Genomic DNA, 144,179 nt, shown 5'->3' with positions numbered 1-144,179 from the left:
CCTTCCCAATTCACAATTTTGAATCAAAATGCCCAAAGGTGCCTCCCCTCTCTCTCAAAGCCGTCTCTCTCTCTTTTCTAGAGAGTTAAACTTCAGCCAAAATGATATAAGGGTGAGGAATTGATCATAATGAGGCCCTTATTTAGCCCCACTCAACACATTATTTTATTATATAACAATTGGGAACTTAATTTATCAATTTAATTCATTTAAATTGACCAGGATCAATTTTCAATTAAATTTCACCGTAGGCTCTAAAAATTATGCCAATCACAGTGGCGTAAACAATTTCGGGTTCTATGGCCGATAAGGCCCTCAATTTAATTCCCGAAGCGGATTATTCAAACAGATAATCTTACGGTGAACAGATACGAATTCAAAATCACATATTATCACATAATGGCACACAAAATCCCGCTAAACACATAACCATAAACAAATTAAGGACCAATTTAGCATAATACAGAATAGGGGTATCACACCTAAGGAACCACTGAAAGTGGATGAGTGGTTAGAGCAGATAGTGAAGACTTTTGAGATGTTCGGCATTGAAGACGGGGGTTTGAGAGTGACCTTGGCGTCCTTCCAGTTGAAGGGAGGAGTGGGTTAATGGTGGAAGTATGCGAGAGGACACATTGGAGGGACTTAGGAGGCTTTTGTCGACGCCTTCCAAGACAAGTTTTTGCCTCCCACTGTTAAGGAGAAGTTGAGGGACCAGTTTTCTAAGTTGGTGTAGTTAAATACACCAGTGGCTGAGTTTGAAGCCACATTCACTAGCCTCTCTAGGTTTGCAGTCGAGTTGGTGGCGACTGAAGAGTGCTATTGTTTAGAGTTTGAGAAGAGACTGAGGACCAGGCTCATGTTTATAGTGGTTGGATCCATGATTCGAGACTATGGACGCCTTGTGGAGGCGGCGACCCATCTTGAGACTATTATGCAGGCAGAGAAGAAGATGATGAGGGGCTCCAAGAGGAGTCAGAACAGTCAAAGGAACGGTAAGAGGAAGAGGGGTTTTAACCCTCAGCAGTCCCAAGGAGCACAGTCGAGGTCTACCTTGCTAGTACCGAGTTCAGATTCTGTGAGGGGTGGTCAGGGAGACATCACTTGTTTCAAATGTGGTCAGTTGGGCAACAAGTCTCTAGTTTGTCTACAGAGAGAAGAAAAACAGCGAACAACATCGTCTTTGGCTCGTTCTCAGGGCCAGAGCCAAGGGAGAGGGCAGTCGTCCACTTGTTATTAATGTGGGCAGGCGGGGTATCTAAAAAGGTTTTGTCCACAATTAGGTAGCACATCTGGAGCATTTGGTTTGAGACAGAAGCAGAGTCACCAACCTGCACAGTCAGCATAGGCCTCGAGGGCCAATCAGGAAGCCTCTTCGACTCAGTCAATGCATCAGGCATATGCTCTGAGGGGTGAGCAAGTTGAGCAGAGACCTACGGGACGTGTGTACGTTGTTACCGTGCCAAATCTTGTACCAACGCCTTCTGTAGTGAGAGGTACGTTCTTTTTTTTGCAATATAATTACTAATGTGTTGATTGATATAAGTGCATCCCATTCTTTTATCTCATCTATATTTGCATCAGTTTTGGGGTTAGAGTTGGCATAGTTAACATCTCCTATTTGTGTAGAGTCACCTATTGGTGGTGAAGTTATTCTGAAACAGGAGTGTCGGTGTAGCGACATACAGGTTGCCGATCGTCGACTTCCATTTGCATTTGTGTTGATTGATATGACTAGTTTTGGTGTCATTTTGGATATGGACTGGTTGTCGTCATACCAGACTATTATAGATTGTTACCGTCAGAGGGTTACTGTATGTACCTTGAGCGGTGATCGCTTTTATTTCTTGGGGGACTAAATGGATAGAGTCTTATCACCGGTGTACGATCTGCGTTGGCGAAGTGAACTTAGTTGTCTCCTTGCTAGCTTTTTAAGTGGTGAGTGTGATGAAGGCCAGGTTGAGTTGCCAAGGGTCGTCTGTGAATACTCGAATGTCTTTTCCGAGGATCTTACGAGTTTACCACCCCACCGAGAGATCGAGTTCTCTATTGATTTAGTGTCTGGTACGGCACCAACTTCTATGGCTTCGTATAGATTTGCACCCGCTGAATTGAGTGAGTTGAAGATTCAACTCCAAGAACTGCTAGATAAAGGTTTCATTCGCCCTAGTACTTCACCTTAGGGAGCACTAGCTCTCTTTGCTAAAAAGAAAGATGGAGCGCTGTGACTTTGTATTAATTATCGGAAGCTGAACCAGGTAACTGTTAAGAACAAATACCCAATACCTTGTATAGATGATCTGTTTGATCAGTTGAAAGGGTCTTGTTGTTTTTCTAAAATAGACCTGAGGTTGGGTTACCATCAATTGAGGGTAAGGGAGGAGGATATCCTGAAGACGGCATTCCATATGCAATATGGCCATTATGAGTTTCTAGTAATGCCTTTTGGGCTGACCAATGCTCCAGCTGTGTTTATGGATTTGATCAATCAGATCTTCCGTAAGTTTCTAGATTGCTTTGTGGTCGTTTTTGTGGACGACATCTTGATTTATTCGCCCCCTGAGGAGGAACACGAGGAACACTTACGAGTAGTGCTTAAGTTGCTTAGAACCCATAAGTTGTATGCTAAATTTGGGAAGTGTGAATTCTGGCTGAAAGAGGTTAAGTTCTTAGGCCATTTGGTATTTGAAAAAGGGGTGACTATAGATTCATCCAAGATAGAGGCAATACAGGATTAGGCACAACCTAAGAATGCCTTTGAGATCTATAGTTTCTTGGGGTTGGCCGGGTATTATCAAATATTTGTGTAGGACTTCTCTAGATTAGCTTCACCGTTAACTAGACTGACGAGGAAGGGAGTTAAGTTTATGTGAAATGAGACTTGTGAGAAGTCATTTCAAGAGCTCAAGGTTAGATTTACCACTGCTCCAATCTTGACCATTCCAGAGAGGTGTTTGGGCTATTCAGTATATTGTGATGTATCATGGGAAGGTTTGGGTTGTGTATTAGTGCAAGAGGAGAAGGTAGTAGCCTATGGCTCGCGGCAGTTGAAAACACATGAGAGGAATTACTCTACCCATGATCTAGAATTAGCAGCGATGATATTTGCTTTGAAGATTTGGAGGCACTATCTGTATAGTGAGAAATTTGAGGTATTTTCTTATCACAAAGGTCTGAAGTATCTGTTCACTCAGAAAGATTTAAATTTGAGGCAGAGAAGGTGGATGGAGTTCATAGAGGACTATGACTTTGAGTTGCATTATCATCCTGAGAAAGCCAATGTAGTGGCCGATGTCTTGAATAGGAAGTCTATTAGCAATGTGGCTTGTGTCACTATCCAAGAATGAGAGATGTTGGGTACTCTTGGTGAGTTTGACTTGCGTCTGAGCGGGTTTGTTGAGTCTGCAGCATTGTTTTCAATGGTTGCACAACCTACATTTGTGAATTGAGTGTTAGAAGCACATAAGGGTGACTTGGAGGTGGAATCCTTCCGAGAGAAGATTTCCAATGGGAAGGTAGAAAAAGGCTTGACCGTATATCTCGACCAGAGTGTGAGATACCGTGTCCGTTTGTTTGTGCCGGAGTCTTGCCGAAAGGAAGTACTCCAAGAGTTTCACCATTCACGCCTTGCGGTGCATCCGGGAGGCACAAAGATGTATCACGACCTTAGTCGCCAGTTTTGGTGGAGAGGTATGAAGAAGGATATAGCTATATTTGTATCAAAATGCCTTACTTATCAGCAAATGAAGGCCGAGCATCAGAGGCCAGCGGGTTTGTTGCAACCCTTGTAGCTGAATGGAAGTGGGAGCATATCATGATGGATTTTGTTGTGGGCCTTCCAAGGACTCAACAGGATAGTGATGCCATTTGGGTGGTAGTTGACCGTTTAACCAAGTCTGCGCATTTTATACCTATACGTGTAAGTGATTTGGTAGATTATCTTGCCGACTTATATATTAGGGACATAGTGAGGTTGCACGGAGTCCTTGTGATAATTGTTTCGGATAGAGATCCACGTTTTACAGGTCGATTGTGGCAAAGCTTGCAGAGTGCCTTAGGCACTAGACTGACTTTTAGTACAAGGTATCACCCTTAGACTGGCGGGTAGTCTGAGCGTACCATCCAAATCCTTGAGGATATGTTTCGAGGTTGTGTCCTTGGTTTTAAAGGGTCGTGGGAGAGGCACTTGCCCTTAGTGGAGTTTGCCGATAATAACAGCTTCCAATCGAGTATTGGCGTGACACCATTTGAAGCCTTGTATGGTCGACAATGTAAATCTCCAGTGTGTTGGCTGAGGTGGGTGATGCACCTTTGTTAGGCCTGGAGTTAGTTTGGGAACGACGGAGAAAGTAGCACTTATTCGTAAGAGATTGGTTACGGCTCAGAGTCGCCAAAAAAGTTATGCTAACCGTAGGAGGAGACCATTGCCTTTTGAGGTGGGAGATCGTGTCTTTTTGAAAAAATTACCTTGGCAGGATTTGATGAGATTTGGAAAGAGTGGGAAGTTGTCCCGTCGGTTTATTGGCCTTTTTGAGATCCTTGAATGGATTGGGGAGGTTGCTTATCGTTTGGCGTTACCGCCACAACTTTCCAGAGTTCATGACGTGTTTCATATTACTATGCTTCAGAAGTATGAGCCGGATCTATCGCACGTGTTAGATTGGACCGACCTAGAGGTAGATGAGGATGCCTCAGATGAATAGAGACCAGTGAGAGTCTTGGATACTCAGGGTCAAGTTTTGCGAAGAATGACAATTTCCTTGGTTAAAGTATTATGGAAACATCACGGAGTTGAGGAAGTAACTTAACGTGAATTGGAAGTTCAAGAGAAATATCCAGATTTATTTGTTGATGTTTAATTTTATATTGAGATTTTCATTATGTAAATAAAATGTATAGACATTATATATGTTATAGGCATTTTGGAAACATGGATTCAATATGAGTAATGTATATGCTTTGAGAATATGGAATAATATGGGTGTTGTACCACTTTTGGAAGCATTGTTTATATTATGAAAATTTTGAAAACTCGAATTTTAATTAAACATTTTAAATGTTTTGGGAAATTGTACATTTCATTTTAATATGGGACTTGTATATTGAGTCGATGAGAATGGATGACCGAAGAGTGAGTCATGGTGTTAAATTTGTTAGATTAACATTGTTATGAATGGTTTAATGTTGGTTTTGAACTTGATTTGTAATTTCGGGGGCAAAATTCTTTAAGGGGGGGAGGTTATAGCAATTTCGGTTTTGACCCGTCACTTATTGTATTCCGGACTTGGGTTTGTATGGTTTTGAATAGTGATTCATGTCTTATTTCCCCTAGTCTCCCCTCTATTTTGGTTATTGGATTGTAGTGGTGCATTTGGAACAAGTTGGTTGCTTGTTTTTCCAAACCTTTGTTGCCTAAATTTTTGCACTTCCACTTGAGCGGGCTTTGCAATCTTTGCTTCCCTGCTTGAGCGGGACTTCACGCGCTCGAGCAGGCTTTGCAAACTCTCAGTACTTTGCAAGTCTGCAAAACTCCTAGGAGAGTGTTTTCTACGCTCGAGCGGCGTTTCTTATGCTCGAGCGAGTGGGCGCTCGAGCGGCCTTTCCTACGCTCGAGCGTCGGTTTGTTGTTTGCAAAACTTCTAGATGTGTGTTGTCTACGCTCAGGCGGTGAATTCTTGCGCGTGAGTGGTGAGTGTTTGTTATGTCTTGGCGCTCAAACAGAACAACTTATTGTGTTTGACGCTCCAACGTCAAATCTCTCGCTCGAGCAAACTGTGCGTATATCAGATCGCGAAAGTGACATTTTATATCACTTTTTCATTTTTCTTTCTCTCTAAAACTTTCCAAAAACCTAGATCTTGACTCTCTCTCTCTCTAAAATACCCTCTCTCTCTACTTTTTCTCCTAGATCCATTGATCTTTCCGCCCTATGTGCTTGGGAAAAGGGTGAAACACCTTGAAAGCTTTATTTTGATCCGATTGGAGTTTGGTTTCGGCATCGTTGAAGTTTCGTCCTTGCTCCATTGATCTTCTGAATTTGAGGTAGGGATTTTCTACACTTTAATATGGTTTTTAACTTAGCTATTTGTGGTTGTGTAATAATGGTGGGATTTGGGGATAATGTGAAAAACCCCTAGGGTTTGAGTGTAAAATGGAAAGAGGGGTTTTGATAGATGAGGAATACTTGAGGAAAGAGGGGGTTTGAGTGTAAAATGGAAAGAGGGATTTTGCTGCTTGGTTAATACTTGAGGAAAGAGGGGGTTTGCCCTAAAATGACCATAATATTTATTTTATATAAGTAAATGAAATTAATGTTGTGAACATGAAATTGAACGAGTTTTGAAATAAATAGTGGATTTCAGTAGATGATACACCTCATCTTTGGAAATTTTGAATAAATTATCTGTCTTGAGATTGTATATCTATTTAGAAATAACTGTATTGGGCTATTGGTGGAGGATAGCTATGATTGTTGTAGAAATTGCATGAGGATTATGTGAATTAAAACTAATCCATGGTTGGTTTTCATTGAATATGATCATGTTGTAAATACATTGTATATGCATGATTATTTGGGAGGAGAAATGGGATGTACTCCATGTATGATTATGTGTTTAAATACATTGTATATGTATGATTGTTTGGGATGAAAAAGGGGATGGACTCCACTGTTTGGGAGGAGAAAGGGGATGGACTCCATTATAATTAAGTTGGCTGGAGTGTCTTGGGTGAAAGTCCCAAAATTTATACATGGGTGCCGATCCCGCGGACGAAATTTTCGTAAAATGGAAGATTAAAGTGCTTGTGTGTTAATGATGTGATTGTAGAACCATTGAGTGTTAGTCTCATTTGGGTTATTGAGAAATAATGAAATTGGCTCATGTATTGAAATGAATTGAATGGAAATGGATTAAGATTTGGATTTGGTACCTGTAGACGCGCCCTCGGGCCTCATGCTACAGTTCGGACTCAATTGGTGTCACAGTCCTGTATCTAATCTCGCAGAGTACAATGCAAGACCGATGAATCATCAAAGAGTCCAGATTTGGCAAATCGTTTTTGAAAACAGATTTTTTTTTTTAAAGAAGTGTCAAACATGGACTGCTTTGCCAGATACAGAGTTGCCACCTAAATATTTTTTATAGAGGAATTTAGGAAACCCTGACTCGGTGCCAAAGGCCACGTGTCCGTCATCACCAAAGTTGCCTCGGCTCGGGAGCTTGGGTACGATTGGGGAAGGTCAGCTATGAGCACCCCCTCTCGCCCGATCCGAAGATCGGCCTCTACTAACCGTGATATCCATTTTTGAAAACGTTATGTGTTCTTATTCCGGTTATTAGCCTAGAATTACTACGTTATGCGTACAGCAAACAAGTATAGACCAAATCGCCTAAATTGGAACAAAACATTTCATGCTTGTTTTGAAAATGGTTTGCTACTCGCAAGTAGGCTAAAAATGTAGATTTCGCCACCCTCAAGTGGGCTTTAGAAAAGATGGTTTTGCCACTATCTAGTGGGCTTAAAACTCACAGTTTTAATGCATTATTCCAATTTAGGTAATTCGACCTCCACCCACAGGCACTCAAGCAATTTATATCACATAAGCAGCTAGCCTCATGGTAATCATGCTATTATGGCAACACTCACACGCATGCGGTATGCTAAAGCATAAATGCTTACCTAGTACTTCGAGCCAAAACAAAAGCTAGTTAGTAATCAATGCATGATCCTATCTCATTTTAAGATGGCTAATGCAACACATACAAGATGCAACTACAATAGGCTCGGCTATTCTAAGATGGCATGTGATGATGCTACAACTAACATATATTCAACTTTGGAATTGAAATACAAATGCAGTTAGTATGATGTGCCAAGCCCGGTATATGTAAGACAAATGTATGGATGCACGCATGCTATCACACTGTATGCTAAATAAAACATGCCCTAGGCTAACCATCGAAAGCTAGTAAATAAAAGGGAAGAAAGACGTGGGGTTGGGAGACATACACACACTCACGCACACTTATTACACAATTGCCCTCACTCGGAGGGTCCAAATAAATATTACAAACCACCTAATTAATTAACTCTCAAGCTAAATAATTAATTACAAAAATTTCTAATTTATTAACAAATTAAATGCAGAAGAAAGGTGGCCGTAGTCCCGCCTCGAGATGCGTGAATGATGCATGCTTGACTCGTCTCGCCCGGAAACTCGCTGCCATAGCACTGTTGCCTCTGTTAACACTGTCTTGCTCCTCTGAGGACTGCCAAAGTCCAAGGGTATGCTCTTTGGATGCTGGGGGATACCACCGACCAAGTAGAAACGCCGTCGGCCGGAGGGGATGATCACCGGCCACTGAATAAGCTATCGGCCAAACATGTTTTGTCGATCGGCACCCAACACTGCCGGCTGGCCAATTCTTCCTGCTGAAACCTGTAACTGACAGCAGCAGAGGGCAAGCAGTGTATGGCATGGAATTTTCAAACAATTGTGAGCATGGACACACTCCCTATCATGCAAGGGACTCAAGGGAGCATGACCCTCGACCCCCGAGCCATCAATTATGCATTTTGATGCATGATGGCCTAAGAGGCCAAGTTAGCAACTTAATGTAAATGCATGTAAACAAAACACATGAATGCCAACACCCTATCATGTTGAGGTCAAGGGGGGTCGGCGACCAAGGATCGAGGTGCATTGCGTCACTTTGAGTACGAACGCATCTCAATTCTCATGTTTGGTTTGACACCCCAAACCAAACAATGCAGTGTATGTATGCAAATGTGGCTCAACTATGCAACATGAGGCTAAGATGCAAAACATGCCAAATGTGATGCAAGCTAAACATGCAAATGTACAATGCTAGGCATGTAAGATACAATGCAATACAATCAAACATGTAAGCTAAGACATGAAATGCAACTAGCTAATAATATGCAAGCATGCAAGTATGATACAATGCAAACACGAAACCAATGCAACATGATCATGCAATGGTGGACTTAAGACACAAAGGGCAGACCTCAACCCATTCCCAAAACAATGACAAAAGATGCCTAAAATAATGAACAAATACTCATGTAAGCATACACACCAATAGGCCCAAGATTAAGGCATAACCAAGGAGTATTCTACTACCACTACCCCAAGCCAACATGGCATGAGCTATACAACCAAAAACAGAGTTTAGATGCATTGAAATAAGTCCTAAAACCCTCTGATATGGCAGCCCCGAAGGCTTAAACACTTAGGCATGCACAATGCTCATTTCAAGGCATAAAAGGACGCATCTTCAAAGCATGAAAGAGGTGATGAATGCAGGCATATAAGCATGGTTTGGGGACTGAAACGTGGTCCCTAATGATTCCAAATCATTAGAATAAGCTAGGCTAAGCATGCTAGAGACCCACATGCTCAAGGCTCACAAGCCAAAATGCAAAGAGGCTACCCTAAACATGGCAAATATGACTAAAACAGCCCCCAACAGTCCTTGAGCATGGCAAAATAATGCTAAGACTATCATGGAGTTAAGCTAGAGCATGCAAGAATCATGGCCTAAATGCATGGCTTACTTCTAGGCAAAATGGGGGAATGCAAGGTAAGTATACTATGCATGCAAGGGGCCTTTAATCTAACCAAAAGCAGAGGTAAGATATGCCCAAATAACACCCAAAAACATCTGATATGGAACCAAAAGCAAACCAAACATGCATGTTACCCTTATGAGCCAAAACATGAACAAAATGAGAGACCAAGGGAGAGGGGTGTCCCTCCCCTATGCAAGACCTCAAACCCCCTTCTTCACCACTGAAAATCCATTGGATTTCAGTGGTGAGAAGGCTAATACACCAAAGAAATCAAAACTTAGCAAAGAGAGCACCAAAAGAGCCAAACAAGGCCTAAGAGGGGGAGATCGACCCCCAACACCAAAACAACATTAATGAAGTATCTTAAGCATGCAAATACAAGACTTTTTTCAGTTATACACAAAGCCTAAAACAATGAGCAAAATAGGCAAAAGTCTAGTGCAAGATTGGGGAATCTAAAGTAAAAGAGTTACCCTTGAAGAACCCTTGATGAATAGCAAATGCAGCCTTCTTCTTTTGATCAAAACCAGTCCAAAACCTCAAGAACAAACCCCCAAAGCCTCTCAAATTCGAAGTATGGTGTAGTAGTGTGTGTTTGTGTGCAAAACTAAGAACAAACACACACTTTAGGCCCTCAAACCACACAAAATGAAGAGAGAGAGGGAGATATATAGAGAGAGGAAGATATATATTAGATATATATGTGTATAGCTCTGGTTTTTTTGCTCAACCCTAACAAAGGAGGAGGAGAGGCTCTTATATAGACAAGGGAAAGCTTTGAAGTTTCTTAAAGAAGCTAAACAAAAAAAAGTCAAAGGGGGCAAGGCTTCCTGAGGAAGCTAGGACAGCTGGCAAGCTTCTTGAGGAAGCTTTGCCAAAGGGTCAAGCTTCCTCAAGAAGCTTTGACCAAAAGGGGGCAAAAGGGGCAAAACAGCCACATGTATGCCCCGGGGTAGGTTTGGTGCATTCTAGCTGGCACAACTGGCATGCACCATGCCTGAAAAAGGTAAAAAGGTGTTACCGGCCAGAAAAGGAGGTTACCGGCCAAACAGATGGTTGGCCGGCCATACTAAATGCCGACCGGCCAATGGTATAATTCACCAATGGCCGGTAGCCTCAAAACATAGCCGGTGGCCTCAAACCAAGGCCGGTGGGTGTCAGGGGTAGGTAACAAGCTACTTTCTACCCTCAGAAGCAAAAACACAAGTATTTGGTGCAAAACCAAACACAGAACAGTCGAGTTGAGAGATCCTGAGGCAAGGCGCGTAGCCGAGACCTCCGGGAACTCAAAACGAAACACAAACATGAGTAATCACCGAGTGTTCGAGCGGTGACGTCCAAGTCTTGAGGACGGTCAAAAATGAGGTGTCTACAGTACCTTATGGCTATATAAATATGAATGTTTTGTCACAGACATTGTTTATGCATATTGTGCTTATACCTTTGTTAAATCCCATATATTGTGTTAGATTATTCATGCTGGGTTGTGACTCACCCTATTTGGAAAATGATTTTGAGGTGACGATGGCATGCCCTCCACCAAGGTAATAGCATTAGAGGGACTTTTGAGAAGCAGGAGCTTCTTTGTTTTGTTTCACTTTTTGTATAGCCTAGGGCTTAAATTGTATGAGCTAGTTTCATTTTTGTTGTAATCAAGCCAAGGCTTGGAAAAGTGTAAGCCTATAGGGTATTTATTTATGTTAAACTCTTTTGTACTATTAACTTTATGAAATGAAAGAACGTTAAACTCTGATTCATGTAGTTATTTATTTATATTTCGGTTGAATCTATGGTTATATTTTGGGGGCGTTACAGATACAAAATAAGACTCAGCAATTCTAAAAAAAGAAAAAATCAATAGATCACACCAATGTTTAAAAACCCGGGCCGGACCGGACCGGTTGGACTGGTGATCGGACCTTGTTCTAGTCCAAAAAACCCTCTAAACCCAGATATAGCTCAAAACCGGTGTAAAATGAAAGAACCGGAAGAACCGCCAGTTCAACCGTCAAACCCGATGACCCGGACTCGGTTTTAATAACTGGTTGGTTTTCTTTATCTTTCTTTTCCCTTCGTTGTTGCTCTGTTTCTGTCTCTTTTGCTTCCTTTTTTTGCTATTATGTTTCTTAAGCGGCTTAATGTTTATTTTTATAGTCATTATCATGTCTAAACAAAACAAAAAAACATTGAGACAAAGAAAAGTTAATGATGGAATAATAATATAGCACTAAATATTTAAAAAAAATTCATAAATATGTTTTATAATAAATTTCTGATTTCATAGCTGTTAGTTAATGGTTTGGTGAACTAATTTTTTGATTATATATTCTAGCACTCATCTTGCAAAAATAAATATATGTATACTCATCTTGCAAATATTTTGAAAATTCTATTATTTTGTTGAATTTAATTTTTTGTTTTTCATTTTTATACTTATATTTTTAAATATATTTATGATGTAATTATGACGTCACGGTTCGACCGTTTTGACCCGACAGTTGAACTGGTGACTCGTTCACCCGGTCTCTTTTTTAGTTTGCTCACCAGTTTGGTTTTCCAAAACATTGGATCATACTACTCTCTCTCTCTCTAACCAATTGTTTATCTCTCTATCCCTTTTCTTAGGGTTTCTTGAGTGTAGAGCTGTTTAAGGAGGGGGAGGGGGCTTCAACCTCCGGCCACCTCTCTCCTCTCTCCTTTCTCCCATTTTCCTTTCATGGTTTTTGCTAAATAAATCTTAGGAGCTTTCTTCCCAATCTCTGCATCTTTGTGAGGTGTTTTCTTCCCCTCATGGTGGAAGTTTGCTAGGTTTCTCCTCCTCCATTCTGCCAATGTAGATTTGCCTAATCCGTTCTCCTAATCACTCACCTAACTGTCACCTCTATCCTATCGCCAAATCGACTCCGAATTTGGCCCGTCTCTATGGATTTGGCTGTCTCTGGTTCGAGGTTGACTTTTTCAGTCACTGTTTTTTTATTTGGTTTTATTTTTTTATGGAATCCATCGGTACTTGATGTAACTTACCCACTCTAGGTTGTAGCCTATGGTCTATCTTAGATGTGCTCTATGGCCGATCGGTTGGCTTTTACTTTGTAGTACGAGCATGAGTACAAGTTGCGCGTTTGGATTTTTTCATAGATTTACTCCCGTGTGTTTTCTTGATCTCATCTTTTCTTTGTTTGGTTTAAGTTTTTCTGTTTGGATGGATCCCTCTTTGTATGTGCAATTTGGTTTCATCAATGAAAATTTCTTTATGATAAAAAAAATATATATAATAAAAGATTAAGGAAGAGTTTGAAATAATGAATTAAATTATAAAAATGATAGTATTCTTTCTTTTTTTTTGGTGACAATTAATAGTATTTTATCAATCCTCATAGTTATAAATTAATCCAAGCATAATACAAAACACGATGTAAAATAATTGATAATTTTATAACTAATAATAATCTTTTTCGGTCTATCAGCCAAACGTGGGAATGACATTTGGTTATTTCATACACCCACTGTGTGGGTGATTTTCCGACCACACTGCCCGCTTAGTGATCAGCTGGAGAGCACAGGCAGAATAGATGGCTTAAGTAACCTGAAACAGAAAGAAAAAGCTCCGGCGGTGGTTCTTCCACCCGGGGGCACTCCGACGATCAAGTCAGTATATCTCTCAAAGATAATCAAGTACTAAACTGAATACTCAAAGTGTAAAAATACATACCTTAGACCCACGGGGGTGCCTCTCTTTTATAATATACTCAATCCAAGTCCCACTAGAAGTATGACTTCTATGAACTCTAATTCACTGTTTACTCTGGACTCCTTTTAAGTGATAAAGATAAACTCCTTGAGAGTTTTATCCTTATCTTGATTCAGTCCCCTTTGTGCCTTAGGACTCTTGCCCTCTTATCTCGGATTCCGACATCTTCGGAGATGACCTCGGCTTCTCCGAGATTACCTCGGCTTAACTACCAAGGCACGTGGCACCTCGGCTGACACGTCGGCGTCACCATGCCACGTGTTGGTATCCAGAAAATATATCCCCACACCCACCATTCATACAAAGAATAAACACCTTATTTGTTTGTTAGATTAGGGTAGATGAGATTATTAATAAGGCATAATTGGAGAAATGATTATTAGTATGGTGGTATTAGCTTGGAAAGTTAAGATAAATTATGTTTATTTATGCACCATTGTAATATATTCATTAGTTGGGATTAAATCTATAAAACTATATTAAAAATCTCGTTATATGGAAGGTGACTTTGTTGATTTTGTAAAGTGAGAGGCAAAATAGCCTTTTTGTCTCCAATTCTAGGAGATTATATTTCAATATCACTTTTTCCATCAATTTGTTAGTCTCATTAGAAGGATTTTGTATTCCAATGGGGCTCTTAATCCCATGACAATTTTTTTAAATAAATATAAAATAATTTTGAAGAATCTCATTCACTACTAATCTAATCATATCCTTTATAAAAAAAATAAAAATAAAAATAAAATAATACTTAACCACATAGGAGTAATATCTGGGCATTGAGTCAAAGCCTCACAGATCACCTTTAGGTAATGTTATATATATAGTCACTCAACCATATAGAGATAAGTCACAGATTCGCATATAGGTAGAGATTTGAACCCACACACTCCTAACACTGAATATGATTCGCCTCAGACATGGAAGATTTGTCCTACTAATCTTGTGAACTGTCACCCAAAATGGCTGGGCTAGGAAATTAAAAGGCCAATTCTTAAGTGGGTTCTCAAGTGCTTCTTGATTCTACTATTCCAAGGTATATTCCTCATCTCTTTTATGAAAACGTTTGATGTGAAATTTTCCCAATTTTGTGTCACAAACTCTCACATTCATTGTATTTTTTTGTTATCAACATATCTCATGTGTTTGATTGGTTTAATCTGTTATTCATCGAAAAAAAATTTTGTTATTCCTTTTGGGCTATAATTGTGTAATAACGAGTACACCCGATAATAATGTCTCTTTTGGAACAATCTTTCATGTATAAAATGAAAATTGAAACAAAATAAATAAATAACTTACAGGAAGTTCCTATATTGGAAAGTTAGAACAACAAAATCTCCGAAAAGTTTATAACAACAAAATTAAGATCAAGTGGAGTGTGTGACACTCTGTCCTTAAGATAGATTCGCCGCCACACAGATACTCATGGATTATCGGTATCTATCTCCTAAGATACAATGATAAAAAAGCACAGATTGTGGTAGCACTACAAACAATCTGTTAGGTGAATCAAACCTGAGTTTTGCAACTCTCTGATTTCTCTATGAACTAATATGAAGAACAAATGCAGGAGAAAGAAAAATAAAAAGAAATCAATGAATTGAATCTGTTAGAGGATCCTGTATTTATAGGCAACGAGGTGTCTGTTCGGAAGGGCAGAATACCCTCCGAATAGGTGTGAAAACGTGAACCATCGGAAAATGAAGAAAGGCGAACGGAGAGGCACTGTTTCGGGAAACAAAAATTCAAATTCAAATTTTAGCGCAAAAGTTTGAATTAATCTGTTATGAATTCAAATTTTAACGCAATAATTTGAAAATTTCAAATGAATTTTGTCCCAAAAAATTAAAGTTAGGACCCGACCATACCCACAACCTACACCACGCACCCGTGCCCAACAGGATGGTGACGACGATGCGCGTGTGTGGTGGATTTGGGTCAAACCTACTTTGTCCATAACTCCTCTCCTTAAAAAATTTGGGGTGCCCCTTGGGGTCTATCCTAAGTATTTCAACTTAGAGCTTATATACTCATATAAGCTCTCTTATTATTTTTACGTAGGACAACCAAAATAAGGTAACTCACATTTGTCTCTTCAACTTTCCATTTCACGAAACCAAAAACGATGTCAACTTCCCATTCATTCATAAATGCTTTTGACGAACCATCTTCATCGTGTGACTTGCTATGCGGCAAGGAACACGTCACCACGTAGATCCACTTCAAAAGATGTGTGGACCCCACTTACATTTGGGTTCAAAATTTGCCCAAAATAAGCCTATAACACCAAAATTTCCAACAGTCTCATGCTAAACTGTTGTTGTTGCTTAGGCCCTATTTGTGAAGTGAATTTTTGGCTTTTATAAGGGTAAAATCCACAAAAAAGACAAAATAAGATAAAATAGCTAATAAAACAAAATGTCACTGTAGACACCCTATTTTTCACCGCCCTTAAGACTTGGGCGCCGCAGGTTGATCACTCGATGATCAAGGTATGCTGTCCAATCGCTCAATTTCTTCAGCAAGAAGAGCTTCTATATCCTAACCTTACATCCCATTTTGGACCAAAACTTTTTTGACCAAAACTATTTTAGACTTTAAAACCTTCTCTTTCAAAATATTTTTGAAAATGTTTCTACGATGTTCCGAGACTCACATTTTGTTTAAAATATTGCGCTTTTTGGTAAACCGAGTAAAGACAAAGTGGAAATAAATGGAAGAGAGGTGAACTCTTTGAAAAATATTTAAAACCTCTTATTTATAGGTGTGGAGTTGAAGAAAATTGGAGGAGAGGCAAGAAAACTAGTTGGGGAAATGGTTGAGCATGAAACTGTTAAGAGAGAACTGGGCAACCTTCACCAAATCAGGCCTATCTCTTTGTACACTTAGAATTTAGTTATGACGACACCACCATTGGAAATTGGACTTCCGGGGCTTCAATTTAGACTCAAGAATCACCTAAAGCTAAGTCCGGATGAGGGAGACATGGCCATTTGAAGTTAGGCATCAATCTAGTTAGGTAGAATTGAGCAACCTTTACTAAAATAGGCATATCTCTTTGCAAACTTATAATTTAGATGTAAGACCACCTCCATTGGAAATTAGACTTCTAGGGATTCAATTTAGACTCAAGAATGACCTAAAACCGAGTCGAAATGAAGGAGATATGCCCGTTTGAAGTTGGGCCTAGAAGCAGATTTTTGTGGCCGGCAATTCACACTTCAAGGCTGTCGGCCACTAGTGAAAAACACAGATATTTTTGGCCAGCGGCCCCCCAAAAGCTCCAGCTGTTCCAGGCATGATATTTTCGAGCTAAGGGGCTGTTTTTCTATGTATACCAGGCGTTTCTTCTTGATTAAAGGTTACAAAAATTTTCAAAATGACCAAAACTTGAAATTCTCTCTCTATCTTTATCTTGCAACCTATACACTCTCTCTCTACTCTTCCTACACCAATATTGGAGCTCTCCTTGTTGAGATTATTGAGTTCAAATTTCAGCCCTTGAGAGTGAGAACTTGTTGGTTTGTGAACAAAAGTGTTATTCCTTTTCAAGAGGTATAACTATTAGCTCATTTGCACTACTTCTTTCCTATATTTTCTTGTTATTCTTGAACTATTTTTCAACTATTTTTATAGGCTGAAACTTGTGGTTTAAATCTACCAAAGGTGGAGGGGTTAACCACTCTTCTTTGAACCTTGTCCTCTAAGCTTTTGCCCTTGTGTTTCCCATCTTTTCATCAATTGTTTTTGAGATTTTTACCACTGATTTTCAAAGGCTAAAATGTTGTTTTGAGGTCCCAAGAATGGAGGGGTTAGCCACCCCTCTTTATGCTTGTTTACTAGCTCAAAAGCTCTATTATTTTAGCTTGCTTTTTTAGTTGTTTTCACTTCAATTCCAGCACTGTTTAAGTGTATATTAGGACCGTTTTTATGAGTTAGTTTCATTTATGCTTTTATAGTATGCTTGTAGTGTTATGGTCTTCATAGGCTTGGTGGTTTAGGCCTAGCCACCAACCTGTTTGAGTTGATAGTATTTATTTCTTATTTTTTCATACTTATTTTCACCTCTAATCATCTCTGCAACCTCCCCCTTTTCTTGGCATTTTATTTGCTTTGAAAGTTGTTTCATACCAGTTGTTTGTTTAAGCTTGAGATTGACATTGTTGTGCTTAATGGTTTAATCCCTTTGGGGGTTCATTACCAATGGCATGACATCTCTCTCATGCCTAAAACAACATTTAGTTTGATACTCCTTTCCATTAGTGGACTTAAAGCTCACCTTTGGACTTAGTTTACTAAGGAATGGTTGGCAATTAAAATGGAGTAATAAAATTGGGGACTAAAAATGATGTAAGATAATAACTTGGTTAGGGTTCAATAGGACGTTAATTGAATCCGTGAGTCTTGAGTCGTTTCATACTCATTAGTGATGAAAACAGTTCAAGAGTCATTATCAACCACTTCCCATGATCATCCATGATAGGGAGGAGGTTTGAGAGTCTTTATTTGTTGCATTTATTGAACTTGCACACTTTGGTTCATAGGCCATCATGCAATGAAATTGCATCCATTGATAGTTTGTGAATCAAATTTACTACTCCTTTGAGCTGTTTAATGATAAGGAGGGTAAGTTGTGCAAATAACCCTTGAGAATACGTTGTATTGTGCAATGTTTTTTCTCTATTGCATCAAAAAGAACCATGTAGTAGTGGCCGACAGGCCACCTCCTTTGGACGGTAGGCCATCATTTGTGGCCAGTAGGCCACCACTTCTAGCCTGCCGGCCACCTTTGCAAAATCCAGCAGTGACTTGTTAAAACAGAACAGAGTGGTTCTGAGGTAGAAATCAGTGCAAATGTTCTAACTGTGCAACAGAGGCTTCCTAGTAGCAGAACAATGGCTTTTTCGAGTGGAAATTCACACGCATGCCTGAGCACTCCTCGCTTCCTGAGGCTGCTTAATCTAATTACTTAGCTTAGATATTTGTTGTAATTAATTAGTTGTAGCTAGTTAATTTTGTAAAGTGTTGTAAATAATTAGTTGGCTAGACTAGTTATTTAATTTTGTCTTGTAATAATTAGTTAATTAGCTAGAATAATTTATTAATTTGTTGTTGTAATAATTAGTTAAGTAGCTTAGCTAATTTATTCATTTCGTTTTGTAATAGTTGGTTAATTCGTAGTAACTAGCCTAGTTAGTTAGTTTATTCGAACCCTCCGCGTGAGGGCGCAAATCTTGTAATAATGTATATGTCTTCCAACCCCACGTCTTTCTCCATTTTATTTACTAGCTTATGATGGTTAGTTTAAGGCATCATGTTTTGGTTAGCATACCTCATGTTTGCATCCACTTGTATTACGTGCATCGAGGCTTAGTTCATCATTCTAACTTGCACTGTTATTGCTTACACTTCCATGAATACGTGCTTAGGCCGCATGTCATCCAATTGATTCATATGCCATATTAGTAACCGAGCCTATTTATATTGCATATCGTATGTGTTGCATTAGTCATATTCCCTAGTTAGGATCATGCATTTTTCTAACTTTATCATCTTTTTTTGGATTGGAGTACTAGGTAAGCCTTTACTCGCTTTAGCATATTGCATGAATGTGGTTGTTGCCATGTCTAACATGCTTGTCATGAGGCTAAATGCTTAAATGATAAACTACTTGAATGCTTGTGAATGAAAGCTAGTTGCTTGAATTGAAATAATTTGAGTAATGTGTATATGCGATCACATTTTCAAGTGGTACATATTTGAAACAATTTTCAAAACAAACATGGATCAAAGCGTTCCAATTCTTGCAAATTAGTCTATACTTGTGTTTGTACGCATCACATGTATTGCTAGCCTAATAATCGGAACAAGAGTATATAATGTAGATAAGATTCATATCATGATTAGTAGAGGCTGATCTTTGATTGGGTGAGCGAGGGTGCTTAATTCATGACATTCCTCTCTCGTACCTAAGTTCCTGAGCTAAGACAATCTTGGTGATGACGGACACGTGGCCTTTGGCACGAGTCATGGGTTTTCTAAATTTTTTAAAAATATTTAGGTGGCGACTCTGTATCTGGCAAAGCAGTCTATTTTTGGCAATTTGATTCAAAATTGATTTTTCAAAAGATTTGTCGGATTTGGACTCTTTGGTGTTTATTTATTTCACATTGCACTTGAGAGATCAGATTCAGAACCACGAGAGTCTGATACTGTAGGGCTTATTTGTCTTCCGAAAATGAGCGCGAAAAGTCGAGCCACTATTTCTGGCGACTTTGTTGGGGATTTAGAGAACTTGACTCGAACTTCATGATATGAAATTTTATCTACATTTATATGTTTTTTACATTGTATTTGCATTGGTGCGCTTAAGTCACTGTGTTTACCATCTGCTATTCTTGGACGGTTTGCCGGAGGCTTGCCTCAAAGCTTGCCAAAACGCTGACTAGTCGTAGACTCTGCCATGTTGGGAACACAACCCTTGGATTTAGATTACCGCTATGCCGCTATACCACTTAATCATTTTTTCACTTCTCGATGTTAGGTGTGAAAGGTATATTAGGTAATCTTACTGAGGTACCCTTTTGGACCAATTGACCTAGTGTATATAGTACTCTAGCGACCTTTTAAAACTAGGACAGGATACTTTCCCATATGCAAGATGATGTGATACCGCTTGTTTGAGTAGTAAAGCTATAGATCACTCCAAAACTAGGACAGGGAAACCCTAAACCTCTCATAGGGGTGTTTTGAATGCTTTTGTGCAAAATGTGAAATATTTGGAAATGTGTGATGCAATCCTAAGAGAGTCTTAATCTTGAGGCGATTCCTTTTCAAAACTTGAGGATCATATCAGAATTAGAATTTGGGTCAAAATCTAGGGGTTTGTGTTTGATATGGTTGAATTTTTTAGTAAGACTAGAACCAGGGCCAAAATTGTAACTTGTTTTGTTTTGACCAGCATACCCGGTATCCTGATCTGATGAGAGGCATTTGTTTCTTAATGCCAGGTTTGTTTGAGCCAGAGAAAGAGGTGTACTAGCCTTAACCGTCACAATCCATCCAATCCCATAAAAAACCTATTCAGCAAAGGCCCAGTCCATCTAATCCCCAAAAGGCCCGCTCAAAAAAGATCTATCCAATGCCAAAAGATCAATTCTAAAAAAACCCAATCCAGTCAAACTTGTCAAGACTAATCCAGTTCAAATCCATCAAATATAACTAGGTCAAAATCCTTGTTAGTTAGCTTTCAACTTACACCGATCCATTTACCCGATTAGCAACTTAGCAAACTGGTGATAACACAGAGTCCAGAAAAAGTTGTGGCCATGATAGCGGCGTTAAACCAGGAAGTTGCCATGCAAGATGAGACCAATGCTGAAATACAACGCCCATCTGGGACATCTACTACACATCCAATCCCAAGCCCCCAACTGAGCTTTGATCCACCTCCGCCAACTGAAGATTTGCAAGGTCTGGATCCTCGAGAAGGTTTGGCTCAAGCTTGAGTTTTCAGACCCACGTTGCAGCCTAATGAGGGGCCTTTTCCTCTTGATATTAATGAGCTCGACCCGACCTTGTTAAAAATTGTTAACCTTGAGAAGCAGTTTAAAAGGGCACAGGGACTTAACTCCATTCCCGACATTAAGGATGGGTAAATCGAGGCTGCCGTAAGGCTCACAGATAGATTCAAAATGCCACACATTGACCGTTTCGATAGGTCTGGAGATCCTATGGTATATATCTGGTTTTTCTTGGACGTCCTAAAATCGATGGGTCTGACTAAGCCTCAGAAACTCTTTATGTATGGAAGAACCCTATCGAGTATAGCAGCCACTTGGTACGCCAAGTTGGAGGATAAAGTGAAGCAAAACTGGAAAGATTTGGCTGAGGCATTTGTAAATCAATATTCTTACAATACCCAAATAGAAATGACCACTCAAGAGCTTGAAGCAACCCACCAGAATCCTATAGAGCCTTTTGTGGAATTTGTTGCAAGGTGGAGAGCAAAGGCATCACAAATGATAATTCAACCTTCTCAGAGGGACCAAGTGCGGATAGTGGTGTAGAACCTTGAGCATGATATGTTACAAAAGTTAATAGTCGCTCCACTATTCACTTTCAAAACTTTACATGAATTAGGGGTTCAAATTGAGAGTGTATTCAACAAAGGGATTATTTCCAAAACAAGCGAACCAATAATGAGGATTTTTTCTGGGAATACCGATGCTAACAGTAACACTATTCCCAAACCCACTGAAATCAATATAGTTACCACTACCGACCATTTTGCCAAATCCAACCCACAAACAATCAGCCCAACCCGAGCTCAAGGCAGAACTTTCACCCCCTCTATATAAGCCTAACCAGCGCACTAAAAATCATGATGGAAAGAGGGTATCTCAAACCCCTTGATCCCCAACCACTTCCTAACCCACTCCCTGCTAGACATAACTCCATCAAATACTATGTGTACCATCAACAGCGCGGTCATGGCACCAATTGTTACTACTGCTTTCGTTATGAGGTTCAGAATCTCATCGACAACCAGATAATAGCTTCACCTCAAGACCCCAATGTTACTACCAACCCACTTCTCATCCATGACCAAGTATCTCCTACCCACCTTAACCTCATCCATACACTACTTCTTACCTTCAACCCCAATATATACATCACCCCAGCCCATTTACCCAAGCCTGAGGTGTTCATTCTAGAAAACACTGATTTGTGCATGATGGACGCACCCAATCCAGTTCAGGTACGCCAAGAGTGTCAAAAAACCAAACTCACTACTGTTGAGATGTTGGGAATGATTGAAAACCTTCAAGGAACGGTGACAGATTTAACATTTGGGGTTTCGATCCCGTCAAGAAGCTCCCCAATCTTGGGGCAAGCTGCTGTTGAAACGGGCCAACTCGAAACTATCTCAAGTTTGGGTAATGACAGATCAACAACAAATGGGCCTCGCTTTGATATAGCCACCCAATTCCTTGGCCAAGCAGAAGCAAGTGACAAGAACAAAATCGGGACAAGTATTGATCCCTATGCACAACTTCAGTGGACTATTAAGACTTTGAAGGTCAAAGGGTTGAATAAGCAACAAGTGCTTGAAGTTGTTGCAAAGACTGTGGATAACACTTTTGTTGCTAAAGATGAGAGCATTTTGAATCAGGGGCCAAACAATGAAAATGGATGCTTTACTAGAAACACCCATCCTAATTCCAGTCCCAAGCCCATAAATACCCGGCCAACACCCGCTAACCCATTTGCCAATGCTTCTAAACCTAATGCTTCCTCCTCCAAAAAACGAACCTTCACCCAACTCCATATGAGCCTAACCTGTGCATTAAAGGTACTGATAGAGAAAGGGTATCTTAAACCGCTTAATCCTCAACCTCTCCCTAATTCTCTCCCACCTAAACATGACTCTATCCTATATTGCGTATTCTATCAATAGTACAATCATCATACTGACTGTTGCTTTCACCTTCGCCATGAAAATTCAAGACTTCATTGACAATAAGGTCATCACCCCACATAAAAATCCTAAAACTGTCAATAACCCTCTCATTGACTGCAATAGATTGCCACTCCATAACATAAAACCTATACACAGCTTACCACCAACTAACTATTACCCTAGCCAACACATTATACTCGCCAATGAGCCCAAATCCATTGTGTTCATTCCTGAATCTTCTGATTCCGATCTGAGCAAAAAGAATAAAATCTTTAGAGAGATGGAAAGTTTACTCGATCTTGGTGAGTTCAAGCTTGATGAAGCAATGATGCCAACATTGGTGGTTGGAATAATGAACCTCAGTCTCAGTTAGGGGAATTGTTGAAGCACTGGAAAAGAACCTTCTGAACCAGGGACATGGTGTGAAAAAACAATTGTTTCGGTCAAAAATATATGTGTGTAGGGACAACGTAATTGTGAGGTTCAATCTGTGAGACCCGATTTAAAATTCAGAAATTAATCCTTCTGGGTGTGGATGCGTATTACTGAATTGAAGGCAAGTCTAGACCTTCCCGTGGACTACTCGAAATTGTTTTTGAAATTCTGCAGATGGACTTGGAAAAAGAAAATCCTTTTGTCTCAGAAATACTTATTTTGTTTTGGGTTGTGTCCTGTAAATAGTTGTTGTGAGTTTTATTTTCTTTGTCTTTTCTTTTGTTGTTGCGTTAGTTGAGTCTTTTCCTTTGAGTCACTCTCGTGTACCCTCAGATCTTCATCTTTATAAGAAAGTGGGAGTCAAGTTTCTGATCATTTTAATGTGCCTATAGTGATGCATGTGTGACCTTTTACAAATAGATAAAGGCTTTGAATTTGGTTTTGAATTTGTTTTTTGAATGAGATTCTGTTAATAAGCTCGTGTATTGAGAAGGATCCCTTGAATTGTTTGAGTGAATTCTGACTTATCGGCGCAAAGTCATTCATGATTTCAAAAATTCTAAGCTATTTATTTTGCAAAACTTGCAAAAATAGTTTCAGAATTGTGCGTGGTATTTTACATTGTCCTGGGGATTCTCTTCGCCATTAAGCGATCATTTTGGCAAGCACAAGGCAGTTTTCAGACCTACAAGTACAAGGCGGATTTCAAACCTTATAATCATAGAATTGCTCCCCTGGTGTTTTCATTATTTCAAGGAGAAAAGGATAAAAGAAACCTAAAAAAAATGAAAGAAAAAAGAAAAAAGAAAGAAAGGAAAAAAGAAAAGAAAGAAAAAGAGAAAGGTAATCATCAAGCCAGGGGCATCCATTGAAATTAAATCCAATCATCTGTGAGGAATGAAACTTCTATCTAAATTCGGGGAAGCCAATGCAAAAAGGTACCACATTGTGAGAAGAACCAACTCTGAAAATTGAGCGAAAAGAAAGGAAGAAAGCATGCATAAAATAATGGAGAGCCAAGCTCAAATCAAGGTGAAGCCAGTTTCAAGTGTTAGGGCAAGGATGACTATTGATCAAATTCACCACAAGCGTTGTAACGCTATCCTTGAGAGGCTCATTAGGCCGAAAACCTAATAGGGCGACCTAGGCAAAAGTTAGAGCATGAAAAATGAGAAATTAAAAAAATATAGCTTGCAAGGTTGAAAACCCCGAATGGGCCACTTTGGCAAAAGTTAGAGTGCAAAAAGAGATTGTCAATAGCCCACTAAACCTCAGCCATGAACTACGTTGACCTGATTCCCACTCTTGGGATATGTAGGCAACTTCATCCTGAAGTTCGATCTTAATCATATCCATCTTATTCACCTCAACCCGATCATCTTGCACAATCATGTCGTCAGCTTCGTATCAATCCACGAGCTACACCGACTGCTGTGCATATCATACTTGCGTTAGGTAAGAAAGAACTAACTTGAATCAACAAATGGAGAAATTTTCAATACTTGAACTTATCAGTAGAATCTCTATCTTGAGCAAAACAAGAATCAAAATTGATTTTCTAAAGGGAACATAAATAATACTATGGGCACTATGAATGATCAGTTACCTTGAGTCTTTTTCTGCTTTTGGGTCAGTTGTGTGTTCTTTTGTGTTGCGTCTGGTGTTTGTTTCTGTAACGACCCCAAAATGCGTATCAGAAATTATCTTTATTTAATTATGGGTTAATGTGCTTTAATTTAATGATATCTGTTTGAATTGAGAAATTATCTATTGAGTTACAACTTTAAAACTGAAATTGCCAACTTTCGTGGGTTCAGAAACCAAAATTGAATACATGGATATGCTAATGGGAGTTTTTAGAGCCATTTGGGAAAGTTAATTGAAAATTTGATTTGTCTAATTCGTTAAGGTCGGTTTGGGTGGTTAACTTTGCACTGCAAATTGAAGGTCTTGGAGGCTTTAGAAACCAGAACGGAATACATAATTATGATCAGTATAATTTTTAGAGTCATCTACGAAGTTTAATTGAAAATTAATTTTGTCTGATTCGCTAAGTTAAGTTTGGTTGGCCATATGGATACATAGACTTGTTTGCATATATTTTTTAGCCTTGTATGTTGTATAGACTCAACCAAACACCAAAAAAAATTCTCCTGGAAAAGAAAGAGAAGAAGAGAAAAGAGAGAGAATGAGAGAGCTCACCTTAAAGCTTGTGGATTTGAGAAATTGGAAGGGGAAATCAAAAAGATAGCTCAAAGTAAGTCTTAAATACCCTAAATTTTTCTTTAATTGGTTAGAATTAAACCTTAAAATGAAGTTTTCTGTATGTATGGGAGTTAGGGTTTTGGGTTATGATCTCAACTTAACCAATTTCATGAAATTGAAGAGGTAGTCATTGGATTTGGCTAATTTAAGGGTTAATTCTTGTGTTTTGGGTTGTTTTGAGTTGGGTGTAGGTCACTACCTTTTCATCTTTGTTTTCGTGGCATGTTTTGAACTCATACATATATGTAGGTATATGTTTATATATATATCAAGATGAAGAAAATGATGAAGGAATTATGAAAATTAGAATTATAAATGTCAAAGTAAAATGAGTTATGACCCATTTGAGTATAGGTTTCATGTTTGTCATGTTTACATGTTATGTTATGAAATGAATTTTGCTTGATTTGGGCCATATGAATACCTTTGAAAGCTTGAAATTTGTTGAAGTTTCGGACTGCTCAAACAGAGCATATGACCACACGTGCGGGACCCATGGCCGCACGTGCGGAAAACAGGGGAGGCCAAAGATTGCATATTGAAATAAAGGCACGTGCAGGCCGCACGTACGGTGAGGGACTTCCGCACGTACGGCTGAAGAGAGAAAATTATGTTGGTTTGTTTTATCCTTCTCGACCCTTTGAATGTGTTAAAATGTCTATTTGATTCTTCTATAATGTTTATAATTGAACGGAACTTAACGAATCGAACAATAAGTGAAGAGGAAAGACTAAGGAAAAAGTGAATAATTTATAAGTTGTGTGTGTGTGTGCCTTGTGTAGGTCACTTGCCGGAGGAGACTCCCACGTGACCAAAGCACTATGAGTAATAATAGTGTAATGATATAATTAGTATACCTTAATTGTACTTGGCGTGTTGGAATCATTGTGCTATAGTTTGTATATTATGATTGTGAATGGCATTATTGGGAAGAGTAGTCTTAGGATACATGTATTTTTGTTGGATATGAATTCTGTTTATTGCAATGGTATATGTCATGTGGGTTATGGTTTGATGGGAATGATCCAAATGGCATTGACATGGACCTAAGGTCGTTTTGTTCTATTAATAATGATGGTCCTGAGGCCGTTCTGATATGGATTACTTATTAATCGTGGCCCTAAGGCCAAGGGAGATGGAGACATGCCGATGTTCCATCTACCCTATAATGACATAAACTGTTTATGACACATGGCCCAAGGCCAAGGGAGGTGGAGACATGTCGATATTTTATCTACCCTCTAATGTTCCGAACAGCTGTTTATATGTTGGTCCCGAGGCCGTTTTGTATTATGTTGGACCCGAGGCCGTTTTGTATTATATTGGGCCTGAGGCCGTTTTGTAATATGTTGGGCCCGAGGCCGTTTTGTATTATGTTGAGCCCAAGGCCGTTTTGTATTGCGTTGGGCCTGAGACCGTTTTGTCATACGTTGGGCCTTAGGCGGTTCTGTCTCCTATGGGCCCGAGGCCATCTTGAAATATGACGAAGGAAACACATAAACGTTAGATAAATATTCTCTGAGGCACATGCTTATTCACATGAATCTCTTTACATTATTATTATTCACTGAGCCCTGCTCACTTCGTTTTGTTTATACATGTTTATGTAGGTGAACAGCTTGGAGAACAGCCCTAGGTCAGCTTCATGAGCCCTTTTTGGTGGTCCATTATGTTTAGCCTCCACAATTAAAGCTTTTTGCTTGGTCCCTTTTGACGTCACATGTTTTGCCAAGTTTTTGGGGGCTTTTGTCAAACCTGCGACTACTTTGTAAAAGTTTTGGTTACTAACCCTTGTATATACCTACATAACGTGAACTAGCTTGTATATATATATATGTATAATTTGTATAATGATCCTGGCATGTAGACACAAGCTCAATAGACAGTATTATTTTGATATTTGCTTCCGCTTAAGGCCCCATATTTGAATAGATATTATTTTGAAGTTTAGTTAGGGGCCCAAGTACAAGCTGGTCATGGCTCTTCATCAAGTCACCCTAACAAGTCTGTCGCTCAAAGTCTAACAGAGTGGCATGGTTAAAATTCCATACACAAATGTTCATTCCAAACTCAAAAACAAGTCCATGCATGGAATTCATAAATGAGTTGAGAGTGCCCATACAAGGGGAATCGCATTAATGATCATTGCAAAGTGTTTATGAGGAATCTATCACTGTTTCGGAGGGGACTGGAGTAAGTTCTCAATATGTCAGAAGAGAAGCATGAGTCTGATTGGTTGGCAACTGTTCCAGGATCTAAAGATCCCCTTCACACGTGCCTGCATAATGTTGAAAAAGGTGGCCAGTGGCTGGACACTAGGGGCAATTTTCAGTACATCTGATCGTGCCATTTATTGAACAAAGGGCATGAACCCAACCGGTGGCCAATGACTGGACACTAGGGGCAATTCTTAGTGCATCTGATCGGGTCATCATCGGAACAAGGGGTATGAACCCAACCTTTTCCCCAGTCCACTTAAAGCCTTTTGTTGGGCATTTTTCCCTAGATTAGGGTAGGCTCACCTCCCATGATGATTCTGATATGAATCAACTTTCGAAAGTTATCTCCGACCATTTCAAAACTCTTTTGGGATTGTCATATTCCCTCTGATTAATATATGTGCTTTGGATTATGCTTGCTTGTTTATACACTCTGGTTGCTTTGAACTGTGTGATTGATTGCTCTTGCTTCGTTGAGTTACCTTCCGCATTGTTTTTCAATTACATTTTAATAAGTTGTGGCAAGATGCCCTACACTCATTTCATAAGGTACATGATGCACTACTCTATGTACTACTCAGTTCCCTCTGCATACCATGCATCTTTTACCTGTATCGCACTATTATGTGCATTTCACCCTGTGTCGCACTATTTTGTGCATTCACTCAGCATCGCACTATTTTGTGCACCCATATAGCACTGTTTTGTGCATTCATCTTATATTGCATCTTACATCGCACTGTTTTGTGCACCTTGCATCGCACTGTTTTGTGCATTCACTTCTATTGCACTATCTTGTGCACCTTGTATCGCACTATCTTGTGCACCCCGTATCGCATTATCTTGTGCACCTTGTATCGCATTATCTTGTGCACCCTGTCTCGTACTATCTTCTGCATTCTACCCTATATCGCACTATTTTGTGCACCTTGCATCGCACTATCTTGTGCATTTTACTTATATCGCACTATCTTGTACAAACTTGCATTGCATTGTTCTGTACATTTAACCTACATCGCACCTTCCACAGCACTGTCTTGTGCATTCACCTTGTATCGCACTATCCTGTGCACCTTGAGGTCGCACAGTCTTATGCACTTGCATCCCACTATCTTGTGCACCTCGTATCGCACTGTCTTGTGCGCCTCGTATCGTACTGTCTTGTGTACCCCATATCGCACTGTCTTGTGCATTCGCATCTATTTCATGTATTCCACTCACATCGCATTATTTTGTGCACCCTTACTCGTACTATCTTGTACACCCCGTATCACACTGTCTTGTGCACTTGTATCGCACTGTCTTGTGCACTTGCATCGCATTGTCTTTTGCATCTTTGTGTATTCACCTTGCATCGCACTGTCTTGTGCAAATTGCATCGCCCTATCATCTGCACTTTGGATCACACTATTTTACGCACCTTGCGTCGCACTGTCTTGTGCATTCAACCCAAATAACACTAATTTGTGCACCCACATCGCATTGTTTTGTGCACCCACGTCGGACTGTCTTGTGCAACTTGCGTTACACTATTTTGTGCATTCACCTTGTCTCGCACTGTCTTGTGCACCCTCACTCACACTATTTTGTGCACCTCATCCGCATTGCCTCGTGCACTTACTGGGTCTAGGAGACCTTAAATCCTCTACAGGCGCAATTCCTTTGGTGTTTGTCGTGCCTGAACAGCTTCAAGCGGTTTGGTGTAGCCACCTGACTGTGTTTGCGATGAGTTCCTAGGAGATCAACTAAGACGATAGAAACTAGAGTTTGAATGGTTGAGGCCTAGAACGTAAAGGTTCGAGATTTCTGAGACTAAAGTCAGGTTTAAATATCCAGGGGTGTATCCTTGGCTTGAAATCAGTATGGTAGCCCCATAAGTTGAGGTAGTTTGTATGTGCCTCAATTTTGGACACTAAACCAACCTAGTCTGTCACCCTGTTGGAGAATAGGGAAAGTTGTGAACATGGCCAGGGAAAAAAGTAGTATTCGTGGTTTGGAAGCGCAAGATGTAGGAAGAAGTCTTGAAACCAAGAAGAAGAGGAAAGATTCATAGCAGCATAAGGTGAGTCATCGCCAATTGCCCTTGTAGGGTACTTTCTATGGCATCACTTCCAAGCTGCTACATCATAGTTATTATCTATTACATCACATCTAGTACTTCTATCACACTGCATATAGAATTCATTACATCATTATCTATTTTATCGCCTGCATCCTTTCCATGTTAAGTTTAGTTTGGCATGTGTCCATACCTTTCCCTCGTTGAAACATGTTTATGTCATGTGTGAGTACCCATGTTGCGCTGAGGCCAGTATTGACATTACACACTTATAATTTAGATGTGAGGCCACCTCCATTGGAAATTAGACTTCTGGGGCTTCAATTTAGACTCAAGAATGAACTAAAACTGAGTCTGGATGAAGGAGATATGTCCGTTTAAAGTCGGGCTTAGAAGCAAATTTTTGTGGCAGACAAGCCACCATTTGTGGCCGGCAATTCACACTTCTAGCCTGTCGGCTACTAGTGAAAAACACAGATACTTTTGGCCATCTGTCCCCCAAAAGCTCCAGTTGTTCCAGGCATGATATTTTCAACCTGGGGGCTGATTTTTTATATATACCAGGCCTTCCTTCTTGATTGAAGGTTACAAAAATTTCCAAAAGGGCCAAAACTTGAAATTCTCTCTTTATCTCTATGTTGCAACCTATACTCTCTCTCTCTACACTTCCTAAACCAATATTGGAGCTCTCTTTGCTGAGATTATTGAGTCCAAATTTCATCCATTGAGAGTGAGAACTTGTTGGTTTGTGAACAAAAGTGTTATTCCTTTTCAAGAGTTATAACTACTAGCTCATTTACACTACTTTTTTCCTATATTTTCTTGCTATTCTTAAACTATTTTTCAACTATTTTTATGGGCTAAAACTTGTGGTTTAAAGTTACCAAAGGTGGAGGGGTTAACCACTCTTCTTTGAACCTTGTCCTCTAAGCTTTTGCCCTTATGTTTTCCATCTATTCATCAACTTTTTTTGAGATTTTTACCACTGATTTTCAGAGGTTTTCAGAGGCTAAAACTGTTGTTTTGAGGTCCCAAAAATGAAGGGGTTAACCACCTCTCTTTATGCTTGTTTACTAGCTCAAAAGCACCATTATTTTAGCTTGCTTTTTTAGTTATTTCCATTTCAATTCCAGCACTGTTTTAGTGTATATTAGGACTAACATCTCTCTCATTCCAGCACTGTTGTGCTTAATGGTTTAATCCATTTGGAGGTTCATTACCAACGGCATGGCATCTCTCTCATGCCTAAAACAACATTTGGTTTGATGCTCCTTTCCATTAGTGGACTTAAAGCTCACCTTTGGACTTAATTTACTAAGGAATGGTTGGAAATTAAAATGGAGTAATAAAATTGAGGACTAAAAATGATGCAAGATAATAACTTGGTTAGGGTTCAATCGGACGTTAATTGAACCCTTAAGTCTTGAGTCGTTTCATACTCATTAGTGATGAAAACGGTTCAAGAGTCATTGTCAACCACTTCCCATGATCATCCATGATAGGAATGAGGTTTGAGAGTCTTTATTTGTTGCATTTATTGAACTTGCACATTTTGGTTCATAGGCCATCATGCAATGAAATTGCATCCATTGATGGTTTGTGAATCAAATTTACTACTCCTTTGAGTTGTTTGATGATAAGGAAGGGTAAGTTGTGCAAACAACCCTTGAGAATACGTTGTATTGTGCACTGTTTGCTCTCTGTTGCAGTAGAAAGAACCAGGGAGCAGTGGCCGGCAAGCCACCACTTCTAGCATTTCGGCCACCTTTGCAAAATCCAACAGTGATTTGTTGAAACAGAACAAAGTTGGTTCTAAGGTAGAAATCAGTGCAGATGGTCTAACTGTGCAACAGAGGCTTCCTGGCAGCAGAACAGTGGATGGAAATCCGCGCGCATGCATAAGCATTCCTCGCTTCCCGGGGCTGCTTAATCTAATTACTTAGCTTATATATTTGTTGTAATTAATTAGTTGTAACTAGTTAATTTTGTAAAGTGTTGTAAATAATTAGTTAGCTAGACTAGTTATTTAATTTTGTCCTGTAATAATTAGTTAATTAGCTAGAATAATTTATTAATTTGTTGTTGTAATAATTAGTTAAGTAGCTTAGCTAATTTATTCATTTCGTTTTGTAATAGTTAGTTAATTCGTAGTAATTAGCCTAACTAATTAGTTTATTTGGACCCTCCGCATGAGGGCGCAAATCTTGTAATAATGTATATGTCTTCCAACCCCACGCCTTTCTCTCTTTTATTTACTAGCTTATGATGGTTAGTTTAGGGCATCATGTTTTGGTTAGCATACCTTATGTATGCATCCACTTGTATTACGTGCATCGAGGCTTGGTTCATCATTCTAACTTGCATTGTAATTGCTTACACTTCTTTGAATACGTGCTTTGGCCGCATGACATCCAATTGACTCATATGCCACAGTAGTAGCCGAGCCTATTTATATTGCATATCGCATGTGTTGCATTAGTCATATTGTGACAACCCCCACCACTGTTTACTGATAATACCACTGATTACTGTTAAACTGTGACTGAACATGATTAAGTAACTGATTTGACTGACATTCTGAACTGATTGATTGAATGTATTAGTTTAATCGCATTTCTATCTGTTTGACTGTTAATTGATTTGTTCATGTTTTAAGTGTCGAACTGTGAATTAAAGGCCTTATCGGCGACCGAATCTGAAATATATTAGTGTTTCATGTTAATTAGAATTTATGTGATTTTATGGTATTTTTAATTGAAATTTGATTTGGTATGATTAAATTGGATTAAATAGTGTTGAATTACATTAGTTGCATTAATTACCAAAGTATCATCTATTGGGCCACTTTTATTAACATCTTGAGGCTCAATTCATACACTTAGACATACCATTTCATCATCTCTTCCATTTCACTAGACCCAACCGAAAAAGAGAGAGAGAAATAGGTGACAACTTGAGTTCTTCAAAATTGGCTTGGAAAATTAGAAGAGTTGAAGGAAATTTGTACACTTAAGCTTCCATTCTTGAAATTGAAGACATAAGATAGGATATTCATCTTCTTGATTGTGAATTCTAGTTGTACCTTGCATGGTTAATGAGTCTTTAGTGATCTAAGTCTAGAATTGGTTCTAACATGTTGAATTATGGCTTAATTCATGCATGCATGTACATGTTCTAGTATTTTAAGATTGTTTTCATGGAAATTGCTACATGCATGTCCATATCTTGATTATAGTTCATGAACTCATCATGTTTTTCGAAGTTTTGACTCATTTGATTATGTATTGGAAGCTTTGATTTCAATTGAACACTTGCATGTTACATATACATTATGTTCATGAAGTTTTGTGTGGATTTGTGTTTAATTGAACTACCTTTGAGCTTTGATTTTGCAAATTGATCTTTGAAACATGTCATATTATGAGTTTTAAAGTGTTTTCCAGAAAATTAACCCAAAATGATCGAATTTGATGCTTTAAATGTTGAGTTTCATGCTTGACAAATCTGGAAATTCCAGATTTTGGATACACGCTCGAGCGTACACTCTGAGTACATGCATCCGGCTTGAGCGGGGAAAGTAACGCTCGAGCGTGAAATGTGTATATCCAGTACTTTGCATGTGTTTACAGTTCGCTCGAGCGAGGGAATGCACGCTCGAGCGAGGACTTGTGTCTCATGCTCGAGCGAAGGTCGAGCGCCCATCGAGTGTGATTTTTGTGCATCCAATACTTTTGCCTGAGTTTGCAGTCCGCTTGAGCGGGAAAAGTCATGCTCGAGCGGAGATCCTTTGTCTGCATGTCCGCTCGAGCGTAGAAAGCCACGCTCGAGCGAGACCCCTATTTTCTGAAAATTTTGAAAAGTGTTTTAAAGTACATCTTTGCATCCTTATTTCATCCTAGGCATTCCTAGGCCTAGTTTAAGGCATCATAATGAGGTTATTGATGTAGAACCACATCGAGTCAAGATAAGGATTAAGTCATTGATTCCCAAGTGTGTAACTTAGTGTGTGTTCGTTCTGTAACTGTGTAGGGTTGGCATCTGAGGACGCTCACTAGTTACTATTAGCCCAGTGCTCTGTGAGTAACAATGTTGTAAAGATATGTTCAATCATGAATATTTTCTGATGATCTACTGTACCGCTTTCTGAAATGATATTTCTTACTGAATGAATGATGTCCTATTGATAAACTGTACTCGTGGTATCCATAGCAACTTACTATTACTGTACTTCTACTGTCACAGAGATCTCTGTCGGTTCCCATGTTTGGAACCACTACTATTTACTATTATGATGGCCATCAACTGACTGTTCGGTCTATTAAGACCTACTGTACTGTTTGCTATTGGATGTACCACTTATGACTGCTATGATCAAATAACTGATATACTGTTCAAATGACTGTTTAATGACTGAAAGGACATTCATTTTTAACCTCTTTACACAACTTTTATTCACTGGGTTTTAGCTCACTGTTTATATATATATATATATGTAGGTGTCCAGGCACCGGATTGGAGCTAGGAGCGTTGGGTTTAACTGCCTTTTTGTCAAGCCAACCACTGTGCCTCACTGAGAGGTTCCAAGTCCTTCAAGCTAGGGCTTTTTGGGGTGTTTTAGACTCATCATTTCTGTCTCTGTTTTTGTATAGATGGACTGTACCTGTACTGTACTGTTCTAATAAGGATTAGGTCGCTGTCCTAGATGATTGTATATGTATGTATATACTATTTTGGTTCTGAATGTGAATATGTATGAAAAGTTTTTTTTGCATACAAACTGTCACAGCTCATTGGACATCTTTTATTACTGTTTTGGCTTCTGCCAGCCCATGTACTCTGTATTACTGTTATTACTATTAAGCAGGCCTTCGGTAATCACGAATTATTGGCCGGTTACGGTCCTAAACCCATAGGGGTGGGTTTGGGTCGTGACAGAGTGGTATCAGAGAGATATTAAACCACGAGTTATACCGCACACACGTGTCCAAATGAGCTATAGGAGGTCCTAGAAAAGTGAATAGGGCATTGCATGAGCATTGAAAAAGTGTGTGTGGCCATGACATGAATATATGTGTTAATATGTTTAAGGTATGTAACTGCCTATGTTTATTATTGTCATAATTGGCTATAGTGAAATGGAGAATGCAAAAACTACTAATGAAACTGAATCATCTGACGCCAGAATGGCGAGATTAAAAAGAACAGTTGAACAGCTGACTGAGGCCTTAAGGCAACAACAGAACCAGCAGCCCCCACCTCCTCCGATACAGTCAGAACCGAATGTGAATGATGACATAATTGCTCTAACACAGAAGTTTAGTAAAATGAAACCGCCATCATTCCAAGAAGGCCTTGAACCATTAAAGGCCGAAGCCTGGGTAACATAGAAATTATTTGAAGTGTTTCTGTGTTCTGAAACACACAAGGTCCTATTGGCCACTTTTACTTTGCAAGAGGAGGCCAGAAGGTGGTGGATGCTGGTCCGCGACACCAATACTGCCATGAATTAGGCTCAGTTTAAGGGAGCCTTCTTTGAGAAATACTTTCCTCAGTGTGTTAGGCACCACAAAGTGACTGAGTTTGAACAACTGAAACAATGCACCATGTCAATAGCAGAGTATGAATCTCAATTCACTGAACTCGCCAGATATGCACCACACATGGTTGATACTGATTACAAAGAGGCCAAGAAGTTTGAAGGCGGCCTTAATGTTGAAATACTTGACAGGATAAATGTTCTGAAGTTACTGAAATACGTGGATGTTCTTGACCAAGCAATAATGGCTGAGTCGAACATCGAGGCATTAAAACAGACTGAAACACTAGCGACTGAATGGCACAGTAAGAGACGGGGTTTTAAATTTAAGAAAGGCCGGAACAACCCATTGAACAAAAAGCAAAATACAGTGTCAACAACCAGTTCCAGTCAGGGAAATAGTTCCATACCGCCCTGTTCTGAATGTGGTAAGAAGCATAAAGGGATTTGTTATAAAATTTCAGGTGCTTGTTACAGGTGTGGCAAGGTGGGCTACATGGTCAAAGATTGCCCTTCTGCTCCTCGGGGCAATAGTAAAGTTGCAGCCAGCGCCGCAGCATCAACTGTTGCACCGAAACCAAATCCGAAAGCTACCGGAAAAGAGCCTATGAGGCAAGGCCGAGTGTTTGCACTCGTACTGGGAGATGTACAGAATACTGAGACCGTTGTGTTAGGTATACTCTCTATCTGTGCTCAAAATGCTTATGTTCTGATTGATTCGGGGTCTACACATTCATATGTATCGCATGCTTTTTTGCGAAAATTAAATAGACCACTCGAACCTATGAACTATCTGTTAGCTGTATCTTCCCCTGTTGGAGGATCTATGACTTGTGCTTATATGTACCCTGCATGTGAAATTATTGTTGGGGATGTTCATTTGTATATTGATTTATTGCCTTTAAATATTGATCACTTTGATGTGATATTGGGAATGGACTGGTTAACGAAATATCATGCTACCATAGACTGTGTAACAAAGCGAGTTGTTTTCCGTCCACCTGGACTGCTTGAATTTGTGTTTAACGGAGTTAGAGTAGTACCTCCCCCATATCTGATTTCATCCATAAAAGCTTTTAAACTGATTAAAAAGGGGTGTAAAGGGTATCTGTGTTGTGTATTGACTGTACCTACTGATGCTAAAACTGATGTGAACAGTATTCCTATAGTCAGAGAATTCCCAGATGTTTTTCCAGATGATTTGTCAGGGGATTTGATTGATAGGGAGATTGAATTCACCATTGATATGATTTCGGGTACACAGCTAGTATCTAAAGCTCCTTACAGATTGGCACCGACTGAATTGAAAGAGTTGAAAGTTCAGTTGCAAGAACTGTTAGATAAGAAGTTCATCAGGCCCAGTACTTCACCGTGGGGCGTGCCGGTCTTATTTGTGAAAAAGAAAGACGGCTCATTGAGACTCTGCATTGACTACCGTGAACTGAACAAGGTAACAGTGAAAAATAAATATCCATTGCCTCGTATTGATGATTTATTTGACCAGTTACAGGGTGCCCAAGTGTTCTCCAAAATTGACTTTAGATCTGGATACCACCAGTTGAAAGTCAAGACAGGGGACATTGAAAAGACTGCCTTTCGAACGAGGTACGGACATTATGAATTCTTAGTTATACCTTTCGGAGTTACCAATGCACCTGCTGCATTTATGGATCTTATGAACAGAATTTTCAAACCATTCCTAGATGAATTTGTAGTTGTTTTCATAGATGACATTTTGATTTATTCCAAAAGCACAGAAGAACATGAACATCATTTGAGAATTGCCTTGCAGACCCTAAGAGAACAGAAACTATATGCTAAACTGACAAAATGTGAATTTTGGCTTGATAATGTAATGTTTTTAGGGCATGTGATCAATAAAGATGGTATTACAGTTGACCCGCAGAAAATTGAAGCAGTAGTGAATTGGCCCAGACCGTCTAATGTTACAGAAGTTCAAAGTTTCTTAGGCTTAGTCGGGTATTACAGGAGAGTTGTGAAAGACTTCTCCAAGATTGCCTTACCATTGACTCAGTTGACTCAAAAGGGGATATCATTTGACTGAACCGATCAGAGAGAATTACCTTTTCAAGAGTTAAAGACTCGACTTGTGACTGCACTGATCCTTACCCTACTCTCAGGTACGGATGGTTTTACCATATTTAGTGATACTTCTTATAAGGGTTTGTTATGTGTTTTAATGCAGAATGGTAAAGTGATTGCGTATGCTTCCCGACAACTGAGACCGCATGAAAAGAACTACCCAACCCATGACTTGGAACTTGCTGTAGTAGTGTTTGCACTGAAAATCTGGCGTCACTACCTTTATGGGGCGACATGCGAGGTGTATACAGACCACAAGAGTTTGAAATACTTCTTCACACAGAAAGAACTGAACATGAGACAACGGAGATGGTTAGAACTGATAAAAGATTATGACTTGCAAATTTTGTATCATCCAGGGAAAGCTAACACCGTTGCTGATGCACTCAGCCGAAAGTCAATTGGAAATTTAGCCTGTTTACTCACCGGACAAAAAGAATTGCTAGGTGACCTTGAAATATTTGAAGTTGAGATTGTTTTGTGCGAACAAGGTGGAACCTTAGCCGCTATTTCTGCTCAACCGGCACTGATTGAGGAAATTAAAGAAAAACAGCAACAGGATGACTTCTTGAAGAAGATCATCGATGAACGAGAATCTAGACCGAGGCCGGGTTTCAAATTTGAAAACAATGTACTGAAATTTCAGGAAAAGTTATGTGTACCGAGTGATTCTGAACTGAAAAGAAGAATTTTGCAAGAGGGCCACAATTCAAAATTGTCTATCCATCCAGGAAATACGAAAATGTACCAAGACTTGAAACTGAATTTATGGTGGCCGGGAATGAAGAAAGAGATTGCTGACTTTGTGTCGAAATGTCTTCATTACCAACAAGTTAAAGCCGAACATCAACAACCCACAGGCTTACTGCAACCCTTACCGATACCGGAGTGGAAATGTGAACATATCACTATGGATTTTATTGTTGGTTTACCTCGCTCCAGTAAAGGTATGGACTCAATTTGGGTTATTGTTGATAGACTGACTAAATCTTCTCACTTCTTACCTGTCAAAACAATTTATAATGCGGACAAATTGGCTATACTCTATATTGATGAGATTGTTAGATTGCATGGAGTGCCTGTATCCATTGTTTCTGATAGAGACTCGAAGTTTACATCGAGATTCTGGCAAAGCCTACAGACAACATTGGGTACTGAACTGAGACTGAGTAGTGCATACCATCCTCAAACAGATGGCCAGTCAGAAAGAACCATCCAGACTCTGGAGGATTTACTGAGAATGTGTGTCCTTGATTTTCAAGGAAATTGGGAAAGCCACTTACCGTTAGCCGAATTTGCCTACAATAACAGCTTTCACTCGAGTATTGGTATGGCGCCTTTCGAGGCTTTATATGACAGGAAATGTTGATCTCCTATCTGCTGGGCAAAAGTAGGAGATGGGCCTTTGTTTGGGCCCAAAATTTTACAGGAAACTACTGAAAAAGTGAAACTGATTCAACAGAGGCTGAAAACCGCACAAAGCCGACAGAAAAGTTATGCGGATGCTCGAAGGCGAGATAGAGAGTACGAAGTAGGTGATTATATTTTTGTTAAAGTGACACCAATGAAAAGGCAGACCCGTTTTGGGGTTAAAGGCAAGTTAGCGCCGAGTTATGTCGGACCGTACGAAATTATTGAAAAGATTAATCTGGTGGCGTATCAAGTAGCGCTTCCTCCTGAAATGAAGCATATGCATAACGTGTTCCATATTTCAATGTTGAGGGATTACCTCCGGGATCCCTTCCATGTGATTGAGCCTACCCATGTAGTGCTAAGTGATGACTACACTTATGAAGAACGGCCTATTCAGATTGTAAACCGACGGATCAAGAAGTTAAGGAACAAAGAAATTCCGTTAGTGAAAGTTGATTGGAAAAACCATGGTAGCGTATATGCCACTTGGAAAAGGGAAGACGATATGATAAAGAGATATCCTGAACTGTTCCCTCTGGATCTGGTATTCTTCCAAAATGAAGGTAATTCGAGTTTGGAGGACCAAACTCTTTATAAAGAGGGGAGACTGTGACAACCCCCACCACTGTTTACTGATAATACCACTGATTACTGCTAAACTGTGACTGAACATGATTAAGTAACTGATTTGACTGACATTCTGAACTGATTGATTGAGTGTATTAGTTTAATCACATTTCTATCTGTTTGACTGTTAATTGATCTGTTCATGTTTTAAGTGTCAAACTGTGAATTAAAGGCCTTATCGACAACCGAATTTGAAATAGATTAGTGTTTCATGTTAATTAGAATTTATGTGATTTTATGGTATTTTTAATTGAAATTTGATTTGGTATGATTAAATTAGATTAAATAGTGTTGAATTACATTAGTTGCATTAATTACCAAAATGCCATCTAGTGGGCCACTTTTATTAACATCTTGAGGCTCAATTCATACACTTAGACATACCATTTCATCATCTCTTCCATTTCACTAGACCCAACCGAAAAAGAGAGAGAGAGATAGGTGACAACTTAAGTTCTTCAAAATTGGCTTGGACAATTAGAAGATTTGAAGGAAATTTGTATACTTGAGCTTCTATTCTTGAAATTGAAGACATAGGGTAGGATATTCATCTTCTTGATTATGAATTCTAGTTGTACCTTGCATGGTTAATGAGTCTTTAGTGATCTAAGTCAAGAATTGGTTCTAACATGTTGAATTAAGGCTTAATTCATGCATGCATGTACATGTTCTAGCATTTTGAGATTGTTTTCATGGAAATTGCTACATGTATGTCCATATCTTGATTATAGTTCATGAATTCATCATGTTTTTGAAAGTTTTGACTCATTTGATTATGTATTAGAAGCTTTGATTTCAATTGAACACTTGCATGTTACATATACATTATGTTCATGAAGTTTTGTGTGGATTTGTGTTTAATTGAACTACCTTTGAGTTTTGATTTTGCAAATTGATCTTTGAAACATGACATATTATAAGTTTTAAAGTGTTTTCCAGAAAATTAGCCCAAAAGGATCGAATTTGATGCTTTAAATGTTGAGTTTGATGCATAGAGACAAATCTGGAAATTCTAGATTTTGGATCCACGCTCGAGCGGGGAACTCCACGCTCGAGCGTACACTCTGAGTACATGCATCCCGCTCGAGCGGGGAAAGTAACGTTCGAGCGTGAAATGCATGTATCCAGTACTTTGCATGTGTTTACAGTCCGCTCGAGTGAGGGAATGCACGCTCGAGCGAGGACTTGTGTCTCATGCTCGAGCGGAGGTCGAGCGCCCATCGAGCGTGATTTTTGTGCATCCAGTACTTTTGCCTGAGTTTGCAATCCGCTCGAGCGGGAAAGTCACGCTTGAGCGAAGATCCTTTGTCTACATGTCCGCTCGAGCGTAGAAAGCCACGCTCGAGCGAGACCCCTGTTTTCTGAAAATTTTGAAAAGTGTTTTAAAGTACATCTTTGCATCCTCATTTCATCCTAGGCATTCCTAGGCCTAGTTTAAGGCATCTTAATGAGGTTATTGATGTAGAACCACATCGAGTCAAGATAGGGATTAAGTCATTGATTCCCAAGTGTGTAACTTAGTGTGTGTTCGTTCTGTAACTGTGTAGGATTGGCATCCGAGGACACTCACTAGCTGCCATCAGCCTAGTGCTCTGTGAGTAACAATGTTGTAAAGATATGTTCAATCATGAATAGTTTCTAATGATCTGCTGTACCGCTTTCTGAAATGATATTTCTTACTGAATGAATGATGTCCTATTGATGAACTGTACTCGTGGTATCCATAGTAACTTACTATTACTGTACTGTTACTGTACTGCTACTGTCACAGAAATCTCTGTCGGTTCCCATGTTTGGAACCACTACTATTTACTGTTATGATGGCCATCAACTGACTGTTCGGTCTGTTAAGACCTACTGTACTGTTTGCTATTGGATGTACCACTTATGACTGCTATGATCGAATAACTGATATACTGTTCAAATGACTATTTAATGACTGAAAGGACATTCATTCTTAACCTCTTTACACAACTGTTATTCACTGGGCTTTAGCTCACTGTTTATATATATATGTAGGTGTCCAGGCACCGGATCGGAGCTAGGAGCGTTGGGTTTAACTCTCTTTTTGTCAAGCCAACCACTGTGCCTCACTGAGAGGTTCCAAGTCCTTCAAGCTAGGGCTTTTTGGGGTGTTTTAGACGCATCCTTTCTGTCTCTATTTTTGTATAGATTGACTGTACCTGTACTGTACTGTTCTAATAGGGATTAGGTCCCTGTCCTGGATGATTGTATATGTATGTATATATTGTTTTGGTTCTGAATGTGAATATGTATAAAAAGTCTTTTTTGCATACAGACTGTCACAACTCATTGGACATCTTTTATTATTGTTTTGGCTTCCGCCAGCCCCTGTACTCTGTATTACTGTTATTATTGTTAAGCAGGCCTTTGGTAATCACGGATTGCTGGCCGGTTACGGTGCTAAACTCATAGGGGTGGGATTGGGTCGTGACACATATTGCCTAGTTAGGATTATGCATTTTTCTAACTTTATCATCTTTTTTTGGATTGGAGTACTAGGTAAGCCTTTACTCGCTTTAGTATATTGCATGAATGTGGTTGTTGCCATGTCTAACATGTTTGTCATGAGGCTAAATACTTAAATGATAAATTGCTTGAATGCCTGTGGATGAAGGCTAGTTGCTTGAATTGAAATAATTTGAGTAATGTTGATATGCAATCATCTTTTCAAGTGGTACATATTCGAAACAATTTTCAAAACAAACATGAATCAAAGTGTTCCAATTCTTGCAAATTAGTCTATACTTATGTGTGTACGCATCACATAGTAATGCTAGCCTAATAATTGGAACAAGAGTATATAATGCAGATAAGATTCACATCATGATTAGTAGAGGCCGATCTTTGATCGGGCGAGTGAGGGTGCTCAATTCATGACATTCCCCTCTCGTATTTAAGTTCCCGAGCTGAGATAGTCTTGGTGATGACGGACACGTGGCCTTTGGCACGAATTATGGGTTTCCTAAATTTTTCAAAAATATTCAGGTGGCGACTTTGTATTTGGCAAAGCAGTCTGTACTTGGCAAAGCAGTCCATTTTTGGCAATTTGATTCAAAATTAATTTTTTAAAAGATTTGTCGGATTTAGACTCTTTGGTGTTTATCTATTTTACATTGCACTTGTGAGATCAGATTCAGAACCGGGGAGTCTGATATTGTAGGACTTATTCGTTTTTCGAAAAAGAGTGCGAAAAGTCAAGCTACAGTCACATCAAACCCATAGTCATTTCATTTTGAGTAATGATAGAGACCCAAAAAATTCTACCAAGGTTTTCATCAAATGTCTCACATGGGTGTAGGACCCACATGGCACAATGTGGGTCCCATGTAAGTCCCACACCCATGTGAGACAGTTGGTAGAATTTTTGGGGTCTCTAGCATTTTTGTTTCACTTTTTCTCTCACAAATAGGGATGGTCGCGAATCGGTTTTGGACGGTTCGGTTTGCGGTTTGAACCCGCCCGCATGTCTGTGGTTTGGAAAAAATTGAACCCGCAACCGCCTGCAGTGCGGGTTGCGGTTTATGCGGATATGGTTCGCGGATATGCGGGTGGTTGTGGGCGGTTTGCGAATTGAACTTTTTCATTTAAAAAGCAAAACTTTGGCCTTTTTTCCTCATTATTTTAGAACCAATAATTAATGAATTAAAATTTATAAAATTAAAAACACAACAAAATCAATTTCTAATACAAGCAAAACATTCAAAATCCTAAATTTTTAAGCCAATTCATAAACTAACATAAGCACATCATTCTTTACATTAGGAACCTATAGAAGAATCATTAACACATTCAATAATCTGTTCAACAGGCAGACATGAATTTTCTCTATAAAAAAACCTCATTATCTGCTCTTTACAACTTAAAACTTTTCTAGCAGTAGAATGTAAATGCTAGACAACTTCAAACTACTAATACTACTTGAGGTACAATAGAACATTATAGCATAAAAAGTTGAAAGAGTTAGCATTGCTTGTTTATTTTACCTTTGGTGTACCCAACGCCGATGCATTCCTTTTCTTTGATCGTTCCAACGCTTTGATGGTCCGGATTTTTAAAATATATATATATATATATAGATGCAGGCGGGTGAGTGCGGATGCGGATAAAACCCGCAACCTGCAAAATAGGAAAAATCCTAAACCATATCCGACCCTAACAATTTTGCGAAACCGCCTAAATAGGTACGGGCGGTTCGGATTGAGCGGTTTTCGCAAGTTAGATAACTCTATGCCTAACCCTATTCACAAATATCACATATAACTATAAAAAATCTAACCATCTTCCTAAATATAAAAATTTTAAATTACTAAAATAATCAAAAATTAAAATAACTTACTAAAATAATAAACTTTCCAAACGATACCTTATTCTAGAATGACCCCTGTGTTTATTACATTTTGGACGTTTTCGTCTTTAATACTTTAGAGAAAAAGAAATAAATGAAAGTTTAAAAGTACCTCTCCATTTCGCAACTTTTAAGAAACTTAAAAAAAATGGTACTATAATTTTACATAAAATGTGTGTTAAAAAAAGTATAATTTTTTAAGGTTATTTTGACATGTGCAATAAGAGGGAAATTTTATAATACCAAAAAAAATAAAAAAATAAAAGAAATGATATACCATATTTCATATGTCCATCACTACAACAAATTAATGTCATTTTTCAAAGATGAAATTTTTTAATTGTCAAAAATACCATTAAAAAATTCTGTAGTTATTTTTTTCACAATATTTATTTGTTAACTCCAGAGCTTACTTTTTTTTTTTTTTTTTTTTGTAACTAAAAGTCAAGAGACTGCTTTGAGTTTAAAAACTCAAGGTGAGTTTCATTTTGGGAAAAAAAAAAAAAAAAAAAAACCCTTAATTTGAAGTATTAAAGGCGAAGACAATAACAAACCTTAAAATAACGAAAGAAGAAGGCAGACTAAATGCATTATTATAAGTTCAAAATTTTGTTTTATAATTTAAATGATATAACCTTAGGGAGAAATATAAAGTAGAAAATGAAAAAATTAATTACAATAGATACTAAAGTAATTATTCAAAAGAAAAGGGAGTTCAAAACAAAAATGAAAAGAGTTAAAAGCCAATTAAAATCTCTTAAAAAGGAATAAAAACAACCTTATTGAGTTGAAAAATTAGAAAAGAAAGTTATTGAAAAATCACCTTGAAAGTTAATGTCTATAAATTATTACAAGCATCAAAACAAACAAAAAAAAGTAAAAGACGAAAAATAAAAATAAAAAGGAAAAAAATTAACATAGCTTGATGATTAATTTTAGGGTTTATTTCACTTTTACCTCTCTAAACTGTCATTATTATTTTTATTTCATCCATAATCTATTATTTTCGTCCATCAATTCATTAAAAAAAATTTAAAATTTTATTTCGGTTCATGTGGTCTAATTAGAGACGATTATATAATTTTATTACTGTTGAAACCTAATTTAATAGACAAAATATATTTTCAAATTTAAACAATTTAAACTATACAATAAAACATTATTATTTTTTTTAATCATTTTGAACAAATTACACACCACAACTAATTTAATGGGTGTTTGGTTATATGATTTAAATCATCAACTCATTTCATATGATTGGAGTTGCATGTGTATTGGAAGCAACTTTGCTATATGCTTTTCATGGTGTTACTGTAAAAAAATATTTTATTTGAAGATAGTAAGGATGCAAATATATTATGTATTTTTTTCATCAAAATAGGTGTTAATAGTAATTGATTTGTACAATCATCTTTAGGCCAAGTTTGACAAGTTCAGAATAAGTCAAAAAGTTACTTAAAAAGTTAAAAAGTTAACACTATAATTTATCAAAAGTCAACAATTACGGCTGCACAACTCCCAATTCTAATTTTCTCTTACAAACCAATTTTTACAATTTTTTATTACACATTTTTCCGTAAAAAGTCAAAAAGTTAACCCAAACATCTATATTTTCTTCCTCAATTTTTTAGTTCAAAAATACAAAAAGTGCACTTAGGACACCCCAAACAACCCCTTAATTAGATTACATAAACAAAAATTAAACATTTCAAAAATTAAATAAACAAAATTGATAGTGTAGAGATAAACAAAATTGATAGTTTATGGAAAAAAAAAGAGGGGCGAAGCTCCAATGAATCATAAAATATGATCTTGTGAATTGTTTATTCATTTTTTTCTTTTTCTTTTTATGAATCAAAAGGTCTCATTAAAGTGGAAATTATACAAAATGGTAGTCACTTACATGTTTTGGTTTAATTTTTTAGGAATAAAAGTTGCTTTCTCTAAATGTAAAATTACACATTTGGACAATTCATACCATAGAAGTTTTGGATTTTCCCTCTTTCTATAACAAATCTCACATTACGAATAAAAATGTAACACTTCAATATAACATTCTAATAACGTAACATTCCAACGTAAAACACTAACAATCTCCTTGGTATACTTTTTTTAAACAACACAACACTCCAAAAAAAACTTCTTAGTGTACTTTTCCCAAACGTAATACTTCAATGTAACACACACACACAAAAAAAAAAATCCTTAGTATACTATTTCTAAATGTAACACTCCAATCAATGTAATCCTAAACATAATACTCCAATGTAACACACACAAAAAATTAAAAACTCCTTAATGTATTTTTTTCAAACGTCACAATTTGAAATTGTACATTTACTAAAACTTATTAAGGAAATTTTATACTCCTTTTGGAATAGTTTGAAGAATCCTACATTCTTTTGGAATGTTTTGAAGAATCTCACATCGTTTTTTTAGAGTGTTATGTTTGGAAAAAAATAAATAAATTTTTTTATATGTTACATTGGAGCGTTATAGTAATGAGTTTTTTAGAGGGTATTAGAGTGGGAAAATATTTTAGAGCTCTAATTATAGAGCGCTAATCACAGCTATAATGAGCTGGCGGTGAGCCCCACCCGCTGATGATGTGATGCATGTATTTTGTTTTTTTTTTTTTTTGGCTTCTTACAACATTAGTGGAGCTCTGCATAGAGCTCCACCATTAGAGCTCTAAATCATGATTGATTAGAATGTTAATACACTAAGAATTTTTTTTTTTTTTTTTGAGTGTTACGTTTGAGTGTTATATTAGAGTGTTACAATTTGAAATTATACTTAGTTTACTAAGGAGTTTTTGTACTCATTTTAAAATATTTGAAGAATCCCACATCATTTTGAAATTTTTGAAGAATCCCATATTTCAAGTTATTTTTGTACTCCTTTTAAAATACTTTTAAAATAAAAAAGATTCCTATATGAAAATTCATCCCAAATTTGATTCTTATAAATTATGTACTTTACCTTTCTAGCACAAAAAAGAAAAAAAAAAATATATATATATATAATAGAAATAAGGGTACGACTATAAATTCAATTTCTAAATAATATATTAAATCTACATATCTAAAATCAATTAGATTAATTGGTCTATAAAAAAATTATTTGGACTAAATAGATCATCAATCCTTAATATGAGATTTATAGGTAAATTTTCAAAAAAAGGGAGGTGAAATTAACCATTAATTTTAAATCTAAAATAGTAGTTGTTTAAGGTTGTTTGGTGGAACTTTTCTTAAATTAAAAGCTGATAATCAAAAAATAGAAATTAAAAGTTCCTCTTCCCTAACTTTTAATTAATCAAAAAAAATTTAACTTATTTAAGCTATATTTGCTTAATAAACTATGAGTAGAAGCTATACTAAACAGTATGACACATACTCTCAAATTAAAATAAGCTATACTTATCTTTTAAAAGCTATACCAAACAGTCCCTTCATTTGGCGTGAATTATTTCGGCTGAATTAGTCAATAAAAACAAAACAAGCTAGAGATTGTTTGAGATGAACTATATAAGTGCACTATTTGACTTTTTGGATAAAAAAGTAAAGAAAAAAATGATTGTTTGGGATAACTTTTTGGTTTTTTACGAAAAAATATCTATTACAATATTGTATAAAATAACAAAATTACTTTTTTACCCATCTGAGTACTGACATGCATGTACAGCTATTAAGCTTTTTGTGCAAGCTTGTACGCTTTGTGTGCAAGCTTGTGAGTTTTGTGTGTAGGGGTGTAAAAATGGGCCGAGGCCCGTGGGCGGCCTAAAACTCGAGGTGGGCCTAGCTCGTTTTGGCCCGGGCCCGAGTCCAGCCCAGTACCTTGGGCCTGGGCCTTCCACTTGGGGCCCGACCAAAGCAAATTCGGGCCCGACCCATCCATTCGACCCTCTATTTACTAATGGTCAATTTTCAAAAAATAAAAATAAAAAACAACTTATAATGGTTAAATAATTAAAAAAATAATAAATAAAATAAATAAAAAGATTGATCTTATAAAAATAAATAATTAAAATAATTAAATAAAAATTAATCTTGTAAAAATAAAAATTTATATAATTAAATAAATAATATTAATAATTTAAAAACAAAACAAAAAATAATAATAATTTACTAAATTAAAATCAAACTAATATTAAGCTTGCTTGGTTAGGTTTTTTAAAAAACACTTTTCAGAAAATTCTACTTTCTTGTTTTCCGTATTTTTTTTGTTTTGCTAAATTTTTTAAATATTTTAAGTAATTTTTTTTTACTTTTTAGACATAGCTAACATAAATATACCTAAAAAAAAAATTTGTGAAAAAAATCTTTTAAAAATTCACTAAATACCAAAAATATAAATTAAAAAAAAACAAGAATTTAGTATATTTTTTTGTATTTTTATGTATTTTTTAATTGTTTAAAATATTTTTTCACAAATTTTTACTTTTTAGATACATCTAAGTAAGGTGCATCTAAAAAATTTTAAAAATTGTTTAAAATTTTAAAAATATTCACTAAAAACAAAAAAACACGAAAATCAAAAAACTCAGTTTTCAAAAAACTTAATCTAAAAAACTCAAACTAAACACACTAAATGTTTTTTTTCTTTGGGGAAGAGAGAGAGAGAAATGGAGTGTTACTATACCATGCTATAAAGCTGAGCATGCATGCTTAGTATAACCAAGTTCCCTTTTCTTTTTTCATTTGGAAGTAAAATCAAGTGATTCATATTTCAAATACGAGTTCGGATCATCTCCTTGCAACTCCTCCTTACAACGGCTGAGATCAGCCGTTGCACATCCAACGGCCATAATAAATTTTTTAAAAAAAACAAAAATTCACTTTCCCGCCCAAAACAAAACACAGCCTATACCCAGATTTTCGTTTAGAATCAGAAGCACAAAAACACACACTCATTCCTTGTTCTCCGTCGAACCCACCCTAGCCGGCAACCCAATACCGGTGGCGATCTAGTCTCGACGTCGTTGCAAGAACCGACGACGGTGAAACCAAAGGTTAGTTCCCCTCTATCTCTGTAATCAGATGTTTGCCAAAATCGTGAAACCAGAACCATATATATCATCTATTTGAATCAGTTTGACATTCATTTTTGACGCGTAGTGGAGATTGAATTATGCCAGTGATTTCTTATCTTAGATTTTTCTACATAAAGTGAAACCACGCTCTGTCTCTGTAAATTTGAGGTTTGCCAAAATCGTGAAACCAGAGCAATGGATGCACAATGATTTTTAATGCAAATGATTTCAGAAATTGAAAAGATAATTTTTATTATGGATGCACAATGAGTATACATACTATTAAAGATATTCTGCATACTATGGATGCACAATGAGTATACATACTACGCATACTATTAAAGATAATTTTTATTATGGATGCACAATGAGTATACATAGCTAAGGTATTCTGCATATTAAAGATATTCTGCATTAATACATACTTATTCTGCATTAATGTATTATGTGCACTAAAGATATTATGCAGAATGAGTATACATTAATGCAAAATGAGTGTACATTAATGAGTGTATTATTACATTAATGCACATAATACATTAATTCAGAATGAGTATACATTCAATTATGCAGAGTAATGCAGAATGAGTATACATTAATTATGCTAACACACACTGTCATGTGCATCCATAATTGAATTATGCCAATGCATTATTCTGCATATTAAAGATATTTAATGTAAATGATTTCAGAAATTGAAAAGATAATTTTTAGACTTGCCAAACCCTGTGTATTTATTATTAAAGATATTTAGTTTTGATTTCTTGTTTCTTTATCCAAGTGTGACAGTAAGTTCTTTGATGATAGTGCAGATATTGTGTTTTTTTATGTGGCTAAGATTTTATTTATGTAGCTAAGATTTTATTTATATGGGTTTTCAGTTGCATTTTCATATGGATATGGAACCTGAGAATGATTGTGCTTGGAAGCCAAAATAGGGAATGACATTCGATTCGGAACAATGTGTGTATGATTTTTATAATACATATAGAGGAAGAATGGGGTTTTGCATAAGAAGGGATTTTTGTAGGAAGAACAAGTTCACTAACCAACTTATTTGTAGACTTTTGGTTTGCAACAAGGAGGGATTTTGGAAGGTTGACAAACGAGACCCATTGGCAAAAAACTCTAGAGCTGAAACTAGGACTGGTTGTGAGGCTCGACTTTATGTTAAATTATATAAGGGTACCGAGAAATTTGTTGTGACTGATTTCAAAGAAAAACACAACCATGATCTTGTATCACCCGAGTGCGCCCACATGTTGCCGTTACAAAAAAAGATATCGACTGCCCAAGCAATTGAGAAAGATTTGGCGGCACAATCTGGTTTTCGTTTAGGCCAGTCTTTTGAACTCATGGGTAGGGAAACTGGTGGGAGGCAATGTCTTGGGTTTACAAAATTAGATCAAAAAAATTATTTGAAAACCAAAAAACAATAAAGTTTAGCATATGGGGAAGTAGGCAATGTGTTGCAATACTTTAAAAAAAAATCTTTGCAGAATCGTTCATTCTTTTATGCTTTCCAGTTAGATAATAAGGAGCAAATAACGAATATGTTTTGGGCCGATGCACAAATGATCATGGATTATGCCCAATTTGGTGATGTTATCACATTTGATACTACTTACAAGTTAAACAAAAAACATAAACCCTTCGCATCTTTTGTGGGATTCAACCATCATAGGGAAACAATCATATTTGGTACAGCCTTGTTGTATGATGAGACCGTTGAATCATTTGTATGGTTGTTTCAAAAATTTTTAGAGGCTATGTCAGGAAAGGCACCAAAAACGTTGTTCACTGATCAAGATGCTGTAATGGCTAAAGCCATACCCATCGTTATGCCTGACACAAGCCACTGATTGTGTACTTGGCATTTGATGCAAAATGCATTAAAGCATGTTAATTGTTTGTTCCAAGATAAGGGGGTAAAGGGTGTACTAAATAAATTCTTCTTTGACATTGAAGATGCAAATCAATGGAAGTTAGAGTGGGCGGAAATGCTTGATAAATATGATGCACATGAAAACCATTGGTTGAAATTGACTTTTGCGGTGAAAGAAAAATGGGGCTGGCCATATGTTAGATCAACATGGGCTGCGGGAATGAGTACCACACAACTTAGTAAATCTTTTAATGCTTTTTTGAAGGATTACATTCGTTCTGATTTTAACTTAAATGAATTCTTCATGCATTTCGAAAGGGTACTTTATAAGAAGCGATACAAGGAGTTAGAAGCAGGATATGCTTTGTGCCAAAGATTGCCAAAGGTGAAAGCAACAATAAGAATGTTAATTTAAATGGGTAATGTCTACATAAAAAAGATATTTGAGGAATTTCAAAATGAGTACTTTCGATCCATTGAATCGGATATAGAAGCAATTGAATATGACGAGGCTAGTACCATTTACACAGTTGTTGATGTTGATAACAAACATACAAGGAAAGTGAAGATGGAGAGGGATGGCTCTTTGGGTTGTAATTGTACAAAGTTTGAAAGGGAAGGAATCTTGTGTTGTCACTCATTGAAGGTTATTAGAGACATATTGAAGATGAAAGAGGTTCCTCCACAATACATTCTAAAGAGGTGGACCAAACAAGCAAGAGCCGAAACTGTGAAGGACATTAAGGGGAATGACATTCAAGTAGATGTGAAATTCCAACAAGCCTCGCAGTATAAGACATTGATGACCATATTTAGAGCACTAGCAAGTAGAGCTGTTGAAACTGAAGAAACTTATGATTTTTGTATTGCACAGCTTGCTACATTAGGTACAAATGTTGAAGGCAAGTTAAGTGCTCATTTTGGTGTTGGAAATAAAGTAAGTAATGATGATGACACCCAAAGCTTTGAAGTGGATTGCGAAGATGTAAATCATGTTGTGCAACCAAAAGGATTGAAGAAAAAGACAGCAACTAGTAAGGGCAAAATGAGGGTAAAAGGTGGATTCGAAGCAACGTTGGTAGCGAACTCTAAAAAAAATCCCGTGCTAACAACTTGGCTTCGTCACAATCTATTGCAAGTCCAACAGTTGCACCTTCTCCATTATCTGTTGGAGGAGATATCTATGTTCGTCAACATGTTCCTTATTTTCAACCTCTTCCTCTTCTTCATCATCTTCCTCCATCTTTGCCCATGGGTGGTAATTTTATTCCTCCGCCATTGATGTATCCCACATATCATGTTAGTACAATCTATGTATTTTTTGTGTGGATATAATATGTGACTCAAACCATGATTGCGAAGCCTAATATATGACATTGTTGTAGGCGAACAATTTGCGGGAGATATATGTAGTGCAAAATTCTTTGCCAAATTCAATGCCTCAACGGTATTCTGCTCAACCAACATTCCAGTCACTACTTCAAGGTTCATGTGGATATGACATTGGGTTTCGATATTCTCAAGAATCAAACAGTCCAATGTGTAGTTAAGTTTGTCCTTGCTGTCTTTTTAATTTGTAGTTGCTGAAAATTCTGAATTTTTAGTTGCTGAAAATTCTATTTAAAATATGTATGTAGTTGCTGAAAATTGTGGAAAATTCTATCTTTTTCCATTTTAGGCTATGAACAAGCACAAAGACAAGCAAACTGAAGCTGAAATTGGCCTGGAAAGTGAAGTCATAACAACTCAAATTGTGAAGCAAACTGCTACTGGAAAGTGATGTTGCTGCACAAATTGTGATGTTGTTGGAAAGTGAAGTAATGACTTGTATGTGTGTTCAAATGCCTTGCTGGCTGGAAAGTGATGTTGAAATTGCTGTTCAAACTCCAGTCCAATGTGTGTTCAAATTGTGTGTTCAAACTGCTGTTGTATGTGTGTTGAAATTGTGATGTTGCTGGAAAGTGAAATAATGGCTTGTATGTGTGTTCAAATGGCTTGTGAAGTAATGGCTTGCTGGAAAATTCTGTGTACCTTTATGTATGTTAATGGCTTGTATGTTGGTGCCAATGTTGGTTCTGGTTCTGGTATGCGAATGATAGAACCATACATGTTAAACCAAAATGTGTTGCTGGTTCTGGTCTGGATCTGTTGTTAAACCAAAATGTGCCATACTGATAAATGGTTCTGCTATAGCTTTATGCTGCTGCCATACTCATAACCATAACATGCTAACAAAACCAACATGTATACCAGATCCAGAACCAACATGCTGTTATCTATTCTGCTGGTTTTGCTGTCATCTGGTTCTGGTATGCTGGATCTGCTGCTAGAACCATAACATGTTGGTGCTAATGTTGGATCTGGTATGCTGCTGTTAAACCATAACATGTTGGTGGTACTGTCATCTGGTTCTACTAGAGCTTCATGCTGCTGCCATATTCAGAACCATAACATGCTAATAGAACCAACATGTATACCAGATCCAGAACCAACATACTATTATCTGTTCTGCTGGTTCTGCTGTCATCTGGTTCTGGTATGCTGGATCTGCTACAAGAACCATAACATGTTGGTGCCAATGTTGGATATGGTATGCTGCTGCTGTTAAGCCATAATATGTTGGTTTTGCTAGAGCTTCATGCTGCTACCATACTTAGAGCCATAACATGCTTGCTAACAGATAGAACCATAACATGTTTGCTAACAGATAGAACCATAACAGATAAACTTAATGGATAAACTTAAGTAAGTAATGATAATCATCATGTTGCTGGCATACTCAGAACCAGTTGAGGCCACATGTTCCCTAAAATAAACTTGCTAACAAGTTGAGGCCCCATGTTTCCCAAAAATCATTCAATCATTCATTTCATAATAGATAACAAGTTGAATGTTTCCCAAAATTCATTCCATCATTCATTCCATAACAGATAACAAGTTGAGGGAAATCAACAAATGTTAATTCATTCCATGGTTCATTCCATAACAGATAACAAAAGTTACATCATGAAGTACATAAAACCCAAAATGTTTCCCAAAATACATAAACATAAGTTACATTATGAAGTACATAAAATCCAAAATGATACAAACTTCCATTCAGTTTCCCAAAATACAATAAAGTACAAAAGTTATATCATAAAGTACAAAATAATAGAAAATACAGTGAAATACACCATCGCTTTGATATTATTTTCCATCATTTGAAGCCTTCGACCATAGTCATTTTTCATGTAATCAAGCCTCGTCCTTACACTGTAAAAGTCTTCTACTTTTATACCATCACAAGCTGTACTATTGGAACGGATTCTAGACGTAACGTCTTCATCATCTTCATCTACGAACTTGAAGTAATTGCAATGGGGAGTGGGAGTGTTACTCTATAATGCATGAGAATCAGTTAGTTGAATAAGACAAATATTAATGTGACTACTAAAAGAAGAAATTTTCCAATACAAACTTGCATATTTTGATGGGCAAACAAAGAACAAACGCCTTTGATTTCCATTTTCATTGGTTGACAACGGTTCTTCCACAATTGCACAGCCTCGGTTGTAATTTAATGTTGCTAATGTTAAAAGAAGAAGCCATTTTTTAAATCTGCATACATGAGAACTTTTTTAAATGGCAAATCCATAGATGAGAGGGACAGAGTGTAAAGGTTGGTTTATCTTGAACTAGTTTTTCCATTGCTTCAATTAAAATAAAGTTGCTATAGTACCTGGTTTATCTTGAACTAATGTGTTCCATTGCTTCAAGTAAAATAAAGTTCCCTCACATTTAATTTTTCATAATTCATGTTGCTATAGTACTTGGTTTATCTTGAACTACTTTTTCCATCAGCTTATTTGTAATATCTAGGTTACTTTTGTTTGTTTAGCAACATCCTTTCCAAGTTAGTTTGACTACAGACATAAATGCTTTCTATTTTTCTTTCAGAGACAACCACAGAATTCTGGAATAAAAAATTTAATAACAGTTCAATGTGAGCCTGCGCAGCTAAATGTAACATCAAAAGACCACAAACCATTAATACTTCATAATTCTTTATTTTGTCAATCAGATTTGGTTTCATCAGAAGCAAGCTATCCAATGAAACCAACAAAAAGAATCGATCACTTCAAATGCTAACAAAAGGAGTAAACTAATCCTTCACATAAAAAACAAAAACTTGGCCTCCAAAAGCCTTATCGACTCTATTATTAACATAATCTACCTACTTCTTTACCTATTTGAATGAGACTACATTAATGCTTAAGTAGTGCAACTGGTCTAGTGTTCAACAAATGCATATAATGTTGTAGAGATTAGTTACTAACCAGAAAATGATAAAGTGGAGATATAACAAAAATAAATGAGAAGAGGAAGCAAGACAATGAAAACAAAACTTAAGTTCAACTATAATTAGTTTTTCAACTATAATTTGGAAACTTAAGTTCAAACTAGTGTCATGGATATAATTTCACAGGAACTCTACAACAATTCTTTACAAAATCAAGTAGAAAATTAATCAATTTGACAAACAAATTCATCCAAAACCCACAAAATCTCAGCCGAAACTATGAAAGACCTAATTTTTGTCACTGTGAAAGCCCTAATTTTTTTCACTGTCAAAGCCCTAATTTTTCACTGTTCTAATCCCAAATCAAAGCCCTAATTTTGAAATTTCAAAAATATTTTGTCAATCTCAATCACATAACCATAACTTCTTAATTTTAAAGTTTCGAATACAAACCTGGTTCCTCTATGGCTTCAGCACCCACGTTCTCATCAACAAATTTATTCGCTCAGCCGATGGTGGTCGCGGTGGAGCTATGGTTCACGAAACAGAGAATATTAGGGCTGGAGTGGGTCGTCGGTGCCATCTGGGGACTGGTCACCGGTGAGGGTGTGTTCGGTGGAAGAGGACGGGTGAGTGCAAGGCTGAATGAAATATAGCTTGGGTGAGTGATTGTGCTTCAATGTATAACTATAGCAACGCGCAGAGATAAAGTGAAATTTCAAATTTTTTAATTTTATTTTTATTTTTATTATGGCCGTTGGATGTGCAACGACTGATCTTAGCCGTTGCAAGGAGGATTGCAAAGAGAGGATATGAACTCTTCAAATACTACAATATTAAATTCAATAGTCATTCTTAATTGCTATTTTCAAAGACTGGCACTGTTAAATTTGACAGACCCTAATAAACCCAAGAATGACAAAGCTTGTGTGTACTTGACCTATAGTGATACAATTACTCTACTATCATTAGTAATCTACACCTAATTTATTTAATAATATCAATTTTTGTAATATTTTATTTCATTTTGAAATAAAAACTATTCATTCAATAAATGTTATATAAATAATTTAATATTGTAATATTAAAAGTTTCATTTTCATACATATAAAATTATTCATTTCGAAAGAAAAAAATTACATAATTGCATACTTTTTTAGTTATAAATTCATAATTAAAAAAACATAAATCATACATAATTAAATTTAAACATCACCATGAAATATTACATAACCAAACAAAACATCTCATTAATTTTAACTAAAATATTGTAGTATAATTATTTTTAATTTTTTATTCCTAATATTAAAAAAAAAATCCTACTAGGCCCGATCCACGGCCCAGGCCCTAGGCTCGATTATGAGTGGGCTTGGGTCCCATTTTTTGGCCCATGGACCAGCCCAACCAGCTAAAAAGAAGGGAACCCGCGAAGCTTGCTTGGGCTAACCCGAACCCGGGCTGGACCATTATTACATCCTTATTTGTGTGCAAGCTCTGTGTAAGTTTTTTTTTTTTTTTTTTTTTTTTTTGTGGGTGGGCAGAGGAATAGACAGACAGAAGGGAAAATTCGTCTTTTGCCCTCTGACTAGCGAATCTTTTTTCCCGTCCAAACTTTTGTGAATAGTGTTAATTTTTTGAGTAATTTTTTGACTTTTTATCTTTTGTTGGGGATCCCAAACAAGCACTAATTTAACTAATAAGACAAATGGCTTATTTGGCTAGAGGTTATTTGGCTAAAATAACTAATAAAGACAAAATAGATTAAAATAACTAATAAGATAAAAAGGGCGGTGATTGAGGGCCCGAAATGGAGAGCCCCGAATGGCTCGAAATTCCATTTCGGGTAAAAAGAAAGAAAAAAAAAAAGAAAAAAGAAAGAAAAAAAAAAAACAGTTTCCAAAATTGGAAATTAGGGGTATTAGGGGCAACTTTTTTAGGGCTCTCAATCATTTTCCAGATAAAAAATATGTTAAACTCATAATTATTTTACTTTTTATTTCACAACCATCAAATCAACTATCGGAAAAAAATTATCATCCAAAATATAAATTTTTTTAATCATGCTAAAATAACAAAAAAGTTAAATAATCAATTAAATAACTTATTCCTAAACAGATCAAAAATATCACATTTAAATCAAAATTATTTTATTTTTTGCTTTTACAGTCATCAAGTCAATTATAAAAAAAAAATTAAAATTTATAAAAAAAAAAAGTTTTTTTTAACTAAGCTACAATAAAAAAATAAAAAAATTAGGACAAATATTTTTAAAAAAGTTAGAAATCTTCCTAAAAAAAGTGCCTTTTTATTGAGTTGGGTTAAAGGATGGCTATAGCTACCACACGTTGCCACGTTGGTAGATTTGGGCGCCTTTTCGTTTAGAAAAATCAAGCTGGGAAAGAAAAAAACTCATAACCGAATGGACGACAGACAAGTTGCTACACGGGGCCCACATCCTCATCTCCGTCCATGCAATGCAATCCATCACCGCACACGTACCCCCATCATCACAATTCAACTGTTTAGCCCATTCCACCATAACAATACTTACAGTTCTCTCTCTCTCTCTCTCTCTCTCCGTTTCATGATCACTCACGCTTCCCACGGCTTCTTGAACTCACCACTATCTAGATCTGTCTCCTCCCTAAGTATCAACTTTCTCGTGGTTCCGATGGAGAAAAAAAACCCCTAGAAAATGGTATACACTCTGCTTGGGATTCGACTCCTTTCTGCGCCATCTCTGTTCAGGTCCTCTGCATCGAGCTCTCATGGCGACCGAAAGACTTCCCATTTCTCGCTCTTGTTGAAGAACCATTCTTCTTCCTGTACTCTCTCTCTCTCTCTCTCTCTCTCTATATATATATATATATATATGCGCTTGTTGCAGACACTGTTAGTTCATTTCATAAGTTGTTTGAGCAACTTGAATAGTGCTTAAATGGCCTTGCCAAATCTATTTTTTGACTTGTAACCTGAAAAAAAAAAAACATATTTTGATTATACCACTTCAAGGATTCCAATGGTTACTTGTCATTTTGGCACCAATCATCATTATCCAATTAATTTCTACATCCTCCACTCTAAATCAATATGAGTATCAATTTTTTTTAATCTTTTAAGATGGATAAATTGTGGTTGTTGTTGGTATAATTTTACTTATACTTTTTTATGCGGATTTGGAGAAAGGAAGGGAAAAGATGAATGTAGGTATATTTTATTTATATTTTATCTTTTTTTTTATTATTATTTTTTTCAAATCATTTCTCAAATCCCCTAACCAAACCAACCACAGCGTTAGACTAAATAGTCAGAAAGTCGATACAAAAATCAACTTATTCTCTACTTTGTTTTGCACGTCTTTCTCTTATTTTTGTGCACATAATTGCATAAAAATCACTAAAAAAACCAATTAGCAAACGAACCCTTAATTTGTTAATTATATATATATATATATATATTTTTTAGCATAGTTGAGTTTTTGTACTTTGTATTTGTGTTTGTATTTTTTTATTTTTGGAAATTTTAATTGTGAGTTTTGGTTTGTGGATTGGAGTAGTGAACTCATAGAGAAAAATAATTGAGATTTTAGTTGAAAATCTGATGTGGCCAAAAATGGCTTTGCCAAATTTAGAACCAAATTTGACACAAAATTTTAGTTAGCTTTGCCATTATTTGGCAATGGATTCTCACTATTGGAGAGGAGGTTTTGTGAGGGAGGTCTAACCATTCTTTGATTTGACTAGTCTTTTGGTTTGATCATCGGAGTTGCTCTTATCTCTAGGCGTGCTATTTGCCGGGCTATCCTATTTAGTTCTAGCTTTTAATTGGAGAATGAAGTCTGCTTAATCCATTTATATTGACTATATATTATTTTCTTTTCATTTGGACAATATCAGAAAAATGGGAAATGGACGCAATTTTGATTACATCTCTCACTTGCTTTCAATTTTTTGGTAATTACATATCCGTTTCCCATTTTTCTGTTTCTCCCCTACTTTAAATATGTATTTAAGTTGTTTTCTGGAGTGAAGCATGTTTTAATCATTTATGTATTCTATTTTTTAAATTAAATTAAATTAATTATTATTATTATTTGTGATTTCCTCTATCAAGAATGTGTGTGTGACAACATATATGAACCTGGAGACTATTCTTGCATGGTTACCAATTTGTGTCGAATTTAGTTTCTATGAAATTGAATTGTTTGCTCGGTTTGTTGTATCTGATGGAACGTGAATTCTAGGAATTATTACATATATTTCATTAGTCTTTGGCATTCTATTATAAAGTTTTTCTGATTCTTTAATGGGGGGATATATTCTGGCCTATGCTTTTAATAAGAAAAAAAAAAAAAAATCACTTGAAATGTGAAAGAAAAAGGAATAAAAACCTCATAATGTTTCTGTTGGTTATCTCCTGTTCTGAATGCTTATCAAATTGATCCTTGTTTTTAACTTGGAAATGAATATAATTGTCTGCTATATTTCACAAGTGTTCCTCTAGTTGTATTCAAATGATAAATGCCTTTATATTTTTGGGATGTGGAGCTAATTTGCTGCTCATTTGTAGGCAAGATTTTTGCAGGAAAGTCTTCTTTTGATTCCGAATACCCATATTTTACGGTTGCTGCATCTGAGAAAGTCCTAGTTACAGGCAGCGAGAGCAATGGCTCTTCATCCTCAACAGATCAATTGGAAATCGGTGACACAGTTTCAGGAGATTCCCATGTATGTTTATGTGCACAACACACATGCTCTAGGTCACTCTTTCATAGATGAACACAAGAAGACCTATATCAATACATTGTTTCATGTGTTGTGCTTCTTCTGTTTTCATCTTTGAATCACAAGCTATATCTGTCTTCTTTTAGAAAATTAATGCAACATTGGTGGTAACTTGGCACATTTCAGCCAAGAATTTTTTATAACAAAATAAGTTTGAAAATTAATGGTAGAGAGACTCAAATCATTATAGCATAGTATCTGTCGTTAATGTTTCCTAAGAAATTGAAATGAAACATTACAGAAAAAATATTGGAATTTCAATCTTTCCACCAAAACATACTGAAATGCACCAAAACAATGAATTGTTTCAATACCTATAAAGAATATTTAACATTGCTCATTTATATTTGACTATTTTTGTCACCAAAAAAAAAAAAAAATCATGAATAAAGAAAAGTATTAAATTTATTTAAAAAAATCCATGAAACTAGATAGGAGAAGAAGATCATCAAACAAACATGTTTGAGTCACTTTTTTCATCCCTACTACTACTAGAATATAGCCTCAATCTTCTAAATACCTCCTATGCTATTTGGTGCACGTCTTGTTTTTGTTTATTTGTTTGTTTTTAATAAGTTGAATTGATTGAGCTATATTTGCCCAATCTGATTGTTTCTAATGCCTTCTTGATTCTCATTTTCAGATATTACCGGATGTAGATAGTATAAAGATGGAAGATGATGGTGACATGGAGGGCAATGATAAACATGTGCAAACAACCAGTAGTTACAGCGAGGTTGATGGCAAGAAAGCTTCTCTGTCTTCTCCTACTGCAGTTAAAGATGTTAAAGCTAAAGATGTGGAAACATATGTCCCTTCACACGATGTAAGCAAAGAAAAGGATGTGGTTCGACAAAGGTCCATTCCTCCTCCTGGCACTGGCCAAAGAATATATGAAATAGATCCTCTTTTGACAAGTCACCGTGAACATCTTGATTATCGGTGAGTTGATTTCCGTTTTTCGCTTTATAAGTTTCTCCTACTAAAAAGAATATTTAAGCAGCAAATTCAAACATTGGTTAGTGTTGCACCATCGAGCTATGGTAATCTTAGTTGCTGAGACTGGTCTATGTATTTTTCAGCTGACTTTTGTTGTGCCTTTTTATTCTTCATGGCAGAAGTGTTTCCATAGGCTTCTCAATGTTCAGTTGGAGCTGAGGTCCTTGACACCTGAATTTTTGGGTTTCAAGTTATATATGGTATCATGATAACCAATAGAAACCTATAATAGTTTATGTTATTGCATTAAACAAAGAAAACATATGTTGGGGAAGGGGATTCAAAGAGTTTATTGTCTAAACTCTTTGTTAGCAAGAGCTGTATGTAGCTTGTTTGTAAAGTGTAAAGGTTGGTGTAATAGAGTCCTGAATGAAGTTTTTCCTTCACAAGGGATAGAGGTTTCAATTAAGTGAAAATCTAATTCTAGTTGTGATGCCCAGTCTCCATTTGTGACTGAAAAAGAGAGAATATATACTTCAACTTTCTCCACTCAATCCTACGGTGATTGGAAATTCTCTGGTTTCTCTTACAGGTGATCTTATTGCAATCACAACTTTATGTTTTCTCTATCGCATCGATAGTCTACTTTGTTATGCCTTTTTTCGCTTAACACCCACCGCATTATATTTATAGCCACCCTATTGCATAAAAACAAATTTGATTTTCTGACACATGTTGCAAGAAATTGCGTGCGTGTGTTTAGGTTTTGGGTTTTGTTGATAATCTCAGCTCTATTCTTTGCATTGTCTTGATACTCGTTTGTTAATAAGATTATCTTTATCTATCCAAAAAAAAAAAAAAAGTTGCATGGGCTTGTGTATATGTTTTTTTCCTTCACCCATTTTTTTATTAAAAAAAAAAATGATGCCGAAGAACTAATTAATCTGATTTTACCTGCAAATTTGTCCAACCACAGATATGCACATTACAAAAGAATGCGTGAGGAAATTGACAAGTGTGAAGGTGGTTTGGAAGTTTTTTCTCGTGGCTATGAGAAGTTTGGTTTCACTCGCAGGTATTTTTTATTCTTAATTTCCATAGCTTGGTGTTCAAGCATTTTTTTTTTTTTGGATTTTATTTCCCATAAACATCTTGGCCACTACCATTCAGTACATGTCCCTGCTTAATATGTAGATGCACTATTTTATACCTATTACTCATAATTTTCATTTTCTGAGAAAAAAATATTAAAAGAATAAAGATACAAATGGAAATGTGATCTTGATTCTTGAAGACAAAGTAGGATAAATAACAAACTAGAAGAAAGATGCTGTGAGTCTTATTCATGTGAGCATGCTGTTTGTTTACCCCATTCCAAAATTGATGTCCATTTTGAACAAAGTAGAATGCCTTTGGAAAATAAGATTTATATGCATTCACACTAGTCAATTTATTATTCCATTTTCATCCATAGGTGTGGGAGTGTGATGTAGGTCCGCTAGTCCATTGGTTGGCCCACATGGATATTCCACTTTTTCCTTATTTTCCAAGCATATGCTTCAAGAGTTTTGTCCCATCAGAGTGTTTTTGTATTTACCATTTAATTTTCATTTTAACAAAAGTTACTATTTAAGGTGCCAGTTTACTCACTTGGTAAGTTTTCTAAGGAAGTGCCCGTGACTTGGGATTAAGTCTTGCCTTCAATTTGGTTGGGTGGGGTCATTGCTAGGGGGAGGACCATTCGCCATTATGTGTCACATCAAGATTGGGCCAAAAATGGATAATGACTACTGAATTAACTTGATGGTGGCATGTGTTATGTGCATGGTGGACACTTTTAAGAGTTTGATTTGGAAAAAGGCTGAGTTGGAGAGACAAACAGTGTAATTCTCTTAATTTATTGTAATAGTTAATGGATACTTAATTATGGATTCTTTTATCTTCTTTGTGTTCCACTTCATCATACACGTTGTAAATGTTCTTGTTAAGCCTGTGTCTTCTGTTTAAATTAGTTGTAATCTCTAGGTAACACTGTATTTTCTCTAAACAGGCCTCCATCCATATGCCTCTTTTAAATCAATTCTGATATCGCATCAGAACTTTATTTTGTCTCATTCTTTCTGTAATAAAGCTTCTATTTGTTTGCAAAATTGTCTTTAGTGCTATAAAAATATATTTTAGTTGTTGATTTTCATCTAAATTGGTTTTCCAGTGCCACAGGTATTACGTATAGGGAGTGGGCACCTGGTGCGATGGTTAGTTTTGCTTCACTTATGCATTATTGCAAGGCCCTTTTTGCATTTTTGGAAATTGTAGTCTAGCTACGGTTAAATGTGATATGATCTTTTGGACTGAGAAATGTAATTATGGTTCTGGTTAGATTTAGATTTAAAAATCCTAATTATTGACCATTTTTATTTATATGATTCTGATTCAAGGTTATGTTTTCATACATTTGGATCACCTAGTTGAATCATGCTAGTTTGTGACATAATAATGCAACCAAATTTAGGAAATCAATTTCATTAGAGAGAAATTCCAAATTGGTACAAAGAGCACTAAGCTTAGAAAAATACAATCTTACTTATTCAAAAATCCTTTTGGTAGAGACCTAACCATCTATTTATTGGCTAACAGACTCAACTAAATGCTTAGCTTAGCTCATGTAAAGCTGACCAATCTAGCACACATTTGCAACTTTAAATCTTATTACATCAGGACTAGCTGCTAAGAAAACAACTTGTCCTCAAGTTGGACCAACAGCTAAACAACTCAACCAACTCTATAGCAAAGTCCAATTTGATGTCTAACTTGCAGCTTGCCTAGCCAACAGTACTCAACAAGATACCCCTCCTTGATAAGAAGTTCCCTCTTATGCACATTAACCACAACCCTGTTCAAATGTGAATAAGCTACCCATTGAGCGTGTCTCTTGTAAGCCAAAATATCATCAAAATAGAACACCTCACAATGCTTGAAACTTGCCCATATTTTCATTTTGATGAAGTACTTCCATAGCAAGCTTGAAGCTTCCGAAGTGTGTCTTGTCTAAAGCAATCTTGATGCTGATGAAGCTCTTCCATGACAACTTAACCCAAGCTTGATGTTCTTTGGAATTGACTAAACTTAATCCAATCTGACCCGCCTACTTGAGTTTGGGCTTGAAATTTTGCTAAAGTTTGGCTACTGCCCAACCAAAAACTTTTTCGGAATACAGAGTGTTTATTAGGTTAGATTATCTATGGATCTACATGGATGGTTTGCTTTCCCAATTGGCCAAATTTTCTAGCCAAGCTTTGTCTCTTGGAACTCTTCTTGGTGGTTTGTTTGATTCTGCTCTGGTTGTCCCTTAGGGTGTTTCATTTCTTTTTCAGTTATGGAACTGTAAAAATATATTCTGATTGTTACTTTGGTTTTAGATTTTTATGTTTGTTTAGTTCATGGATTAGTTGAGATATTACTTGTCACACTTGCTTATTGTAGTTCAGTTTGGAGGGTAACATTGTTGAGTATTTCTGACTTATGAACTGTAGCCTATGGATATGTTCTTCCTGTGCTCTATTATTTGAGGCTTTATGTGGATGAATCTGTGAAAGCTACTTCTCTTGGTTTCAATTATCATTACAACTTGTGTGGTGGCAATCATGTTCCTTCCCTACCATTTATATGTAGTATCGTAGCTCTTAATTAGTGGTTGTGTTGTATATAATACAATTATTGTATCCTTCTTGTTTGGATTTACAGTCTGCGGCATTGATTGGAGATTTCAACAACTGGAATCCTAATGCACACACAATGACTCGGGTATGTTATAATTTTTCTGTTTTCTTAAAGTACTAGCACCATTGGGCTTCAAGTTGGTCACACTATTACTTCACAGAAAAACCAAATTACCTTTTCAATGATTATAAAAAGAGTCCTGCTAATGACTGCCCATGGGCTGTCTTTAAGAATCATAAAATGACAAAATATTTTTATTTCCAATACACTTCTCACATTTCCCAAAACACTTTCACATATTTTTATACATTTTTACACATTTTCCAATACTAACTACATGTTTAGAGAAGAGAAAGTGTTAGGGAGTGAGTTAGACTTCATTCCCTTTTATATCAATAATACTGAGTAATTATAGGAGTGCCATAAGGCATAATATATGGGTCAGCCCATTACACCAATCAAGGGAATAAATAAAAAGAAAATACAATCACTTCTTTCCTATTCTAACTTATTTCCTATTCTAACACTCCCTCTCAAGCTAGTGCGAAGATATCTCTTGTGCCCAACTTGTTGAGAATGCCATGAAATGATTTGCTCCCTAGCCCTTTGGTGAGAATACCGGTTAGTTGGTCTTCAGTCTTCACAAATGGAATACATATGATGCCACTAGTGATTTTTTCCTTGATAAAGTGCTTATCAATCTCCACATACTTAGTTCGATCATGTTGAACTGGATTATGAACTATGTTGATTGCAGCCTTGTTGTCGCAGTATAGTCGCATAGAGTTAGTCTGATAGATTCCCAAGTCTCCCAACAAAAGTTTAATCCATAGTAACTCACATACACCCTAAGCCATAGCCCTTAATTTTATTTTAGCACTAGATCTAGCAACCACATTTTGTTTCTTGCTTCGCCATGTGACTAGGTTGTCACCAACAAATGTGCAGTATCGCGAAGTTGATCATTTGTCAGTAACTGATCCAGCCTAATTTGCATCAGTAAATGCCTCCACATTGAGATAGCCATGTTTTGAGAAATAAAGACCCTTTCTACGAGAAGACTTCAGGTATCTCAGGATTTTCATAACTGCCTCCAAGTGGAAAGTTCTAAGAGCATGCATAAACTGGCTCACCATACTCATGACAATGGCAATGTCTGGATGTGAGTTGGATAAGTATATGAGCTTGCCCGTTAGTCTTTGGTATCTCCCCCTGTCCATTGGATCTCCCTCTTAATCCTCACTCAGTTTCTAGTCCGGTTCTAGAGGTGTATCACATGGTCTACCTCCAAGCATTCCAGTTTCCTTTAGTAAGTCAAGTACATACTTTCTCTGGCATATGAAGATGCCATCCTTGGACCGAGCTACTTCAATGCCCAAAAAATACTTCAAATAGCCTAAGTCTTTAATTTCAAACTCTTTGGCTAAATATTCTTTCAAACGAGGAATCTCTTCAACATCATCTCTTGTTAGAACAATATCATCAACATAGACAATAAGAGCTGTGATCTTACCATGTGAGGAGTGTCTCACAAACAAGGTGTGATCAGCTTGACTTTGCTTGAACCCATATTTCAGCATAGCTTAAGCAAACCTTTCAAATCAAGTCCTAGGAGACTACTTTAGCCCATAAAGTGACTTTCGGAGCCTGCATACTTTACCGTTGGACTTAGCATCTGCAAAACTAGGAGGAATATCCATATAAACCTCTTCTGCTAGGTCTCCATAAAGGAAGCCATTCTTCACATCAAACTAATGAAGTGGCCAATCCAAATTTGCAGCAAGAGAGAGTAAGATTCTTACAGAATTCATCTTAACAACCGGTGCAAATGTCTCTTAGTAATTCACCATATAAGTCTGAGTAAAGCCCTTAGCAACCAGTCTTGCTTTGTACCGTTCTATAGAATCATCTGCTTTGTGTTTTACCGTGTACACCCACTTACTCTCAACTAGATTTTTGTCCCTAGGCAACTCCACTAACTCCCAAGTGCCACTCTTGCTGAGAGCTCTCATCTCTTCCATCATAGAATGTTTCTATTAAGGAATAGAGAGAGCATACTAAAAATTGGTAGGTAGACTCACAAAAGACACTTTAGACAAAAAAGCTTTATATGAAGAAGACAAATGAGAATAAGAGACATGATTACTAATAGGATGCTGAGTACATGACCTAATCCCCTTTCTATTAGCAATGGGAACATTTAGATTTGAAAAAATAGGAATAGAAGCATTAGAATGAACATTACCTAGACTCTCAGAAGAGGAGGGTGACTCTGGACACTCATCCGGAGAAGAAGTTGGATGTAGAGGAAGGAAAGTAGTCTCTTACATCCAGGTGACTTGCTGTCTGTCCTTGTCCTTGATATAAACTTTGCCTGCTTCCTTTTTCTCAACAACTGCTGGCTCATCATCCTTTATCTATTCAACCACTGGTGGAAGTGGAATAGGAATCTCTTCATACCAAGGCTCCTCCTGAAGGGATGACTGTGAGACTGGGGGGGGGTTCGGAAAGTAAAGCTGAGACTTAAAGAAAGCGACATCCATGGAGACAAACTATTTGTGAGTGAGAGGATGATAACACTTATAACCCCTTTTTGGTGGCAGAATAACCCAAAAAAACATACTTAAGAGACCTAGGATCCAATTCACCATGAGTGGGTGAATGATTATAAACAAAGCAAACACAGCCAAAAGTCTTAGGAGGAATGGAGAACCCGGAAGGGGTAGACCCGAACAAAACTTGAAGAGGTGTTTGTTTTTGAAGGGCTTGGGTAGGAAGATGATTAATCAAATAAACGGCAGTGAGAACCGCTTTCCCCCAATAGGATCGAGGAACCAGCATCTCAAAGGATAGATAACGGACAACATCAAGAAGATGGCGATTTTTGCGTCTGCAATACCATTTTGTTGAAGGGTATTAGTGCATGAAGTCTGGTGAATAATGCCATGAGTGGGGAAGTAAGTGGCAAGACCAAAGTCAATATATTCTCCCCTATTATCAAAACATAGAATTTTGACAATCGCCCCAAACTGAGTCAACAGTGTCTGAAAGATGGGCTCGTGTATTGGCCCGGCGGCCTATAGTACCAGACCAACCCCCTCGAGTACCAGGATGGTCGCCTCGGCCACCAGAGGGAGTTTCATGCAGCTTCCAACAAGTCTCGCGTGTGTGGTGAGGTCAACGACAGTAGTCACATTAAAGATTATCCTTCTCAGAGGAAGGACGAGAACCATGAGTCACACGGTCGCCATCGCGAGAGGTGCAGAAACCAAGGTCGAGCGATCAGTAGTAGCAGAAGAAAGCATCACAGAATGGTGACTCTCCTCATTCTACACAAAAGGAAAGGCTTTCTGGAGAGAAGGAAGCACATTCATGCCATGTACTCTGCTCCGAACCGGATCATACTTCACATTTAGGCTTTCCAAGAATTTGAAGACCCACTCTTACGCTACAAACTTCCGGTAACCAGCAGAATCAGTGGGATAGATATGCTTGTAATCCTGAAGGTGATCAAGTCGTTTCCATTCATTGTTAAGGAAGGTAAAATACTGAAGGATAGTCTGCTCACCTTGTACCGACCTTTCAATGGAGCGATGTAGCTCAAAAGCCTGTGAGAAGTTCCCCTTCTTGGAGTAAGTAGTTGCTACGGCCTCCCAAATATCCTGTCCTGGGTAGTGTCTATAGACAAGTAGCCCTTTCTAATCTCCGGAACCATAGAATGGATCAACCAGCCCATAATCAGAGAATTGGTGATCTCCTACTGGTCATAATGAGGGTCGGTGATACTGGGTGCCTGAACCCGCCCATCAGCATATCCCATCTTCCCTTTGCTCTTCAAGAAAATAGTTAGACTCTGTGTCCACGATAGGTAATTTTGATTCTGCTCCAGAAACAAAATCAGGAGGCATATCCATATAGACCTCTTCTGCTAGGTCTGTTTTTGGACTGTTTTTACATCATTAGAGTTAACTTTTTTTTTTTTTTGGTCTGCTTCGGTACTTTTACCTTACCAAAAGACTCTGTATAACATCAGCAGTCTACTACATAAGAGACGACTTCGTATTACATCACTAGAGGACTGTGAAGAGCAGCGACCAACCCAGGCGACCCTAGAGGGCCAAGCGACTTCGACCAGACCAGCAAAAAGGCTGGTCGGCCCCCCTAGGAACCCTCGGTAGTGGCTGGAAATGCCTACCGAGGGAGAGAGAAGCTTGGGTGATGGCTGTCGAAGGGAGTGAAGGGATTGGGAGACTTGGGTGGAGGCTATTGGGGTTAGACGAGGTTGGGAGACCTGTTTGGGGTTGTTGTCTAGTCTACAAGAGAGGAGATCACCTGTAGTGATGGGTAACAGAGAAGGGTAGTTGGCTAGGGCATGGCTCTGATACCATGTATGTTTAGAAAAGAACAAGTGTTAGGGAATGAGTTAGACTTCATTCCCTTTTATATTAATAATACTGAGTAATTACAGGAGTGCCATAAGGCATAATATATGGGCCAACCCATTACATCAATCAAGGGAATAAATAAGAAGAAAATACAATCACTTATTTCCAATTCTAACATTGACGACAGCCTTTAGGGTTGCTTATGTCTAATGGGGGGATAAATCTTTAGCACATTATTATGTAGGATTTTTCTTGGGTTAAAAGGGTGGCCAGTGAATGAGCATTTTTTTTCCTTTATAAAATTGAAAATCTCCTATCAGTATCTGCAGAGCATTAGTGCTTTTACCATTTTCATGCCATTTTCTAAATTAACTTTGTTTAATGTTGTTTGGTGACTTTGAAACTTATTGATAGTTTATGGACAGAATGAGTTTGGTGTCTGGGAGATCTTTTTACCAAACAATGCTGATGGTTCTTCACCAATTCCCCATGGGTCAAGAGTGAAGGTACATTTCTCCTGGATGATCTTGGAAATGTTGATTGAATTTGGGTGATCACATTCTAATCTTAAGGCTTATTACTCCTTCGGTTTCTTCATGGACAAAAATTATAGAGCTCATTTCTCTTTCTGAACAGTAGTGTTGATCATTTTCATTTAGATAAATGTAATCCTGATTTGTTTCGTTGTTGTTGTGGTGCATAGTGCTGTATACATTTAGTTGCTTGGCATTTCTTCACTCTTGATTGTTTTCTTTAACTTCATGGGAAGGATAGATAAGCATTGTGCCTAACAAGAACACCCTCCATTATGATGGCTAGTGAATTTCCTTGCTCTGGAAATTCATCAATTATTTGAAAACATATTTTGTAGGTATATATTTTTTAATTTTTAATTTTTAGTTTAATGTAAGCTGTAATCATATCAAATAAAAATATAAGTACATTATCCCATCCATTATTCTTGCCCAAACAACCACCCGTTACATATTGTAGACGTCATTGCATTGATGCAGCTGAACGTGAGTATTTTAATTGTGATTGTAGATCCACATGGATACTCCATCTGGTATTAAAGACTCCATTCCTGCTTGGATCAAGTTCTCCGTACAGGCTCCAGGGGAAATTCCTTTTAATGCAATATACTATGATCCACCAGAGGAGGTATTGTTCCTTATTTTTTCTCTGTTGGTTTTGCTGCACAAAATTCAGTATTTTTAAGTATGTGCTGCTGAGAAAGATGGGTTCAGGGAAGAAAAAGAAACGAAGCTATTAATAACAGCATTATCTAGCCACATGTGCCTGCAATAATTTGAGAGATTTTGTAGTAATTACTGGAAAATCAAGTTGAAGTACTATCTAATTACCCTCATGTTGTCTCTTTAAGTTTTTGATTTTGTTAATTCTTGACATCTTCAATTACAAAAAAGAGAGAAATATTTGAAGAATTCATAGATCATTATATGATAAGCCACAGAATATGCTTGTTCAATGTTTATTGAAGAAGCAGCTTGGGCTTCGTGTACGTTTGATTTGGTAACAATGTTTTATTTTTTCACTAGATTTTGGAACCATAAAAATCGGCATTCTTGTCAATTTTGTTGTAGGAGAAGTACGTGTTTAAACATCCTCGGCCAAAGAAACCAAAGTCACTAAGGATATATGAATCACATGTCGGAATGAGTAGTACGGTATGCATCCCTCCTCTCTCATGTAATGAACTGGAATTTAGGGCGTATAGTTTTTCTGCATTTACCTTCTTAAATAAAGCTCTGTGCGCCACAAGCTTAAGAACATCTTATTTTAAATCTGTTAATTTTTACACATGAATGGATCTTTCTTAATTTTTTCTCGTCTAGAATGGTAAGTGCTAAACTAACTTTTATAGAATGCATGTCTTTGACGCTTGTTATTGCAATATTGATGCTCACTTTTGTCGAACAATCTTGGGTGCTATGCTAAGTAAAGAGTTGACCTATCTATACCACAAATTGCCAGAAAAACAAGTCTGTTATGCCGTGTGGTAAGCTAACCTGTTAGTGTTATTGATTTTCTTACTGTGTATGATAATTTTGCATACATAGCAATTTCAAGGTATGGATATAATGTGGAAGTGCTACTGCAACTGCTTATTTAGTTTTCTGTGACATCTTTTCTTTTCTATTTCTTTTTATAGAAGTGGATCTCTGGTATACCATATAGTGATCTGATCTCAACCTCATGAAATGTGGAATAGAGCTTTGGACTGATGAAGAAAGCTCTAGCTATGTCTTCTAATTTTTTCACATTCTATGTTACACTTTGAAAGAACAAAGTTTCCATTAATTTTTGTCATGGACACTAAAGCGTCGGTTAATGATTTTGTAATTAGTACCCCTTTTCCTTAATGAGGACCAGTATAGCATTTATCATGTTCATTACCTGTTAGATATCTATCTAAGTGATAAAGGACATATCCATTGTCTGGTTAGGTACTTCTGCTGTAAACTTGGCTATTTTTCCTCCCCTTTCACTCCCTTAGATGTCAACTAGGACCTTATGTGCAATGGTTCCAGTGATTGAGCTAGTTGATGTCTTCTTGTTTTTATTTTGTGTACTTTATGCTGACGGGGATTAGAATTGATTGATTTTCAGAAACTTTTTTCCTCATCTTGTTTATGAGAATTTGAATTCCAATATTATGATGCTTGCGGGACTACTCTGTGAGAATATATACGGAGAAGAAATAAAGCAGAGTCCTGGGCACAAGGATGAAACCTAAGCTCAGTAATAACAGCCTGAAAGCGATCATACCAAGTACGAGAAGACTGCTTTAGACCATACAGAGCACGCCGAAGGTGACAAACCTGTCTAGAGGAATGGTGAAGGCCAGGGAAAGGACGCATGTAAACCTTCTCAGTGAGATGGCCATTAAGAAAAACATTCTTAACATCCATTTGATAAAGAGGCTAAGAACGAACAGCAGCGACAGAGATCAAAGTACGGACAATAGTCATCTGGGCAACAGGAACAAAGGTTTCCTCATAATCAATATCATACTCATGTGAGAAACCTTTGACAACCAGACGAGCTTTGTAGCGCTCAAGAAAACCATCAAAATGAGTCTTGACTTTGTAGACCCATTTGCAACCAACCATTAAAGAAACCAACTCCTAAGTACTAGTTTTTTGTAAAGCAGACAACTCATCCTCTATAGCCTGAGCCCAATGAGGATCTTGGCAGGCCTCCTTGTAAGATTGAGGTTCTGAAAAAGAGTGAATAGTAGACAAAAAGTACTATAGGAAGCAGAAAAACATATATTAGACCAACCCAACCTGTTTGGAGGATGACGTGCTTGAGTCGGATATCAGTGTGTATCAGGATCAGAGTCGTTAGAAGCAGGAGGATTAGCAACAAAGGCAGAGACAGCTAGTGGAGGAGGAGCCTTGCGACGAGAATAAACTAACAACGGTGGAGAAGAATAAACCGAAGGAGGAGCAGCAGCCAGAGGTAAAGCTGGAGAAGCTGGAACAAACTCAGAAGGAACTGTGGAGATGTACTCATCAAATGGGACCTCAGAAGGAAACAGATCAATTTGAACCAAATCCTCTTTAGAAACTGGGGGGTGAGAGGAGGGAACTGAAAATAAGGTAGACGTTCGAGAAAAGAAACATAACGGGAGACATAAAGACGACGGGAAACAGGGTCGTAACACCGATAGCCTTTCTGAGTAGGACTATAACCCAAAAAAATAGAGGACACACCGGGCACTAAGTTTGGTCCTATCTTTGCGGGGAAGAAGGACAAAACAGACAGACCCAAACACACGAAGAAGGAAGTAGTTAGTAATTTGGGAGAACAAAGCCTCATAAGGAGACTGACCAGAAAGAAGGGGGAGTAGGCATGCGGTTGAGAAGAAAAATAGTAGTAAGAATTGCGTCCCCCCCAGAATGGAGCCGGAACTGAGGCAGAGAGAAGAAGAGACCTAGCTATCTTAAGGAGATGACGGTGTTTACGTTCGGCTTGACCATTTTGGGCAAGTGTATCTGTATAGGAAGTTTGGTGAATGGTACCCAAATTGGCCAAATACTCGCAAAACTCATTTTTAAAATATTCTTCACCCAAGTCAGACGGTAACACTTTAATTGGAGACCCAAACTGAGTAGTAATCATAGATTGAAAGGTACGGTATATCTGATAAAAATAGGACTTATGAGTCTTAAGGTAAACCCAAGTGTAACGGGTGCAGTCATCAATAAATGACACATAGTATGCAAAACCCCTTTTGGTGAGAACAGGAGAAGGGTCCCGGATATCAGTATGAACTAAAGAAAACGGTGTAGCAGATACATAAGTACTTTTACGGAAAGATAAGGCTGTCATTTTGACAAGTTTACACCCCCGACACTCGGTAAGTTGACTAGGAGAAACTTTACCCAATATACCTGACTGAGCTAAAAACCGTAAGCAGTTAACAGACAAATGCCCTAATTTGGAATGTCACAAATAGAAAGGACTTAACAGAGAATCTAACTTAAAAGAAAAAAAGCAGTCGGAGAGGTAGTGGTAGGCAGATGCAAGCTCTTCACCACATAGAGGTCTCCAACTCTACGGCCAGTCCCAATTTGCTGCTTAGAGATCCAATCCTGCACAGAACAAACAGAAGAAAAAAAAATAACATTAAAACCAGAGGCATCAAGCTAACTGATAGATAATAAACTAACAGATAACTGAAGAACATAATAGACAGATGGAATAGAGACAGCAGACAGAGCAGACGGTAGGACAGACCCAACAGATATAACAAACATACCAGACCTATTAGCAGCATTGACAGTAATAAGAAAGGGAGGAGGAGTACAATGTTAAAGGAGAGATGGAGAGTCATATGATGAGAGACACCATAGTAAAAAATCTAGACAGATGAAGAAATACCTAAAGAAGACCCAAGCAAACTTGAATGAAGAGAGGAAACAATGGAGGCAGATGGGGATGGCTGGGAGGTAGACAATATATGCTGAAGATAACTAATCTGAGCAGTCAAGGACGCCAAGTTAGGATCAGGAGCCGGAGTAGATACAATATACGCAGCGGGAGAAGCCTGGAATTAGTTCTGAGATTGCTGAAAAGATGAGGCAGGTAGACGTGCCGTCTTGGGACAGTGGTACTTCTAATGGCCCTTTTGATGGCAGAAGGCACACTTATCAAAAGCCAGAGACATCGTAAAAACTAGAAAATTGAGAGGTTTCCAGTGCAATTAAACAAAGTAACCAAACTAGGGGTTCAAGTGTAATAATCAAAATATGAGGGGTCAAACTATATTTAGATTTTTTTTTTTTTTTTTTTTCCTCTTCAACACCAAATAGCAGTGCTTAAAGACACGATCTCACAAAGAGAGAGAGAAAGAGAGACGAACAGAGCAGCAAGATAAACCAGAGACTATCGATCGAATCAGCTCAACGAACCACGAGGTGTGATCAATTAGCGGAACCAGAGAGAACCAGAAAGGGAGATAGATCGCGAATCAATCGCGATGCTGAAGCAGACTGAGAGAGGCAATGGCGTGAGAGGCGATGACGACTGCGGCGGCAGCTGAGAAGCGGCGACAGCTGAGAAGCGACGATGATGGCTGAGAGAGGCGACGGTGCTAGGGTTTGCAAAGACTGATCGCGACCTTACGTTTTCGAACACGGCTCTGATACTATGTAAGATTTCTGAATAAAGTCTGTATATTCAATTGTATTTGTTTACAAAGAATTCATCAGTTTATATAGCCCTAAATCTATGACTGAAAAAGGAAATACAACAATCTTGCTTGATATGTGTCTAATTCCTAATATACACAATATATTCTCACATACTCATTACTCTACCATTGGGCATAGCTTGTTTTCATCTCATTTACCCTTTAATAGTATGTAGTAAGTCACAAATGCCTGGGGGAATTCTCATTCTTTTTAGTAATAACCCTGATCTTTCAGTTTATTGTGAACCTGTGATAGATGAAGCGACTCAGTTTGTTATTAATCTCTATTGTTTGAAACTTTTTGGAATTCATAATTCAGCAAAAGGATGTCTGAGGGTTTTAATATTCCCGCTATCCTCTTATGTATATCATTTGTGTATTGTTCTGCAATGGAATTTTTGGATTGATAAAATTCTATTCTGACTATGATCTTGAGAAATGTGTTCATTATTTTATTTGAGCAAATTTCATTTGGAACTTGAAAGAAGGGTGAAAACCTAAAGTCCACTAGATTACAAGGCCCAAGAGCATATGTCATCAAAATTATGAGCCACCCCACCACTGCAAAATGATATCATATGAACTAATTCACTGAAAATAACATTTCCTTACAACATGGTTCATCAAAACTACACTAAAGGGCTCTTCCTCACTTTGAAATTTTAGCCTCTACTCTATCAAAAGTTGTTGCATACCAAAATAACAACAAATTTTTTTTTCATATGCATCTATGCACAACTTCTAAATTTCCCTTCAACTAATTGTAAATAGTAGAGGTGATTGCATTTTATAAAACTTTACACTTTTGTTCAAGGATTTTGTCTATTAACTTACCTAGTGCGCTTCGATTATTTATAATAACAATATGTCAATAACTAGAAATCTATTAACACCTCTATGAATACTCCTTTGCAAACTTATTTTTGTGAGAATATTATATCAATTATGGAACTAGATTAATTAGGTTGATTGTATATTTGAGATTGATTGTGTGAATATTAGATTAATTGTATAGGGTTATTATTTCCTATTTCAGATTAGGGTTAGGATTGCTATAAATATTGGTTGTAATCTTTGTATTAGCACGAGTTGAATATACATAAATATTTAGAAACTTACATGGTATCAAAGCTAGGGTTTCATTTGAACTCGTTGGTCGAAGCCCTCGTTGTGTCGCGAATGTCTTCTCTGTGGTTCTTTGAAGTCGCGACATACTTCTGATCACTGGTTTGAAGTCGCGACATCTCTGGTCAAGTCGCGACCCTCTGGTTCTACCTTGCACAAGCCTGTTCTCTCCTCTGTGGTTCGCACCTGGTTTGCGACCTCCTTTTCATCTCGGCTTCTGGTTCTCTCGGGATCTCTCTAATTGATATTTGTGTTTGGGTCAAATTGCTGCTTCTGGAAACTCTATGTATTAGTATATAGACCTAACTAGATTTTGGGTATTATACGTTTGACCTAACTAGTTTTACTATACTTATTTAGGTCCTTTATAATTTTTCATAATATTGTCACCATGTGAGAGGGTGATTTATGCTCCGGCGTTGGGCCGAGGTATAAACCGAACAGGTTGGGGGCCCAGCAGAGCAGTGGGCCGAGATGATCGACTGTTCACCCGGAGATGGGGTACCAGAACTTCGGCCGGGCAGAGTTTGGACTATGTGCTGCCCCGAACCGTGCAGAAGGTGCCCGGCTAGGAAGTGACCGGTCAAACCAGGATGCTCGGTCTGAGGATTGTCGAGATCAGACAGACCGAGAGGCCGGCGCTCGGAAAGGCGCGGTCAGCCGAGGTAGTTGACTGACCGGCGAGAAGACCGACCAAAGGAGGATCCCGGGCTAAGCTTTGCCGAGATGCCGCCTAGCCCGGTCCTTCATTCGGTTATCCGGTCGGGCGCTTAAGGTATGAAGCATGGTATGACCGAGGTAGGGCAGCTCGGCTGCCGAGCTCCAGCTATGCTGTCAGGCAGTTGAGAGCAGGTGATGAACGGCATGGTTTAAGCTGACAGATGGGATAGCAGAGCCACGTGTCAGGAGATGACAGGGAGTGGATATGGGGCACAGAAGGTATATAAGCCTGTCTGCGCCCCCCATACAGGACACACGAACACTTTGTAAGAAAATCCTTACACTCAAACACTCTCCCTTCTCTCTATCTATCCCCTGTGTGTGTTCTAACTTGATCGTCGGAGGGGTTTTCCGGCCACACACCGCCGGGTAGCTCACCGCTATTGTGCTCGCAGGTGATCGGACAGAAACGGAGCTTGGAAGAAAGGAGTACGGGCTTGCCGGAATATTTGCTCCCCGTACAATTGGCGCCGTCTGTGGGAAGCTTGACAGACAAAACCTTGTCTTCCAGGTTCATCTGATCGCCGTCCATGGCGAACAACGACGAGTTCCCGTTGTCCGCCATCGATGGAGCCACCCCGGAGTATACCCGAAGGAGAGAGGGACCACCTGCCGTCCATCCAATGGCTGAGTTGGGGACGCCCACTGGAGGACAGTCAGGGGACGCGCGGGATAAGCGCGGAAGGAGTCATGGGCATTCACGGAGTCCAGACGGTCACCGGCGGAGAGACTCACACGCCAGGCGACTGGAAAGCAAGTTAAGGGACCAAGACGCTGTCATCAGGCGGATGGCGGCGGAGATGGAGGATCTTAAACGGCATGTCAAAGGGAAAGGTGTAGCTGGAGTGGGTGACCACAGTGAGCGCACCCTATCCCGCCGTTCAGGCGGACAGAGCCAACGACATACTCAGTCCATATCTATCACCAGAAGTTACCAGGTTGGTGATTCCGACGTGCGTGCAGAAAAGTCCAGCGCGCAAGACAGCACCTACAAACCCTCACGTCCGGCGACGACGTCGAGGTATTCTTATTCGGCTCAGTCAGAGGACTTACGGGCAGTATTACGGGAGCGGGCTCGCCGGCGCGAAGCTCAGAGAATACCTGCTTTCCAGCGGCTCTCCTACGGGGTACATGCCAGCGAGGAGGTCGGAATGCCTCCACCCCGCCAGGCAGTGCCGATATTCGAAGATACAGACTTGGCAAGGTTGAATGCCACTCCTTTCTCCCTGGAAATAGAAACAACGCCGCTTCCAGCGGGCTTCCATCAGCCTAAGTTCACGCTTTACGACGGGAAAACCGATCCATACATGCATGTGAGCCACTTCCGACAGGTTATGGCCGGACATCGGCGCAATGACGGACTTATGTGCCTAATCTTCCCGTCAAGTTTAGGCGAGCTGGGCTTAAAGTGGTTCGAGAGGTTGCCGGAAGGGAGTATACAAAGGTGGCATCAGTTGGCCGAGGCGTTTGTTACGCGCTTCAAAACCAACACAAAAACACCAAAGGAAGTTGATCACTTGCTGAGTGTCAAGATGGAACCGTGCGACACACTGAAGGCGTACAATTCAAGGTATTGGGAAACCTTCAACGAGATCTTAGACTGCCCGGTCAACCTTGCTATCACGCAGTACAAGCGTGGTCTCCCGGTCGGACATAGACTGCGGGACTCGCTTACCATGCACCAACCGACTTCCATGGGCCAGCTCATGCAGCGCATCAACGAGCACATCCGAGTAGAGGATGATGCGTCGGCTTCCACCGTAAAGGCCACTCCGGTCGGAACAGACAAGAAGACAGCAGGCAAGGTGCACGCAGTTGGGCAAGAGTCCAACCGCTCAAATGACCGGGCAGAGGAATCAGACCGAGGTTCAAGTCGAAAAAACCGGGGAAGAGGACGTCGGAATGACCGGGATGACTACCCCCGTGATGACGTTGAGGACGCAAACAGGAGAATGAAGGCAAGGACTGGCATAACCACGGTCTTTAAGATTCCAATCTATCGCATACTTAGCGAAATCCGAGACGAGGAGTATGTCCGGTTTCCTGCTAAGTTGGGCGATGGACAAAAGGGGTACAACCCGCGGTATCGTTGTACGTTTCACCGGGAGAGGGGCCACCGGACTGAGGATTGTTTGCCTTTGCGACAACATTTGGAAGAATTGGTTGCGGCCGGGCATCTGGACCTTTACATTGATGGCGGAGTGAAACCAAATCAGGCTCCGGTCGATCCCAGGGGACAGGACGACCGAGATGCACCACCACAAGGAGTCATTAATGTCATCCACGGCATCGTGGAACCGGAGCGTGTCTGCGAACTCCGGGGCATGATCAAGAAGGCAGAGCACATGAGGGAAGTTTTGTCAGTACAACCCGCCATCAAGAGGGGGAAGACAGAAGAGAAAGACGTGATAAGTTTCACCTCAAGAGATTTAGAGCGCATCCAGACGCCGCACAACGATGCTCTTGTAGTAACACTACGCGTCAAAGAATTTGATGTTAGACGAATCTTGATCGATCAGGGAAGCTCGGTCGAGATCATGTATTATGATGCGTTCAAACAGCTCAAACTCCGTGAGGCAGACTTGGCTCCGGCCACTTCGCCACTGGTTGGATTTAACTCGCAGCCGGAGTGGCCATTGGGAAAGATTATCCTGCCGGTCAAAGCGGGATCCGTGGTCAAGCAAGTGGAATTTTGGGTGCTACAAGTCCCTTCAACGTACAACCTTATCCTTGGAAGAGGATGGCTTCACGCCATGCAAGCCGTAGCATCGACCTACCACCAGGTGATGAGATTCCCCTCGGCTATGGGGGCAATCGAGGAGATTTGGGGTGATCAGGTCATGTCCAAGCAATGCTTCGTGGCGGTCAACGGGAGCCGGGCTGCCAAAGGATTCGTTCAAATGATCGGGGGACCGGAGGACCAGAGTGTCCTGGATGATGTTGGCACCAAAGCCGAGGACAAGGCTGTCGAAGACTTGGTGGAGGTGCGGATTGATGCCGAGCAGCCGGACAGATTCTTCTTGCTCGGTTCAAGTCTCTCGGCCATGGAGAGAACCGAGATGATTGAGTTTTTGATGGCAAATATTGAAGTCTTTGCATGGTCGCCCTACGACATGCCCGACCTTGACCCAGGTTTTATCTGCCATCACCTCAATGTCTTCCCTGGAGCAAATCCAGTCATCCAGCGAACAAGGCGATCGGCGCTGCATCACGCCGAGGTAGTAGCAGAGGAGGTAAAGAACTTGCTTGAGGCACGAGCAATACAGGAAGTGCACTACCCTCGGTGGATTTCCAACACGGTAGTGGTGCCCAAGAAAAATGGAAAGTGGCGAGTTTGTGTCGACTATAAGACAGTCAACCGAGCTTGTCCAAAAGACAGCTTCCCTTTGCCGCGCATTGACCAGCTAGTGGATTTGACGGCTGGACACAGCCGGCTCAGTTTCTTGGATGCATACCGCGGCTATCACCAGATTGCCATGCATGGGCCTGACCAAGAAATCACCTCTTTTACGACTCCAAGGGGACTCTTCTGCTATCGAGTTATGCCCTTTGGTTTGAAAAACGCCGGGGCAACCTTTCAGAGGATGGTGACCAAAATGTTCGCTCCTTTGCTCGGCCGGACAATGGAGGCTTACATCGATGATATGGTGGTAAAGAGCCGACATGAGGCACACCATCTGTCCGACTTAGCCGAGATGTTCGCCATTCTTAAGAAGCACAAGCTGCGCTTGAACGCCTCGAAGTGTACCTTTGGCGTGGGATCCGGGAAATTTTTGGGATTCTTAGTCACGAACCGAGGCATCGAAGCAGACCCTACTCAGATCAAAGCCGTGCAAGAATTGAAACAACCTAGCTCGGCTAAGGACGTACAGCATCTGGCCGGTATGGCCGCCGCGCTTAATCGATTTATAAGCCGGTCATCAGATCGCTGCCGCCCTTTCTTTCAAGCATTGAAGTCAAAATTCTCATGGGATGACGAGTGTGACCGAGCTTTGGCTGAGCTCAAGGCTTATTTGTCTTCCCCGCCGCTGTTGGTTACACCAGAGCCCGGTGAGGAACTCTACCTTTACCTTGCCGTCTCCCAGCATGCAGTAAGTGCGGTGTTAGTTCGGGCTGAAGGAATTAAGCACCTCCCAATTTTTTACGTAAGTAAGACCCTTCTGCCGGCTGAGACGCGGTACTTGCCGCTGGAAAAACTAGCGTTGGCACTGATGATGGCTTCGAGGAAATTGGCACATTATTTTCACGCCCATACCATCGTCGTACTGACCGAGTTCCCTCTCAAGGCCTTGTTTGAGCGCGCAGACTTTTCCAGCCGAATATTAAAATGGGCGGTCGAGTTGGGACAGTTTGATGTGAAGTTCCAGCCGCGCACCGCAATCAAAGCCCAAACCTTGGCCGATTTTGTTGCCGAGTTCTCACCTGGCACTCATCCGGTATGCCCGGTCGTCATTGCCGGGGCAGATGATGAGACGCCCACAATGCCAACCGAGGAACTACTATCTGCAGAAGGTCGCGCCGCGGAGTTAGCGCGCACCATCGAAATTCCCTCAGTTTGCACGGTAATACCTCCCGGTGTTGCGCTGACGGAGTTGTGTATCACCAACCCATCCACTCTGTCCGGTACCGCATCACCAAGGGGGGAAGGAATGGTTCCACACCGCTCAGAACTTGATGATTCGCCTACGGACTTGGGCATTCTGAACCAACTTGCTGAGTCCGGTGCCGAATCCTCAAGGGGGGAAGGAATGGTTCCAGGCAGCTCAGAACCTGCGGCCGGCTTCACACCGCAACCTGGTGTTTCGCCTACGGACTTGGGCATTACGGACCAACTTGCTGAGTCCGGTGTCGAATCACCAAGGGGCACTGACTTTGAACCGGTCAACACCAAACTTGACACCGCACAGCCGAGCAGTTGTGATCCCATTGCCCTTCGCAACTCTCAGGACCCATCTGACTGCTGGAAGCTTTTCGTGGGGGACATGTGGAAGCTTTTTGTTGATGGAGCGTCCAACCGCCATGGTGCCGGCCTAGGTATTGTTCTTATATCCCCGGACGGCCTAACCATAGAGCATTCTATCACACTCGGCTTCCCGGCATCTAACAACGAGGCTGAGTACGAGGCGCTTCTTGCCGGGCTCAAGAGCGCAATCCAAATGAAGGCTGCCGAGCTTCTGGTATATAGTGATTCCCAGCTTGTGGTTAATCAAGTTTCCGGGATTTATGAAGCGAAGGACGACAGGATGGCGAAGTACCAAGCTCTGGTCAGGGACCATATCAAGCAGTTTGAGGCAATCAGAGTCCAGCAGATTGGCCGGGAAGAAAACAGCCGGGCTGATGAACTCGCCGGCCTCGCTTCCATGGTAGATAGCACATCTCCAAACCCCCTATTGATTGACTTTCTTCCGCGGCCAAGCATTGAAAACGCCGGGCAGACGGATGTACTCTGCGCCGAGCTAGGTCCTTCATGGATGGACCCATTGATCTCGTTCCTCAGAGACCGGACTCTTCCAGCGGACAAGAAAGAAGCACACAAAATCCGGGTGAAGTCCGAGCGGTTTTGGCTCTCTCCATCAGGCGCGTTGTATAAGAAGTCCTTCACCGGTCCTTATCTCAAGTGCGTGCACCCGAACAGTGTGGAGGCCTTCTTGTTTGAAATTCATGAAGGCAGTTGTGGCAGCCACGTCGGGGGACGGTCCTTGGCTTACCGAGCTATTTCGCAGGGATACTGGTGGCCGTGCATGCAGGCCGACGCCCAAAAATATGTCCGCAAGTGCGAGAAATGCCAAAAATTCGCTCATCAGATCCACCAGCCTGCCAGGGAACTTCTTCCCCTCACCAGTCCTTGGCCTTTCGCCATGTGGGGGCTAGATATAGTGGGACCGTTGCCAACAGCACCGGGCAACCGGAAATTCTTCATCGCGGCCACGGATTACTTCACAAAGTGGGTTGAAGCTGAGCCCCTGGCCACCATCAAAGAAAAAGACGTGAAGCGATTTGTCTGGCAGAACATTGTCACGCGGTTTGGCGTCCCCAAGATTTTGATCTCTGACAACGGTACCCAGTTTGACGGTCGCCTATTCAGAGGATTCTGTGATGACCTAAAGATAGAATTCTACAACTCCACCCCGGCCTACCCGCAGTCCAATGGTCAAGCCGAAGCATCAAACAAGACTATACTGGATGGGTTGAAGAAACGGTTGGAAAAGGCTAAGGGCAAGTGGGCTGAAGAATTACCGAGCGTCCTTTGGGCATATCGAACAACCCCGCGACGTTCGACCGGGGAAACTCCATTTGCTTTGGCTTATGGCATGGAGGCGGTCATACCCTTGGAAGTTGAAATGCCCACCCTCAGAACTGAGAGTTTTGAGCCCGAGCTAAATGCCGAGGCTATTGCCTTGGAGTTGGACTTAGCGGAAGAGCGCCGGGAGAAAGCCCTCATCCATGTTGCCGCTTACCAACAAGAGCTCTCCAAGAAGTATAACAAGACAGTGCACCCCAGACCGTTCAAAGTTGGGGATTGGGTTTTGAGGAAAATTATGGGCAACACCCTGGTGCCAGGAGAAGGCAAACTAGGGGCAAATTGGGAAGGACCTTACAAGATCACTGGTCTGGCGGGCAAGGGGGCTTACCACTTGGAGGATCTAGAGGGAAGAGCCATACCCCGGCCATGGAATGCGGCCAACTTGAAATTGTATTATTTTTAAGCTTTTTACTTTCCTCTTTTTTGTAAAGCAATTTTTTGGCTTGCAAAGCAGAATGTAATTCTTTTTGTCAAATTATAGAAGTCATTTTGCATTAGCACTCGGATTGTTCTTTTAATGTCTAAAACCGAGATGATTTGCTCCGGTTGGAAGGGCTGGTGTTTTGTCCAACTTAGGATCCCCAACCGAGATGATTTGCTCCGGTTGGAAGGGCTGGTGTTTTGTCCAACTTAGGATCCCCAACCGAGATGATTTGCTCCGGTTGGAAGGGCTGGTGTTTTGTCCAACTTAGGATCCCCAACCGAGATGATTTGCTCCGGTTGGAAGAGTTGGTGTTTTGTCCAACTTAGGATTCCCAACCGAGATGATTTGCTCCGGTTGGAAGAGTTGGTGTTTTGTCCAACTTAGGATCCCCAACCGAGATGATTTGCTCCGGTTGGAAGAGTTGGTGTTTTGTCCAACTTAGGATTCCCAACCGAGATGATTTGCTCCGGTTGGAAGAGTTGGTGTTTTGTCCAACTTAGGATCCCCAACCGAGATGATTTGTTCCGGTTGGAAGAGTTGGTGTTTTATCCAACTTTGGATTCCCAACCGAGATGAAGTACTCCGGTTGGAAGAGTTGGTGTTCTGTCCAACTTGGGATTCCCAACCGTGATGAAGTACTCCGGTTGGAAGAGTTGGCGTCTTGTCCAACATGGTATCTTGTCCAAACTTAGCAACAACCGAGATGGATATTTCGGTGCGTGAATTTGTTTTGTTATGCTCAACTGCGTCGACCATGTTATGGACTCCGGTCGACCAAGTGTTCAAATGATAAGTCGTACCGAGATAGTTTGCTGTAGACGGAATTAATTACTACCGGGCAAACACTTGGCGAAAATTCAAAATTTTTCATTGATAAAGAAATTCATTACAAAAGGTGGGGACAAAGCCCGGTTACATCAAGTGTATTGAAAGCAAAAATACAGAGAAAAGAAACCTAAACTAAGGGGGAAAGATTGGCGAACTCATCCTCGGCAGCATCAGCGTCAAGGTCAACAGCTTGGCTTGCTTCTTGAGCGCCGGGCTCATCGTTGCCGGGCTGTTCAGGCACCTCGGCCTCTTCTTCCTCAGAATCTGTGTCATCCTCTCCATCTTCAAGTCCTTCCTCGGCCTCCGCTTGAAGCGCAGTAAATACATCATTTGCATATGGCACGAGGTAGACCGGTAGTGAAGCTTTGGGAGGATTGGCAAAAACGTCGGTGTCAGAGCCCTGGCCGAGGTGTTCACAGGCAGACTTCCAACCGGCCTTGAAGTAGATGTCTTGTGTTGCAAACACCTGCTTCTTATAGCTCTCCTCGGCCTCGTTGAACCCGGCCTTGTTGGCAGCCCGGCAAGCCTTCTTCTTCGCCTTCTTCAAAGCGTCAACCTCGGCCTGAAGCTCACTTTGTTTTTTTTCGGCTGCGCCCAGCTGACCGAGCAGTCTATTGTTGTCATGGTTGGCCATTTCGAGAGAAGCTTTAGCCCGGCCGAGCTCGGCTTGGAGGCTTTCAACATGGCTCGCAGTGTCGTTGGCTTTCTGCCTAAGCCGGTGGATGCGCTCTAGGACCAAATGTTGTTTTTGAATGGCCTGCAAAAAGAAGCAAAGTACATCAGAAAGGGGACCGAGCAAGAAGGACCGAGCAAACACCTGTGAAATGTTAAAAAGAACGCCGACTTACCCTGGCCATCGACTTCACAGAAGATTTTACCAGCCGGGTGTCAGGGACGTGGTCACTGCCTACCACGTCGCCCGGTAGGAGAAATGCTTTGGAGAGATCGAAGGCGAGCAAATGTTCTTTGTCTGCCTTGATCGATGCAGTCGCCGGGATGTCCTGTCCCCGGTGCTTCAGCTGAGGACGCCAAGCGGGCACGGGAGCAGGAGTTTCAACAGGATGCTCGGTTGTCAGCTCGGTGACGAGCTCGGCGGAGGGATCTGCCCTTGGTCTTTTTCCAGCCCGGCGCGCTTCTCTGGCGGATTGCACGGCAGCTGGAGCCGGAGAAGCAAGGGCTACGACGGCTGCACTCGATTGACCGGCAGCCGGGGAACGGGTGGTGACGCTCGGTATCTCGGCTGAGGTCGCGGTTAGAAGGTTTTTGATCCGAGATCTTTTGGCCATTTCTTGCTCGTCAGTTAACCGGATTAATGGGACGTCTGGTAGTGTTGGATCTGGAGGTGGCGAAGGAGCTCTAAGGAAGTCAGTTACTCTACTCCGGCGCGGAGCAGAATATCTGTAAGTCGGTGTGTAGCCGAGCAATTCGTTGCAGTCTCGGTGACGGTACCTAAGCACGGCCCGAATTGCCTCGACGTTGGGGAATTGGTAGTTGGCTTGCAAGGCTTGGATAGCTGTAAAAGAAACAGGGAAACCGGTTAGTAAAACTAAAGAATAAAGTTAACCGAGCAAGTTTGAGTGGCTTACATGAAGAACCGAAGTCCTTGCTTATGAACCAACCCGGCACCTCGGCTGTTTCGTAGTTGCCGGACACCCAGAAGAAATCATCATCGTGCATATCTTTGTCCGGGGTGCCGGTTACGATTTTTTCCTTGCCCGGTCTTATTTTCAGGTAGTAAGCCAGGCCGTCACCGGTGTGGCCCATAGTGTATTGCCTTAATATCTCGGCTAGGCCTAAATTGGCGCCCAACCGTTGGTTCAATTCGTGTACGCCGTTGATTATTCTGTATGTGTTGGTGGACACCTGTGTGGGTGCCAGCCCGGTTCGGCGGAGGAACTCGGTTATGAGAGGGTTGAGTGGGAAACGAAGACCCCCTTCAACGATGGATAGCACGGTGAAGGGGCATTCCTCCCTACCCCAAGGCGTGGTCTCTTCTTCGGCCAGCTCGAGATGGACGTCGGCCGGGACGCCGTAGTCCTCTCTGAAAGCGGCTAGCGCGGCCGGAGTATCCACAAGGAAGCGGAACTTCCCCATTTGTGGCCGACTTACTATAGCCCGGTTGATGGGTTGGGCACGGTGATAAATTGCTGCAGCTCGGTCCTGAGAGGTTCAGGAATGACAGGGGTCCCTTTGGACTCTGCAGGAAAAGGATGGTAAGTGTAAGTGTGTGGTTTCGCTAAGAGAGCTAGACTTCAGCTCGGTCGGTAAGGGGGCCAAGCTACCTCGGTTGTCTGATTAAGGAGCTCGGTCGCCCAAGCAGACCTGATGTTAGCCCGGTTAAGCGACCAAGCCCTTTGGTTATCTCGGTTTTTGCCATGATTGGAACAAACACGTTGTTTGCCCGGTTTGGCTAACTTTTCGGATCAAAAGAAGGCCCAGAGCCCGGTTCACCCCAGTTTTTCGATGTTCTTCAGGAAGACGAAGAACACCAAGAACAGTGGGAGGTTTAGGACGTTTTCTATGGTCTAAGCCCTAAAAGCTATGTTTTCGGGTCCTAATGTGTGCAAAATAAGAGTAAATAGCAACATAAGAGAGATTGGACATCTTACATGTGAAGGGCCGAAGGTGTTCTTCCCAAACACGAAGAATGGCAGGATGGCAGTCGAGCTTGGGTCTGAGAATCGACAGAGATGGATGCAGCAGTAGAGGAAAAATGGAACAGGGGGGGGGCAAATTTGTATAGGCGTTAGAGACCGCCCAAATTCAAATTCTGGCAAAAACGGCGGGTTGGCTGCCCGATGACCAATGGCAGACCGCCACGTGTCACCATTTATGGCTTTGGCAGGACTGAAGCGACGGGTTGAAAAGACGAAGAGCCAACCGAGCTGCTTTCAACGAGAAAAGGTCAGCCGAGGAATACAACCGGTCAAATCTGCGGACAATTGCGTCAACTAGCTCGGTCGAAGCTTGGCATCCTGACGACCGGATAAACGTTATCTCGGACAAGGTGAATAATCCCAGTCACGCTTCCGCGGACGGAATTAAGGGGCAATTGAGAGGGTGATTTATGCTCCGGCGTTGGGCCGAGGTATAAACCGAACAGGTTGGGGGCCCAGCAGAGCAGTGGGCCGAGATGATCGACTGTTCACCCGGAGATGGGGTACCAGAACTTCGGCCGGGCAGAGTTTGGACTATGTGCTGCCCCGAACCGTGCAGAAGGTGCCCGGCTAGGAAGTGACCGGTCAAACCAGGATGCTCGGTCTGAGGATTGTCGAGATCAGACAGACCGAGAGGCCGGCGCTCGGAAAGGCGCGGTCAGCCGAGGTAGTTGACTGACCGGCGAGAAGACCGACCAAAGGAGGATCCCGGGCTAAGCTTTGCCGAGATGCCGCCTAGCCCGGTCCTTCATTCGGTTATCCGGTCGGGCGCTTAAGGTATGAAGCATGGTATGACCGAGGTAGGGCAGCTCGGCTGCCGAGCTCCAGCTATGCTGTCAGGCAGTTGAGAGCAGGTGATGAACGGCATGGTTTAAGCTGACAGATGGGATAGCAGAGCCACGTGTCAGGAGATGACAGGGAGTGGATATGGGGCACAGAAGGTATATAAGCCTGTCTGCGCCCCCCATACAGGACACACGAACACTCTGTAAGAAAATCCTTACACTCAAACACTCTCCCTTCTCTCTATCTATCCCCTGTGTGTGTTCTAACTTGATCGTCGGAGGGGTTTTCCGGCCACACACCGCCGGGTAGCTCACCGCTATTGTGCTCGCAGGTGATCGGACAGAAACGGAGCTTGGAAGAAAGGAGTACGGGCTTGCCGGAATATTTGCTCCCCGTACACCATGTCAGACGACAAAAGTCAATCTATAAATTGCAAACTTGCTGGAGCCAATTATGCTTATTGGTCCATTGTTATGAATTTTTTTTTGCTTGGTCGAAAAAAATGAGGATATGTTTCTGGTTCTGTCTCTCGTCCATCAGATCCCAAAGCGAATGGATATTAGGTTGCTTGTGACACTAGGGATTGTGATAATGCCCAAGTTCTAACTTAGTTTCATAATGCTGTGGATGATCGCATTGGGATGATGTTCTCCAAATGTACTACTACCAAGGAGGTTTGAGACTATTTATAGGGGGTTTATCAGCAGTCCATCTTTGCCAAACGGTGTGAGTTGGAAACAGCTATTCAGAATGCTCGTCAACGAGATCGGTCTATTTAGGATTTCTACATGGGACTTTGGGATCAGCTTGCTCTCATAGAACCATCTAGTCTTAAGGTACTAGATGCCTATCTGCAGTTTCGAGAAGAAGGTCGTTTGGTGCAATTTTTAACGGCTCTCTCCTCTCAATATGAGGCTATCCGTGGTGGCATCTTTCACCGATCGCCTCTTCTCTCTGTGGATGCTATCGTTCATGAGCTCCTCTTCGAGGAAACCCGTCTTAAGACGGTCTGTCAAACTCTGTCTCCTTCTGTCTTCTTGGCTCTTACTTATGCCAGTTAGCCAACTCTGTTGTCGGCTCCCCCACCTCATCAACTTTAGGGCAATGCAAAGCCCAAGAAGGGGCCATTAGCCTCTGATGAGTGTGTTTTTTGCCATCAGAAGGGCCGTTGGAAATACAACTGTCCCAAGAAGGAACGTCAGTTTGCTCAGTCTTTTCAGCTGCCTCAGACACAGTTTCGACCTTCTACTACTTATATTGCCTCTGCTCCAGCCTCTAATCCTGACTTGGCTTCCTTGCATGCCCAAATGGCTCAGCTTCAGCATCTCCTGTCTACCTCTCAGCTATCCTCATCTGCCTCTGCTCTCACCTCTCTTCATTCAGGTTTGTTTGGATTCTTTACAAGTATCTCTTCTTCTGTTTGGCGTTTTTACTCTGGTGCCTCTCATCATATGACTTCTCATCTTTCCTTACTTCAAAACTGTATCCCCCCCTCTCTTATATTTCTGTTAATACTACTAATGGGTATGGTATGCCTGTTTTATCTGTTGGGTTTGTCTTACCTTCTGCTATGTCTGTTGTTACTATTTCCTCTATTTTTTATGCTCCTCAGCTATCTGTCAGTTTATTATCTATCAGTCAACTCGATACTTATGGTTTTAATGTTATCTTTTCCTCTTTTGTCTGTTGTGTGCAGGATCCAGTGTCCAAGAAGTAGATTGGAACCAGTTGTAGAGTTGGCGATCTCTGTGGTAGAAAGCTTGCATCTCTCTCTATCCACCTCTCCAGCTGTTTTTTTCTTATTTCAGTTAGATTATTGGTCGAGTCAGTTCTACTAATGGCATTCTCGCCTAGGTCATTTGTCTGTTGACCGCTTACGGCCCTTAGCTTAGTTAGGATTATTGGGTAAAGTTTCTTCTAGTCAAATTGATGAATGTTGGGGGTGTAAACTTGCCAAAATGTCAGCTTTACCTTTTTATAAAAGTACTTCAGTTATTGTTTCTCTATTTTCTCTTGTGCATACTGATGCCTGGGGACCCTCTCTTGTTCTCACTAAAGGGGATTCCGTATACTATGTGTCTTTTGTTGATGATTGCACCCGTTATACTTGGGTTTATCTTATGACTCATAAATCTGACTTCTACCAGGTATATCGTACATTTTAGTCTATGATCACTACATTGTTTGGGGCTACCATTAAATTGTTATGATCTGACATGGGTGGGGAATATTTAAAACTGAGTTTTGTGTGTATTAGGCCAATTTGGGTACTATTCACCAAACTTCTCGTACTGATACACCTGCCCAAAATGGTCGAGTCGAGCGTAAACACCGTCATCTCCTTGAGACAGCTAGTTCTCTTCTCTCTGCCTTAGTTCCTGTTTCGTTTTGGGGAGAGGCAGTTCTTACTGCTGTTTTTTTTCTTAACCGAATGCCTACTCCTCTTCTTTTTGGTTAGTCTTCTTATGAGGCTCTGTTCTCTTAACTTTTTAATTATTCCCTTCTTCGTGTGTTTGGGTCTACTTGTTTTGTCTTTCTTCCTCGTAAAGATCGGACCAAACTTACTGTCTGGTCTGTCCTATGTGTCTTTTTGGGTTATAGTCTTACTCAGAAAGGCTATCGGTGTTACGACCCTATTTCCCATCATCTTTACGTCTGTTGTCACGTTTCTTTTTTCAAATGTTTGTCTTACTTTCAGCTTCCTCCTACCACTGCTCCAATTTCCAAAGAGGGTTTAGTTCACATTGATCCATTTCCTTCTGAGGTCCCTCCTGATGAGTACATTTCGACTGTTCCCTATAACCTTTCTCCCTTTTCTCCTCCTTCTGCCCAGCCTACTCCTCCTCCGTTGCTAGTTTATTCTCGTCGCCAGGCTCTCCTTCCACCAGTTGTCTCTGCTTCTACTGCTGATCCTCCTCCTTCTGACGATTCTAATCTTGTTGCACATTGATATCCTACTCGAGCACGTCATCCTCCAAATAGGTTGGGTTGGTCTAATACATATTTTTCTGCTTCCTATCGTATTTTTTTGTCTATTATTCATTTTTTTTTAGAACCTCAGTCTTAAAAGGAGGCCTGTTAGGATCTCCATTGGATTCAAACTATGGAGGATGAGTTGTCTGCTTTACAGAAAACTAGTACTTAGGAGTTGGTTCCTTTGCCTGTTGGTAAGAATCTGGTTGGTTGCAAATGGGTCTACAAAGTCCAAACTCATTTTGATGGTTCTCGTGAGCGCTACAAAACTCGTCTGGTTGCCAAAGGTTTCTCACAGGAGTATGGTATTGATTATGAGAAGACTTTTGCTCCTATTGCCAAGATGATTACTGTCCGTACTTTGATCTCTATCGCTGCTTTTCATTCTTGGCCTCTTTATTAGATGGATGTTAAGAATGCTTTTCTTAATGGCCATCTCACAGAGGATGTTTACATGCGTCCTCCCCGTGGCCTTCACCATTCCTCTGGACAAGTTTGTTGCTTTCGGCGTGCTTTGTATGGTCTGAAGTAGTCTCCTCGTGCTTGGTATGATTGCTTTCAGACTGCTGTTATTGCACTTGGGTTTTAGCCTTATGCTCAGGACTCTGCTTTATTTCTTCTCCACACCTCTGTTGGATTTGTTGCCTTATTACTGTATGTGGATGATATGATCATCACTGGCTCTGATTCTTCTGCTATCTCTGAGATCAAGCAGCATCTTTTTTGCACCTATGAAATGAAGAATCTGGGCCCCTTGCGTTATTTTCTTGGTATTGAGGTAGTTTCTTCTCCCAAGAGCTACTTTCTATTTCAGGCCAAGTATGCCAATGAGGTTATTCATTGTGCCGGTCTTACTAACACTAACATTTCTGATACCCCCATTGAGCTTAATGTGAAGCTCACCACTACTGATGGTGTTCTTCTCAATGATCCTACCTTATATCAAGAGCTCGTGGGTTGTTTAGTCTATCTGACGGTTACTCGCCCTGATCTTGCCTATGATATTCATATGGTTAGTCAATTCGTTTTGGCTCCTCGTTCTTCCCATTGGGCTGCTTTGATTCGAATTCTTCGCTATTAGGATTTACTGTTGTCTTCTACTTTCTCTTTGGACTTGGTGGCTTATGCTGATTCTGATTGGGCTGATGATATCACTAATCTCAAGTCCACTTCTAGTTTCTGCATGTTTCTTGGTGATTCCTTGATTTCTTGGAAGAGCAAAAAACAGATTGTTGTTGCGCGTTCCACTGTTGAGGCTGAGTACCGTGCTATAGCTCATGCCACTGCTGAGATTGTTTGGCTTCGTTGTCTCTTGACTGATTTGGGTGTCCCTCAGTCTTATCCGACCTCCCTTTACTGTGATAACCGTAGTGCTATTCAGATTGCACATAACACTGTCTTTCATGAGCGATCGAAGCATATTGAGATTGATTATTATTTTATACGTCAGCATCTGCAGTCTGGTTCTATCTCGCTTCCTTTTGTCTCTTCTGCGTTGCAACTTGCTGATTTCTTTACAAAAGCTCACACAATTGCTCGCTTTCAGTTTCTTCTTAGCAAACTCTCAATATTTTTTACTAAAACACCTTTAGTTTGAGCAGTGGTGTAAGAATATTATATCAATTATGGAAATATATCAATTCGGTTGATTGTATATTTGAGATTGATTGTGTGAATATTAGATTGATTGTATAGGGTTATTATTTCCTATTTCAGATTAGGGTTAGGATTGCTATAAATATTGGTTGTAATCTTTGTGTTAGCACAAGTTGAATATACAGAAATATTCAGAAACTTACAATTTCATCCAAGAAGTATTGATTTAGAACAACGTCCTTTGTAGTTTCTCTCGCATGTAGTTATTGTGTCAACTTTCCTATCATTTGAAGTAGTTCATTCAGGTGAGATATTAAACGTCTCCTTGTCTGATCTCGACAATATTCTTGATTTTGAGATGCAGGAGCCAATGATAAACACATATGCCAACTTTAGAGATGATGTGCTCCCTCGGATCAAAAGGCTTGGTTATAATGCTGTTCAGATCATGGCTATTCAAGAGCACTCCTATTATGCTAGTTTTGGGTAATTTGTCTATGGTTATGGTATATGTTTGTTTATTGAATCGGACTCTTGTTTTCCTTTTTAGGTTTCCAGATGTTGTAGGCCTGCGTTCTTCTGTATTGGGTGACTGATTTTCTTCACTTTTAACACGAAGATGCGTTTTTTCATTTGTGTGCCTCAGATACCATGTCACCAATTTCTTTGCACCTAGCAGCCGCTGTGGAACTCCTGATGATCTCAAGTCTTTGATAGATAGAGCTCATGAGCTAGGTCTGGTTGTTCTCATGGATATTGTGCACAGGTAATACTTAAATTTTGGGACAGATCCTTCTAGTGAATTTTAAAGATTTACTAGGGGTGAGCAAGGTCCGGATTGGTTTGGTTTGGGATAAAACTAGGACCAATCCGTTGTCTATGGCTTTATAAAAATTGGAATCAAACCGATCCATTTAAATCATGGAACCAATCTGAACCAAACCATTTAAGCATGGTTCGGATCGGTTCGGTTTGGTTCGGTTCGGTTTGGAACCACAATTTCACATAATCTATTTACAAAGGAAAATCATATATGACATTTTCATTTCAGCATTAATCTGTTCATGATATTTTGAAACATAAACATATATATTGTTCCACCATTAACTTAAACAAGCATAATATCTTGTAAATAAACATACTGTTCAACATGTAGCAAGCATAAAATTTCCATCAAACAAATATTTTGTCTGTGGCAACAACAATTACAAAACTAAAATTAAAAAAAGCAACAAGAATAGCAGCAATAACAGCATTGTTTTAGGGTTTGGTTTTATATATAAGAGAGTAGGATTGCATGCATCAAGGGTGTATGGTTTAAGTTATATACAGTTCAAATCGGTTTTACTCCGGAACAGTGAACTTAAATCTAGAACCGATCCGCGGGGACCGGTTCCTCAATTGTCCAATCCAAAACCAAATCACAAATTCAAAAAATCAAACCAAACCTACCGGATTAAACCGGGCCGGTTCGGTTTATGGATTTTACAGTTTTCTTGCTCAGCCCTAAGATTTACTGATTAGTTATCCGTTGTGCGCGATAGATAGACTTTTTTGTGGTTAGAGATGTAGAAAAACATATGTTATACATATACTTTACAACTGTATAGTTCATTTTAGAGGTGAAAGACAAATTGTTTGTGTAGAAGGATAAGTTATCCTCTGAAATGAACAGTGTTAATCAAGATAAATAACTGGTAAGTAAACAAAGTTATGAAACTTCACCAATACAAAATGTGTATATCTCCTCAGTATATCCTAATAGTCCTAACAACTGAACCATTGCTATATCTGACTGGAAATACTCAATGAATCCAGCCATGCATCAAATAATACGTTGGATGGGCTGAACATGTTTGATGGAACCGATAGCCACTACTTCCATTCTGGATCACGGGGTTATCACTGGATGTGGGACTCTCGTCTTTTTAACTACGGACACTGGGAAGTATGTGCTAATATCCAGTTATAGTGTAATGCAATGAAATTTACCTTACTCTTTCTCTCTATAGGCATAAACATTGATCTATACTTGTTTTAGGTACTACGGTTTCTTCTTTCAAATGCAAGATGGTGGCTGGAGGAATACAAGTTTGATGGGTTCAGATTTGATGGTGTTACTTCAATGATGTATACTCACCATGGATTGCAGGTGCAATTAAAATGCCATGGCAAATATACTGTGCAATTCTTGGTGGTGTGGTGTAGCGTGGTTTTATATTTGAAATTCACAATCATGATTTGAAATGCTATGGCCTACATGAAAAACAGCAATCTAAATCGAAGTGTTACTCCTTAACATTCAACTTGAGCTTGCTGTGTAAAGTATAGTCACTTTCAATGTCAGAAATGGTCTTAAAAGTAAACTGAATACGCTTTAAGCTAGCTAATGTTTACTATGGTCTATATTTATGCTGACCAATTGTTTCCAATCCCAAGAAATGGCCAAAATCGAAAATCAAAAGAACCCATTGTATAGCCCCGTGCGGCCCTTGATGTAGGCCATGCCCATGCCCATGATGAGGATGGAGGAGGAATACAAAGCAGAGCCAGATCCACATTGTTGTGGTTGGCTAGAGATTTTCTATTTTTCTATCAATCTCATGCTACATTTGAATTAATTTTTTATTCTTAGAATAAATTTGGATATCATGATGACAATGTATTTTTTTATTACTCTGTCATATATATATATATATATATATATATATTTCATTCCATTCTAGTGTTTATAATTTCCCTATCCAAATAATAGAACGGTAATGAGCATTCTACACCCATGCAATTCAATGTTGGCAACCAATAAGAGAATGAAATGAGTATTCCATTCCCATTCTCATTCAAATATGTATTCTAGTTCAACTTATTTGATTCTATCGTACCAAACATCCCTTATTGTTTGGGCAAACTACTGCTATTCATATAACTTTTATGTTTCCCTTTAGTCTATACTCCTGTATGGGTCATTTTATCTGCCCATTGTTTATAAGCAGTTGGCGGTTAACTAATTATGAGGGCTTATTTCACAAACATTATAGTCATTCAAAAGGGGTTCAAAGTCTTAGATAAAACATATGTTGCATCAAACTTTTATTTGCTTACCATGTGTATCAGCTGCCGGATAGAGGTTTAAGCTTCAATTTTGATGGATATGTTGAGATCCTGAATGCTGATATATTCTGATTGCAAGGTAGAACAAAGCTGAAAAAATTGAACATCTCGTCAATGATAACCTATGTTACATGGACTCAGGTACAAGTCTCGGATGTGAGTATGTATCTAAGTGTCGAATTCATCTAATTCTCACGTCAATAACACTGGGAGAGGTCTATATTTCATATTTCTTACATACATCTTTTATTTTTTCAAAGTAAAAGAACAAACTAAATTATAGCATTTTATGTATAAAAAGAAAGTGTTATGCATAATCACTTATTAACTCTACTACTTACTTATTGGGTGCTTCTCTAACTAGGCCTATCAGACACATATCTCATACCCTTATCCAAGTCCATATAACATAGACTATAAAGCACGGATACTTCAAATAGGAAGACGTATCCGTATCGGATACTGATACTCCTTAGATACTTACGGATACGTATCAGTTACTTATTAAAAGTATCGGATACTTCTTAATTAATACTTAGTTTTGAAGTATCGAATGCTCCAAGTCACATATTACTCCTTTTACGACATTAGAATTGTATCATTTCTTGCATAACATCATAATATAATATAATTGGAAGGATAAATAGAATATTTTTACAATACTTTGCTTAGTTTTTTTATAAAAATAACATAGTAAGCTAAATTAATAGAATTCATCAAATTGACATATCTTCATTGTATCATGCATATCCCTTATAACTACATAGAAGTAAGGATTAATAAGATAATATAACAATAGTAAAATTAAATATCAATAAATAAATTAGCAAATAAACTTGCATAGAATATTTTTGACTAGTGCAAAAAAAAAAGCATAGGGTCAAGTTGTGAATTGTTTTGATATTATAATATCAACATATTAGACTTGATATTGAAATGAAATATTTGCAAGACCTATTGAAAATTTAAAAACTAAACTAGCTACTGTCTTAAATTAATACCTAATTCTTAAAGATTAGTATTTTGCATCATAAAGTTACTGTGGTTTCTCAACATTCTTGAGATTAGGTATAACTCACTGCTAATAATTTATTTATTTATTTATTTTTTACATACGTATCCTAGCCGTACCTGTATCCTACTTTTTTAGGTTTTGTTGTATCTCCGTATCCGTATCCGTATCCGTATCGTATCGTATCGTATTGTATTCGTACCTCGTATCCGTATCCGTGCTTTCTAGAACATAGACGATATTATGGTTGCGTGTGATTGGTAATCTATTTTATTTTGGGATATGTTGCTATGTGTTTGATATTTAAAGAAGATAGGTTTCATTACATGTGCATACATTAATAGATATTAAAAATAGTGATTTTGGTGAATATATATGCATCTATTTCGTTTGGCAATCTACTTACTACTTTTCTGACACTTTTTCTCCCACTTTCTCTTTTTATTTTTTTATTTTTTTTTTATTTTTTATTGCTATTAGGTAGCATTTACAGGAAACTACAATGAGTATTTTGGATTTGCTACTGATGTAGATGCAGTGGTTTATCTGATGCTGGTTAATGATCTTATTCATGGGCTATTCCCTGAAGCTATTAGTATTGGTGAAGATGTGTGTATAGTCTCCTTTTGCTACTTGTTTTTACATCCTTTTCCCCTATTTATATAGCACATTGCATACACGCTAACTCTCATTGAATGAAACACATCTAATGCAGCTGTAAATAGGATTCTGTGAACAACACCTATGAAAGTATGTAATACTTAGACAAGCATGAGTTTCTTGGATCTCATTGATGCTTTGAATGGATCAAGGCCTTATCCAATAACTTTCATAGCGACATTGTTGGTCATTTGATTATAACCATAATGACTAAACACACCTGCAAGTGGCAAAAGACAAGAATAAAGGACAACAAAAAACTAGTGCTAACCACTGTTTATAGGATAAGTTATCATACTATCCATTTTTTTAATTAAGCAATCTTTCTTGCTTTCCAGGTTAGTGGAATGCCAGCATTCTGTATTCCTGTTGAAGATGGTGGCATCGGGTTCGATTATCGCTTGCATATGGCCATAGCGGATAAATGGATAGAGCTTCTCAAGTATGTAGCTTTTTAAACTCCATATGCTTGTTTGTCGACCTTGAAAGCAGATTGTTTTATGATTTTAGAAAGATGTGTTACTAATTTATTATTGACAATAGGTTTGCAGGCCATAATTTGTAAAGGTGAAGAATGTCATGCCTTTTCTAAACTACCAAAAAATCTTATTATGCAAACAAGAAGAAAAACAGAAAATAGTAGTATCAAGAAGCGAGTACAATATATATGCTCTCATATAAATGCACTAGGATAATCTTAAGTGAATTGAAGTTAATAGGAATTATCCTTTAAAATCCATCATGACTTCTTTTTATTTGTCAGTTTTTAGTCATATATGAACTGTGCATCTTCGTAAACTGCTCATCCTTTTTTTTCCCCAACAGTAAGTGTAGCCTTTCTGTCGGGGGGGACAAAGGATGTACAACTTGTATATTCAAAAGTTTACAGGTATCCTAAAATTAAGCACAATTACTAACTGATGTTGGCTTCCTAAAACTTATGGAAATTGTTCCCAAGTTAAAATGAAAATCTTGGAAACCAAAGTAGCTGCAACGGTACTGGAGGGAAGAAGGATGTATGACTTGTTCATTCAAAATTTTAAGGGCATCGTGAAACTGCTCTTGAATTATTGACATCAAACTTAGGTTGTTAGAACTTGTTAAATGATGCTGAGCTTGTAGCTTGGAGACTGGCACAAAAGTATGTGTACATTATGAATGCGACCATTCCAATCATCATTGCTGAAGCGATAATTCTATTTCATGGCATGAGAGGGAAAGGATCAAAGTCCTCAGTTTCGGTTGACATGTCTATTACTTTTCTTAAATATACAGTAATGAAATACAGTGGTGTTCCCTACATGACGACGTATGATTAAGTGTCAACATCCTTTAACATAGATTACGAAGGTGATACCTAACTTCAAATAGAAAGTGTGAAGTCATGATGTTTTTCAAATCTATCCTCTGAAGTCTATCACTTTGGCACACGGGATTCAGCTGGGTTTCTCTAATTTATGTTATTTTTGTGATCTGTAACTGAATTCAAGAAATGATAAAACATTTGCATTGTTTACAAAAATGGAACTTTGTTTATTCAAGTTGAGCTACCACTAAATCTTCATCCTTAATGTGACTCCAGTGTATGACTTTGTCTTGTTATTTGAACAGGAAAAGGGATGAGGATTGGAGAGTGGGTGATATTGTTTACACACTCACTAATAGAAGGTGGTTGGAAAAGTGTGTTGCTTATGCTGAAAGTCATGACCAAGCTTTAGTTGGTGACAAGACCATTGCATTTTGGTTGATGGACAAGGTTATCTAACTTCTTTTTAGTATGTGCTTATCACTTATTATGAAGGAAACAAGGTTATATAAGTTCTGCTTAGTTGTGCTCATCTCTTACTCTGAAGGACATATGATATGAACTATAAATACCTCCAGTAATATTCTGAGGAAGCATTAATGTTAGTTCAAGGTTGAATTTGAAGGAATTGGAGTTTTGTAACCTCTCAGAAATTGAATAAATGACTTGGAGGCAATGATATGGTTGTCATGCATTGTAAGTTGTAACTACGTATTTCATGTTGCAAGCTGAAATTTTTTATAGGGCACTGCTTGGAAATAAAAGAGAGGATTGTTTAGTGACTTATTGTGTATGCTTAGATGAGAATTTTCCATCTTGTGCAATAACTTTGTAATGGCCAAAGTTTGTTGTTGATCCCAACTTTTTGAATGTATTTCCTTATTTGAGTTGCACTTCTTCAAAAACATTCATTAACTTTTTTGTATTGCATGGAATAAGTAGAGCACCATGACATACGTACATATGTATTCTGTGCTCTTCAGCTTTCTAGATAAAGAGTTTTGTTTTGAAAACCAGAGTGCTAGACACCTAGAATTATTTAATGTTATGTTTATGTTAATATTAATTTGGTCACTTAAAAAAAAAAATCATTATTTAATTAGCAGACAGATGATCTTTCACACGCCTAGACAGTTTGGTTTCAGATAAGGAAAGCACATCCAAATTATAAAACTAAAAATTTATATTAAGATTTTTTTTCCCTGCTTTGTTTCTGTGTGAAGCTCATTTAAATCAACCTCAATGTGGAACTCAAGTTAAATTTATTGAATTATATTCAAGATTGCATGATCATTTATAAGTTATAAAAAATTGTGAGTTTGATGTTGTCAAGTTTAGTAGTATGTATAACCAATGTTCATATTGTAAATTATGGTTAAAATATACAAGATCAATCTCTGGTCATTTGATTGAATACAGTAGAAGTGGTAATTATTCCCAGATATTCCTTTATCATTATATGCTATTATTTTGTTGTTAACATTCCTTGTTTGATGAGAAATAAGCATTCCTTTTGTTTCTATGACGATGCCAAAAATTCATATTTTTTTTTTTTTAAGAATTCAAATTGATCTCATATCTGGAGGTCGGGCCATTTTATTTGTTTTTTCAATAACCGATTCTTATATGGATTACTGGATGGATTTCTGCTTTTGTCTTCCAAAACCAACTAGACATGCAGTGAAGTTTAGAACATGTGTGTGCAATAGACGAACTTTTCTTGATGTTTATCATGGTTCCTTGGTTACAGCATCGGCTTCTTGTAGTTATGTATAGTTGGTTGAAGAGAACAGTTGATCCTGATTTGTTTGTTTTTTTAGATTTTCTAGATGATATAATTGGGTAGTGCTCGGTTTGGGTTTTCCCATTTGCGATTCCATTTTGTATTTGTTGCATCATCTTGATGCTTTTCTAATAAAGTGCTTTATTTATCAAAAAGAAAAGTTTAGAACATGTGTGTGCTATAGTTACAGTAAATCTGTATGACAAACAAATTTATGAATGTTTCTTGGCTTATAATTATCCCCATTATTCTCCCATGCTTTACAGGATATGTATGACTTCATGGCTTTGGACAGACCATCAACTCCCCGGATAGATCGTGGAATAGCATTGCACAAAATGATCCGACTTATTACTATGGGATTAGGTGGAGAAGGTTATCTGAATTTCATGGGAAATGAATTTGGACATCCTGGTAAGGATAGGCATTTTGCTTTATTCATCCTTGATCTGGAATTTAACTATCTCATCATGTATTGAACTGCTTTTGGATTTGATGGGCTATGTGTGGTTGCTAATTCTCCTCAATTCTTTTTATCAGAATGGATAGATTTCCCGAGAGGTGATCACTATCTTTCTGATGGCAAATTTATCCCTGGAAATGGTTTCAGTTATGATAAATGTCGGCGGAGGTTTGATCTTGTAAGTTTATTTCCACTGATGTCATGAAGTTGCCATTTTATTCATAAGCAACAAGAGAGGCGTCTTGTGGGTTCGCTTTCACCAAGTATAACATTTTATATGAGAATTGCAAGTTGGAATGATGAAGTGGACTTCAAACTGATGTAGTAATGAATTAATTTTAACTTTTCACTATGTTGCAGTAAAACTTGTGTTCTGAAATTTGGCATGAGTGAAAATACAAACTGTTTGGGTTAAATCATAAAGTGGAAAATAACATGAAAAACCCATCATAAAGATTAAACACAAAACAAGGATTTCATGGTTCACCCACCAATAGGGCTTCCATCAACGCGTGAAAACAATAGAGGAATTTATAATAATGAGATTATGAGTACATGGATTTTACCAAAAAAATTCGTGAAAATTGTATTCGAGCCATTAAACAAAAGAGAGCACAAGAAACCCAAAACTGAAATTGTTTTAATTGGATATGGTGCACAGGAAAAAACCCAAATGAGCAATATTGAGTATTATATTACTGATTTTCACTCACCAAAGAGAGCTTCCCATGAGGGGACAACAATTCCACCTTGGGCACTCCCATGCACCTACCAGTGAACCTTTTTATAGAGCCCTATACTATCATAATAATGTTGTTAGTGCCATGCAACTGTATTGGATTCTGAAATGATAGTAGCTTTTTGTTTAAATACAGAAGGAAAGAAGAAAATTTAAATCTATCATAATATGAATCCATATAAATTTAATAGCAACAATTGGGGAGATTGGAACAGATGTGATCCATAGAATTAAGGCGGAGTGGCTTAAGTAGAGGAGTGTGTCTGGGGTACTGTGCGATAAACGAGTATCCGCTAGACTAAAAGGGAAGTTCTATGGAATGGCAATTAAACTAGTTATAATGTATAGGTCGGAATGTTGGGCAATTAAGAAATAATATATAGATAAGATGAGTGTTGCTGAGATGAGAATACTAAGGTGGATATATGGCAAGACTAGAAGTGTGTCAAGACTAGAAAAGACAGCGTTAGGAATGAGTATATTCGAGAATGGATATGAGTAGTACCGATAGAAGATAAGTTGAGAGAGAATAGATTAAGGTGGTTTTGTCATATACAACGGAGACCAATAGAGGCAGTAGTGGAGAGATATGATATAGTGATGGTAGATGATAGTATAGGGGGAAGGGGCAAACTAGATTGACGTGGACTAATGTAGTGGATAGAAATATGAATCTCTTTAATTTGACTAACGAAATAGCCTTGGATAGAGTCGAATAGAGAAGATGGATTCATGTAGCCGATCCCATTTGATGGGACTTAAGCCTTAGTTTGGTTTGGTATAAATTTAATAGCAATCTGAATCCATATGAATCCAGGCACAAAAAATAACAAAATAAAATGAAATAACGCGCGCGCACAAAAAAAAAAAAAGGGAACGGAAGGTGCATTAAACGAACTTAGTTATTTTCTCATTTCCGCTTACTTCTTAGATTCTTCAGTAAACAATCATAGCCCTCCTGTTTCACTTTCCATCTGATAATATTATGAAATGTCAAATTACAAAACTACTCCGAGGGACTGCAATTTCCTTTAACACTTACATATTCTTTTTGCTGGAGAATTGCATTCTTTATTGACTGAATTATATTTTTATTGTATTAGACCTTCAAGATCACAAGAAGCAACTCACATAGTATGGAAATTGGAGCCACCTTCTAGGATTTCTGTGTATGTTACAAATATAGCTTCTAAAATTGTGGGATTTTGCATAATCAGGGCGATGCAGATTATTTACGATATCATGGGATGCAAGAATTTGATCAAGCAATGCAGCATCTTGAAGAAGCCTATGGTGTATGTTTTTCTTGTGCCAAATATTGAGCTGTTTTTTTTTTTCATAGTGTTATTTAATGAATTTCTATATTTTTGTAGAGCTTCTAAAATTTTCTGAAAGTATTGCAAAATGTTGGGAATCATATGATTAGTTATAAAATTTTACACTGGATGTTATTTATGTTGGAAAGAAGTCATAGAGTCCAACACATTGTACCTTCTCTTCCCTCGTATTGATAGCCTCTTTCGATTCTTGGAACCTGTTAACTTGTCAAGGGAGAGGGGGAATATTTTGGGTCGGCTAGAACTTACCCTTGAAAACCGACTTGCAAGGACAAGGTTATCTTAACCTATGAAGCACAGACACGTCCCTGAGGCTTGCGTATGAGTGTCGGACACATGTCGGACACGGACACGCGTCGGACACGCTGTGGACACGTGTCCAACACTCTCCCCTGCGTGTCCCCCTTTTTTTCAGAATTTTTCAGAGTCAGACACGAGGTTGAACACGCGAGGACACGATTCAGACACGCAGGTGGGTGGATCGAAGAAGCCCTAGAACTGTTGGAGAGGAGAAAGAGAGCCAGAGACAGATCGAGGGGTGCTTCTCTGTTCTTCTGCCTTCGTCTTCCTCTTCCTCTTCCTCTGTCTTCGTCTTCGCTTTGTCTTCGTCTTCCTCTTCTTCTGTCTTCGTCTTCGTCTTCCTCTTCTTCTGTCTTCGTCTTCTGTCTTCTATCTTCCTTCTTCCTTCGTCTCTCCTTCTGTCTCCTTCTCTTTCTTCTCTTCTCTTTGTCTGATTTCATTTACCCTCTCTCCACTCCACCCTTTTCTTTTTATTCTCTTTTTTCTTATTTTCTTTTATTTTATTTGTAGAAATTTAATGTATAAAGAGAAATGATTGTATTATTGATAGATTGTATGTTATAATTCCTATATATAGAAGAGAAGATGGTAGTAGGTGTAGGTGGTAGTGGAGGTGGTAGGTGGAGTGGGTGGTAGTGGAGGTGGTAGGTGGAGTGGGTGGTAGTGGTAATTTACATTTACACAATTTACATTAACAGCCCCCCTCAAACTCAAGGAGGATAGGTACTAGCAAACTTGAGTTTGGAGAGAATAACAAAACAGAAAAGTAAACTGATAAATAAAATGAAACAGGATAGGAGACACGGTATGGTTGTGTCAGACAGTTTACGGGGTCATGTCGGACCGTTGTAGCCAAGGATCTGAAAAGCGGTTGCGGTCGCCGTAACGGTGGCGGTGGCGCGGTTGCGGTTGCGGGGTGTAAAGGCCGTAGTGTAACGGTTGCGGTAACCGGAACCGTGAATTTTTTTATTTTTTGCACAATTTGAAAAAAACTTACCGATACACATTTTTTTTCCCATGATCATATTTATTGGGTTAAAAATAAATATTGATCAATTTTTGTAAATTTTTAAGTATGATCCAATATATTTTATATTTTTAAATCACTATAAACCAAGGTTCTGAAAAGCGGTTGCGGTCGCCGTAACGGTGGCGGTGGCGCGGTTGCGGTTGCGGGGTGTAAAGGCCGTAGTGTAACGGTTGCGGTAACCGGAACCGTGAATTTTTTTATTTTTTACACAATTTGAAAAAAACTTACCGATACACATTTTTTTTCCCATGATCATATTTATTGGGTTAAAAATAAATATTGATCAATTTTTGTAAATTTTTAAGTATGATCCAATATATTTTATATTTTTAAATCACTATAAACTGAGTTTTTTATATTTTATTTTAATAATTAATGACTTTATATTATACAAAAAATCAATCACTAACTATTATATATAAGATAACAATAACAAAAGTAAGAGAATAAATAAGAGCCTAAATATATATATACATATATACATATTTTAACCAAGCCAAATAGATAATGACCATACTTATTATTATTATTATTATTATTTTCAAACAATATATAAATAGACACACACAAACAAAATGATTGAGTGATAGCAGTTGAATAGAATAGCATAGGTCTTACAGCTTCAACAAATCAATAACATGTTCTTCATCTTCCCTCTTCTCTTTCTCTATCTCTTGCTCCTCCATTTTCTCTCTTTATCTTCCCTCTTCTTTCTATCTCTCTTCCCCTATTTTCAGCCTTTTTTTGTGTGTTTTTTTCGAAAGAAACAGTTTGGAACCGTTACGTAACGGTGCGTAACAGGTCGTTACGGCTGTTACGGCACCGTTACGGCCACTACGGAAGCCGCTACGGCCGACACACTTGTGAATCTCAATCACACTGCAAAAGCGGCTGTAACGGGTGGCGGTAACTGCCAAAACCGTTACGTAACGGCGTTACGTAACGGTTGCGGCCGCTTTTTAAAACCTTGCTATAAACTGAGTTTTTTATATTTTATTTTAATAATTAATGACTTTATATTATACAAAAAATCAATCACTAACTATTATATATAAGTGTAAGAAATAATGTATAGAGAAAGAGAGAGAATAAATTGTATGTATTATTATTGATTGATATATTGATATATTACAATGATTCATGATTCCTATATATAGAAGAGGGTGAGTGTGTAGTAGGTAAGGAGTAGGTGAAGTGGAGGTGGTAGTGGTGTAGTGGGTTAGGTTTAGTGGAGTAGGTGAGGTGGTAGTGGTGTAGTGGGTTAGGTTTTAGTGGAGTAGGTTTAAGTGGGTGAAGTAGGTGATAAATTTTAACAGCCCCCCGCAAACTCAAGGGGGATAGGAACTAGCCAACTTGAGTTTGGAGAGAGTTACAAAACAAGAAAAATACATAAAAATAAAAGAGGATAGGTGACACTGTATGGTCGTGTCAGACCATTGGTGAAGACACTGGATGGTGGTGTCATAACGTTGTAGAGGACACTGTATGGGGGTGTCATAACGTTGTAGAGGACACTGTATGGTGGTGTCATAACGGTGTAGAAGACAGTTTATGGGGTCATGTCGGACCGTTGGAGAAGACAGTTTATGGGGTCATGTCGGACCGTTGTAGCAGACAATGTTGTGACAGTTGTTGTGACAGTTTACGGAGTCTTGCTGGACCCTTGTAGAAACTAACCGGAATCAATGTCGGGACAGTTTATAGAGTCTTGTCGGACCCTTGTAGAAACTAACCGGAATCTATGTCGGGACAGTTTACAGAGTCTTGTCGGACCCTTGTAGAAACTAACCGGAATCTATATCGGGACAGTTTACAGAGTCTTGTCGGACCCATAAAGGAGCTAACCGGAATTAATGTCGGGACAGTTTATAGGGTCATGTCGGACCGTTGTAGAAGTTGCACCCTCAAAAGGTGTGCCCAATTTTGTCAAAAGGCGTGCCATCAAAAGGCGTGCCCAATTCATCAAAAGGTGTGCCGGACATGATGGCGAGGCACGTGGGCGCCTTAGCTTGCGCGCCCGTTTTGTCGTCTGGTGGCAAGAGGCGCGCGATGCGCGTGGCTGCCTCGGCTATTTAACCAAGACGGAGGCTGAGGCTGAGGCAGACAAAAAACTTCTGAAAATCCTCTGAAACAAACTCTTCCTTTGCTGAGAAACTCTGTAATACTCTGTAACCAACCCGTCTCTGAAACACTCAGCAACATGGCCTCTTCTTCCCGTCCAGCTACCCAGAACATGGCCTCCTCTTCCCGTGGTCTGCTCACGCTCTTTCCAGAACTGAACGAGTCCACAAGAGAAATAACTGGTGCGATGGCCAGTGAACCTCAACCAAACACCTCTGGCTTTGCTCCATTGAACTTTCCGATGCGGTCGGTGGAGCAAAAAATGGCGGTGCAAACTGATATTGAGGCCAATCAGTATACTCTGAAGTCATGTGTGGAAACCATGACGGCGGTCACAAACTTGTCGCACCGGCTGCAGAGCAGGACAAATGAGGTGCAACAGTTAAACTCCCAGCTGGCTCTGCTCCAACGCATGTATAAGGATGCGCGAGCAGAGATAAGTGTGCTAAAGACAGAAAATAAGGAGCTGAAGCGGAAGGCCACCGTGATGTTCCGATTTGGAGGTCCTCCATATGCTGCAGTGGAGGAGTATGGGGGAGTGAACGTGCTCGGTGGACAAGGAAACACGGAGGCAACACCGGCAAGGGCCGCCCAAGACGGTGGCAAGAAGAAAAGACCGGCAGAATAGGCGAGAAGAAAAATCCCACTGTTCCGATTTGTGTTGGTTGTGTTTTGTTTTGTTTTGTGTTTTTTTATTTTTATTTTTTTTTATTTTTTTTTTTTTATGGTGTAAAATGCTGATCGGGGTTGATCCCCGGCATGAAGAAATGACAAGTTTGTAAAATGTTGTTTTTTTTTTTTTTTTTTTTTTTTTTTTTTTGGGGAGTGTTTTGTTGAAAAAATAAAAATAAAATGAAAGAAAACAAGGGAGAAAGAAAATAGATAAAAAAATATTTATAGATGGATTATATGAAAAACATCAGTGCGATTGTTTCAAAATAAAGTGGGGTATTTAAAAAAGAGAAAAAGTGACTTGGAAAAAATAAATAAAAATAAGTGATTTTTGAAATCAAATGGAGAAGAGAGAGGGACAAACCCATGTGATAAAGTGGAGAGAGAGTCGGTGAGTGGGGTGCAAAAGGTGAAGGAGAAATGATGGATTGAAAATGGTTTGGGTCAAAAGTGGACACTGTTAGTGGAGAACATGAGTGCATTGATTATTTGATATAATAATAATAATAATAAAAATAAAAAGTTAGAACAGTTGGAGAGAATGAGTGGAGTATGGTAAGGGTTTCATCCAAAGCCAAAATTCCTGCAGCGAATCACTTCGCAAATCCTAGCATGAGTTTTTTCTCTTTCCAAGCTTATTCATGAATTTCCTGGTGATTTCAAGAGCCTCTGGTGGCATTGTGGCAGAGAACACCCCAACCTGGATTTTGGGTGGCAGCAACTGAGAACACCCCAACCTGGATTTTGGGTGGCAGCAACTGGAAAATATCATAGATCTGATTTTTAAAAACCTCGTGACAGCATTTCATCAGCTTCATCCAAGACAAACATTTTGATGTAAACAGGGCGAAGTGATTGTCTCCGCAACATGTCAAACACACGACCAGGAGTACCAACAACAACATGAACCCCACTGGAGAGAATGCGCTGATCTTCGCGCACACTAGTCCCTCCAACACAAGCATGAACCTTCACACTTTGCTGGGCAAGTTCAAGAGTGGGTGGAAGAACCAAAGCTTGGCACTCAACCAAGCTATAATCTAGCTGCTGCAGAATTCCAGAGCAGAATGTTGCAGTGTTTCCAGTTCCAGACTGTCTCGTCATATGAGGTGAAGAATTCTTCTCCATCAGCCTCACACATGACTACAGTTGCACAAATCTTTGTTGATTTTATCAGCGGAATAGGTTGAGGTCCGGCGGGCGGCTAAGGTGAGGTTGCCGCCCGCCGGGGAAGCGAAAATACTAGGTTTTAAACCAGCTCTGATACCATGTAAGAAATAATGTATAGAGAAAGAGAGAGAATAAATTGTATGTATTATTATTGATTGATATATTGATATATTACAATGATTCATGATTCCTATATATAGAAGAGGGTGAGTGTGTAGTAGGTAAGGAGTAGGTGAAGTGGAGGTGGTAGTGGTGTAGTGGGTTAGGTTTAGTGGAGTAGGTGAGGTGGTAGTGGTGTAGTGGGTTAGGGTTTAGTGGAGTAGGTTTAAGTGGGTGAAGTAGGTGATAAATTTTAACAATAAGATAACAATAACAAAAGTAAGAGAATAAATAAGAGCCTAAATATATATATACATATATACATATTTTAACCAAGCCAAATAGATAATGACCATACTTATTATTATTTTCAAACAATATATAAATAGACACACACAAACAAAATGATTGAGTGATAGCAGTTGAATAGAATAGCATAGGTCTTACAGCTTCAACAAATCAATAACATGTTCTTCATCTTCCCTCTTCTCTTTCTCTATCTCTTGCTCCTCCATTTTCTCTCTTTATCTTCCCTCTTCTTTCTATCTCTCTTCCCCCATTTTCAGCCTTTTTTTGTGTGTTTTTTTCGAAAGAAACAGTTTGGAACCGTTACGTAACAGTGCGTAACAGGTCGTTACGGCTGTTACGGCACCGTTACGGCCACTACGGAAGCCGCTACGGCCGACACACTTGTGAATCTCAATCACACTGCAAAAGCGGCTGTAACGGGTGGCGGTAACTGCAAAACCGTTACGTAACGGCGTTACGTAACGGTTGCGGCCGCTTTTTAAAACCTTGGTTGTAGCAGACACTGTGTGGTCGTGTCAGACCGTTGTAGAAGACAGTTTATGGGGTCATGTCGGACCGTTGTAGCAGGACAGTTTACGAGGTCATGTCGGACCGTTGTAGCAGACAATGTTGTGATAGTTGTTGTGACAGTTTACGGAGTCTTGCTGGACCCTTGTAGAAACTAACCGAAATCAATGTCGGGACAGTTTACAGAGTCTTGTCGGACCCATGAAGGAGCTAACCGGAATCAATATCGGGACAGTTTACAGAGTCTTGTCGGACCCTTGAAGGAGCTAACCGGAATCAATGTCGGGACAGTTTACAGAGTCTTGTCGGACCCATGAAGGAGCTAACCGGAATCAATGTCGGGACAGTTTACAGAGTCTTGTCGGACCCTTAAAAAGTCGCACCCTCAAAAGGTGTGCCCAATCTTTCAAAAGGCGTGCCATCAAAAGGCGTGTCCAATCCATAAAAAGGCGTGCCATCAAAAGGCGAGCCCAAGTCATAAAAGATGTGCCGGACATGATGGCGAGGCACGTCACCACATTGGCTTGCGCGCCCGTTTTGTCGTCTGGCGTCAAGTGGCGCGCGATGCGCGTGTCTGCCTCGGCTATTTAACCAAGGTTGAGGCGGAGGCTGTGCAAACCAGTCTGAAACCGCCGAAAAATCCTTTGAAAAAACTCTTCCGTTTCTGAGAAAGAGATTATGGAACACTCTGTTGCCATTCTGTAACCAACCCTTCTCTGAAACACTCAGCAACCCATAACATGGCCTCGTCTTCCCGTTCAGCTACCCAGAATATGGCCTCTTCGTCCCGTGGTCTACTCACTCTCTTTCCCGACCTCAACGAGTCAACAAGAGAGACAACTGGTGTGGCGGCCCGTGAACCTCAACCAAACACCTCTGGTTTTGCTCCGTTGAACTTTCCGATGTTGTCGGTAGAGCAAAAAATGGCAGTACAAACAGATATTGAAGCCAATCAGTATACATTGAAGTCATGTGTGGAAACCATGACTGCGGTCACAAACTTGTCGCACCGGCTGCAGAGTAGGACAAATGAGGTGCAACAGTTAAACGGCCAACTGGCTCTGCTCCAACGCATGTATAAGGATGCGCGAGCAGAGATAAGTGTGCTAAAGGCAGAAAACAAGGAGCTGAAGCGGAAAGCCACCGTGATGTTTCGATTTGGAGGTCCGCCATATGCTGCAGTGGAGGAGCAGGGTGGAGTGATCGTGCCCAGTGGAGTGGGAAACACGGAGGCAACACCGTCAAGGGCCGCCCAGGACGGAGGCAAGAAGAAAAGACCGGCGGAATAGGCGAAGAAGTGAGGTCGATGGGTGGCCGGTTGCAGAAAAGAAAACAAAGCTGTTGGTGTTTTTTTTTTTTTTTTTTTTTTTTGTAAAATTGTGATCGGGGTGGATCCCTGAGATGAATAAAATATGGTTTGGTGTGCAAAGCTATATGGTATGAAATGAATTGGAAAAAGATTAAAAATAATGTGAAAGAAAAATAAAGAAAAAATAATAAAAATATATTTGAAATCAAAAATGAAAGATGGGGGAAATAAGGAAAGTGGTTTGGAGAAAATAAATAAAAATAATGGAGTTGGAAATCAAACGGAGGAGAGATGATGATGTTTTTTTTTTTTTTTTTGTGAAAAGTAAGGGAATCGAATAATAAAAAAAAAATATGGAGATGGTGATGAAATGATAAGCATGGTGATGATGAATATATAATAATGAATAAAAATAATAAAGGATGGAGTGGGGAACAGGGCGAATCGAGAGCACCAATTAAGTTTTATAATAAAAAATAAAATTTGGGCGGTGAATGGGTGTGATTAAAAAAGAAAAGTGAATTGGGTGTGCCCCTGTCTCTCTCTCTCTCTCCACACGTAACCCACCTTTTGTCTCTCTTTCTGCATCAGCTTCAGTAGAGAGCAAACACTGAATAAACACAGTGTGCAGAGTATCCAAATGAGGAATTAGGGTTTCCCCTATGTATTGCGCCAATTGCGCGAAAATCAACAGCGCCGAAGACTGCTGCGCACTAGCTGGTTCCCTTTGATCAACAGTGGCTGACGGCATCAATGAACCTGTGTGTATCCTGATGTCAATATTTCTTGGAAGGAAACCAGAACTAGGAGATCCTCCAGTCAAACCAGAGCCAAGTTGAACAGTTCCAGCAGTAAGTGCCCCAAAACTTGTCCCAGGTTGAAAAGGAAGAGGCTGAACCATAATAGGATTGGGACCAAATGGGGATATATACACAGCAGGACCAGCATTAACAACAGCATCAGCCGGTGCCTGACCCATTCGCAGTGTCATGGTTGTGCGGCCAAGCTCAAGCATCAAAGCACCTAAATCTCGAAAGACCTGCAGATCGTAAAGTGAAGGTATGTGAAGAAGAGTGAAGGTATGTGTAGAAAATTCTAGCGGACTAGGTTGAGGTCCGGCGGACGGCTAAGGTGAGGTTGCCGTCCGCCAGTGAAGCGAAAAATACTAGGTTCTAAACCTACTCTGATACCATGTAGAAATTTAATGTATAAAGAGAAATGATTGTATTATTGATAGATTGTATGTTATAATTCCTATATATAGAAGAGAAGATGGTAGTAGGTGTAGGTGGTAGTGGAGGTGGTAGGTGGAGTGGGTGGTAGTGGTAATTTACATTTACACAATTTACATTAACAATATCCATGTTTTTATTCAAATTTATAAAATAAATTATTTTTATTTAAAAAAAATCAATTTTATTAAAAAAAATTAGATAATATATTTATTAATTTTATTATTATTATTATTGTAATTTTATAAGAATTAATATTTTTTTTTAATTTTAGATATAAAATAAATAAATAAAATTATATATATTAAACGTGTCCCCAACGTGTCGCCGTGTCCGTGTCCGTGTCCGTGTCATGTCCATGTCCGTGTCGTGTCCCGTGTCCGTGTCCGTGCATCATAGATCTTAACACTAACCCGACCCGTTTATTATTTCGTGTCATCGTATCGTGTCGTGTCATTTTCGATTCGTGTCCGATTTGTGGTGTTAACGTGTCATGTCAAAAAATTTCATTATTAACTAAAAATATCAAATGTATGAAAACAATTTGAAAATTTATTCTCAAGCTAGGAAGCACGGATACGGATACGGATACGGATACGGATACGATACGATACGGATACGGCGATACGACAAAATTTGAAAAACTAGGATACGGGTACGGCGGGGATACGTTCATAAAAAATATTATTTTAACAATTTTTAGTAATGCAGTATGCGTAAAAATAAAACCTAAAGCAAAAGATAACTTGATAAAGAAGAAAAATTTCTATAAAACTAAGAGTTTTCAAGGTCAATAGTTTCAACTTGTTCCCCTTCATCAGTGAATATCACAGACCTTAGCTAAAGCCAAAAAACCATTCTTAAATAAAAATTTCAGCAAATATACTTTTTTAAGTCATCAATGATAGCCTAGGAAGCATGGATACGGATATGGTGATATGGGGATGTGAATATGGCGATATGTCAAAATTTGAAAAAGTATGATACAGGTACAGCGGGGATACATTCGTAAAAAAAAGAAAATTATAATTTTAATAATGTAACATGCATGAAAATAAAACTTTAAGTAAATTAATAAATAAAAAGAGGGATTCCTATTAACCTAAAAGTGCTCAAGCATTCATAAAACATCCAAAACTAAAAACAAAAGCAAAAGCAAAAGCAAATGCAAATGCAAATTAAACATCATCTTTACATGCTAACACCAAAAAAAGAATGAGAGCAAAGAGAAGAAACGTGAGATAGTGAGAAAGCGAGAGAGAAGTGAGAGAGACAACAAGGATACATCAATTTGAAAAATTCTATTACTTTAACTCTCACTATATTCCTCTTATCAAAGAACTAAACAAAATATTATAAGTAATATGTAACTTCGAGTATCCGATACTTCAAAATTAAGTATCTGATACTTCAAAATTAATAAAAAATTAATTACGAAGTATCCAATACGTATCCGCGAGTATCCGAGGAGTATCGGTATCTGATAAGTATCCGATACGGATACGTCACCCTTTTTGAAGTATCCGTGCTTTATAGTTCTCAAGTTAAATTTAATGAAACTAATCTCTATTAAATGAAATTATTAATAAAAAATATTTGATTTTAACTTAATTTGATTTTCTTAATTTATAGAAATTTTATTTTATTATTATATTTTTTACTAGATTAACTCAAATAAAAGACAAAAATACTTAAGTTCAATTAAAAGCAAAAACAAGACTTGTATTGAACTTGAGTTTGTATTTTACATACTTTTTAATAAATTGGATGTAATTACATAAGACACTAAAAATTGTCATGATACTCTTTAGTGAAAATAATATTAAAATGTGTAATTAATTCTTTATTATATGAGTTATCCGTATCAATATCGTGTTATAAAGATTTGACACTAACCCGACCTGTTTAATATTCGTGTTATCAGTTCGTGTCATATATGTATTCATGTTAAAAAATGGTCAACCCTAACCCGCTGATTTGTTTTCAGTTCGAGTTGTGTTATCATGTCGCAAATTCCCACCTGTACATACCATGATACCACCATGCTCTGCAGCCAACGTCTATGGCGGCCCACTCTATTGCACTGACCTGGTGGTAGCCCTTTCTCTTTTAGCGGCTTCATTCAACTAATTCAACACCTCAGCAGGCACTTTAGTCAAACCTATAGGTTGCCACCTCCGCGGCTTGAACTGTAAAGCTGCAGACCATCTGATCTCATACTCAGGTGAATCCGATCCCATTCTCAACGTGGTAGTTGCCTCTGATACCAAATGATACGAACCCCTTAGGTGTAGAACTCACCCTTTAAAACCAAGTTGCAAGGAGAGGGTGCCTAAGAGGCTAATATTGAATGCCAAACCTCTTGTGTTCCGATGTCGGATCGTAACATATTTGTATGTCATTTCTTCTATGCTCAATTCTTTCAAGCTGACAGCTGATACTTGCTTCAAAAAATTTCTACTGTATTCCACACGTTATTTTGTAATTGTTGGATGTATGGTTATAACAAAAGAATGATCCGAACAGTAGTCTGTTGTATAACATTGCTTAGTGGATGTTGGACAAAGAATTTCTGTGTTCTTTTTTATTAGAATGTTGTTGTTCTTGCTGTTGTATTCTACTATTGGCAGGCATAATTTTTCTAGATCTTACAAATGAAATATTATAAAATGATAATTGTCGGTGCAGTTCATGACTTCAGAGCACCAATATATATCTCGGAAGGATGAAGGAGATAGGATGATCATTTTTGAAAGAGGAAACTTGGTTTTCGTCTTTAATTTTCATTGGAATAACAGCTATTCAGACTATCGAGTAGGCTGCTTACATCCAGGAAAATATAAGGTAAGTTTATCCCAATGTTTCTCTCAGGTGTGTTTGCAATTTTATTGATTTTTCTCCCTTCTTCTCCAGATACCTCTATTTTAATTTAAAATTTTGTTTGAAGGAGTAACATAATAATTAGTATCTTTAACTATCTGCTTTATTATTTCTTGAATCCAATCATATATCTAGTTGATTTGACGAATTACATGATAAAACTTAAGAAATATGTAATCATTCTACATCCTGAGGATGTCTAATTAGTGTATCTAGTTAGAACATCTGTTTGGGGCCAGAAATGAAACTTGCATGGACATTTGCTTTTTTAAACAAAGCAATCGTCTGTCAATCCGTGCCTTGTGCTAGTTGTTGAGTTCAAAATGTTTAAATGCTCAGTGTTATTTCTTTTACTAGCATTGCTCTCTTCTAAATAATGTTGCACTTGATTTTCCGAGAATTCTTTATCCAAACTTTCTAGTAAAACAGTGCTGTATTGCCTTCTTTCAGATGGTATTGGATTCAGATGAGCTGTTGTTTGGAGGCTTCAATAGACTTCATCATAATGCAGAGTACTTCACCTTTGTAAGAATTTTTATTCCAACTCTTCTACCTGCACTGAATCCAGTTCTGTGATTGGATTCCGTGCACTTGAACATTTCCTTTGCTTTCAGGATGAAACCAATACCTAATTTTATGTGTAAAAGATGTTTTGAAATGGCTTTCTAAGCTATAATAAATCCTTTTACCTGTGCAGGACGGGTGGTATGATAACCGGCCTCACTCTTTCCTAGTATATGCACCTTGTAGGACAGCTGTGGTCTATGCTCTGGTAGAGCCCGAGCCCGAGCCCGAGCCCGAGCCCGCGGAGGGCTGAACTCAAATAACCAAGGTAATTTAATCTAGTACTTCAATAATCATGGAGTTATGTTGCCATGATCAACAGCCCCAGCATCCCCAGATGGAACACCCTACACTGATGTGGGAAATGCAAAATTACAAATTTGGGCCGAGAGCAGCCATATATATAGGGGCATGTAGCAATTTATTTATCAATAGCATTTGGAAAATGTTTCTATGTATTTATTATCTTCCAAAATTATCTATGACTTTCATGGATATTAGTGAGACGTACAAGTTTAGGATGTGAAACAAAATGTTATATTGAAATACTTACTAATGATGGTGCATCTCAGCTGGTTGTGACAAATTTATTATTCCTCAATTTTGCTTATAAATAAAGGGAAATACTCTCTCTCTTTCTCTCTCTCTCTAATTATTTTCTCTACGAACTTATGCCATCTTTCTCCTGTAGGACGGAACAAAAGGGTTACCACTTGTCTGAGTGTTGCCACAATTGCAAAAAGCATACCGACATAGAACAACTTGCATTGATCTTGAATATGTGAAAGAGAAAGATAAGGAAAAAATAAATAAAATGAAGTAGAAGCAAATTTGTTACGGTTATGAAACTTTTTTTAAGATGGGTTGCGAAAATTAGATGAACTTCTGATTTTGCTTCTTTCCCTTTTCTTACTTTAAAAAAAGACGGAGGGGTGTTAAATTACATTAATCTTCTTTGAGTTTGGAGAAAATATAGCAAGTTTTACAATGTTAATGTAATGACTGACTTTTTTTGTAGCAAGGTTACAAAAGACTAAATGAATGCATTATTTTTGTATTTATACAACTAACTAATTTAAGATAAAATAAATTAAGTGTTATTTGAATTTAAATTAAAAAAAATTCAATACAATTATATCAATCGTGTAAGATTTATTATATATATATATATATATATATTTTTTTTTAAATCTCAAGAGAGCTCAACTTAATTTATCTATTAAAACAAAGAGGTTATGTCATTAAGAACATTTTTTTACACATATTCCTAAACCCTTCTACTGTTATTTTCATTTTTTTGTCGTTTTACTATTTTGGGAGTAGATGAATGCAATGCAGATGTGGTTGGGATGGAATGAATAGTACTACGGGCTCTCATCCTCGAAAACAACCCATTCCATTCCATTAGTTGCTCTTAAAAACAAACCTAGTTCTTGCAAAAGGTGTTTCAACATACATAATTAAAACAACAATAATTCATCTCATTAATTTTAGAGCACTAATTGACCACTAATGAAGTGAAAATTTAAAAAAAAAAAAAGAAAAAAAAAATTTAAGCCAAAACATCACATCATTAAGTGGGATCCACTCTCTAAAGCTCCTTTAGAGCTCCCAAACATTTTTCTAATAACTAGTTCAGAAGTTCAAAACAGAAAAAAGCAGAACAAGCTCAATGGATATTTTTCGAAGCAAACCAAACCGAGATCAGCAACTGAAAGTGAAATGTAGAAAAGAGTGTCCAACCAAAAAAAAAATTAAAATTAAAATTCTGAAACATTCATTTTTTTTTTTTTTTTGAAACTTTTCTTTGGAGCAGAGGACGTCATAACAAGATTCAGGTGCTGACATAGCTGGTGGTCTCGGACGTGGTCCCACGCTGCAACTGATGTAAAACGCTCGTTGGCGACGAATTAGAGGCCGTTGATGATCTCAATGCTTCGGCAAGCGGTCCGCCCATTGGGGCCACCGGGTTTGTCCCCCAACTTGCAGCCCAATTCAACTGAAGCCGCTCTCTTTCAACACTCACTTCTTGGTGGCCAGGCCTATCATCTCCATTGCCGGTGGACAGTTTCAGTGAAAAATCAGATGGTGGAGGATTGTTGGGAGTTGAAATGGAGAGGCAGGTGGATGAAGTAACTGGGCTTGCATTGGTCCCGGCATTGCTAGGTTGTTGGAGTGATCTGGGCCAGTCATCAAAGAAACAACGAAGAACACGACCACCAGATTTGCCATCACCGGACACCTCATTTTGGGCTTCAAATAGAGAGAGCTTGTTTTCAGGTTTTGATTCTGAGGGCCTACAAATGAACGTCAGGGTTACTAGAAATTTAAGCAAAGAACTAGGGAATAAGAAAGTAGGATACAAGAGCATCCTAAGAGCATCCCCACCAAAGTCCCTAAACCCCTTACCTATTTTAAGGGGTAAATGACTCCTTATCCACCTGCATCATATCCCTTAAATAATCCCCTAAATTAGTTTTTGCTACACTGACTGTAGCTCCCTCATATTTTTTTTTTTTTTTTTTTTTTTTACTTTGCTTTGCTTAGGGACTGCAATACACATTTATGATTTTTATTTTTTTTAAATTTATAATTAAAAATTATATTTTAATAAAATAAAGAAAAAATAAGGAGTTTGTTAACAGAATAAAGAAAGAATAGAGAGTAGAAAGAATAGAGAGTTTGTTAGGAGAATTAAATGAAAAAGTAATTCCTAAAATAGGGAATGAATTTTTTAATAATATTTTAGAGTAAAATTTAGGTAAATTGATGGGGATGCTCTAACAGAACCATTATATCCCCTCCTTGCCTATTTTAAGAGATTTGATGGCCCCTATACCCTTAGCTCACTTAAACACTCCCTTAAAATAGAAATTGCCATCATATCTCCCTATTTGTAGGGAGGCACTGTAGCACCTTTATATTTTTTATTTATTTATTTATTTATTTATTTTGCGTTGTTTAAGGACTGTAGTTTGGTGCAACTTATGGAGAGCTCATTACAACTATATTTTTTCAAAAAAAAAAAAAAAAAAAAGTGTCCAAATGTTTGATGTAACTTTACTTACAACTTACGAGACAAAAAATAAATTGAAAAAAAAAAGTAGATTATTGAAAACCAGATAGAGAATTTTTTGTTAACTTCTACATTTTAACCAAACAGGCCAAAGCAAAACACTATTTTTTTGTTGTTTTTGTTGTAGGGACTCAAAAAGACATGGTTGGGGTCCGTCCATGGAGTGTGAAATAGTCTTATAACAGAGATTCCAAACGACTTTACGTCACTTAAAAATGGGTCCCTAGCAATGAGATATTAGTAATGAAGACCCTACCCCATTGAGATTCTAACAATCTTAAGTACAATCTTTTTAGCAAAGACCTATTTGTCAAATCCATGGTACTAAGCCAAGTTTGGGATGTTTCAAAAAAGTCAAAAAGTCAAAAAGTTACTCAAAAAGTTAAAAAGTTAACACTATTCACCAAAAGTCAACAATTACGGCTGCACAACTCCCAATTCAAATTTTTCTCTACAAATCAATTTTTACAATTTTTTATTACACATTTTCCAATAAAAAGTCAAAAAGTTAACCCAAACATCCATATTTTCAACCTCAATTTTTTAGTCTAAAAAGACAAAAAGTGCACTTATTTAGTCTTCCCAAACTTGGCCTAAATAAAACAAAAAAATAAATTCAAATACAAGTTTTATACTTATTTCAACTTGAGCTATTTTTTGAAGTCAATTTTGATAAAGTTATTTCACAAAGTTGCTTTTTGAAGTTAAGTTTGAATTTGTGTTTTGACGAGACAACCTTAAAAAAAAAAAAAAAAAAAATTACAATAAGTTAATTAAAATGGTATTTCATTAAACTTTAAAAAACAACCAAAATAAGTGCAAAACAACTAGCATTTGAAAATTTTGTTTCAAAACAACATGAATTTGGTAAACAAACTCCACATATACGGATTGTGAACATTTTTTGGAAAAACAGAAAACAAAAAAAAATTACTGTGTACCATTTTGAAAGGATTAAAAAATAACAAGCTGAATTTATGCCAATTGATGGGTTGAATAATTAAATCAATTTCTTCTTTCTCTATTTCATGATCAATGACCAAGGTTTTATTCACTTTTTCCCTTTGGACAAGCAATTCAACAATAGATAGAAAATTCAAAAAAAAAAAAAAAAAAAAAAACTCCATCTTGATAGGGAGGAAAGAGACTATACCTTTGATTGAGGTGGAGGAGATCAATGGAAGGGGAAGGTCCTGCAAGATTGAAATGGGTAGTCCCACCAGTACCCATTGATGTCCGGGGCTGGGCAGCAAAGGCAGTGTTGGTTTTGATGACTCCGCCACCACCACCACTAGAACCACCACCAGCAGTAGATGTGGATGAGGAGGGTGTGGGGATTTCCACAGGCTTTCTTGAACGGTTGCGGCCACGGTTCATGTGGCGCTCGCAATACTTGTGGCCAGTCACCACATCCCTTGAGCACCTCCACTTCTTGCCATCGGTCCTCCTGCACCGCCCCGGCTCCGGATCCATGCTTCCTCTTCCCCAATACCCTGTTTGCAATACTGTTTCCAATACATAAGCATACATGCACACATACACACCAAAAAAAAATGTACATACAAATTAATACAAGGCAATGATATCAAGACCAAAAAAAAAATCTGATATCTGAAATTAAAACAACGCAAACTACACGTCACGATCTGGGATAAAATTTCTTCATATATATGCTATATTTTTTCTGGATAACTATCATTTCTGCTGAAATTAATAGAGCCCCAAATAAAGAATCAATTCAAGCAGATACAGGGTTTTAGTACCAAAAATCAGGTAAAACTTTGGTAAGAAATATAAATATCAGTCATCATCAGTGGATCACTAATGGAGAGTGTAGCATTAAAAATCACCAACAACAAATGACAAGGAAAAGACAAAAATAATAGCAATAATAGCAATAATTATGCACAAAGTACATCTGGTAACAAAGAAAAAAAAAAACGAGAATAAATTTCACTTGAATCAGATCATCAAGATTTCATCAAGAAAGACAAACCCAAATGAGATTTTAACTCCATCAGACAACACATCTATATCTATGAAGCATTCAGACATATGAAATAACTTTGATTGGCAAATAAGAAAATATAGTGAAAACAAAAACAATCTTCATGAACAAGAAAATGATTGACAAAGTAGTACAAGGGAAGGAAATGAGAACTTACAAGTAGGATTATAATGGGGAAAATGTTGAAGAGAGTAATATGAAGGAGGAGTAGGAGTTGGAGGAGGAGAGAGGAGGGTTTTGTTGAGTAGATGGAGAAGTTGAGGAGGAACACAAGAACCTGCCAACATGTGCCTGAATATCAATGCCTGCAGCTCAAGCTCCTGCCACTGACCCAAGCTGAAGTAACTTCCCATCTCTAAAACAAAAAACAAATAACAAATAACAAAAAAATGCAAATAAAACCCACAAACAGAAAGAAAGTAAATTCATGAAGCTAAAAGTCATTGATAGACTTAGAAGCAAACCAACCCAGAAAGTTCGCACTTTCTGAAGAACTGTCACAAATAGATGAGAAAAGAAGCAAAAACAAGAAGGAAGCATGTGTGTGTGTGTGTGTGTGTGTGTGTGAGAGAGAGAGAGAGAGAGAGAGAGAGGACTTACTGGGAAATCTGGAAGCAGTGGTTGAATCAGGTGGGAAAACTGACAAGTGGGTGAGTTTGCTGGTGAGTTCAGGATGAGACCCAGATGGCTGTTGATGTTGTTGTAGGTCTGACTCATGCTGCTGGTGTTTCCATTGCTTCAGATTGAAGTCCATGAAGAGAGAGAGACTAATGTGCTTTTTTGTTTCTGGTTGATTTTTTAATGTGCTTTTTTGTTTGGTGGGGTGTGTTGGGTATGTTTTACTAGTAGAGTTTCCAAAAAGCTTTTTGGAGAGACTTGTGGGGGTGGACTACTTGTATCTTTTGGGCAGTGAAGAGAGAGAGAGAGAGAGAGAGAGCGCCTGCTGCTGAGTTTGTTTGTGGGCAGTGGAGAAGTCAGGGGGCACTTGAGAAAAGACAGTCAGACAAGACAGTTGAGAGATTAAAAAAAGTGTAGAAAAGTAAAATTAAAAATTTTGGAGAGAGAAAGAAAAAGACGTCAGAAGTAACCTGCAGGCTGCAGGCTGCAGACTGTCTGTCTCTGTGCTTTGGAAACAGAACAAGAGAGAGAGCAGTGGTTATGTTATTATTACATGAGGTCTCGTTTGGGGAAGGATTTTCTCATTGCATTCTTTACTTATTCCCTTTTTGTAATGGTCTCATTTAGCGTATTTGTTAAAATAATTTATAAATTATAATTTAACAGATTATAAATTATGATTTTAATCAAAAGTTATTAATTTATTTGATATAATTGTTAAATTATAAATTTAAATTATTGAGTAGTGTTTATTAAATAAGCTCTGAAATAGATTTTTTTAATTAATTTTTATTTTTTGTTTGTCTAAATTTCTCATAAAAAATAATAATAATAATAATCTATAGTTCATTTGAGTCTTTTTCTATTTTTAAAAAAATAAAAAATAAAAAGATTTAAGAGTATAACCATAAATTAACATGTCCACAGTAGAAGCTGATAATTAGAAGCAATGGATGAGCAGCTTCTCAGAATCAGCTTTTTTGAGTTAGGGTTGGTTTGACATAACCTATATAATCCATCTTTTTATCTTTTTATCTTTTTTCCATCACATCACCTCTCTACTTTTCTGCACATCTTTTCGTAAAAAGACAAAAAGTGCACTTTTTTAGGACACCACAAACCAACCCTTAAAATAAGCTGTTAGAATCAGAAGCTATTTGAAATAAGTTTAGGGTTTGGTTATGGTGTGCAACTTACACCTTACACCTTATACCTTACACTTACACCTTACACTTACACCTTTTGTAAAAAATTAAACCTTACACTTACACCTTTTTTGAAGTTGCACACCATGTGCAACCCACTTACACCTTACACCTTACACCTTACACTTACACCTTACACTTACACCTTATACTTATACTTACACCTTACACTTACACTTTTTGTGTAAGTGGCACATGGTGTGCACTTGCACACTTAAGAAAACTCCATAAGTTTAATCAAACAGTCCAAAATAACTTTTTAAAAACTAAAAGTCATAAGTTGGCTCTGAAAAGCTGAAACAAACACCCCCAATGCTTCGTATGAGAATTCAACCGTCTAGATTATTTTATTAAAAAGGATTAAAAATTAGAAAGTAAGGCTTTGTTTGGAACAATTTTGAAAATAATTTTCTATTGATACATTCTAACTTCGTGTTTATTTACAGTTTTTAAAACACATTTTCACATTCGCGTTTGAAAAATTGTGTACTTGGATGTCTCTCGGACGTCCGGTCGGATGATCGGAACAGTATTCTTAAATTTATTTATTTATTTATTTTTGCACTTATTATTTTTATATGTTAAATAAAATATATTTTCATTTTTTTAAATTTTTTTATGAGTTTTGAATATAATTTTGGATTGTATTTGGTTATGAATTGTAAGTTTTTGTATAAAAATCATGTCACATCACGCAATTCAAAAACTCTTTTCAAAACTTATTCACCAAACAAATTTTCTATACTCAAAATTATAATTTCAAAACTCACAAACTCATAATCAGTTTTTTGGTTAAAAGCTAATTATTAGCTTATTATAATCAACTTTTTGTGAGAGTGGGAAGTGGATTATAACCCACTTCCCAAAAGACCCCAAAATACAACTCATATTATGAAATCATAAAACTCTACCAAACGCAACCTAATATTTTTGGTTTGATTTGGATCATTAAATTCTTTTAAAGTGAATCTTGCCCATTGTAAGGAGGGAACCAAATAGAGAAGGCTCAGAGAGAATTCTTACTCTTTGTGTCGTGTTATTTTAATAATTTTTAATTTAAAAAATATATATAAAAAAAATAAAATGATAATTTATAATAATTTTTTAACTCCTTTGCTAAAATTAAAAGTTATCAAATGAGGCCAAGTGTTGGGTTTGTCGAAGGAGAAAGAGAAGCCTAAACTCTTCATATTTGGTGTATAAGAGAGTCTCTAACGTTTAATTTTTTTCTTTTATCAAGTTTAAATTTGATAAAAAACAAAGTGGACTTTTATTGTTCTAACATTTACATCAAACTAGTATTAAATTCAGGATATGTTAAATTTTTTTATTAAATAGAGGATGGGTGTGCCTTTCATCAATTTACTGTATATATAGTCATTGGAGATGCAGAGCATACACCATCTCTAGACGACTGGCCGATTGTCTCTCTGGTAGACCACCTCATTGTAAAAATTTGTTTCAATATCTGAAAAAATAACACCGACTGGTTGACCGACCGGACATTCCCTGATCATCCTCTTGGTCGACCAATGGCTTGATAAAATCTCAGATTATTCTATTAAAATGCGCAATATCAAATAAAATTTTTATTCAAATTTAATTAAAAAAAAATATTAAACGTTTGAGATACTCTAAAATGTTGTTTGGCATTATGTATATATTAGAATATTTTTTAAATTTTTTTATCAAATTATTTTTTATTTTTTACATACTTTTTTTTATAAAAAATTTAAAAGTATATTTATTTCGATAATAACTAGCATATCATCCGTACTATACATGGGATAAAATAATATATTGTTTATTAAAAATATAATAATTATACTTAATTTTTATATATTTTGTCTCTCATAATTAAAATTTTATATATAAATTTTAAAATTTTGTTTCAAATGTTTCTTTATTATGATATATAGTGTAGATAGATTAAAATTGTTGTATTGACAATTAATAATTAAAATTATGCTTTGTTATAAAAAAAATGGTATAGTTCCAATACTTCACTATTTTAGAATAAAAATATATGAATTTTAAAAATTATCATATTGGTTTTTGAAAGGGAAATAATTTAAGAAATTTTAAAAACTTAATGAGTAAGAAATAATTACCGTAACATGCAAAATCACTAAAATCACGGTTAAACCGGCAAATCATTCAAACAAAAAATGGTTTAGCTTAATCAGTTAGGTCAAAAGACCAATCAACTTACACAAAATTTAATTAATTAAAACTTTTAAACTTTGTTTTATTAAAATTTAAAATGTCACTAAATATGGAAAACAATCTATTAATTTAAATTTAAAATCGACACAATATAAATTTAAAATTATAATAATCTATCTCATAATTTATAAGTTTTAAATACAAATTTAAAATTATTATAATTACCTTATAATTTTTGTATTAAAGAGCAGTAAGAGTGACATTGAAACATATTGAATTGAAACATTAATTAAAACTTTAGTAATTAATTATTTTAAAATTATCATTTTTATTAATTAATTAATTTTAATTATCTCATAATTAATTAATTAAAACTTTTAAATTTTAATTATATTGAATTGAAGCATACACAACACTACAATATTAAATGGAATGAGAGTATAAGATTTATTTTATATGAGTAAAATAACTCTTTTTTTTTCTATGTGAGATTATCAAATAAAAGTTAGTCTGTAGAGATTTTTTTAATTATTTAAAATTAAGAAAATTAAGAAAATTTATATGAGATGTTAAAACTCTCACATGGCTTCTCACTAAATAGAATGTGAGTATAAGATTTACTTTATATAAGTAAAATAATTCTTTTTTTCCCTTTATTTTCTCAATGTGAGATTATCAAATAAAAGTATAAAATCACTAAAATCGTAGTTAAACTAACGAATCAATGAAATCAAAAATGATTTAGCCTAATCAGCTACGTTATAATTAATTAATTAAAACTTTTTAAATTTAAATTATATTGAATTGAAAAATATAGTATATAATATTAAATGGGATGGGAATATAAGATTCACCTTATATGAGTAAAATATTTTATTTTGTTTTTTTGTTATTTTCTCGATGTGGGATTATCAAATAAAATCTAGCCAATGAAAATTTTCTTAATTGTTTAAAATTAAGAAAATCAAAAAAATTAATATGAGATATTGAAATTTTCACAAGGCTCCTCACTAAATGGAATAAGAGTGTAAGATTTACTTTACATGAGTAAAACAACTCATTTTTTTCCAATATGAGATTATCAAATAAAAGTTAGCCAATGAAAATTTTCTTAATTGTTTAAAATTAAGAAAATTAAAATGAAAATTTAGAACTCCTAAAAGACTTCTCACTAAAAACTTCATTTTCTTTATGCCTGTTTGGTGCAGCTTAAAAGCTACTTATTTCAGTTTTCAGCTTAATTTAAGTTATTTTGATGTGTTTGGTTTAGCTTAACAATGCAGTTTATAGCTTTTTGTAAGTCAGAAATCAGTTTATTCTTTGAGTGGGCCAGGAGATGCTTAATTTATAAGTCAGAAATCAGCTTATGTTCATAGTTATAAGCTATAAGTTGTTTTGGCATAATCTATAAACACTTCTCCACAGCTCTACCAAACAGGGCCTTTATGTCTATATGTTTGGGAGGTTGGGTTTGAATTTTTTTTTTTTGGCTAAAATAGTCACAAAAAACAAAATAAAGTTTTTAACCAAATAAGACAAAACATCATATTCAACCTATAATTATTACATTATATCTCTCACAAAAAAGTCAAAAGTCATTCCAAAATCAAGTTTTTTAACTCCAAACTAAAATAGTTAAAAAATTAAAAAGTCGAAAAACCAACCTATAGCGACCCCGGTCTTTTCTCTTTAAATTATTGTATCCGGACTTAGGTTCCGTGGATCCTGTCATTACTTATTGGTTGTCGTTGTCCTTTAATCTCTTTGTATTTGAAGTATAGGTTGGGTTGGGCGGGTCTGTTACAGGTTGGTTGATTTTAGATGCCAATAGGTGATGCCCAGATTTTGGCCTTTACGCTCGAGCGGAAGTTTTAACGCTCGAGCGGTCCCTTCGTTGTTGCTTCTCCGCTCGAGCGGTACTTTTGACGCTCGAGCGTGATTTTCCATCTCCCAGTATTTTGCTCTGCAGTTCTTCCGCTCGAGCGGTAGTTTTTACGCTCGAGCGTGATCCCTTGTTTTTGCTCCTCCGCTCGAGCAGTGAGTTTGACGCTCGAGCGGGTGCCAGCGCCTGCAAAACTTCTGGAAGGGTGCAATCGACGCTCGAGCGGCTTTCTTCACGCTCGAGCATGATTCTGTGTCTTACGCTCGAGCGTAGAGTCGATTATATCAGTCCGTGATTTCACTTTTTGGATCACTTTTTGACCTACTTTTCCTTCATAACTTTTTAAAAACCGCCCCTGGAGTGTTTTTATCTCTCTCTCTCCCTCTACACACCTTCTCTCTTTCGATTGATCTACTTAGAGTGAGTTTCTACCTTAGATCCTTTATTAAAAGGTTAGAGTGGGTTGAGGGCTTCGTTTTAATCTGAGAAACTTGAGATTTGGAGCACGTTGGTCTTTGGTCTTCATCTCCATCTTCTCAATACGGGTTATTTTCTTCGAGGTAGGGATTTTCCTACTCCAATTTATATGTTTTGTTCTAAGTTTGGTATTTTGATAGGTTGGGGACACTTTGAAAATTTCGGGAACAAAACCTAGTTGAATTGCTAAATTGATTCGAGTAATTAATTTAAGGAAATTGGGGAATTTGGTTAAATCCATGAAATTGGGGAATTTATTGATTAAATGGTGTAGTTGGTAAATATAAATCACTCGCCTATTGAATTGTTGGTATATTTATTTTTCGAGTCTAGAAATAACTATTTTGGGCTATCGGTGGAGGATAGTCGTGCTTGTTGTAGACATTGCATGCGGATTAGGGAAAATTGAAACTAATCAATTTGTTAAGTCATAAATTTAGACTATTGAATTAATACAGAAATTACATGTATTGATTGAGCATTGCATATGCATATTGTTTGGGAGGAGATAGGGGATGTACTCCACGGTTTAGGGGAAGATAGGGGATGGACCTCTAAACCGGATTATTGTTTGGGAGGAGATAGGGGATGGACTCCATTAGCACCATATTTATGTGTGCTTATTATATTGAAGTGTTTTTACATGATTATTGATACAGCACTAAAATGTGTATCAAATGGGAAGTATGAAGTGTTTTGATATGAGCATGAGTCTCATTTGTTTTGTTGATATTGGAAGTAATGTGAATATGATATATAATTCACTGTTGTAAGTTTGGCCAGGTTCAGAGCCATGTTGATAATAATGGAAAGGGAAATATGTCTTAGACATTAGAGTCATGAGACTGTTTAATGATAAAATTGATTATCTTGGTTAACCATCTATTGAATGCTATAGCTTTATTCAATGCTTATATTTGGTTTAGTATTTTTCTACTGGGCTGTGGCTCACCCTTTATGGGAACATCATTTTCAGGTTCAGGTGATAAGCTACCTCCACGGACTTAGCCTGGAAGGATTTGATGTTTGGGATTTTGAAGACTTGTCTTTAGTTATATGTTTTACTTTGTTATTTTTTTTGAGATTTCATGTAAACATTCAAGCCTAGGGCTTAACTTGTAAATGAGTTAGTACTCATCCTTTTTGTGTCCAAGTGTTAGCTTGGAAAGATGTAAGCTCTTAGGGCATTTATTTTGATGTTGCAGGATGTTACATGTGATGTCTTTCAATAAGAATACTCTGATGGATAACCCAAATGATTCGTTTTCTTTTATAAATGCATGTTAATGTTATGGTTATTATGGGTTTATTTGAGGGCGTCACAACTTGGTATCAGAGCGTACCGGGTTCGAATACTTTGGGTACGTGGGAAGTGATTAGTATCACAATGGGTTCGTCTCGCTTGATAGAGACTTAGATGTACTGTTATGTGCTTATATGATAGCATGTTTATGTGATTATGTGGGTATGGAACGTAGTTTCTTGGATGTTAATTGGACCCTTGAGTTTCTAGTAGTCTTGTTGGAAAGGCACTTGATCAATGCTATTTCCAACCGGAACTATAGTAACGCTTCGGGACTATTATTATCCAGGAATGAAATTCGTAGGTGCTTATGTGATTATGTGCTTACGTAGAATGAATTATTTTTGTCCAATGCATTAGGACGCGAGTGTTTAGTTTCAGCACATTTATTAATGTGCTAACGTCTTTGTTTGTTTCCTTTATTAGGATGTCAGGACGAGGACGAGGACGCGGTAGGCGTGGTAGGCCGGGTAGGCAGGAGGTACCGGTGCCAGAGGAGATTCCGGCAGTTCATGAGGGAATTGGCCAGGCCAATGTGGCCGAGCCGGTAGGCCAGCAGGTTATGGGCGCTTTAGCCCGAGAGATAGCAGGGGCATTCAGGGAGTCAGTAGGCATTCTTAGGGCTGAGAATCAAGCCCAGGTTGTTGTTGCGGATGCAGGACCTTCCTTTCTGAAGAGGGAGTTCTTTCGGTCTAATCCGGATGAATTTGTGGGTGATCCTAAAGAGCCGCTTAAGGCAGATGAATGGCTCGAACAGACAACGAAGACGTTTGAGATGCTTGGCATCGAAGACGAGGGGTTGAAGGTGACCTTGGCATCATTCCAGTTGAAGGGGGATACGGGTCAGTGGTGGAAGTTCACTAAGGGGCGTATAGGAGGTACATGGGAGGCTTTTGTGAATGCTTTCCAGGAGAAGTTCTTATCTCCAGCAGTTAGGGAGAAGCTGAGAGACCAGTTCTGCCAGCTTAAGCAGTCGAGTTCTTCAGTGGCCGAGTTTGAGGCTGCATTTACTAGTTTGTCCAGGTTTGCACCTGAATTGGTGGCGTCTGAGGAACGCCGTTGTATTGAGTTTGAGAGGAAGTTGAGGCGTGGCCTCAAGCTGAGAGTTGGGGGAACTATGATTCGGGATTATGGGCGGTTGGTTGATGCTGCAGCCCACATGGAAATCATGATGCAGGAGGAGGAGGAAGGACAGAAGGGCTCTAAGAGGAGTCAGGATGGTCAGAGTGATGGTAGGAGACAGAAGGGTTTTAATCCCCAACAGTCTCAGAGTAGCTTTTCTAGATCGACTTTTCCTGTGCCGAGTGCTAGTTCGGGGAAAGGCAGTCAAGGAGACATTACCTGCTTCAAGTGTGGCCAGCTGGGCCACAAGTCTCCAGTTTGTCCTCAGAGATGAGGAGTGCAGAGAGCAGCATCATCTTCGGCTCGATCTCAGAGCCAGAGTCAGGGTAGAGGCCAGCCACTCTCGTGTTATCAGTGTGGTCAGCCAGGGCATATGAAGAGGTATTGCCCGCAGTTGGGTGGCACACCTGGTGCATCTGGTTTGAGGCAGATTCAGGTTCAACAGCCAGCTCAGTCGGGTCAGGCCTCGAGGGCCAATCAGGGGGCTTCATCGTCTCAGTCGGTGCAGCAATCTTATGCTCCTAGGGGTGAGCAGGTTGATCAGAGGTCATCTGGGCGCGTGTATGCTGTTACCACGCAGGATCTTGTACCGGCTCCATCTGTTGTGAGAGGTACTTTCTTGTTTTGCAACTCGGTTGCTAATGTTTTGATTGATACGGGTGCATCTCATTCCTTTGTGTCTGCTGCATTTGCATCTGTTTTGGAGTTGGAGTTAGCACAGTTAGCATCTCCTATTTGTGTAGTGTCGCCTCTTGGGGGTGAATTGATTTTGAAACACGGTGTTAGGGGTTGTGATATAGAGGTTGATTACCATAGAATCCCATTTTCCTTTGTAGTTATGTCTATGAGAGGTTTCGATGTTATTTTGGGTATGGACTGGTTATCGTCATACCGGGCAGTTATTGATTGCTACCGCCAGAGAGTCACTTGTTGTACCGTGAATGGTGAGTGTTTTCATTTTCTGGGGGACCGTGTTGGTAGTGTTTTGCCACCGGGGTATGTTCCGCGAGGACGGAGTGAGCTTAGTGGTCTACTTGCTAACCTTTCGATTAGTGAGGACGGTGAGACTCAGATCGTGTTGCCAAGGGTGGTGTGTGAGTACTCGGACGTTTTTCCCGAGGATCTTGTTGGTTTGCCACCGCATCGAGAGATTGAATTCTCTATTGACTTAGTGCCCGGCACGGCGCCGATTTCTATGGCACCTTATCGTTTTGCCCCAGCTGAGTTAGTTGAGTTGAAGACCCAACTCCAGGAGTTGCTAGATAAAGGCTTTATACGTCCTAGTGTTTCGCCTTGGGGAGCACCGGCCCTCTTTGTTAAAAAGAAAGGTGGTGCTTTGAGACTTTGTATAGATTACCGGAAATTGAATCGGGCTACGGTTAAGAATAAGTACCCTATGCCCCGTATAGATGATCTGTTCGATCAGTTGAAAGGTTCCCGTTGTTTCTCGAAGATAGACTTGAGATCAGGTTATCATCAGTTGAGAGTCAGGGAGGAGGATATTCCAAAGACGGCATTCCGTACGCGGTATGGCCACTATGAGTTTTTGGTGATGCCATTTGGGCTTACCAATGCACCGGCAGTATTTATGGATTTGATGAACCGGATATTCCGGGAATTTCTAGATCGTTTTGTAGTCGTCTTCGTGGACGACATCCTTATCTATTCACCTTCAGAGGAAGAGCACGAGGAACACTTGAGGGTGGTGCTTGATTTACTTAGAGCCCATCAGCTTTACGCTAAGTTTGGGAAGTGTGAGTTCTGGCTAGAGGAGGTGAAGTTCTTAGGCCATGTAGTTTCTAGGGAAGGGGTGTCTGTTGATACATCCAAGACAGAGGCAGTGCAAGATTGGGTACAGCCTAAGAGTGTGTTTGAGATCCGCAGTTTTCTGGGATTAGCTGGGTATTATCGCCGGTTTGTAAGAGATTTCTCCAGATTAGCTTCGCCTTTGACTAGATTGACTCGGAAGGGAGTCAAATTTGTTTGGAGTGAGACTTGTGAAAAATCGTTCCAGGAGTTGAAAGTTAGACTGACCACTGCTCCAGTCTTGATTATTCCGGAGAGAGGGTTGGGTTATGCAGTCTATTGTGACGCCTCACGAGAGGGTCTTGGTTGTGTGTTGATGCAAGAGGGGAAAGTGGTTGCCTATGGCTCACGTCAGTTAAAAGTTCACGAGAAGAATTACCCTACGCATGACTTAGAGTTAGCGGCTGTGATATTTGCCTTAAAGATTTGGAGACATTATCTTTACGGTGAGAGGTTCAAGGTATTCTCAGATCATAAGAGTCTGAAATATTTGTTCACACAGAAAGACTTGAACTTGAGGCAGAGGAGGTGGATGGAATTTATTGAGGATTATGACTTTGAATTGCATTATCATCCGGGAAAGGCCAATGTGGTGGCCGACGCCCTTAGCAGGAAACCTGTTGGTGACATAGCTAGTATAGCCATCCGAGAGTGGGAGATGTTAGGTGCACTTGGAGAGTTTGATTTGCTTCTGGGCGAATCCGTTGAGGCTGCGGCCTTGCTTTCTGTTGTTGCGCAACCTACACTTGTGACTCGAGTGTTAGAGGCTCAGAGGGGCGACCTTGAGGTAGAATCCCTCCGTGAGAAGATTTCTGGTGGGAAGGTTGAGAAAGGTTTGACGGTGTATCCCGACCTGAGTGTGAGATACCGAGACCGTCTGTTTGTGCCGGAGTCTCATCGAGAGGAGGTACTCCGAGAGTTTCATCATTCACGCCTTGCAGTGCATCCGGGAGGTACTAAGATGTATCGGGATTTGGGTCGCCAGTTTTGGTGGCGGGGTATGAAGAGAGATGTGGCAGCTTTCGTGTCTAAGTGCCTTACTTGTCAGCAAGTGAAGGCCGAACATCAGAGGCCAGCGGGTTTGTTGCAACCCTTGCCTATTGCCGAGTGGAAGTGGGAGCATGTCACTATGGACTTCGTTGTAGGTCTTCCGAGGACTCAGCGGGGCAGTGATGCTATTTGGGTGGTTGTAGACCGGTTGACTAAGTCGGCGCACTTCATTCCTATGCGCGTTAGAGATTCAGTAGATCATCTTGCCGACTTGTATATTCGGGACATAGTGAGGTTGCACGGGGTTCCAGTGACGATCGTCTCCGATAGGGACCCTCGTTTTACTGCCAGATTATGGCAGAGCTTGCAGAGCGCCTTAGGTACTAAGTTGACCTTTAGCACAGCTTATCATCCTCAGACTGACGGGCAGTCCGAGCGTACTATTCAGATCCTTGAAGATATGCTTCGGGGTTGTGTTCTTAACTTTAGCGGGTCATGGGAGAGGCACTTGCCATTAGTGGAGTTTGCCTACAACAACAGCTTCCAGTCTAGTATCGGTATGGCACCGTTTGAGGCCTTATACGGCCGACCGTGTAGGTCTCCTGTTTGTTGGGCCGAGGTGGGTGATGCACCTCTGTTGGGTCCGGAGTTAGTGAGGGAAACGACGGAGAAGGTTGAGCTTATCCGTAAGAGGCTTGTTACAGCCCAGAGTCGTCAGAAATCTTATGCCGACCGTAGGAGGAGACCTTTGGTGTTTGAGGTGAGTGATCATGTCTTTTTGAAGATATCACCAAGACGGGGATTGATGAGGTTTGGGAAGAGCGGGAAGTTGTCCCCTCGATTCATTGGTCCTTTTGAGATCCTTGAGAGGATTGGCGAGACTGCTTATCGTTTAGCTTTGCCGCCGCAGTTGTCCGGAGTACATGACGTGTTTCATGTGAGTATGCTTCGGAAGTATAAGCCGGATCCATCACGTGTATTGGATTGGACCGATTTAGTAGTTGATGAGGATGTCTCGTATGAGGAGAGACCGGTTAGGGTCTTGGATAAGCGGGATCAAGCCTTGCGAGGCAAGACCATTCCTTTGGTGAAAGTTTTGTGGAAACATCACGGGGTGGAGGAAGCCACATGGGAACGTGAGTTGGATGTCCGCGAGAAATATCCGGACATGTTTATTGATTTGTAATCTTGTAGTTAGATTTTGTAATATTGTCGAACTTTAAAGCTTTTTATATATGTCTTAAGCTGTAAAACATTTAGAATGTTTTGGTTAATGGAAATATTTTGGAACTTGCCTCGAAATGGAAGTTTAAGGGAACATTGTATATATTGAATATATTGAAAATTGTTGAAATTGAAAGAAAATTGCATAGTGTTAATGCAGGTTGAAATATATGCTTGTTTTTCATATTGTGGCATGCCTCTTTGTTAAGAGATGGAATGGCCGGTGTTGGGTCAAGTTGTTTATTAGTGAGTTATTATATTGTTGGAATTTGAGAAAAACTTGTTTTCGAAACCTTGTGCTTAATTTCGGGGACGAAATTCTTTTAAGGAGGGGAGATTATAGCGACCCCGGTCTTTTCTCTTTAAATTATTGTATCCGGACTTAGGTTCCGTGGATCCTGTCATTACTTATTGGTTGTCGTTGTCCTTTAATCTCTTTGTATTTGAAGTATAGGTTGGGTTGGGCGGGTCTGTTACAGGTTGGTTGATTTTAGATGCCAATAGGTGATGCCCAGATTTTGGCCTTTACGCTCGAGCGGAAGTTTTAATGCTCGAGCGGTCCCTTCGTTGTTGCTTCTCCGCTCGAGCGGTACTTTTGACGCTCGAGCGTGATTTTCCATCTCCCAGTATTTTGCTCTGCAGTTCTTCCGCTCGAGCGGTAGTTTTTACGCTCGAGCGTGATCCCTTGTTTTTGCTCCTCCGCTCGAGCGGTGAGTTTGACGCTCGAGCGGGTGCCAGCGCCTGCAAAACTTCTGGAAGGGTGCAATCGACGCTCGAGCGGCTTTCTTCACGCTCGAGCATGATTCTGTGTCTTACGCTCGAGCGAGGATTTCTACGCTCGAGCGTAGAGTCGATTATATCAGTCCGTGATTTCACTTTTTGGATCACTTTTTGACCTACTTTTCCTTCATAACTTTTTAAAAACCGCCCCTGGAGTGTTTTTATCTCTCTCTCTCCCTCTACACACCTTCTCTCTTTCGATTGATCTACTTAGAGTGAGTTTCTACCTTAGATCCTTTATTAAAAGGTTAGAGTGGGTTGAGGGCTTCGTTTTAATCTGAGAAACTTGAGATTTGGAGCACGTTGGTCTTTGGTCTTCATCTCCATCTTCTCAATACGGGTTATTTTCTTCGAGGTAGGGATTTTCCTACTCCAATTTATATGTTTTGTTCTAAGTTTGGTATTTTGATAGGTTGGGGACACTTTGAAAATTTCGGGAACAAAACCTAGTTGAATTGCTAAATTGATTCGAGTAATTAATTTAAGGAAATTGGGGAATTTGGTTAAATCCATGAAATTGGGGAATTTATTGATTAAATGGTGTTGTTGGTAAATATAAATCACTCGCCTATTGAATTGTTGGTATATTTATTTTTCGAGTCTAGAAATAACTGTTTTGGGCTATCGGTGGAGGATAGTCGTGCTTGTTGTAGACATTGCATGCGGATTAGGGAAAATTGAAACTAATCAATTTGTTAAGTCATAAATTTAGACTATTGAATTAATACAGAAATTACATGTATTGATTGAGCATTGCATATGCATATTGTTTGGGAGGAGATAGGGGATGTACTCCACGGTTTAGGGGAAGATAGGGGATGGACCTCTAAACCGGATTATTGTTTGGGAGGAGATAGGGGATGGACTCAATTAGCACCATATTTATGTATGCTTATTATATTGAAGTGTTTTTACATGATTATTGATACAACACTAAAATGTGTATCAAATGGGAAGTATGAAGTGTTTTGATATGAGCATGAGTCTCATTTGTTTTGTTGATATTGGAAGTAATGTGAATATGATATATAATTCACTGTTGTAAGTTTGGCCAGGTTCAGAGCCATGCTGATAATAATGGAAAGGGAAATATGTCTTAGACATTAGAGTCATGAGACTGTTTAGTGATAAAATTGATTATCTTGGTTAACCATCTATTGAATGCTATAGCTTTATTCAATACTTATATTTGGTTTAGTATTTTTCTACTGGGCTGTGGCTCACCCTTTATGGGAACATCATTTTCAGGTTCAGGTGATAAGCTACCTCCACGGACTTAGCCTGGAAGGATTTGATGTTTGGGATTTTGAAGACTTGTCTTTAGTTATATGTTTTACTTTGTTATTTTTTTTGAGATTTCATGTAAACATTCAAGCCTAGGGCTTAACTTGTAAATGAGTTAATACTCATCCTTTTTGTGTCCAAGTGTTAGCTTGGAAAGATGTAAGCCCTTAGGGCATTTATTTTGATGTTGCAGGATGTTACATGTGATGTCTTTCAATAAGAATACTTTGATGGATAACCCAAATGATTCGTTTTCTTTTATAAATGCATGTTAATGTTATGGTTATTATGGGTTTATTTGAGGGCGTCACACAACCCACTCCCAAAAAATGAGGCCTATGGGTTCATTTGGGAAGTGAGTTTGTTTTTTAACTTTTTGACTTTTTTAATTATTTTAGACTAGGGCTAAAAAATTTAATTCGAGAATAACTTTTGGCTTTTTTAACTTTTTCATGAGAAAAATAATGTAATAATGATATAATATTTTATCTTATTAAATTTAAAATTTTATTTTATTTTTTTGACTATTTTATTTTAAAAAAAAAAAACCTCAAAACTAACTTTCCAAACGGAGGCTAAAGGTCTAATGAGGGAAAGCATTTGTGCAAGGACAAGGCAGGAGGGAGAGAGAGAACTGGCATAGCAAAGTTATATCGGTAATGATACATCTCACTAAAAATGATATTCTAAAACACCACTAATAAATTAGTAAATATTTTAAATAAATAAATAAAAAAAATAAGAAACAAGAGGTAGATCTCATCTACTGTCACATCACTAGTGGTGCTTTTAGAGCACTACTTTTAGGCCAAGTTTGACTAACCTAAAAAAGTGGACTTATTTCATCTTTTTATCTTTTTTGAGTCACATCAATCAACATCTCCTCTTTATTTTTTCTACATATAATACAAAAAAAAATCAAAAAGTGCACTTATTTAGGGGTTGTTTGGGGTGTCTTAAATAAGTGTATTTTTTATCTTTTTGGACTAAAAAATTGAAGAAGAAAATATGGATGTTTGAGTTAACTTTTTGACTTTTTATGAAAAATTGTGTAATAAAAAATTATAAAAATTGATTTGTAAGGAAAAATTAAGATTGTGAATTGTGCAGCCGTAATTGTTGACTTTTAGTGAATAGTGTTAACTTTTTAACTTTTTGAATAATTTTTTAACTTTTTAACCTTTTTACAATATGTCAAACTTGACCTTAATCTTCCCAAACTTTACCTTAATAGTGTCAAGCATTATTGAAGTTATATTTCAGCCGAGCCCTGTTTTTGTCAGTGGATATAAAATTCATCGGTGTGTTTAGTTGGTATTTTGAGGTTAATTTTTTTTTTTTTTTATTTGTTTGGTTATATGTCTTAAAAATAGTTTTAGAGTTTAAAAGTTTGGAATAATTTGATATTTTATTATAATTGAGTAGATGTGTATAAGAGAAAAATGACTGAGAAAAAGAGAGGGAAGAGAGAAAAAAGTGATTTTAGGAAAAAAAAATTAAAAAAATTGAACCAAACAAAATTTAAAAAAAAAATTAAAAAAATTATATATTGAGATATAAACCAAACAAGTCTCATATTTTTAACCGAACATAACATATTAAGGTGCCGTTTGGTAACACTTACATTTTCAGTTTTCTTTTTATATTTACAAAAATTTTAAAAACTCAAATAAAAAATTATTTGGTAAAATTTTTTATTTATAAATCAGTGGTCTCAGTTTATAAATTTGGCTAAAAAATGAAAACACAAAAAATGTGTTCCGTTTTGAGTTTTCATTTTTTTTTTTTTTCCACCCAGCACTAGCCACTACCTCGCCACCATTTTCCACCACCGTCTTTCGCCACCACCACCCACCCCTCACCACCACCTGCCACCACCACCCACCAACCACCCACCTGCCACTCACTCGCCACCACCACCACCACCACCCACCACCCACCTATCATCCACCCGCCACCACCCGCCACCTACTTGCCACCACCACTCACCACCCACCTGCCATCACCATCCATCACCTGCCACCACCAGCCACCCACAACCACCAGCCACCCGCCACACACCACCCACCACCATCATCACCCACTTGCCACCCACCTGTCACCACCACCCACCACCCATCACCACCATCACCCCCACCCGCCACCTGCCATCATCCATCACCACCACCACCTACCACCCGCCACCGTCACCCACCCACCCACCACCACCACCCGCCACCTACCTACCACCACCCGCCATCTGCCACCCACCTGCCACCACCACTACCAACCACCACTTGCCATCGTCACCCACCCACCCATCATCACCACCCACTACCCACCACCACCCGCCATCCGCCACCCACCTGCCACCCACCTGCCGCCACCACCACCCGCCACCATTACCCACCCACCCGCCACCACCACCAGCCCTCCGTCATCTGCCACTACCACCCGCCACCTGCCACCCACCTGCCGCCACCACCACCACCACCCACTCGCTTCCACCCACTACCCACCCGCCACCGTCACCCACCCACTCACCCACCCACCACCACCACCCGCCACCTACCGCCACCACCACCCGCCATCCGCCACCCACCCACCCGCTACTGCTAAATTTTTTTAATCTATTTTAGCATGAGATTAAAAAATTTCATTTTGAATAAACTTTTTGGTTTTTTTACTTTTGTGAGAAAAAAATAAAATGATTATGAGTTAGATGTGATATTTTGTACTATATGACTATTTTAGCCCAAACGAGGCTTAACAAATGTAGCATTACTGTATAACGCATGTAGTTTAAGATTTCGTTTGGAATGTAAGTTAATTTTTTAACTTTTTGATTTTGATTATTTTAATTTAAAATTAAAAAACCTTGTCTTGATTTGAATTTTTTGATTTTTATAAAAGAAAAATATAAAATAATTATAATTTGAATGTGACATGTTATCTTATTGACATTTTAAATTTTTTTTTAGGATAAATTACAAATACATCCCCTGAGGTTTGCTTAAAATACGAATTGCCTCTTGTTGTTTGGAAAATTATAAATACCTCCCTGTCAGAATTTTTTATTTAATAGAAGTAATTAAAAAAGTAAAATTACGAACTGTTCACCTATACAATAATAAAATTGTCTAAATTATTAATTGAAATAAAATTTTAACATTATTAAATACCATTAATTAACTTGATGATTTATTAATAAAATGACACATTTGTTATGAAATTAGAAATCTTAGGGGGCATAATGTAATTTCTAAAATTATAAGAGGTAAGTTGTAGTGTAAGTAAACCTCATGTGATGTGTTTGTAATTTATCCTTTATTTTATTTTTAATTATTTTAACCTTATAATTCCCAAAACTTGGATGCCAAACGAGTGCTAATTCTAAACGATGATGATACCTTCTCATTTGACTTGCTTTGGTCTATTTTTGCAATACGTTAAAAAGGTAATTTTTTAGTTTTTTTTTTAACTTTTTTTACTCATAATTTATATTTTTACTTTTTTTTTTTAATATATAAAACATTGAAGTTTTAAAATAAATTTTGAGTGCTCATTTTGGTTTTTTTTTTTTTTTTTTTTTTTTGGGGGGGGGGGGGAGTTCACATTACGCTTTGCCTTTTTTTTTTTTTTTGGTTGGTCCTTCGAGCGCTGACTATGATCTTGGAAAAGCTATTTGATTTTTTTTTTATTATTTTCACAAAAAAATATATATTTAAGTGTTTTTTTTTTAAATTGATTTGATAATTGTTAAAAAAAAATAAAATGATTATGACTTAAAAATAATATTTTATCTTATTGATTATTTTAATATATTTTAGGTTTATTTTAAAAAAAGAATCGACTTTTTACAAAAAATTATGTGTATAAAAGTAAAAAAAATAATGTAACAACTTACTTGCCAAACCTATTTTGTCTTTTAATAAGTTATTTTAGCTCAACTCTTTTTCCAAATACTTCATATATTACTATACTTTGAACCACAACTTCTGCAACCTTTCACCCAAAAAAAAAGGAAAAGGTTTTCCTCTAACCTTAGACCATCTCCAACGGTTCATCAAACTTGACATCAAATTTAATTTTTGGTGAAAAAGTGACTGTTTGGTGCTCCAACGGTTGCACCAAATTGGTATCAAATCGAGAATTCACCAAAAAATTTATCAAAGTGAGAACAGGCAGCAGCTTTCACCATTTCACTGTGCGTGACCATTGGGGAGACCAATTGATTGACCGGCCGGGTGACCAACCGGTCCACCGGTTCCCTTACAAAAATTTTGATTCAAATAGGTCAAAAGGTTCAAAGAGATTAAAAAAAAATATATGCCTTACCGGTCGACCCCTGTTTTGATACCCACCATTGGAGCAGTCTATATCAAAATGAGAAAATGGATCTTTTTTAACTCAAATTTAGTGAAAATTTTGGTAAACGATTGGAGATGCTCTTAAGGATGTTTGTTTTGGAAGGATTGGACATGTGATTGGACTATTAGTCCGGATGAACTAATAGTCTGTTGTTTGTTTCAAAACTTTTGCTCTGGACTAATAGTCCCTTCGAACTATTAGTCCCATATTTGTAGGACTGTGGTATCCCATGGGGGGGTGAGATATAAACCATGGGATAACTCATCCCATGGGATTAGCTAATAAAATTATATTTTTATCCTCTGGTATTTAATTATATATTATATTTGGTAAAATTAAATAAAATTTAAATGTCTCAATTTAAAAATAAAATAATTTTATTTAATTTTTATTTTTGCTTTATTTATTTAATTTTTTAAAATAAATTTTTATAAATATTTTATTGATGTTTTATTTTATATTTTTGTTTATATTTTATTTAATTTCATTATTTAAATTTTAATAGTGCAAAAAATAAAATAAAATAATTTTTTATTTAATCTAGCTAAAAATGATTAAAATATTAAAGTTATGTTTAATATTGCTATTACTTAGTAAATAATTGAAAATTATAAAATAGTAATTTGAGCATTTATCATTCTCTATAATATCCCAAACAAATATTGGATTTACTGAAAATAGTCAAATCCAAATATCTAATCCTATGACTAAACAAATATAGGATACAAATCCAATCCAACCAAATAGTCCAAAGATAATGTATCTCAGGACTAATAGTTCGATAAATTACAATCCCCTCTTATTCAGTTTGTCCAAACAACGCACCTTTTATGTAGGAGCCTCTGCATCCAAATAATATGACTACTCGTAATTGATCACTTATTACTTAAATCAAAAACTATTTAATTCTTTAGCAATTTTTTTTGTGATTAACCTTAATATTAAGCACTCGTTTGGCATACTAAGGCCAAGTTTAGCAATTCAAAAATAATTTATCTTTTTATTTTTTTTTCATCACATCACCTCTCTACTTTTCTGCACATCTTTTCGTAAAAAGATAAAAAGTGTACTTATTTAGGTCATCCCAAACAACCCCTAAAATTTGGGGCTAAGGTCTTGTTTGGGAACAAACTATTTTAGTATTTTTTTAATTTTTTAACTAAAATATAGGTAAAAAAACCTAATATGTTTGAAATGACATTTGATATTTTACGAAAAGATGTGCAAAAAGTAAAGAAAAAAAGAAATATTTGACTTTTTGATATATGTTATAGATTTTTTAATTCTTTTAGTAATTTTTTTACTTTTAAGTTAAAACATGCACATGTCAAACGAGGTCTAAAAGGCTATTTTAGTCACAAAAAAATAAAATAGACAAAATAGACAATAAAATAAAATATCACATTCAAACTATAATTATTTTATTTTTTCTCTCACAAAAGTTAAAAAAAAAAAAACAAAACAAAACAAAAGGTCTATACCAAACGAGAATTTTTAACCCTAAACTAAAAAAGTTAAAAAATCAAAAAGTCAATCCATATCCCAAGAAAACATATGTTTAGTATAATTGATCACTTAGACCATCTCCAACGGTGAACCAAACTTGGCATCATATTCAAATTTTGGTGAAAAAAATACTTTTTGGTACTCCAACCGTTTCACCAAATTGATATCAAATGAGAATTCAACAAAAAAATCATCAAACTGAGAACAATGTACTGATTTTACCAAATTACTGTTCCCGACCGTTAAAGCAGAAAAGCTTGAGAATTTTACACATGGTGGTCGACCACCTGGATGACCACCTGGTCGACCCCTTGGTCGACCACCCGGCTGACCAACCGGTCGACCAGTGCATGCAAACATTGGCCTGCGAACTGGTTCAAACAGTTCAAATAGGTAGGTTCAAACAGTTCAAAAAAGTAAAAAAAAAAAAATTGGCTTTACCGGTTGACCCACGGAATTTTGATGCACCGTTGGAGCAACTGATATCAAATTCAGAAAATGAGTCATTTTTTACTCAAATTTAGTGAAAAAAAAAGTTCACCATTGGAGATGCTCTTATTACTCAAATCAAAAATTATTTAATTCTTTAGCAATCTTTTTGTGATTAACCTTAATATTAGGCACTCGTTTGGCATATCAAAATTTGGGGCTAAGGTTTTGTTTGGGAAAAGATTATTTTAGTAACTTTTTAATTTTTTGACTAAAATATGAGATAAAAAAAATTAATATATTTAAAATAAATTTTTAATTTTTTACGAAAAGACGTACAAAAAATAGAGAGAAAATGAAAATTTTGCTTTTTTGGTATATGTTAAAGACTTTTTTATAAGGCTATTTTAGTCACAAAAAAATAAAATAGACAAAAAAAACAAATAAAATAAAATGTCACCTTCAAAACATAATCATTTCATTTTTTCTCTCACAAAAGTAAAAAAAAAAAGCCAAAAAACCTATTCTAAACGGGACTTTTTATACCCAAACTACAAAAAATCTAAAAAACCAAAGAATCAACCCCCGTGCAAGAAAACATATGTATAGGAATCCTAAATATTTTAGATAGCTTATGTATTTTTTTAATTTAATTTTTAACAGAATTTCATTATATTGGGTCAATTAACTAGTAAATTGTGGAGTACAATTGTCGCAAAATTTGATCCCATAAAATAAATAAATAAACTCTATATAAATAAATAAACAATAATAATAAAGAGATTATTTCAACTGAAATATCCAAAATACTGTATTGAACTTAATATCTTTTTTAAATACTCTACCATCACATTCTTGCGACCATAATAATTAAATTATTCAAGAAAAATAATTTGTCCAATGATTATAATGAAAAATATTACATTAGAATTTATTTATTTTTAGTTGAAACTATTTCATTAGAATCAAGAGGCCATCTAGCACCCGTTGGTCTTTGTTTTACAGGAAATATAATTGATACTAAAGTAATAAATAGTGTTGTTCAAAAAAAAAAAAAAAAGTAATAAGTAGAGAATTAGAAGATGTTACCTATTGTATACCATGATACATTGAAAAAAATTTAACTTTATTATATTTAAATTAGTTCATAATCTAGAGATGATAACAAAAAAAAATTGGAAAAAAAAAAAAACTTAAAATGAGTGGATTTTTTTTTTAAAAAAAAAATTGAGTTTCATAATAGCAAAATATCTGCTGCATAATTTTTCAACCGGAGTAAATATAAATACATTAAGGATTTTAGAAATCCAAGTATAATAAAATTATTTTAGAAAGTTAAAGAATATAATTTAGGCAAAGATTTAAATTAATAAAAAATTATAGAAGTTACTGAAAATATTTAGAATTATTAGATATATATTTGTGTTGGCCGCAAAAAAGCTATTAAGAAATTTTCATTTGTATAACAAGTGACCAATTATAGAATGTCACATTACTTGGGACGTAGGAGTTTCTCCATAACGGGTTGGAGAAAAACTTTATCCCCAAAAAACAACTCCTGCAACCTTCTTTTGGCAGCCCTCCCACCTCCGCGACCCCTCTTCTTGCTCAAACGATGCTCTTCCAACCACCCTTCCACCACCTGCTATTATAGATAATGATAAATAAGTGATGAAAGTTTAAAAAATATAAATATAGGGTAAAGAATTGAAAATGAATGGCACATTGGTGGAATTACTCTATGACATTTGTTGAATGAGTTTAAAAATGTTTAGTTTAGTTTTCGAAAATTATTTTTGAGTATTTTTTGTTTTTTTTTGTCTTTAATGAAATTTTTTACCTTTTAGATATATTAAAAAATTCAATTTTTTGTGAAGAAATAAATCTATTTTATTTTTAATAAATACAAATATATATATTCTCGTAGTGAATTTTACAAAATATATATATATATTACTTATAAAACGTATTTAGATTAAGTGAATCTAAAAATTAAAAAATTAAAAACACAAAATTTGAGTTTCTAAATCAAACAGAAAAGTAATTTCACGTGACTAAAAATTCACTCCAATAATAACCACAACAAAAATTAAATTAAATTTAAGAAAAATTATATATATAACCTAGAATTTGATTTTTATAACAAAATAAAAGTCAGTTTTTTTATTTAAAACGCAATCTTTGATTTGTTTTCATTATAAATCATTAGCCTATTTTTTAAAGTAATATTGATGAAAAAAAATTATATTTCAGTAATTAAACTCATGTAGTTATACATAAAGTGCACGAGATACAAATTTTCATTGAGTTTCATTATTAAAATATCTTTTTTTTATATCTAGTTTACTTAATAAAAATAAATATATGATTTAGATTGAAAATAAATTAAAATTTAAAGTTTAATTTGGTAAAATAAAAAATTCAAAATTTATTTTATTATAAAGTTCAAATTCTGATTTTTTAATAATTGTTTTTTAAAATTTATTGCTCACTTCATACCCTACAAAATTATTTTATGAAATCTAACACAACAAATGAATTCATTTTTTAAAATATAAATAAATTACAATAGCGATTTTGAAGACTCACATCATATCATATATATTATTAAAAGTAATGTTTTTCCTAACTTATTGATGTCTTAAGTTAATATTTTATTTAATATCAAATTATTTATTAAAAAATATTTATATTTAATTTAAGTTTTATATACCTATATACAATATATATGAATAATTCAAAAAGAATATTAAAGAAAAAAACCAATACTCTACATAATTAATTTATTTTCTTCTTAATTCAATCACAACATATTTATATTATATCTTTTAAATAAATGTTATATATTTCTATTTCTACATATTTTTATTTTCTAAATTAAAATAAAATTAAATAATTAGAATTACTTTTAGTTAAAATTAAATAATCAGAATTAATTTTAGTTTATATTACTAATTGTCTTTCTAATTTAACTATTATTTTTAATATCAAAATGAATATTTATTTTATTATCTTATAATTTAATATAAATCATATAAAATCATTGTATGATAATTATACTTTTATAGCACAATAGAACTAAAATTATCAAAATAAACAAATAATTTAACTGAATTTATTATCTATAAGTATTCAAATAACACTTTTATAGAATGATAAGGCTAAAATTATTAAAATAAATAATTTAAATTAAAATTAATATTTTTTTTTTGTAACACATATCACAATATAAAATATTATTAGATTAATCAAAGTTAACTCCAATTCTATTTTATGTCAGACATCATATTTTTTGAAGTGATTTATATACACGTGTAGTGTCCAATTTGATATTGATTAATTAAAAT

The 144,179-nt window shown here is 37.9% G+C and overlaps 4 protein-coding genes and 1 long non-coding RNA gene across 11 annotated transcripts; 2 read left to right on the top strand and 3 right to left on the bottom strand.

The window, feature by feature from the left end:
- The first annotated feature begins 50,872 nt into the window (after positions 1–50,872).
- Positions 50,873–52,537, top strand: LOC114269700 (protein FAR1-RELATED SEQUENCE 5-like). The gene is made up of 3 exons (XM_082917944.1): positions 50,873–51,142; positions 51,197–51,808; positions 52,436–52,537. The coding sequence occupies exons 1-3, from the start codon at positions 50,873–50,875 to the stop codon at positions 52,535–52,537; spliced, it is 984 nt and encodes a 327-aa protein (XP_082774070.1).
- A 4,866-nt stretch (positions 52,538–57,403) lies between these two features.
- Positions 57,404–115,242, top strand: LOC114269688 (1,4-alpha-glucan-branching enzyme 2-2, chloroplastic/amyloplastic-like). 6 transcript variants are annotated; one of them, XM_082919523.1, is made up of 22 exons: positions 57,404–57,864; positions 59,609–59,766; positions 60,467–60,765; positions 61,739–61,837; positions 62,975–63,017; positions 64,507–64,566; positions 69,293–69,373; positions 69,912–70,028; positions 70,472–70,555; positions 92,367–92,488; positions 92,649–92,768; positions 93,821–93,950; positions 94,044–94,154; positions 96,606–96,734; positions 97,124–97,227; positions 98,397–98,541; positions 100,141–100,288; positions 100,415–100,515; positions 102,294–102,371; positions 113,851–114,006; positions 114,493–114,567; positions 114,740–115,242. In XM_082919523.1, exons 1-22 carry the CDS (start codon positions 57,735–57,737, stop codon positions 114,857–114,859), a joined length of 2,610 nt encoding a protein of 869 aa, XP_082775649.1. In that variant the 5' UTR covers positions 57,404–57,734; the 3' UTR covers positions 114,860–115,242. The 6 variants fall into 6 exon arrangements, 4 of the variants coding, with proteins under 4 accessions (XP_082775649.1, XP_082775650.1, XP_082775651.1 ...); XR_014363764.1 differs by having other exon boundaries at positions 57,549–57,864; positions 102,180–102,371; XR_014363765.1 differs by lacking the exon at positions 96,606–96,734 and having other exon boundaries at positions 57,549–57,864; positions 102,180–102,371.
- LOC145822460 (uncharacterized) lies at positions 83,979–85,543 on the bottom strand. The gene is made up of 2 exons (XM_082919527.1): positions 84,839–85,543; positions 83,979–84,747 (listed from the first exon to the last, which is right to left on the bottom strand). Exons 1-2 carry the CDS (start codon positions 85,274–85,276, stop codon positions 84,118–84,120), a joined length of 1,068 nt encoding a protein of 355 aa, XP_082775653.1. The 5' UTR covers positions 85,277–85,543; the 3' UTR covers positions 83,979–84,117.
- LOC145822461 (uncharacterized) lies at positions 113,175–113,465 on the bottom strand. Its single transcript, XR_014363766.1, has 2 exons — positions 113,338–113,465; positions 113,175–113,300 (listed from the first exon to the last, which is right to left on the bottom strand). It is a non-coding gene; the product is annotated as an uncharacterized LOC145822461 (long non-coding RNA).
- A 1,037-nt stretch (positions 115,243–116,279) lies between the features above and the next one.
- On the bottom strand, positions 116,280–120,648 carry LOC114269689 (growth-regulating factor 3). Of its 2 annotated transcripts, none has more exons than XM_028211048.2 (4): positions 120,291–120,648; positions 119,848–120,045; positions 118,836–119,187; positions 116,280–116,903 (listed from the first exon to the last, which is right to left on the bottom strand). In XM_028211048.2, the coding sequence occupies exons 1-4, from the start codon at positions 120,442–120,444 to the stop codon at positions 116,441–116,443; spliced, it is 1,167 nt and encodes a 388-aa protein (XP_028066849.2). In that variant the 5' UTR covers positions 120,445–120,648; the 3' UTR covers positions 116,280–116,440. The 2 variants fall into 2 exon arrangements, with proteins under 2 accessions (XP_028066849.2, XP_028066850.2); XM_028211049.2 differs by having other exon boundaries at positions 118,836–119,175; positions 120,291–120,587.
- Between the last annotated feature and the right edge of the window lie 23,531 nt (positions 120,649–144,179).

This window comes from Camellia sinensis, chromosome 3 (assembly GCF_055761805.1).
Source record: "Camellia sinensis isolate YWXY chromosome 3, ASM5576180v1, whole genome shotgun sequence".
Lineage (NCBI taxonomy): Eukaryota > Viridiplantae > Streptophyta > Magnoliopsida > Ericales > Theaceae > Camellia > Camellia sinensis.
Note: the sequence above shows the minus strand (reverse complement) of the source record. Positions and strands in the feature narration are given on the sequence as shown.

Coding starts and splice junctions, on each gene's coding strand:
- LOC114269688 (XM_082919523.1), top strand. CDS start 57,735: ATGGTATACACTCTGCTTGGGATTCGACTCCTTTCTGCGCCATCTCTG. Junction 64,567..69,292: donor ATGCACACACAATGACTCGG/GTATGTTATAAT, acceptor GTTTATGGACAG/AATGAGTTTGGTGTCTGGGA. Junction 98,542..100,140: donor CATTTTGGTTGATGGACAAG/GTTATCTAACTT, acceptor CATGCTTTACAG/GATATGTATGACTTCATGGC.
- LOC145822460 (XM_082919527.1), bottom strand. CDS start 85,276: ATGGCCAAAAGATCTCGGATCAAAAACCTTCTAACCGCGACCTCAGCC. Junction 84,748..84,838: donor CTGTGAAGTCGATGGCCAGG/GTAAGTCGGCGT, acceptor TTCTTTTTGCAG/GCCATTCAAAAACAACATTT.
- LOC114269689 (XM_028211048.2), bottom strand. CDS start 120,444: ATGGACTTCAATCTGAAGCAATGGAAACACCAGCAGCATGAGTCAGAC. Junction 120,046..120,290: donor CACTGCTTCCAGATTTCCCA/GTAAGTCCTCTC, acceptor TTTTTGTTTTAG/AGATGGGAAGTTACTTCAGC. Junction 116,904..118,835: donor CTCCTCCACCTCAATCAAAG/GTATAGTCTCTT, acceptor GTTCATTTGTAG/GCCCTCAGAATCAAAACCTG.
- LOC114269700 (XM_082917944.1), top strand. CDS start 50,873: ATGCTTGATAAATATGATGCACATGAAAACCATTGGTTGAAATTGACT. Junction 51,143..51,196: donor TGTGCCAAAGATTGCCAAAG/GTGAAAGCAACA, acceptor TACATAAAAAAG/ATATTTGAGGAATTTCAAAA. Junction 51,809..52,435: donor CTAGTAAGGGCAAAATGAGG/GTAAAAGGTGGA, acceptor TTTCCATTTTAG/GCTATGAACAAGCACAAAGA.